This window comes from Strix uralensis, chromosome 3 (assembly GCF_047716275.1).
Source record: "Strix uralensis isolate ZFMK-TIS-50842 chromosome 3, bStrUra1, whole genome shotgun sequence".
Lineage (NCBI taxonomy): Eukaryota > Metazoa > Chordata > Aves > Strigiformes > Strigidae > Strix > Strix uralensis.
The window spans coordinates 93764687-93908865 of NC_133974.1; the positions used below are offsets into that span (position 1 = coordinate 93764687).

General features: G+C 45.2%; 1 long non-coding RNA gene across 2 annotated transcripts; it reads left to right on the forward strand.

Moving 5' to 3' along the window:
* The first annotated feature begins 33094 nt into the window (after positions 1-33094).
* On the forward strand, positions 33095-57413 carry LOC141941847 (uncharacterized). 2 transcript variants are annotated; one of them, XR_012628444.1, is made up of 3 exons: positions 33095-33373; positions 55581-55707; positions 56339-57413. It is a non-coding gene; the product is annotated as an uncharacterized LOC141941847 (long non-coding RNA). The 2 variants fall into 2 exon arrangements; XR_012628443.1 differs by having other exon boundaries at positions 55581-57413.
* Positions 57414-144179: the final 86766 nt, after the last annotated feature.

Genomic DNA, 144179 nt, shown 5'->3' on the forward strand with positions numbered 1-144179 from the left:
CATTTGAAATGATGTGCTCAGATTTTGTCACTTTTCCGAAAGACATATCAGAAGTAGAAGGTATCTAAAGATAGATGATGGAAAGTATTAGAAGACCTAGAAGGATTTCACAAAGAAAAGATAAGGACCATTAATTTAGTGAGAGGGATGTGACATGGGAATGGAAAGAACAATAGCAGGGAGAAGGCATGTAAGACCCTGCTATTTATCCTTTGTTAAACACCAGAATGAGAAAGAAAAAGCTCATGACTTAAAATACTGCACCTGAAATACTAATAAAGGAACACACTGCATTACACAGTATGTAACCTGTGGAATTCACTATTTGAAAATACGACTGGGGCCAAGAGCTTGGGAAGACATTACTCTCACATTTTCCATACAGGAGCAATAAAAATATCATCCACCCCTACACCAGCTGGGATAAAAACCTACATGGGATATAAATCTTCATCTTGCACGACAATAATTGCTGTGAGCTAGACAAGGAAGCTTATTGCATAACTGTCCACTATGAGGGTTTTACTACCTCCCATGAAGTGTGTGGTGCTGGCTGCTAGCAGAGATGGGCTGCTGGGAGGGACACTGTCTTCTCCCTTGCCATCCCTCCTCTCTCCACACACACCCTTTCATCTGGAGCAGGTCCTTCAGCTGTGTCGGGGACCTCTGCAGCAGTGAATGGGACAGACCACCCTGCTCGGTGCTCTGAGCAGTGAAGGCTGTATTTGGCATGCGTGGCGTCGTTCTGGTGAGCTGGCTGAAATGAGATGTGCCTCTGGCTTTGGGAGATGTGAAAGCTGGTAGTCATTCATCCCGCTCCTTGCAGGAGGAAACTCCAGGGGTAGGAGTCAGCAGCAGAAAAGACGCCCATCTGCTGCAGACATCAGTGTTTCCCTCAAGACAGAGATTTTTTCGGTGAATCACTGCTGCTGTGAGCGGCCGCGATCAGAAAGCATGAAGCGGTTCCCTTAGGCAGCCGTCGCCCAGACTGTGAATCGGTTTAGAGAGGAGGTCTGAGAGTCTGGATTTGGCCCAAAATTTAGTACAGAGTTGGTGCAGAGAACTAAAGGATCTGGTGTTTGAAGTCGGTATCCAACCTGGAGTTAGGGGGAATAAATTTGAGGGCAGTTGAATCTGGAAAGGCTGAATCAAAATGTTAACCCAATGGGAAAGAGGTGCTGTCTCCTTGCCAAAAGATGCTTTATTACTATTCATCTGCTTTATGGTTAGGTGCCAGCCAAGAATGGGACTCTGCTGCTCGAGGCAATGTTCATACAGAGCAGTAGATACGAATCTAACAGATGTGGCTATTTCAATGTCTAGAAGTGATGAGGAGCTGGGGGAACACCAAGGCCACGGGTTGTCTGAACATGCCAAAAAATTGGACCAGTGATATAAGCTCTTCTTAGCCCTTTCCTGCTGATTTTTAGGGTGAGACCCTCAGCTTTTCCATGGGAAGAGAAATTATGAAAGGTATTTGCAAGCCAAATCAATTATTTTTGGAATTTTCTTACAAAATCAATTCTCTTAGTTTCCAGATTGGAATTCTGGGTTTTGCATTTTGTATTTCATTCACATTCTGGAATTTCAAAGCATCAGTTAGAAATCCTAATTCATGTCCTTTTTGTGTTTTTTTTTTTTTTTTAATGATTATTGACTGTTTTAGGATAAAGTTTTAGTGCATAATACAGCAAGAAATTTGAAGCCTTCCATTCTTCCATTTTTAAACACAATTAAGCGCAGCTGTTATATAGTACTAATTAAAAAATCTTATCTTTCTCTACAGATCAAAGTGACTTCTGTTTGTTTTGTAATGAAACAGTCTGACAAAAAGTCAAACACAAAAAGTGTCAAACTGCTTCATTACAAAACAAACAGGAGACACTTTGATCTGTGAAAAAAGATAAGGTGTTTTAATTAGTACTAAATAACAGCTGTCCATCATGATTTAAGAAAGGAAATAAAACTCTAATATTTCAAGTCTTTCATATGGTGATGTGCAGGCTGAGGAGCTCTCATAAAGTTAAAAAGCATTACAATGAAAGTTGGGATAAAACTTTGTATTTTATAATTTTATGAAAATATATTTCTCAACCCAGAACAAAGATGCCCATACTGACCTATTTTGCCAGGGGAAATTTCCATTGACATAAATATCTGGTTATTAAAAACAATGCAATTAATCAAAGTGTCTTTTAGGATAAAGCTGTGTTTAGAAACATTCCAGCCTGTTCTGCCTGTAGACACTGGTAACAGCTGTGCTCCTGCTGGGGTGGGGTATGGAGGTAGATAACAACATAATGCAGAAGCAGCTTCACTAACATGTTGCTGGCATGTCTGCAGGTGGGTGCGATGCAGAGGCAGCACTCCAAGCACATATTGCCTGGTTAAGTCATTCTGGACTTACGGCTGGGCCCTTGACACCTCTCTTCACTGCACCATGAAGCCACATGCATTCATGGAGGTGTTGGGGGAAAGGCAGGTGAGCTCGAGTCTTGCGGGTAGCACTGGCTGTTGGAAGGCAGTGACTGATTCCAGCCTTCTCTGCAAGGAATGAGGCACTCTCTCAGTGCGGTTCTGCTGAGTTTTTCCATGTTCCTGGGCCAGGGTAAGTGTTTTGAAGTTGGCTGTGTCAAATATTGCCAAGAGCAATGCAAGTCTGCTCTTAGAAAAACAATTGTTATCTATTAGTAAGTATTTCTACTCATTCTCCCCAGGTCTGCATGTTGTGCAAACCTAGTGAAGGGGAACTCCTGTCCCAGGGAGCTATGCTAGCGGAGGGAGCATAAACCACAGGAGAATACCATTCCTGCTAGTGACACCAGGGTGATGGATGGCCAGGCGGTGGGCGAGCATGTCAGAGGGTCAGTTAATGTTCTGAGCTGTGGAGTTCATTTTGCTCTTCCCTTCCACCTTGCTGTAAACAGCCTGTGAAAGTCCTACAGGAACCCCATGGAAAGGGTCCTCAAAACAGAGTCCTGTGATCTCAGGGGCAAGCAAACATGAGTCTCAGTCCAATTCTTGGACGTCAACTCTGCCCCTTGTTCCCGGATCACTGAGAGCTGCTGGGCTATGCTGCTTGCTTTTCACGGCCTCCTGTTTATCTCACCTTTGGTCCTGCTCTGTGTTTACAGTTAAGCTGTTCATTCAAGTGCCATATAGTTTGTCAGGATTTGCTGAGGGAGCAAAGGTCTTCAAGCAGAAGGCGAGAGCAGAGGAAAAACAGCCTCTGGCTGCCACTCTTGTCCACGGCTTGCTTCAGAGAGGTTGCTCAAGATGAACTGGCAGCTAATATGTACAAAAAAAGATAGCAGTATGTTGGCAAAAATTGGAGGCCTCCAAGACTCCCATTTGTGGTTGTTTTTGGTTGTCTTCTCGGTGCCTTTATGATGATGATGTAGTCATTGATGTTTTTACTTCTAGTATTTTATCAGGAATGTTTTTTATGGTTGCACTAAATTCTCAAATGTAGATGGGGTGACTGCTTCTGCTGCCTCACCCCAGCCCTTCACATTTACAATCTCCCATATGCTTGTTATAGCTGAGGTAGATAAAAGAATATAAGTAAATAAAGTGTCATGGGGAGAAAGTATGCCTTTTACTTGGACGAAATCACCCAGCTAGGAAAAAAGACAAGCTTTCAGGAACCTAAAGGCAGGTTTCCCCTCACTCGCTCATATTGACAGTAATACAAGACATCAAGATTTAGCATTTCAGTGCTTCAAAGAAGAAAACCTTGGCAGGCTCGGCCTTTTTGACAGGATCCTTGATATCTATGCAAGGTAGGCACAGGCCTCCAGCACTGTAAGAATTCCTCAGTCATCGTGACTGAAATACCATGAAATTATTTGGGATGCAAGAAATTCAAGACTGTGAGTGAAAGGCAATAACGTGTTGCTTAAGAGGTAAATAGGAGTGGGAGCCACTGGAGGAGAATGCTAACTTAGGCAGGGACTAAAACAACCCATCTGCATATTAAAAGACAGCAAAAATATTGTGTGAAGGTGGAAAACAGGTGATTGTTTATACGCGTTCAAAGGAACTCTTGAAATAATATTTACGAAAGGTCAGGAAAGGAAAATCCAACTATTTATCCAGGAAACCATTCTGAATAAAGCAGGAAATAGCAACAATGCCAGGGGTCAGGACTGGGCATGGGCATCGCATTTCAACCACTTGCCTCAGGCTAGCAGTGACGTTAGGGAAGGGTGGCTGTGCAGGTGGCTCGGGCCTTGGGTTGTGACTCCTGTGGCGAGAGCAGGTCTGAAGAAGATAGCTCCTATACAGGTTAAGAGCTAGTCACCTTGATAGGCAGTGTGATGTAAATGTGGAAGATTAGAGCTAAGAGGCTGAGGTAAGGAGGTGGTTGGAGGAACTGAACGAATAAACGTGCTGGAGGCAGAATTACACATTTTTCTGTATTTTCCAGCTTGGAGTCTGGGAAATCACAGTTGGGGTTGCAGGACTAGCTGTAAGTGAAAGGTATTCATGTCCAGAAGGACCACCTCCATCCCATGTACACCCAAGGAGTACCTACCACAAGGACTGTTGTCCCTGCATCCCTCCTCGCTGGGTCTGTCATTTTGGTGACCCAAGGATTCCTTATTTCTCATAGCCCATATTTACATCCCAAAATCACAGCCCCTTTCCTCACTAACCACTCCCTCCCCAGGCTCACCAGGAAGATCAATCACCTCTCCAGGCATTATTCAGCTTTCTTGGCAGCCTTCCCCAGGGAGGGGACCCAGTATCCTTACACAGCCCACGTGCTTCGTGGGCATACGAGACATGTGTAGGCAGTGAGTGGCACCTCCTGAAGCTGTCCCTGAGCCGCCCCTTCAGTGGCAAACTGCATGACATTTCCGCAAAGACCCTTCTTTGATTTCTCCCTCGAGACAGTCCCAAAGATGAAATAATCCAACATACACAACACCATGCTGTGGTGGAGTAGATACTGCTGGGGTTGGGAGGAGGGAGTGTCATTTCTCTCACAAGGGTCACTTTGGCCAGTTTTCCTATGGGTAGAGGCCCTTCCTTTTCCAAGCACATGCTGGGAGTTGAGCCAGGCTTGGTGAGCCAGCCATCACCAATGTCTGTGAGGGGTCCATGACATCATGCCATGTAGCTTAGGTTGGCAGTATGATTACATGCATGTGCAAGCCCTGCCCTCAAATCCTGAAGAAACCTTTTGGCCCCATGATTTGGAAGCAGCAAGGCACTGGGCATGCCCTACACCTTATGCCTTTCCTCTAGGATGCTAAGCTGCCTGTCCCTGTGGAGACATGTCTCTGGAGATGTCCTCATTCTCCATGCTGCAGTCATGATCAAGGAGACCACAGTCATCTCTGCTCTGAGCTCAGCCTTGGCTCATGACTTGTGGCCTTGTAAAGTGCACACATATCACATAATCACACAAGGACTATGGCCTGGTCCTATGCTCCAACATGGAAGGCTGCATCCTGTATTGCTCTGCTTTATATGTCTGGTGGGGGATCTGCACATGTTCTGGTAGCTGGGTCTCCACATGGGTGCATCAGCCCTCAGTGGGAGAGGACCACAAGTTTTCAGGGGTCATGACCTCCTCCAGGGAACACCAGGAAATTTGGGGACAGGACATCTCACATCCTTTTCTTTCTTAACACAAGGTCACTTCTAGACGAGATTATAGGCCTTTGGCCTGAGTGGAACTTCCCACCTACTGGTTCCCCAACTTAATTGAGAATTAGTTTTCAGTCACTTCCCCTCAGCAGCCACTCTGAGAAGCTCTGGTCCATGAAAACAAAGCGCTTGCCTTGGCCTCATGCTAGAGCTGAACATGCCAAGCAGATAGCCAGTCGGCCGTTTCTTCCCATCACTCCGGTGGGGGATCGCAGGATGCTTTGATCATGTCCTCTGAGTGAGGACAGTTGGGCTGTAAATCAGGGTCCCTGCTGCTCTGAACTATTTCCTCCACCCAGCACCATAGAGAGAAGGGACATGTTTTTCCTCTCCATGCAGGGGTGAGCCAGGGTGAAACCTAGACCTGGCAAGTGGGCCAATAGACCTCTGTGCCATCCACTTGTTGCTTTTGCAGGAATTTTCCACCTTAAAAACCCATCTCTCTTCTCCTCTTCCAGGCAAATAATATAGGCAAGAGGTCAGCTTCTTTCCTGTGTAAAGAACAACCACATCACACTCTAGACGATAAGCTGAAAAAGTGCCAGATTTCTTTTTATAGCTTCTTTATTGCTCCTTGTCTGTGTATATAAAATGAGGAGAGCTGTGATATACATGGTGACTTTAAGGCTGCTCTGTGAAGGAGTCTGGGAATTGCAGAATAGACTGAGATCATTTTAAGGCAAACAGGTAATAAAAAAATAAAAAAACAATGGGTAGCTACGGAAGCATGCATGCTGCCTCTTCCATCTTAAAAGGCACGAAGGCAATGCACTTGAGGGCAAGGACAGAAAATTAGGAGGGAAATTCAAAGGAGGCTCAATACTGCTTCTGGTGGTTACCTGACCTCTAGCCAAAGCTCCACTTCTACAGTCACTTTTCCAGTGAGCTCATGACCTCTGTTAAACATGCCATGACCCTGTAGGGGTTGTGCTCAGTAACTGGGCTCTGAAACAGCCTTTTACTCCAGGCAAATACCCGTCCTCTTTTACAGTGGAATTCAATATATTTCTGAAATGTAGAGCCTGCAAGAACTGAGGACCAGGCGGGGTGAGCCAGGCAGCCCATACAATCTCACATTCCTCAGCTGGAGACAGGTAGGGGATGTGTACAGTTCTTGTACAAATCAGGCCTACAGTCTATGTTATGCTGGACTTTTCTCTTCCCCTCTTTGGCTGTCACCCTGTATCAGTCTTCTCATTTGAAGTTCCTAGGTCTTTCTTTTCAGTTCCAGAGGGGTTTTGTCCAGCAGACAAAACATTAATTAGAGGCTGTGTTGATACTATCACACTCATTTTGTGTCCTTGCAGATGCCAAGCGAGTGAAACAACCTCCCTGACTGTTCAGTCCCCAGAGGGCTGCCGATCCCCTTTCCACATTCCATCTGGTGCAGGAAAACACCAGGGCATTAGAGAGACACCCATAACCTTTGTATATTTGTGTGTCTTTTCTTCTACAAAAGCACCATGTCCACAACTTCTCTGCTGGGGTGGGCAGGTTATGCATTTGTATCCAGGCCCAGAGAAGCTCAGGATCCAGGCTAGGAACATAGGACTTCCCTGGGGGCTGTGGAGGGATTTTTCATCTCTTGTACCGTGCTTTCCAGCATCAGCATTAAATACTGATGGCAGCCCTCAAGCAAATTGGGAACTGTCATTGTTAGGTTAATGGTTGGACTAGATGATATTCCAGGTCTGTTCCAACCTAGACGATTCTGTGATTCTGTGAGATGAGGCTGGCTTTTGGACTGGAGTAATATAATTTACCACTGTATATTTGACAGCATGCTGACTGGCTCGTTGCTTTGCTCATGGTACTGCCCCTGCAGTGTGTTCACCTGCTGACCCTCGTGAGCAGAGGCTAAAGTTGGCACAAAACCTACCTACCTTTCTATAGGCCTCACTCCCAAGTTCAGTGACAGACAAGGGACGGACCAGGTCTGGTGAGCACTTGGCACTGAAGTTTGCTTGACCCTCTGTGTCTCCAAGGGCTGCACATATGTATTAGGAGGTCTTCTTCTTGGGACTTGCCTTACTGAAAGTTGGGTGAAAGGAACAATTCTTTGGGTCCTTCCTGCTGCAAAAACTGGCTTTTCTGGTTACTGCTGTCAGATGTAATCCCCACTCAGGATGCTCTGAAGGATGCTTTGGAGCAACCAAGCATGTTTGAAGCACTGAAGAGCATTTTCGCTTCCTGTTCTGGCATGAAGGTGCTGGAGATGTGAATTTCAAAGCCTTTTGGGCAATTTGAAAATCTCTGTCCTGAGATTTAGAGTGAAGATAGAATGAAAAGGTAACACGCAGGACATACAAGGAAGTCACCACTTCCTCCCAGGCAGCAGTTTCCCACAGACAAACAGGACATGTCTGCCATGCAGAAAAATGACAACAGTAAACTGCCCATGCCCGTTGGCCAGCGCTGTGTTTTGAAGAGGCAGGAAAACCGGTCACGCTGGTGCAGCTGCCCGATGAGAGCAGGTGATTACAGCACAACAGGCAGCCCTGCAAAACCACCAGGCTGATGCCAGAATCTTACAGTTGCTGTGGACCATATCTGAGTCATGTGCAGGGTCCAGAGACTTCCCTTGTGGTACATAAAATGAGCAAGGCTTTCCTCTGAGTGCTTCATTCTTCCTGGTGCAAATTGCTGTTGTGACCTCCAGGTGCAGGCACATCAATTATAAAACCACACAAATTAATGTCTGACCCTTCTAACAAAGTACCAGCAGAGGGAACACACAGGAAACATCTTGAGCCATGAAAGAAACTCAAAGTGACTCAATCAATCAAAACCCAGGCACAGTAGGTAGACCTAACAGCATACACTGGAGATGGCAACTGCACTGCACCATGCCCAAGGCGAGCATGTCCAAAACTGTGTACAGTTCCTAGGACATCTGCAGGGCTTGCACACACTCCCTTTGAAGATTGTGTATCTCTCTGCTGCTACTCAAGCAGTTGCTAATGAGCTTTGGGCATGCTCTGTTCCTGAAAAGGCCTAGTGGGACATCCCAACTACAACATGTGCTGCTTAGGCCAGAGGCAAAGGGATAAAGCTCAGAACCAGAACTTGAGATGCAAGTGCAGCACCGAATACACCAACAGACTTGCCAGTCTGCAGCATTGGTGACATCCAGCCACATAAGTATGACATAGCTCAGTGCAAAGTTGCTTTCCTCTCTGATGACATGAAACTAATGTCTATTCCAGAATTTTATGGGAGTGACTCCTGGTCTTGCCTAAAGAAAAATTAGAGTTAGTTTTGTTCTGAAAGATGTACATAGTTAGGAATAAGCTGCACTCAGGACTCATCTCTGGAGATTTTTATCCCACCCATAACAACACCACTTTGAGGACATTGGGCAACATGGCTTTGTCGAAAGGCAGCAGGACAAGGGTCTCACTGCAGATGGGACCATTCCCCTGCAGGAATGTCCCACTGCAGATGGGACATTCGTGTACCAAAGAAAAAATGCTATGATATGTAGAGGGAATCCTCAAAAACTGTGTATATCCCAAACCCAACCCAAGGGTTTGGTTTTCCCTGAGAAGTATTTGCACCAGCTTATGTCAGTCTTACAGCTTTCAGGATCTCAGGGTGAAACCATGCTGATCCACCTTCTTGCAGAGCATAGACACAGGAAGCAGAGATCCCTGTGCTTGACCAGACGCTGCCTTCAAGCGACAGGAGATCTTCACTGTGAGGATGGAGGAGACCTGAGTACATTTCTCAGGGGATCTGCATGCCACTTTGCTTGCTGCTGCCATACATGTTAGGCAGCCGGTTGCTGCTTGCTGATACAAGGCACCCACATCACCTCGGTCACTGACTCAGGCCTGCTGCAAGTGATAAACGAGGAGGATGGTGTGTCTTTCCAACCTCGTGTGATTCCTTCTGGCAGCCAATACAACAGAGGGATGGCTCACAGTGGCAGATATTTACTCCCCAGGTGTGGCTCTCTGAACGCCACCTCTGCCAAGGAAGGCAGATCACGGGACAGCGCAGGGTGTCCAGACAGAGTCCATAGGGCATGGGTGCACAGATGCGGGGCTCCTCGCACGTTCTTAATGGTGTCAAGGGCATGCTGGGGAAAGGTGGGGGGTATGCTGGTCTGCTTGGTTGCTGGTGACATGCCAGAGGGGGCCACGGTCCCTCAGTGGTGGTGGCTCTTGTGGGGTGCCGTGGACATTTTTTATCCCCTAACACTTGGGGATATTCTTGACGATGAAGTCATAGGACCACGTGTGATCTCGACAAACACAGTCATTCTGGGGCCAGGCTGTGCAAGCATTCAGTGCAGAAGGCATTTTGTCTTGGGAGATCTGTCATCGCTTGACAAGTGAGACGTATTTGAGTTTCTGGTGAACTTATGTTCACATAAAAGAATAAAAAAGACCTATTGGATCGTACACAGCACATAAGAACATAGCGATGACCTCACTGGCTTGGACCTAAATGTTCACCTAGGGCTAGGTGTGAGGAACCAGGTGGTCAGGCAGGATGAGGTAGAGGGGGATGAGGTGTGGGAAAGGGTGAGGTAGAGGCACCAGGGGAGATGTGCCCTGGATGCCGAGCATGAGCACACCTGAGCTGCTCAGCCTGAGGGTGCTGTGCGCTGGTGGAGCATAGGTGAGGAGCCTGCATGTGACCAGGGGTCTTCTTCAGTTTGTAGCCTCTGTGAACATTCGCTTGTTTCAAAGCACAGCCCAGCCACAGGCACAGGTATGAAAGAGTAATAGCTGCCAGGAGGCTGGGGGACCTGGGGTAACTCAGGAGCACACACGTTTTTGTTATTGCAGGGTTGGCTTGGCACAGGGAAGAAATTTATAACTGACAAAAGGTTTGCCAGAGCAGTTAAACAGAGAGGTGTAACAATAGGAATAAGCATTTCAAATATTTGATTTTGACTTGTAATTCCTTGCAGGCTGCTCCCAATTAACAAGGGGAATTTTGTCAAGCCTAAAGTAACTTTGATATGGTAGATAAACTCTCAGCTCTTGATGTTTAAACGTTCTCCCCCCTGCCTCCCTCAGCAAAAGACCATTTTTTTTTAAAGTGGCATGTGTGGACAGTAGAAAGCTTGATCAAGGGAGTGGTTCTTGTCTCTTCTGAAAGTTGCTAGATCATGAAAAGTTAACAAGGGTAGAAGTTCCTCATGTTTTTAAAGCTACAATTTTATAAAAGCAATTTATCAATGGTAAAATCAGTCCCAACATGATGCTTCTGATATCTTAACCAGACACTTATCAAGGACAGTGCCGATATCCTGATCTCACAAATCGATCTTGGTTGAAGCTGACTGCAGTCTTATTTGCCCTGCCACTATGCTTATTGCTGTTGGCTACATGGCCTGCAGAGTTGCCACTCCAGTAGGGTATTTTGATAGACTGCACCTGTCAGCCTGATTTACAAAGGTGCTTTTGAGCACATTCCTGTGTTGTGGTTGTTTGCCATAACAAGAGGACTGGATGCAAAAGGGTCTTTCCACTGCTCTGTTCTGTTCTCTGATATCCAGACTTCCAGATGAATTTGTCATTGCTGATTTAATGCCCACCAAGGATGTTGGTATCCCAGCTCATCTGGGTTTGTTTTACCTCGTAGTGCAAACTTCTGGGAAGGTCTTTTTCTTCATGTGGATAGATACCTTTACAGCAATGCCTGGGGCCTTTCTCTGTAGGGCTCAGAAGTCTCTAATCCCTAGCTACAAAAAGACAGCTGTTGTAGCATCTTCTACAGGCGTAGAGCCTAAATGGGAATTCAGACATGCTTTCAGTCCTGCAGAAGTTCAGTCCTCCCTGGGCCACATGGCTGAGATGGTGAAAGGCAAAAGGCTGCTTTTCTCACTGTTGCTGGAAAATTATGGTCTTATTCTGCTCTCACTGTTGTCATTTATACACCAATGTGACTCTCCTAACTTCAGTGACACCCTGGATAGGAACAGCGTTCTTGTTAGCAAGGTGAAAACCATTTAGCTTGTGAAAACACCAGTGGGAATGTGTTGTGGTTTTACCAGCAAAATAGTCTGGAATGGTTTCCCCATGTTATGGATGGTCTCCAGACACTGTGTGATTACGGTGGCCCCAGGCCTGTTTGTTGAGTGGAAGGACGTCCCCACCCCTCCTTTATTCCCATTCTCTGTGGGATTTTCCCAGCTCATCTTCCATGATTGGGACTCTGCCCTTGCTTTTATTGAGTTGCACAAAAGCACAACAGATCACCCACACCGGTGACTCAAGGAGGGATCGGAACAAAGAAGTCTTCACGGATGCTGTGATGCCAGTTGGGTCTCCTCAGACTGCAACGTAGCAAACACCAGTGCAATGTCTGAAGTGTGAGATGCCACAGTCCACCTTGGAACCAGCCTGTCATCCTGGATGGACGGATGGGAAATAGCAGGATGTGCTCAGCTCTCGGCAGTGCTGTTGACAGGCTGGAATAAGCCTCGGGGAGAAACTCTAGATCTCTACCAGTGACTGAGAATTTGGATCAGCACAGCAGAAGGGGCAAACAGAGACATGGATTGCTGGTATAAGGGCTTTAATATGTGACAGGAACAACAAGTCAACACATCAAAACCTATCTTGGACCTGTTAGTGAATATTTCTAAAGAAGTGTCTCACAGAGAGGCAGACGGTCTAGAAAAGGTTCCCCCAGGCAATGCACTGCCTGAGTGCCCATGGAAGCCTGTTTTAAGGGACACTTACAGTACTAATGCAGCACTGTACTCTATCAGCTGTCAGGTGACAGTGGGATAAGACATAGGAGGGGAGGGGGTCATAGGTGGGAGATTCAGAGTCACAGGCTTGCCACAAGCATTGGTGAACAGTGTCACTTTTCCAGGATTTCTAGGTTTAGTATTTGCTTTTGTGAGGGGTACACACAACTGAAGATGTATGGCATGACAGGCATGTGAATGTCTCCCTGCCAGTTATTCTCGATACCAGGTTGTGCTATATACTGCTACTGCTTTTGTCTCTTCATTCTGTGCTACAGGTTTCCATGGAAGGATTTCAAAACCTGAGAGAGAAGAGGCTGCCCTGGTTAGTCTTCCATCAAGGACATATTACGAAACACCTCTCAGGAGGATGACGGTCATGACCTTTTATCAACAGCAACAGCACTGGGCACCACTAATTCGAGGGTCCCAGCAAATTCCGTTTCCTTTGCCACTCCAAAAAACATCCTCACTTAACTCAAGCCCTGCTTTCCAGCTCTGCTGGGTTTTATTCTGCTGCTTCCAATAACACCTGCCTCCTGGAAGTCAAGACAGCTGAAGGAGTTAAAGCAAAGAGCTGGCCAGGAGAATTCAGACATGCAAGAGCTGCCTAAACACACATAGAGACGTGGTTGGCTGGCACATGACCCACTGAACAGATCAAACAATACTGCTAGGAGCCAAAACCAATTTCTAGTACCTGCTGAAGTGTCCATATCTTCCCTGGGTCGTGTCATCCCCCCACCCCCCTTCCTTTTATAGCCAAGTCAGAGTAATATCCTCCAACGTTACTGAAGTGACACACACCTGGTTCTGAGCACATGTGCCTCACAAGGTGACAGCTGTTCATGATTAGGCAATGTTTATGCTGCTTATGTCCACGACGGCATTTAGGTCCACAGATCACTTGGTGTGAGCTCATGTGCATCCACTGAAAGCAAAGTGCCAGAGCCACAGGGGTGAAAAACAGTGCTTCATCTTGCATTGGTTATAGCTTCCCTTCCCTTCCCTTCCCTTCCCTTCCCTTCCCTTCCCTTCCCTTCCCTTCCCTTCCCTTCCCTTCCCTTCCCTTCCCTTCCCTTCCCTTCCCTTCCCTTCCCTTCCCTTCCCTTCCCTTCCCTTCCCTTCCTCCCAATCGAAGATATGACTCACACTAAACATCGACAAAGCAGACAAACACTTAGGGCAGCTGGTTTGCAGAGGCAGCAAAATTGCCATAAGCTATTTCCTACCTTGCCAATGCCACAGCGCAAAAAACCCCACGATGTTCATTGTTGCTGAGGGTAGATTTGGGATGCTGGGATGGGCAGATATTGAGAAGTGTTGGAGAACATGTTCTTCCCCCAGCCCAGATGCAGAAAGAGCAGCAAGGTGGACTCCTCTCACCTATTTGTCCCAGCAGTTTGTTCTAGGGAAACAAAATTAATTTTTCCCTACCATGCTGAGAAGCTTTGAGTTAGTTCTGTGCAGGGATCCTTACAACTCCTCATCACCCAGTTTCTGAACATCTGAGCAGCATGAGGACATATATTGTTGTAAGGGGAAAGGTGGAATGCCTTGCTGTGCTGAAGTTTGGGGGGTGTGTGTGTTATTTTTCCTTTCAGTTTTGGTTTGTGTTTTTGAACGATGAAAAAGGTCCCTTGAAGAAATACCCTTACACTTGGAGTAGAAAGACATGTGGTGTCTTCTTGTAGAAGCTCATTCCATGCATGAGCCTGCATCTGTTCCAGCCAGCTGGAGGAAGATTCATCTTGCAGTTGAGATTTCCGAAATGCTGCAGAAGTTGAGCTGTCGGCCACGACGTTCATCTCAAGTGGTAGCTGGTCCTTCAGTTATCCTGGCCTTTGCAGTGTGACACCTTGAAGTTAATGCTCTGACCTTGGACTTAGCTGACTATAGTGTGGGAAGCCAGGCAAGAAAGGCAGAGATCTCAGCTGTTCTGGGAACAGCCTGTCCTGTGATGGCTCTGCACTGCAAGGAGTTCTTAACGCTTTGAAGATTTTATGTGCTGCCACATTGCATAGGTTTGATCACTACATAATCAAATCACAGCAAAAAAGAAGACAGACCAAACTCTTGCAGTCCACCCTGTTGTGAGAGCTGGCTCTGCTTCCTGCAATGCATTTGCCACTCTACATCAGTCCAATGTCACTGCACCTTTGTTCTCCAAAGGTAGTGGAAATCTTTTCAGTGGTTTTGGATAAAGCTCAGAGATAACTGAAACCTTATAGCTACCCTTTGTAGTAATTAGGAGTTGCTCCCTTTCCTTACACAGAGACAAGGTATGGTGACATTGAGAAGGAAATTCTGCTGGGGCTGAAGACCATTCTGAAAGGTGATGGGCTGCAGGGGCTAAATTCTGCCCTTAGCTGCCTGCTTTACTTGTCACTGCACATGGAAAATGGGAAAACCGCAAATTGGCCATTTGTGCATTGCTATGCTTGGCTTGCCCCTTTGGGTCTGGTTCTGGCAGTGTGATAGGTGAAACTTGGAGAAGCAGGATCAGGTTGCAGGAGGTATTTTGACAGGGGCTAGAGCTGGCTGCTGGGAGACACGGAGCAGCTCCATTTGTCTTGGCATTACTGGAGTCAACGGGATTTTGGCCATAGTCTTCAACAAGGCTAGGATTTCACTGAGCATGCCTAAGAAAGAACTGTATCATACAGTTGTGTTGTCTGCCATGACATTTACTGCTAGTGAAACCACTGTGCCCCCTGTTCCACTTGTCATCTTGTCTGTCTTCATAGTTCTTCACCTGTGGTTTTACCCCTAACCTACTGTCTTCTCCCTCTCTCTGTCTCAATCTTTTCTTCTGTTTCTTTCTGACTGCTGCTTGCTGCTCTCCTTCGCTGTCTTCTCAGCTCACTCTCTCACGTACTCTGCAAGGAATGTGCCCACAAGAGGTATTTTTACTTGGCAGTCTGAGTAAGCTTTCTGTTTTGGCCGCAGGTACTGAGATAAGCAGCCAATGGAGCTGAGATCTCCTGTGTCACGTTTTAGCTCTTTCCATCTGATAGAGAAGATGACCTCACTGGCTGACTGTGTCGGGGAGGTCTGGTTGCAAGGGCAAAGAAGTTAGAGTTAACCTTGAAAGAAGCAGCACACAATGCCTCACATATGTTTTTAGGCTGACTTGCTGTAATATAGGGGTGTCACAGGGGATTCAGGCATTACTTCAACACAGAAGGTGTGGAAAGACAAAGAGGAATCCAGATACTGGGACAGCAAAAGATTTTCCCCTAGGACTTTAGCAATAGGAAGAGGCTTCCAAAGGGGCTTCATCTGCTCCTGGGGAATATCCTCCTTGGAGCAAGTTGTTCTCTGACCAACCTTGAGGTGATATAAGGTGCTATATGGCTTTGCTCTCTTCTGTTAAAGAAAGTGGAACTGTCATGTGTCAGGGGTAGAGGTGACATGCTGTTTTGTGGCATTGTATCAACCCACAGTGGGCCCAGTATAAATCAGGATAACTCAGTCTGAGATTGCCATGGAGGGGCTGAGCCCTCAGCACAGTGGGCCATGAGCAAGACACATTTGTCATCCTTCTGTACAGAAATGTAGGGAAACACTCCAGGTGCAGATGTTAAAGCCTCTTCCCTGCACTGAGATTTGAAAGGGCAACACTGGCAACCTGAGAGAACATTTTCAAGACTTTTGAAGTCTTTCAAGACTTATTTATTGCTGCAAAATCAGTGAAGAACTGAGAGGAAGTTGTGGTCTGAGCTGTCATGAAACCAGGATTCAGGCAGACCTGGGGAAAGGACTGGTCTGTATTGCTTCAGTAGATGAAGTCTCTGAAAGTCTACCCTCTTATCACACAGCACCAGATAGTATCAAAACTCTGGCTGCAAGTGTGAAAAACCACCCGGTATTCTGGAGACTTTGTTTTGCATATTATCCTACCACCCTTCGCCATCTGATGCTGGGAAGGATCTGCCCTCCTCTTCTGAGTAGAACTGTGGTGGCCAATCTATTATAGTGGCACAACAGGGGAGTGATTTGTGTGTATTGGGTAATGAAAGTCCACCTCGCTTTTTGTTAACTCCTCCGTCATGCCTTGTGCACACCCATCTGGAGACATTAGCTCACTTTCCCCTCTCGGTGTGACATGAAGGAAACCATGACGCTTTTCCAATAAGATGTGTGCGTGTGCATACACAAACCAGGCTAATTCTGATCTATGCGGGTGCTAGCTCAAGTTGTGCATCCTTGCACGTAGTAGCAATGGGGCGGATGGGGGTGTGTGCTGAGACAGCCAAACTGCTACGCTCTGACAGCTCCATTGCATGTGTTAAAATAACATCACACTGGCTTGTTGTCTCTCTTCTTCCACTCTCTCCCCTCACTCAATGAAGTCTAAAGGGAACAAGCTCCAGGTATTAAAATAGCTCCCGTCTAGCTTGTTCAGTCTATTTCAGGAGGCTGGTTCCATCTTGACACAGATAGAATACAGAGACATTGTGGAAACCACAGCCACAAGAGGCCATCGGCCAAAACTGAACGACTTCCCAGTGTATGCCAAGCAGTTCATTCCCCTCACCCCCTCCCTCCATCCCCTCTTCTGGCTTAAAATAACAGCGGGAAGCTGTTTGCCTTTGTTTTATTGGATTCTTCTGCTTGCTGTGCTAGGTCTGGTGGTGTTGAGAGGGAAACCTGGAGCAGTTTTGCAGCATCAGGGACTCATTGATTTCTGGGCTTTTAGGTGAGACCTCCAGAACCACCAGGGAAATGAGAGCCCCACAGATATTTCTGGGATGAGTTTTCAAGGAGCAAACAATCAACTGGTGCTATTGCAGTGTTAATGCATGGATTTGCCATCTTAGACCATGGATTCGATCTCCTAGCTTGCCTTAGATTGACTAGAAAGGCAGTGGATATCTAGGAAGAGGTTAGGGCAAATGTGGTTTAGGGGTAGCTGAACTCTGATTAAGCGATCCATGGGGAAGGACTCATTTTTTGGTTTCTGTGACCCTTCTGTTGCTAAATCAGGGCTTGTGACATGAAGATGCACTGCTTAACACCAGCTGAAGTTTTGGCCCAAAATATCCCTCAGCTGATGATCTGGATAATAAGGCTGATACGAAAACACTGTGAACAAGACATAAATGCTAGCTTCCTGCCTCATCTACCTCCAATCTTCCACCCGTCTGCTTGGAGCATCAGTGCTTTCTGCATATTCTCACCCTCAGGTCTGTAGGTCTCCCTCCAGCTCCTGCTTCTCCCTGAGGTTATCCGTTTCTCCCTAGAGGACAAAAAATATCACCAGGCTTATTCCACACATGGCTCAAAATTAATGGGTTAATTAAACCACCATCTTTCAGTCTAAACTGCACCAGAGTTGGTGAATATTTCCAAATACCTCTTTTGGATTTGGAGGTGCTCTTAACCCTTAAGTAAAAGAGTCAGATGTAAAAATATGAACTCTTAAATCTTTACAAAAATACTAGCCCTGTTTCCCCAAGATATGTCAAATGGTGGGTGTGCAAATTACAGTGGGAAACTGCAAGCATGAACTGAGCCTCGGGACCAGATGGCTCAGCACCAGAAGGGTTTGCAGGTGGCTCGGCCTTGAGGATGAACCTTGCTGTTTGGCAAGTGAGCTCCCAGGGCTTGCCCTCAACAGTAGTAAACTCCAAAGTTTAATATCATTCTGTCATGCCACAAATCTTATGACCTAAGGTCTTCTGTGTCTCATCCCAGGTATTTCACTCATTGTAAAGAGAAAATTTGTATTAGCAGTGTTCAGTGGGGACTTCTGCCTTTGTAAGCAGAAATAGTGCACAGATGCAACGTTCAACCTCAAGCAGCAAAAGTTTCTAATAACTCGTTTAAAGGCAATCAGCACTGTGTAAGTATATAAGTTATGAGGGCTCCATGTCAGAGATATAATTTATTTTACATAATAGCAAAACTGCTCTATAACTTGAGCTAGGAAAATACTACCTTTTTTCTTTTGGTGTTTGCTGCTATGCAGCAGGAAAGCAGAATAAAAATCAAGATTTCTATCTAATGAAATTGATGCTTCAGCATCTGTTTTATGACAAACATGGAATGTACATTTGAAATACAGAGGTTTTTTGAATGTAAAATTCTAAAATGTTTACATCTGTAAATTGCTTTTATTGGCATTTCTGAGGGGAATGGACTATTTGTCTTTTCCAGGTGGCAATGTTCTGAGTCAGTTCATTCAGTTTACCAGAATGCTTCCTTTTGAGTCCGTTCAGTATTACAAAGAATATTTGTATGGAGGCATATGACCCACGTTGAGTGGTAACCCAATTTCCTCATGTGAACCAGAAGACTGTTGTACTATGGGAAAGAAATGCAAATGTTTAGGAGAAAGTGCATTACCGTATGCAAATGCAGTTGAGAGTATTTTGGGACAGGTCAACAACATAACATATAGTCAGTCACACTGAATTATCTGATTTAAAATATACAGTTTTGATTTTCGTAGTGGAAAACTTTAAGAAAAAAAAGCCCTTGTGAAACAAAACCTGCTGGTGTTTGTAGAAAGTCTGTTACCCTCAGAAAGAGATTACAGCAAAAATTTCCTGACTAGTTATATTTTAAAGTATATAGAGTTTATCTATCTATCTATCTATCTATCTATCTATCTATCTATCTGTTTTTCCACCTTTCCATCTTTCCGTCTTTCTGTATCTTGGGGTTTAATCAAGGTTTAATAATTCTGCATGTAAGAGCAGTGTGTCCTTAGACTTTGGATCAAGTCTGAAGTCACCTGCATGTGTCAAACTATAAAGTATTTGTCATGTCCCTCTCTATGCGCTAATCCACAGACGTAACACAGCAGACTATTGTCAGTAGTTGAGTAATTACCTTAATTTGAGCAAAAAGGTCAATGGGACCAAATGTTGCTGTAGCCCTGTGGTTGGGGTATTACACACCAACCCACCCACGCATGTTATTATTTGCTCAGTGCTCTTTTTTTTTTCCCTCTTTTTTTTCTGTTAGGCTTTTTTTTTTTTTTTTTTTTTTTTCCACAAACCATAAAAATAAAGATGCTGTCTCTGGCTAGAAATGTGAATGGAATAAATTGTAAGTTCCTGAAATGCTGCATGTCAAATTAGCCTGTGTAAAAATGCTTTCCACTTACATAGCTTCTAAACACTGCTAGGACAGCCTGCTCTCATCGAGCCAGACATGCAGATCCCTATTTCAGGAAACACGGCACAGGAGGCGTAACCCAGCCAGGGCAAGTCAAAGTCAATGAGGCCACCTCGATTTTCTCTAGTGGACGATCTGCTCCAACGATTTCTCCCCAGGTCCTCCCTTCCTGTCCCCACTCCACCCTATACCCAGCAGAAGCCCTCACTCCCCCATGTGTGCTCAAGGTTTTGCAAATGTGTTGCTCTTTGCTGTGCAGCAATGAGGAAAGGGGTGCCTGGATGTTGGAGGGGGAGTGCTCAGGGGTGGAGGGTGCTCAGCTGAAGGCAGGAGTCATCTTCACAATTTATAACTTGCAGTTTGGCAGCTGAGTGGGTGTTTAACCAGACCCACAGCAGAAAAATAGGTGTCTCAGGGACACCATTGCTTGGTGCTCTCAATGAGAGAGGCATTCTTTGAGGAGTCTCAGAGAAACAGGAGCTTCATAGTGAACTGCTGTGTAGGTATATGGAACAAATCTTTCTGGAGTGCTCTTTACCTAGAGTACTGGGAGGCACAACCCAGCATTTTGAGCCTAGCAGGGGAGAGAAGTCTAGGGTTGGCAGCCTGTTCACATTCACGATCAGAAGTGACAAAGAGGATGAGAGAGTCCCACCTGCGTCAGATAACACCTCTGTCTGCCAGGGTAACAACCACAACAAGATCCCTCCTAATTGCCAAGAGAGAAGATGCAGGCACCAGCCCACCCATCGCTTCCCTGCTGTACCCACCGCTTTCCTCTGGCCAGCCCCATGAGCACTGAGCACAGCACAGGCTCTGATTGCATGGACTTGAGTCTTCTCCAACACAGCCTGCTTTCTCATTAGACACTGGCTGCCACTGTGTGCTAGGATATCCCTCTCCTGAGGGTTTGATTAGCTGGTCCCCACGATGAGAGCACCTGGGCAAGCACCTGAATGCCAGTGAGACAGGAGACAAGTGGAACAGTGAACACCAGATGATCTCATTTCCAGAGGGGGAATTGGAGCACAGGCAGCTGAAATTGTTTCCTATGTGTCACAGAGGAAATGTGTGTCTCAGTGTCATACAGGGCCTCTGCAATGGGAATTACGCACCTATCTTCCCACTACCAGTCTGCTGACTTCTCCGTAAAACACTCCTCCAGCCCCTGCCTGGGACATGACACATCTCTCCTGCTTTTCTGCCTTTCTTCCCTCATCGCTTGATGTGGTGATGTTCTGTGTCTTCAGCTGTGGAAGACAAAAAAGCAGAGTCCTAGTAGTATTAGATTCCTCTTCTAAAGAAGTCTCTTTAGAAAGCCTTTTATGTGACACCAAACAGGGCTAAGGACACCTGGCAGACTGCAGCACAAGTGGGTATAGCACGCTGTCCGAGCGCGCTTGTTTTCTCAGTGGCTTGGGTGACAGCAGCAACAGCAAAGACACAGCCTTGAGGCAGCAAATGCTCGATGGAGGCCAGGTTCCTACAGTAGAAGACAGTCTCTGCTGGGGTCCTCGCCAGCATGCAAACACTGCTTTGCATACCCCAATTGGCTGGCCAAAAGCTGGCCACAGGCTGCTGCTCTCAGACCTCCTACTGTAGTGTAGGTGCAACCTAAGCCTCTGCTTTCTATACCACCCCTAGGTCTGGCTGTACTGCCCCAGCTCAGGTAGGAGATGTTTACCAAGAGTTGATCTCCACTGAAATAATTGCTCAAATACCTGGGCAGATGTCAGATCTGGATGAGACACTCCCTGAACCTATGTGGGCAATGGGTGAGAAGTTCTTCTTGCACGGCCTTGCTTGTTACCATCTTATTATTGACAGTGGAACTGTGAATCCTTTGTTATCTTTTAAAGTAAATACTCCTCTTGGATTTAAGGCTGTGTCTTTCCTAGTATGAGGAGGCATCTGACAGCGTCCCATATGTTGTGAAACTGGCTTTTTTCCTATGTCTGCTTCCATGGTTTGAAAGGGCTAAGTCTCCTCCTCCATTGCTCAGTCACGGTTGGCTGTGTCTGGCACTGGACATTTATTTACACTTGCATGAAATGAAAGGTCTTTTCCCCTATGTAGAAATGAGGGTGCAAAGCAGGATGGGAAATAGGACTCTACTTCAGAAATAAATCTGTTTACATTGACAGTTTTAACTCTTAGTGGTCACTTCTGTGTTCACCTGAGTCTGCCTGAGGTAGGGTTGTACAGAGTACAGACGGGAAAACACTGGGAAAACTGAAGAGCTCAGAAGGTGCCCACTGTGCCCGCCTTAGTCCAGGGAAGAAAACCCCACAGTATCACCCTTTGCTGTTTAGTTACACTTTATAAAGGTTTCGGCCACAGACTTTCTCCTTGTATGGCCCAGACAGCATTTTCTAAGCCAGGCTTGTTTTAGTGTGTGGCTTCAGTTCAATTCCTTCCCTGCACATGATTATACTTGCAATCACTTGGTATAAAGGTATGGCCATGGACAAAGGGAAAGCAGAGAGACATTCCCTGTGGACAATCTCAGAGACTGCTTGTGGATGAGTGTTAGGTTCTGCAAAATCACAATGTGGCAACAGCAAACAGAGCAGTCACTATTTTGCAATATACTGACGTGACAGTGATCAGTAACTGGCATTCTCTTGGGCTCTCCACACTGCATTATTGTGCGAGATGTTGTTATCTCAGTGACATTCATCTGACTACACACACCCTACATGTTCACAAGCTGGCTCCAAAGAAGGAAGGGTTGGTTTATTTTAATATGTCATAGTGAATATTTCATCTCTTGTCCTAGGGGAACCTGGATGCCCTCACATGGCTTCTGCTGCCTGACAGATCACATGGATCACACAGGAGATAGCAGGGACAATATTTGATGTTGCAGTGGTTAATGCCCACAAAGTTTATGAGACTGAGATCTCTGCTTCACACTGCAAGGCAAAGGTGCACTGTCTAGATAATGCTGGTGGAGAAGTAATCCCATGCAGGGGAATCCTTCTGTGGTGACAGTGACATAAATGCCCATTGCATCATCTGTATTCAGCAGCCTAAGCAGGAATGTGGTGGGCTTTGGCTCTGGGAGTGGAGCTGGTGTAAGAGTAACTGTTTGTTGTGAGCCTGCTGTGCTGGAGGAACATGAGATGCTGCAGCACAGGACCTTGATGCTCTAGGTTGCAGAGTGTACTTTTGGTTATAGAGAGGCTTTAGACCTCATTTCGAGGCTCACTGAGCCCCTAAAACAGTCAGGAGAACATCTTCACCTCTGCAGGGCCTATTGCTCCATCCTTCCTAGGGGATGTGAACTGAGACCCCCTCAGCCTTCAGGCAGCATTGACCCCAGATCTCATTTGCGCTCTAAGCAATGGTTGGTGGAGGCAGCACCTTCATGAGCAGCCATACTTGGGAAGAAAAGCAGCAAGGGGTTGTGAAAGAGCCCCTGTAAACATTTCTTCCCAGGAAGCTGCTGCAGTCCTTGAGTAGCCCATCCAAGTCCTGGGCTCATTTCTGGAGGGAAGTGCTGCTCAGCAGGAATTAGGTGACGAGATGTTGCTACATAATAAAATGTTTTCATGGGCACACCTCAGTTGTGAGCTAAACTAGAGGCAGGATGTGGCTGGGCTGTGGACTGGGGCCTAGGAGCGGAGTCTTGCTGTTGTGATCTGCATCTCCTGTGCAGCCTGAAAGGCTGGAGTACATGTTACAGTAAGCCTCAGCTCTCTTTAAAGGGAGACAGGCACTTCCAGAGGGTGTCTGATTCAGATTCAAGTTCCCTGTGGTGACATCTGTCTCACTGCACATCTGGGTGACTGACATGTTAAGTACTTCTGTTAAGTGCCTAGTATCAGATGGGTGTAATGCCTCACTGAGCAGTGATGTGGCTTGGGCTCCTAAGTCACTCGCACACTTCTGAAAATATTTTCCTTTATTGAAAAGGGATAACACTCAGAGATCAAGAGTGAGTATGCCAAACTGACAAGGTGTCAAGCGCAGGAGGGAGTGGTGTATCGTCATTAACTGTACACAGCGCACAGCACTTGATCAAAGTGATGCTGGTTTCCTTTTGTGCCTTAGAAGTGTGAAATCTATCTGGGGAAGGTGCCACTCACACTCCCTATTTCTATGTCTGTTCTGTTGGGAGTCTGCAGCAGAAGGAGTCTTGAAGAAAGAAAAAAATACTGTGCAGCGTGGTGAGAAAGTTGTTGGAACTTGCTGTTCGCTCTGTGTTATGTCCTGAACCCCCCTCTTGTGCCATCTTACCATAGTATGGGCTGCTGTGGGTAGAGGAGAATGACTGTGAGATTAGTAGAAGGGATGGGAACCCTGCCAACTGCTGGGCTACCTAATATAGGCCCATGCTTTCAGGTTTGTGGTTCAGTTACCACTGTTGGGCTTGTCTTCTGTGACTTCTTATGAAAAGCTCTCCTCTTCATCCCCCCCCACATGGTCTGTTCTTTCCCATGGCACGCTTCTCTGAGTCTTCCTCATGACAACGACCCTGTGGTCTGGGTTTTGCTGCAAAGGTGCAAGTGTACTTTAGATTGCTTGCCTTTAAGATGTAAAAATGGGTAGGGAAATGAATAAAAGCCAATTCCGTATAAGCAGGACACAACTGTTCTCTCTGGTAGAAACCATCTGAAATAGATAGCACTTTCTCAGTCACTAGCACTTGGGAGAGGCAGCAAATCTAATGGCAGTCACTAATGCCAAATGTCTGTTCCTCTTGGATGGGTGATCTGCACATGTCCGCTCAGGAGCCTGGTACATCTCCTGCCGATGGGCTGGTGGATGTGGTGCTATCTTTCCCTGTTTCTGCTGACTGAACAGTTGGGTTGCTAGGCATGACTCTGCAATGGTGTATCCCAGAAGTGCTGATTTGCTAATGCAAAGACTTTTACCCCCTTTCTGGGGACAAATCTATACAGGGATATAACAATCTGGGGCTACTGTTTTGACGTTTCCTTCCTCAATTCAGAGGGATGGTCTCTTTACACCCATCTAAGTTTTACTGGCGCATTCCTCCTCAAGCATCTTTTTATGGCAATTTTGCCATCTGCCTGTAAAGGAGAGGATGTTGGCAGTTTTGCAGTGAGGTCCCGCCTCTCTGGTTTGTAATACAGAGTTGTACTTTGCTGTTTAGATTTACACAAAAATCATCTTCTTGACATGAAGGATGTTCAGTCTGAGAACAGGCATACGTTGAATGTACCATGGAGCATTACAGTGCACATCGATTATGCTCACAGACCAACAGATCATCAACTGTTACTATTTTTTTTATTTTCCACACATGTGACTGACCCTTGGATAGATAGGCCTGTGACTAATCTGTGCCAGGAACATCTTGATGGACTTCCTGATCTCGTGTGCTCTGTAAACTACCTGGGCTTCCTGACTGACGAGGAAGTACAGCCCTCACAAGATACAACACTCAGTGCTATTGCACTTTCTTATTTGCACCATGATTTTACCAGGCAACACCGCAAGTCCTTGCTCAATATTTTTCTTAGCCTTTATGCAGGCAAAAATCCCACTAAGTTGGTACTAGCATGACCGTGTTGATAAATTTGACAGGAGGGGTATTGCTGTTGTGAGAATGCCATCTGTATATTAGGGGCAGTGACGGGTAAATTTTGCCAGCAATTTGTATTATTCTGCTTTTTTTTTTTTTTTTTTTTCCTTGTAGTTGCTCATAACTTTGCCAGTCAGTATTTTGCTTAAAATTTTCCATGCTAGGTCTCTTGCTTCAGCATGATTAATTAACTAATTAATTAATTTTAAAAAAAGTTTTGGCTAAAATGATTCATTGGTTTCTGGGAATAAGTTTAGGAAAATGACATTGCTTTGCCCTGTAATAATCTTTCCTTTTTTACAGTATTTTCACTGAGTACTTTGGAGGAGGGCCTTGACATTTTTCCAGGAAGGGGTCAATGTGTTACTGGTTGCTACTGTTGTTAAGAAACAATCCAGAGCTAACCAGGCTTTAAGCTCCAAAAAGCTGTGGTGTGCACCCACTTGGCAAAGGTTTGTAAGAATCTGGCTGCTAAATTCTCCCAGGGCTCTGCCTCCATCGCCTCTGCTCCAGCCCCTCTCAGGGCTTTCACCAGCCCTGGTGTGAAGGACAGCCTGTGCTGCTGTCTCAGGTATCCCTCCTCGCTGAGCAAGGCTTTCTTTGTAGTTGCACCACTGGAGCTGAGTCTGAAGCATGTGGGAACTTGTGCTAAGTCTCTTTTTCAGGTCTTCATGGTTAGATGTGACTTCAGACGATGTAGGGAGGAGCATCCTGAGTGTTAATGTAGAAAGATAGGAGGTAGGAGGAAAGAAGAATTAGGGGGCTGGTTGGTGAAGGCTGCAGGGAGGACACTAAGAAGGGCTGGGGGAAAGAAGTCAGAAACTGATGAAAAGAGATGTGGGAAGAACGGGAAGATCACAGACAGACTGGGAATGACAAGCAGGAGAGGACAGTGAAAATGAGGAGCTGGTGGAGGTGAGGGAGTCACAAGCAGAAAAGGTGACTGGAACAGAGCAATTAATAGTCCTAGAGCAAGAGGCTGTTCCCCAGCCTCAAGAACAGTGGGGGATGCCCGAGCTCTTCTGTCCCAGTTAGCTGGGAAAGCCAGTGGCAAAGCAGGTGCCTTGCTGGTGTCCTGGAAGGATCCTCCTGGTTACCCCTTGTCCCAGGACAGGGTCAGTGCTGCCTAAACCAGTTGTGACCAACATGCATTTCACAACCTCCTGCAGCATCTCCATGCACTGTAGACCACAGCTTCCTGAAGAGGAAGTCTACCCCCAACTGTCTAACACCAACTCACTACAGCCTCATGACATTTCTCTTGTCCTGTCCAAGTGGTCAGTGGGAGCAATTTATTCCCTTCATCTCTGTGACAGACTTTTGTACATGCAAGGAGCAAAACTTGTCTCACATGAGTTGTGTCTCACCTGAATTCTGTCTCCCAAAGGCTAGACAACTCATCTTTTCTGGATGTGTATCTTCTAATCTTCCTTTCCCCTCTTGTTTCCCCTCATTTTCTGACATGTAGCCCTGTCTTCCCCATTGACCAGATACCAGCTCAGGCTGTCCAGGAGCTGAGGAGAGAAGAGAGAGCACCTGGAGTCATCCTGCTTCTCCATCACACAAAATTTTCACTTTCAGGGAATAGTAGGACATTGTTGGCTTGCAATTAGACATGCATTACCACAGTTAGCAAGTGAACAAGTAGCATCTGAGTCACCTTAGCTCTGTGTGAGGTAATAGGAGCAGGTTAAAGTCTCTCACTCACTGGCAGGAAGGGATTACCCTAGCAGAGACCGTGCCTCTGCTTGTTGCTGTGCTGCTTTCCAACCCCCCACTGCGGGGACACTTCATCCTCCTGCACCAGGCTGGAGGCTGACGGTGCTACCTGAGCTGCTGAGCAATGCCTGCTCAGAAAGGGAAACCACTGAGAGGTGGCAGGAAACCACCAATGGATGGCAATGGATGGCCATCCCAAAATAGGCTCAAAAAGGAGACTCTACCTGCAGCCAAAAAAGTGATTTGAGTCACCCCCTGAGGGGTTTCTAACTCTGCCCACTAACTATAGAGGTGCTATCAGGCAATCACTTTCCCAGCGTAGGGACTCCAGGTAACACGGGGTGAATCCAGATTGAGCAGAAGCCCAAATTGGTGGATGATCCAAAAGTTTGATAATCTCATCATGTTAACCTTAATCTCATTAATGTTTGTGAAGGAGCAGGTACAGTGGGAAAAGTGCCACAGTATGAAATGAGTAATTGTATGTTCAGGACAGAGCTTGGATAGACAGTGGCAAAGAAATATGGGTAAAGCAGGAGGGAATGATGAACATGTCCAGATTGCATATTATACTCTGTTCTGTATGGATGGGAAACCTCTGTGGTAAAAGTAGACTGCCTTTTTCATGTAAAGTCTGTATCATAGTGTTTGTACCTGGGAGGAGGAAAAGTAGGGTTATACAGAGAAGTCTAACTTACGCTCTTCCTAACCTAGTGGTCCTTGACTTAGCAAATTTACCTGTCTCTGAGCAGAGCTTTTTGTGCAAAAAAAAATGGGCTGAGGGAGTGCTCTCTTGTAGTGGGCTGGGACTCCCTCACACATAAGAAGTCAAAGTAGTTAGTAGCATCCTTGAGCAGGGGACCACCTGGCAGCAGAGACATGGGGTCTGCTTAGGGAGACATTGACTGTGTTTCTTTCTTCCCTCAGACCATGGAAAGAACTGCATTGGAGAGTTTTGTGGGGTGAGACCATGTGGGGAAGCAGGAGGCACAGTAGGATGCCATCTTTAATGCTGCCTTGGGGTGTGTCTGTGCTCCCTTCCAAGTCCCAATGGTTTGGCCTCATGCAATGAAAGTCACCCTTGTGCAGTGGGCCCACAGGAGGCCTGAGTCCTGCTTATATCTAAAACTAATGCAGCCAGACTGACAGATCGGACATGTGCCTGGGACACGGGTGTGTGGGAAGGCACCAGCAGGCAGTTTCACAGCACTGATCATTAATAGAATTACTGCAGTGATACTCTTTATGGAAAATACTACTTTGAGGGGTGAGTCTTCAGGGGATATGTTAGATGAAGATGCATGTGTCAGCCCAATGAGACAACTTCAGGGTCAACAGGTTCTCAGGCTATATGTCCCCAGGTGCCCAAGTCCTTATGAGGAGCCACTATATCTGGGTTCTCTCTATAAGCAAACTGGAAGGAAGCCAAGGAAATTAGTGTAGTGAATCGCTTACCAGGAAGCTGAAGATAAATATTCATGTCTGGATTCGTTTCCCATTGACTTTTTTAATTATATAAGGAAGAGATGATGTCTGCAAAAGAATTCCCCTTTTCCTCCCACAGGATATATAGAGCTTTGATGCACGTCCTTTTCAGCAACAGGAATCCTCCTGAAGTGAGTTCCTAGAAAGTCCCTGAGGAAGAGATCTTCATATTTTCTATCGCTCAGCTGCCAGCTCTGAAGAATGGGATGGCTGAGATTCCCTCTGTGCAGTGGTGGAACTGAAGGCCTGTTCATCATCTGCGTGACACGTAGTCCTCTGCTCTGAACTGGCACAGGGGAGCAGAGGGTCCAGCTCTGCCATGAGGTGGCATTCACCTTTTTATTACTGTATGTGTAATTACCCCGGCACTTCTTGTATGGTTTGCAAAAAACTCTCTCTTTGTCCCTGTGTGTACAAGAATATTTTAAGTAGTAGTTTACATCAGTATTTCTGGAGACAAAACTGCCTTGCTGTCTCATGCATGGGTGGTTGTCTCCCTTCCCTACCTACTCTCAGGCATCCCACTCCTCATTCACTATTTTCACTATTTTGCTTGGGAGAGAATTGACTGTCATTTGGCATCGCATCCTTCAGATTGCAGCCCTGTTTTGTGACAAGCCCAGGTCTGCACAGACAGCTATGGGTTGCTTGTGCTTTGATGGAACGTCCAGTATTTTCAGGCTTCTGCAGACAGAAATGTGTCTGAGTGTAATATAACAGCAGCTCCCGGATCACTGAGGCCTGCAGGGTCTGTCAGGTAAAATGAAACAGAGGAACTCAAGATATCCAAAAAAGTCCTGTGGAGAGCTAGGCTGCAAGTTTGCCAGATGGGCAGCCACATCCTGGATGTGGTGGCCAACAGAGCATGGACCTGGCTAAGAGGAGATTCTTTGGTACATTTAGGTTTCGCTGACATATCACATGCAAATAGAACCATAGAAGTGGTCCTCAAACCCAGCTAGAGACAACCTGTCCATGTTGGGAGCAATCCTCTTCCTAGAAGGATGCTTTGCTATGTTGCACCACATCTGCTGCCTGGGTCGTGAGAAGCCTTGGCTTCTGCACCATGCTGACGCCTCCCTTACTCTCCTGCCAGCTCCATGAAAAAACTGAAATGTCAAAAACTTTTATTTCTATTAGGCATCAAATTATATAAGCACTGCCCAATAATGCCACTTCCATTCTTCTTGTTCTCCCTCTCTTTTTCTCTTCAGCCACCTGTTCCCACTTCTCCCCTCCCTGATGTTCATGCCCTGCTATAGTCTGGCAGAGTCTTAAACAGGAAAAAGGAGATACTGTTCCCTGCTTGATCAATGCCCTCATTTTCAGTTGATATTTAGCTGCTGCAAGGTAAATTGCCTGAATCAAATTGACAGAGATATTTTCAGCTTTGGCAAAACATTCCTGCTTATTTTAATTGCTTCTAATGAGAACACTGACTGCAAAAATACTTTGCAGTGCAATTTGTGCTTGTGTGTAGGCAAATACAGGAGAGTTTCTGGTAGACATATTTGTTTGTTTTTGTCATGCACACTGTGAAGCAATATAATCCTGCTGGGACCATCAAATAAACAATAACTTATTTTGCTCTTTCACTTCTTACTATTTTAAAAAGCAGTAAGAGTAACAAATTTCTCTCTGCCTTTGAAGGTCCAGTCTGCTGCGTTCCCAGACAGTTGGTAAGTGGATTCCTGTTGCCCTTCCTAACTTAACATCCTTCCCAGCCAGGTGAAAACTAGACCAGGGTCTTCTACAGGAATGGGAGAAAAATGTGGCAAATCTCTTACTGTTGCTAAACTCACACCAGTCTTGCATGAGCAGATGGAGGAAAAAGAAACTATTTTCCTGCAGCTGGCATAAAGACTGGTACTGAGGCAGTAAAGGCCAAGATTTGTCTCTGTTACCCTATTTCCTGATGTACCATGGCCCCATAGATGGGAGTGTTACTCTTGTATGAGTATCTAGCATGTGCCTGTTACAAGATACAGAAGGTAGAGAGGACTCAGCTGCATCCCAGCAGAGTCAGATAGGCAACGGGGGAGGGCTGGGAACAGCCTAAGACATCTTCAAGTAATTCATTAACAGAGCAATGGCCAGGCAGTGCAGTGAGAGATGAGGTGGAGAGAAACTCCCCTGCTAGAGGATATTTGCTGTTTCTGATGACCTCTGGGAGCACAGGTGTAGCCTTCTTCTGCTCAGCTAAGGTGTACACTGTCCCTCACCCCAGGACAAGGACATGAGCTCTAGGGAGACCCGCAGCTATGGGGGACAGGCTTCACCTTCACTCTTTTTTCCATCAAGACACCAAGTCTTGCCACAGCCTTCCCACCACTGATGACCCCAGATAAAGCCAAAGCTCATGGGGATATCCCAGAATGGCTGGAGCAAGGGCAGCAGTGGTGATGCTCACAGCCCTCCACAAAGCCAAAGTGGGACTGCTGAAGGCAGCAAGCTCAAGCATTCTGGCACCACAGGCTTTTCCAGAGTGTCCCCCATTGACACGGAGAAAGATGTATGATCACAGAATCATAGAATCTTAGAATGGATTGGGTTGGAAGGGACCTTAAAGATCATCTAGTTTCAACCCCCCTGCCACGGGCAGGGACACCTTCCACTAGACCAGGTTGCTCAAAGCCCTGTCCAACCTGGCCTTGAACACTGCCAAGGAGAGGGCAGCCACAACGTATCTGGGCAACCTGTTCCAGTGTCTCACCACCTTCACATTAAAGAATTTCTTCTTAATATCTAATCTGAATTTACCTCCTTTTGGTTTAAAACCATTACAGTATTATCACTGCACTCCCTGATAAGGAGTCCCTCCTCATCTTTCCTGTAGGCCCCCTTTAAGTACTGGAAGGCTGCTACAAGGTCTCCCCAGAGCCTTCTCTTCTCTGGGCTGAACAACCCCAACTCTCTCAGCCTGTCCTCATAAGGGAGGTGCTCCAAGCCTCCCGATCCTTTTCGTGGTTCTCCTCTGGACCTGCTCGAGCAGGTCGGGGGACCCAGAGATGAACACAGTACTCCAGGTGGGGTCTCACAAGAGCAGAGTAGAGTGGGGGAATCACCCCACACTTCTCATGATGCAGCCCAGGATACAGTTGGCTTTCTGGGCTGCGAGCACACATTGCTGGCCCATAGTAAGTTTGTCATCCACCAGTGATGATGATGATGATCAGCCACACTTCTCAGAGCTGCTCCTGTGTCAACACTGAGGCTTGAGGTGGAGAGCAAAGAAAAGGTGATTGAGCCCAATGGATGGTGACAATTCAAGTCAGGAACCTCAGTCATGTAAATATATCAATAACTGCTTGTTTATATTGGCTGAAGTATTTCCCTCTCTGAATTGTGGCATTGACCCAGGATTGTGTTTTTCTCAAAACAAACACCCCACTTTCTGGGCAGATATCCCATGGCACAATGTTTTGCCGCCATGTTCTGAGCATGCTGACAATCTCATACTGTTGCTGTACCAACAGGCAATGAAATGGAGCCCTTTCCTCGGCTCTAGGGTGCCATTCCTGTCTGCTTTCCCTACTGGAGGTGTGCTTAGCATGGAGGTAGACCCTGTCCCAGCCTGCATGGGATTGCTGCCTACACAGACACTGACGCCATGGGGCAGAGCATCCCATCATCCACTAACTAGTAAAAACATACCATAAATCCTTCCAGTGCCCATGTGGTCATGCCTCCTTTCCTAGCTAACTACCGTCTAACTGAGGTGGTCAGGGGCAGCCAGAGCCTGAGGCTGAGTGGCAGTGGCCACATTTGCTGTTCCATCCCACTGGTCTTCAGCTGTTGGAGGACTAAAGTAAATACCCCATGGGCTTCTAGAAGAGGGACATTTGTTCTGCTCAAGTTCTACTTATAGTCCTACCAGATACATGCAATGTTCTGCCCCCAGACCTACCACTCTGTGGAAGCAGTGGTCCATCTGAGAAGTCCATTCCCAGAAAGTTCACTCTCTGACTCGAGTTGATTCCCCTTCCCCATCAACACAGTGTCAGCGGGACTAGCAGTCAGAGCCATTTATGAGAACAGCACTTTTCATGGGAAGTGTGTTTTTGATTGCTGCAAGGACCATGACCAGTGTCTCTCTTTGTGAGAAGCACACGCTTTGGGAACAACTGAGACCTGACTCTTGGAAAGGTGAAAGAAACTTACTGAATCCAAAAGGCTCTCCTAGGCAGACAAGACATCAAATTCAGCTAGAGGCACTAGCTAGTCATTCAGCCCACAGTACCTGTGGTCATGGAGCAGAGAGGGCTGAACTGGGAGCGGGACAGTGCATCTGGCCCCCGTGCTGCTGAGAGGCAATGTTTACACTACAGTAGCCTTCCTGTTTGCCACTTGACCTTTCCAGCCTCATCCCTGCTCCTTTCTGGTTGACTTTTGACTGTCCTCAGTTAATCTCTTGCCATGCCCTTTCCTTTCCCCTTTCTAGCATATTTGCTATTCAGCAGGTTCACACAGCGATAAATGATTAACCAGCAGATTTGTTGGTCAGTCCCTTATTGGAATGCGGTAAAGATCTCCACTAACTTTGTACATAAGGTGTAACAGAGAGGTTGGGCTTCTGTCACAGCATCAAACAAGCCTTGGCCTGTACATTAAGTGCAAGTAATAATAATTGGAAAACATTTTAAAAAAATCTCATTGACTTAAGTAGGGAGCCAGCCAGCCCCAGGCATGCTGGTGACAGCATTATGCATATGTCACCCTCACATGGATAGCAGGGACTTCAGAGCAGCAACATTTCTCAGCAGGGAGGGCTGGGAGGAGTCACCCACACCTCCAATCCAGCCCCACATGAACCAGCTCTCTGGAAGGTCTCAGTTTGACTCGCTCAGGAGATGAGGTGGGCTTGGGCTGGCACAGCAGCTGGCTGAGCACCACTGATGTGGGAAGATGAAGCAGGTGCCACGCAGGTGAGGGACGATCTGGCAATGCAGAGAGAAGACCCTCTCCAAGTGACCTCCCCCACTTCAGAAGCAGCTGGAAAGCAGCTGGCAGGAAGTGGAAAGCACCAGGCTGCTGGTGCCATTGCACCCCAGCAGGCGAGGAAATGCTGGGAAAAGAGAAAACTTCCCCTTGCAGGGTGCTTTCCTCCCTCTAATAAGGTAAGCTGACAAATGACTCAATTATATACTGAAGAACAATGAAATAAATGTTTACAAGGTGCCTTTTTAAATGCCAAGAGTTATAAACCAGTGAGTGGAAGAAAGCAGGACTCAAGATTCCCCGGTGCCCAATTCAGGCAGTGCTTAACTACTAGACTGTGAGGTATTGGAAGGGCTCCAGTTCCTCTTCTGGCAGCTCTCCTCCCAAATCACAAGCACAACTTTTCTTTTTCATTCAAAGAAATAAATAAATACCATCCTTAATTGTGTTCAGTGTAAGTGCCTTGAATGGAAAAGAGAAGGAAAAGGAGGAATAGCAGTTTTGCATATCATGCCCATCTTTCCAGGCTCTTCCAGGTGCTGGCAGTACCTAGGCCCTTCACTGATTACAGGCATATATAATTAACACAGCACATTATGGATTGCCTTCTTATTTGCCAGAGTGTTCACCTCTGTGCAGGACAGCACAATGCCTGAGAACCACTTATGTACTATCACCAGCCTCAGCTGTCCCATGTCTCCTGGTCAGACTCCTGGAGTTTTGCCTTAAAGAGCACAGGCACTGAGAAGAAAGGTAATTGGGGCAGGGGGATCTCTTTGCCTTTCAGTTTTCAAGCCATTACCTTTCATGTTGTCAAGTTTTTCTCATCAGCATAGGTGTCTGGAAACTGGCTTTACATATAAGTAAAATTGCTGCATTATAGTAGGATTTCTGGAGCTGGAGTTGGCAGGAAACCCATCTCCCTACCACCCAGATAGGGGCAAACTAGCAAGGTTCCTCCTCAGCTTCTCCGTGACACCTTTATCCGTGTCTGCAGAGGGGAGATGGCAGCAGAAAGAGATCCCCTGGGCAGTTTACCCCCTTACCCTTCTGTGCCTGGAACAGTGTGTCAGGTCATAGTCCCACCAAGTGCTCCTGGTGGTTGTGTGGGTTCTGTGATGAAATGTGTCAGAAGATGGGTGTGTGGGGTCTGTGCTGAAATGTGTCAGAAGATCAACACATTTTTCCAAGGGGGAGTTCATGAGCCAGGTAACTTTAGCAGGGACAGGCAGTATGAGAGGTTTAAGTATCAGCACACAAGCACCTGTAACCCAAATAATGGGGAATGACAGCACAACTCAAGAGACAAAAAAGGAAAAGAAGAGGAGATGAACATATGATCAGGCTCCTTGAATGGCTTAGAAACCCCAGTGGCTCCTTTTGGGACAGGGACTCTCCTACTCAAGCTTACCTGAGCAGCACCTTGGGGATTTGCTAACAGGGGACTATCACAGATAAACAAACAGTGAAAGATGCACATGTGCTCTGTGTGGGGTAGGGCATTTGATGCCCCTCTCTCCTGCTCCCTCTAATTCCTGGCCATGTATCAGCAGGGAAGCTTGAGAAAGTTTTACTACTGATATAGGCAGGTGATGTATGAAGGCTATTCCTTCCTCAGCCACCAAAACTCTTAAGTTAGTGCAAGAGGCTGTACCTGCTATGCCAGGGTAGCGCATGAGCTTTGAAACTATTCAGGACAGCAGAGAAGCATGAGCCTTGGAGACAGAGGGGATGGCACTGGAGCTTCTGGACATGTCTGATGTTTACACTGCTACTGTACTTGCCGACTCTGAACCTAATAACTTAGACTCTGCTCACTGGCTGACTTTGCTCTAATAACTTAGGAATGATATGCAAAGAGCAGGGCACAAAGGCTGCTGCAGCTGCCCGGAGGGACCACAATGCCAGAACAGCTTTGTGGAGGAATGGGATCGGGGTAAGAACACGTAGGCGGGAGTGGGAACTTCTGCAGTTTTGAAAAGTGGGCATTAGGGTGTTCAAACACTTAATAAGTTTAAATCTTTGAGGACCCAAGACTTATTTTCAAAACCTACTGGGCCTTAGAAACCTCTTCTGCTGAAAGCCCTCCCCCTAATCCGCTTCTGAAATGCAGCTTTAGGGTCCTAAGTCACTTTGTCACCCCTGGAAATGGCTTCTCTTTCATGGTTGCTTGCCTTCTCTCCGGGAAGAAAGGACTGAAAGAAAATTCTCAGATGCCCCACATACAGACCCAAGCTTTTGGTGCTGTCTCTCTTTTTCCTGATTTTCTTCCCTAATGAAGGTATTCCATCAGTCCCCTTACAAGACAATATGTTTATCCTCATTTCTGGATCTCTCAGCATTAGACGTGTCTCCTAATGTGTAGATTGTAGTTGTAGGCAATAATTCTTACTCATTCTGCTGCTGCTGCAGCTTTGTGATTCGAAAAGCAGTCAAAAGCACCAGCCACATGGTTGCAGATAATTAAAGACTTTTGGAACAGTTTTACTGGCATGGCCATCCCCTTGTGCTTCTCCCACCACAAACTGTAGATCTTCCCTGCCTCCCTTTCCTATGCTTGGGTGAGCTGGTTTGGCTTTGCACGTGATGAAGCACCAAGCAAAAATAACTGCATACTTTTTGCATGGCAGAGGTTCCTTCTATCAGGGTGACTCAGCAGGACAGCCATGCATTCCTATGCAATGTCCTGGAACAGACCACCTCTTCTTTAGACTGTGTTGGGTTTGGGGTGGGCCTTGGGCCTCTGGAGCAAGGTTGGTGCCAGAGAACAGCTTATCCTTAAGTACATTTCCATGATAGGATTCGGCTGCGAAAGAACAAACACCAGTGAATTCAAGGTGATAGAGCTGATTTTCAGGCGAGGTAAATCAGAGAACTGGGAACCTGAAATTGAGCATAAGTTCTGCACAGATAGAGATTTCATCATCTCAGAAATAGCCCTGGCAAAGCCCCAATAGACAGTGTAGCTAAGTTATTCTGTGGCTTTTATGTTCTTTCATGTGGCTCCTGGATAGCTAAAGCCTAACCACAATTATAGTCATTTTATTTTAAGGAATCACACAATGGCATGGCCATCTACTCAGACATTTTGGGTGGCCCCTAAGAGGGACATATTGGTGGCATTTTCGGTCATTGGCATTGCGGGATGGCAAGTTTCCTGCAGAACTATTGAGTGCAAAGCCAATACTTTTTTTAAATGCTTATAGTCAAACCTCTGTCTTCTTTTTTTTAATAAACTTTCTATATTCATTATTTATATCCTTTTGCAGATGCAGGGGCAATGCTTTGAGGTCCTGGAGGCTAGACAGCATTTGGGATGCAGGAGCATTTGTTAAAAGCATATCTGGAGGGTGTTTGGGAAAATGGGGAGTTAGTTTTTCGGAATTGCTCTCCAATGGCGCCAGTCTGACTGTTTGCAACATTTAACCCAGTTTTGCAAATCTGACAGCCCTCTGGCCAGTGTTACGTGTTCTGCCACAAAGTTTTGCGAAACATCCTCTGTCTCTTATCGAAACAACAGCAGGGTAGAGTTCTGCTTGTGGTAAAAGTTCACAAAACTGAACCAGCCAAACAAAAAAAAAAAGTAGTTTGGGACAGATCATCACCTGAATTTTTAGTGAAGCTACGCTAATTTGCACCACCTGAGGATATTGTGCTTTGGTAGTAATGTCATTCTGCAGATTTCCCTAGCCCACTAACTTCAGTGCTGACTTCAGGGGATGTGCCCCCTCACCACACTCTGATGAACTGAAGAGCTGATGATCTCCCATCTGTCTTGTTGTGGCCATCAGGGCGCTGCTGTGTACCTAATGACTAGCCAACTCTTAATGGCTCAGCCTGAGCTCTCCTGCTTACAGACCTCCCTGTGGGTTTTTTTTAACCATCTCTCAACTTGCGAGACCAATTTCTTCAACATGTGTTTGCACACATTGGCAGATGTCCTCCTAACCACTGGTTAGGTCACTGACATAGATGTGAACATGATAAGCCGTAAACACCCATGTCCCAGTTTCTCTTTCCCCTTGATCTTAGAGTGATCTGAGTTTCATTTCCAGTAGGTGTCATGGTGAGATGTGAAGAAAAAAGACAACAGAGGTGAAACTTGGCTGTTATTCATAGGGACAGCTCACGTGTGAGTTATGCACCATCAGAGACAAACTGCTCTTGAGACCAATACGCCAACTCTTTTATCATCCAACCACTCTGACCTTCCTGATTTTCCCCCTCCCAGCCTCAGTCCCCATGCTGTGATTTGTGCCCTTTCTCCATTGTGTCTATCTGTTCTTTGGGACAGGTTTGTACAGATGATGCAGAGTTTATTACAATTAAGGCTTAATCTTCACCACATGTTTGCAAAGTCCTCATGAAAAATAATAAATATCATGTTAATAAACATGGGAGGATCTAGAGATAGAGATGTCTTTGCAGTGTATAAGCCTGCCCTCGAGAGGAGGGTCGTGGTTATGAAAGAAGTCATACTCTCCATTGTCAGGTCCCTCACTGACACCCCTCCTTTATCGCACTGCTTGCTTGAGGTTCCCCAGTGCTCCAGGAAGACAGCTTCCTTAGAGTTCCCACACTACATCCTTTCTCCGTGAACCAACCTCTAAAGAAGTGTCAGACCATAATCTGACAGGGAAGCTGAGGGCCCTGGATGTTTCAGGCTTACCCAACCATGGCTCATGTTTGCAGTGCACAAGCATGCCCTTGATGCCCTTGGGCAGAGGAAGGCTGGGCCCTCCATGAGCAATCCCGTTCCTGTTAACTGGTTTCTGCTTCCCCACACAACTGTAGTATTTGTGCAGGATAACAGGTGATGCTCCCTGGCTAAATCTAGAAGTCTGTCTTAGCAAAGCCCAGAGGCTTTTAATGAGCAAGAGAAGCACAGATTTTTTGGTTTTTTTTCCAGCAAAGCCAGCTGCTTTCTTGGTGGCTGGAGCTGCCAGTTTGCCTTTGCCTTTGTATGAAGTGCTTCAGAGGGTTTTGTGGATGGGGCCACATCAGAGACAGGTCTCCTGCAGAGGTGGTCTCAGAGGCCCTCTGTGGCGTGCTGGGACTTTGAGATGGACCTGTGTTCTGTATTAAGCTCATGAAAAGTAGACAGAGGATTTAAATAGCATTTATTCAATTTCTTTGTGGGTGTTTTTTCTTGAAATAAAGCCCTTTTCTCTGTTGTTTTATTGGAAACACACCCACAGCAGGGTGTCTGAAATCAGGCAGGGCTGTGCTTGGCAGGCGCCCATGGGGAAGCAGTGTGCAGTTCAGCAGGGTTGCATTCTGTGGTTCTCCATCCTCCCTTTGACTAGTCCATGTCTCACATTCACCAGGTACCAAATGACATTTGGACCCCCCTGGCTAACTCTGCCCCTCTCTGTCATGCCAGCTGCCATGAGATGGGTGTAGGTCTAATCCCACCCTCTAACCATGTGCTAACAGGTCACTCCAGATCACCATCCCCTCAAGCTTCTTTGGACACATTAAATTTCCACTGAGCAGGATTCACTGAAGTGGTCTCCCTCTCTGCAGGGCCACAGGAGGTGCCAAGTTACTGTAAAACAAAACAATGCCTGAGGTAGTGCTCATAACCAGAGGGTCCTGATCTGAGTGAGATCAGTCCTTCTCACACTGGGTTTTAGATATATAAAAGATATATATATTAAAAAGGCAATCCGTGCCATCTGTGTGAACAGCTGATGGGAAATCTTGTGACTTCGAAATGGTATACTTCTATAATAATCTAGTTATATGTAGTAGGGAAATACAGAGAACTGATGCAGTGTCCAGTCACATCCCATCCTTCCCCTGCTCCATGGAGAAACTTTGGAGGTTCCTCTCCTTTCATTCCTGTACCTTGGTCTTTGCAAGTGGTCTAGTGACTTAAAGCTGTCAGTGGGAGAGGGACTCAATTCTGTTAGGATGTCGTGCATCTGCCTACAGACAAGGAACCACTCTTCTCTTGCTGCATGAGGAGCTGAAAGCATGCGCTCATCTAGCATGATCATCCCTTGAAAATTCAGTTTGTGTCAAATAGCAAACCTCAGAATAAACCAGCATTGGCAAGACCCCTGAACGATGATAGATGGCATTCTTTTGCCATGCAAACAACAAGACAGCAGCAGCCAAAAGCCATCAAGTCTCTGCTGAATCATTGATGCATGTCATTCAGGCTTAACACGGTGTCTGAAGCAACACAAGTTGGGACTTTAGAACTAGTACAGGAACCATCTCTGTATGTCAGCACAACAGATGGCCCACTAGCTCCATACCTCTAATTCAGGTGGTGAATGCAATGCAGTTGAATAATGTTCTGCAGGACATCAACAAGGGGATGGATGCAAAAGTTGTTTTTGTTCTTTAAGGCAGTCAGCGCAGACCCGAGGTCCAGAAATGACAATGGGGAGCTTTGCAGCAGTTTAATTCTGTGGACACTGGTTGGAAATGTAGGCGCTCTTCCTTTTATGAATGGGAAGAACTGGAGCAGGATGTGGGACGCTGGAACTTCAGTGCTTTTGTGCAATGATATGGAGCTGTGCAGCTCCTGCTGTGATGAATTAGCACCAAGTAGCTAGCTGCTGTTCTGGGAAATTATTCAGATGTACTGAGGTGTAAACAATCTCTTCCTGAAGGAGGAGCCCAAAAAGAAGCTAGGTGTCTAGTCCTGTTGTTCCCTCAGAATTAGGACTGGTCCATACAGGCATCTGAAAGCAAACTGAGGGTGGCTCAATTGAGATAAGGCATTTGTAAGGCTTATTAGAAAGGCGAGCATTAGAGGGACACAGCAAGCACTGTCTGTTGTGGATACCTGTCTGGCTCCTGCATAAAGAGGTGTATTTATTTAGATATGTTAATATCCATTGCTGTAGGGAAAGCAACCAAATCTGAATGCTCAGTCATTACCTGCTGCAGGGAAAGGGTACATGCAAGAGGGATTTGAAGGGGGTTCTTGCTGCCAAGGAAAGATGAAAGGATTTTAGAAAGAGAGGTTGTGAAAACAAGTAGTACTGGAGAGCTTATCCATGCATAAATGAGATGGAGCCTGAAGTGATGGAGAGTACCCATTGCTTCCTTAAAAACAGAAGGACAAAACAAAAAGAGTGGCTGAACAGGATGTAATGCAGAAAACAAGATCTTGCAAAAACTGATAGCAGTCAGAAAAGGAAGGGAAAATGTCAATGTACGCAAATCAACTTTGATTTGATGCTCACCCCAATGTCCTGCTACAGAGGGATAAGCTTGCAATCCTCCCCCCCTCCCCATCCCCAAATGGAGCATGCTCCCAGCTCTCTGGGTCCATGCCAGACTGTGAAGTTGACTTTCAAAGGCAAAGCTGACGCGGAGACATTTGACAGGACTCATGCGTCTAAATCACGTGGATGCTTTTGTAAACATTACTTCTGGGTGTACTTAATATCTCCACTATTAATCGGGTTGCGGGGAGTTAAAAGCCCATTAATGGCATTAACAAATTCTATTTAACTGGGCTGAATTGCAAATGCAAGTTTAGGCAGAGAACAAATACAATGTGACTTTGGAGGAGCAGAAAGCCAGCCAAAAAAAACCCCATTTCATCTTGAAAAAAAACCCGCAAAACAAACATCTATTAATCAACCCAAAATACACAGCCTATGAGAAGGGAGGAAAAACCTTGGCAGATGTCATATTGAAAGACTTGCGAGTGTGTTGGTTAAAGACATATGTGGGGCTCAACAAATGGAAGGTGATAGGTGGGCCAATACATGGAGCAGATTTGATAAGATCTTGGCATGCAGTGTGACCACAAGGACGCTCAGTGGAGTTTGGTCTTGCTGGTACAAGGAGCACACAAAACAGGGCCACAAAGTTATGATCTTGCTCTGAAATCAGTGGCCTACCAAATGAGGGAGGTGGTGATAACCTGGATGGTCTTCAAAGCAAAGCAATAGCAGGCATGGAGGGTCTGGAGAAATCATCCTGTCTTGTTTGAGTTTTTGAAGAGTGTAGTGGGAGAGCGACCCAAACCTGCTTAGTTTGGCTATATATTGACTGGCTGTGTTTGTAGGGGCATGTTAATACCTGTTCACACTTACTGGTTTCTGAGCAGTCAGGAGAATGAGTCTTCAAAATGGTGCTTGCTTGTATGTAAATGTATTAAAAGGGCAGGAAATTGGGTTAAGGGAGAATGTAACCTGGATATTGTGGAAAAAAATTAAACAGTGAAATGCTCAAGAATATTAATATCTCCCCAAGCTCTTTGCCTGGAGCTTTCAAACTAGGTAGTGACATGTATCCCATGCCATATTCTATACTGTCACAGAGGACAAATAGATAACCAAGTAATTACTTTCTATATGTGTTATCTGCATAGTATTTCAGCTAGATGGACACTTATTTTTATATTGTCAGTGTCCTTATTAACTCTTAATAATGACATTAAAAAAACACTGAGGTTGGAAACATGAAACATGAAATGCTCAGAAATAAGTAATTCTAAAGTCATGATTTCTCTTCATGTCTTAATTCAAACTTCTGCCTCATGCTGCAGTCACAGGATCATCACTGGGTAGGGCAGATAATCACTGTGCTCACTGAGTAACTGCTCAGAATTTCTTTTTATCCTCATCACTTGACCTCAGACCTTATTTACTAAACATCACTTAAGCTCTGCCTAGAACTCAAACTGATTACATTTCCTCATGGGATTTCCTGTGACACTTTCACTCTATTTCTGAGCAGTTCACAAACATGAACAGATTTCCCCTTACCACAGCCCTTATGAAAAGAGGAAGGAGCTAGTAGCACTTCCATTTTACCAAAGTGGAACAAGGATAAAGACATTAGAGTTGGGACCACTGACTCTAGCTGTTCACTTTACAGCTATACAAGTTTGCCTTTTCAGGATTTTTCTGTTCGTGTGTGTGCTGTATATGTTTAGATGTTGGCATGTTACTTAAATCTGCAGGGTATTTACTCTCCAAGTAACTATTGTGAAAGACAAAGTTGCAGATATATAACAAAACCAATTGTTTTCTGTGAATGTGAGAGCTGGGACTTACTGAGAGAAAAAAACAAGAAAGAGAAAAATAGAAAGTGTTGAGAGGACCAGGGAGGAGAGCATGGAGGAAGAATGGTGTGTGGACAAGAAAGTCTAATATTGTAGAAGTTTTGTGAAAAACAAAACAAGCCTTGAGAACCTTTTTGGGCAGGACATGGAGCTGAGATGGCAGAAGAAAGGTGAGTTAAGCAGCCCCTAGAATATCCTTGTTAGCAGGTTTTGATACTAAAGCCACCCAAAGGGAATCACTGGTAAGTCTGTGATAACCTGCTATGAACAACCTCTAGGGGCAAAATGCATACTTGGCTGAAGAGTGGGAGTGCAGGGCAGGGAATTTCTAAGAGTGGCCAGGATTTCTGGAACCTTTAGCACCATGGACTCCCATAATTTCATGTTGAAAACACAGCTCCCAGCAACTTTGCTTGCAATGCAGAATGCTCAGCACTTTTGCCAGTCTGGCCCCAGGTGTCCGTAGCTTGGCAAACAGAACAGGAGGTAGTGGCCAACTTAGAAAATGCTTGTTTAAGTGACTTGCCAGTAGCACACAAGGACTCAGTGGTAGGAGCAGGGCTAGGCAGTGTTCAGCTGCATTAATGACCAGATCATCTCTTCTCCACCTCCAATCCCATTCCTCATTTCCTACACACCCCTCCGGCTTGGCAATAAAGGATGCAGGGGTCCTGTGGGAAAAACCCAACAAAACGCTACGTGATCATATAATTAAAGGCTGTACTATAACATGCAGGCACAAAGGAGATGAATTAATGCTGTATGGAAAGCCTCCGGACCAGCATTTCCTCACTCAGCTGTGCAGTCATAATGTTCCTTTAACATAGTTCTCCATGTGCTATTGCATAGGCTTATGGGGCCGGGGAAGGGAACCACAACAAAGTCTCATAGCTTTCTCTCTTACCCCTTAGAGACTGTGCAGTATGGAGATGGGCTGACCCTGGCACAGGTCACCAGGGGATAGGGTGCTGGAGATCTGCAGCTCTCTGCCACCTGAGGTGAGAGAAGGGTAGCAGCCCATCGGGCCTGCAGACTGCAGGGACAGGAGCATGCTGGGCTTGGTGTCGAAGCCTGGGCATCCAAAGGACATTGAGGTGTACAGGTGCACTCTCCAAAGGACAACTTTCTATGGCTTTAATGCTCCTGCTCTATCACATAGATCCTGAGTGATGTATCCTCATGTACCGTGGTACTCCCTGCCTCCACCTTGCTCCTTCTCTCACTCGTACGCTGTCTCCTCTCAGCTGTGGCTGGTGCCTCATGGTTTTTTTTCATTCCTACACCCCAACTCCTTCTAGTTTGTGTTTCCACTTATCTCTGCCTTCGAAAGCAAAGTGGGAACAGTCCTCTCACAGCTAGGGGTCTCAGCAGAAGTGGTGGCAGAGGCAATCCTGCTTGATCCTCATGTCCCCATGTAGGGACAAGTGTATGCACCTAAATCTCCTGGACGGTGGCACACAGGAGCTGGAAGAGCTGGGACACAAACCCAGGAGAGATATCCAGGAAACCTTCAGGGAAAACAAATGCTTGGCTTGCCTCTTCTGCAAACAAAATGCAAATGTTGGCTTTTGTGAGGCTTATAAAGTGGCCAAATGGGTACATTTTAATGGCTGCCAGGAGCACATCCTTGATACGAGGGCAGTCCTGTACTTGGGTGCTTGCTCTGAGGCATGGGAGTCACAGACCAGTAAGAATGTTTCACCATGAGGGAAACAATGCATTTTTCTTCTCCTTGTTCTCAGAAACAGCCGCATCACTTAAGCAGAAACTCAAAAACAAATGAACAAAACAAATTCAGCTTGAGGCAGACACCCAGCATGGGGAATTGCAAGCCAGATGGTTAGTGTGACAAAGTTATAAGTAACTCAAAACAGCCTTTTAATAAGAAGTATTAGGCAACTTCAGCATTAGGTGGTACCACCTCTACTGAAACTCCATCTCCCTTTTTCTCTTTTTAAAGATTACTTTTCTAAATTCAGCACACCAGCAAATTTGCTGAAGAAGCACTGTGAGGGCACAAGAAAAGTCCCATGGTGTAGCTGTTGCTGTTACATCACGAATGTGTCAAAGGACAGCAGACGCCTTTCCACCACTCATCCTGCTGCTGGGTCCTGCTCCTTTCTCCTCGTCTTGGCCCAGTCCCCTGGGCCCACTGTCTTCTCACCCATCCCGCGGATGGTCTCTCAGTGCCTGTCTCTTCCCCCTTGTGGCAGCTGCCCACTCAGCCTCCTGAGCTGCCTCCTCCTTGCCTGTGTCACTGCTGGCTCTGGCAGCATCAGCTTGGAGCCCACACTAATAAGCCCGGCAAAGCTCCTTACCTTGGCTCCCTGCCTCCCCTTCCCCTTCCCTCTGCTGTCAGTGTGCCTCACTGGTCTTTTGCAGAAACCTCTGTCTTCCTAATCTACTGTAAAACAAAAGGCAGGGGGCCAAAATCTCAGCTCCTGATGATTGCTGCTGCTCTGTTGACTTTCTCGTAAGCTGAGCCTGGGTTATCAGTCTACTGACTTTAGTGGGATGACACTGATTCACATCACCCAAGGATGAGACCTGCTTTTGTCAGTGGACTGATGCCAGTTTGCGCCAGCAGAAAATCTGTCTTCTTGGCTTAGGTTTCAGTGAGGCTGGGCTGATCGGTGTTGGAGGGTGAGCCAACCCCTGACTCCAAATGAATGCAGAAATAGCTAGACAGCTATGTATGCCCTCCTCATCTACTTCACCTGCTTTCTGCTTCCTTCATCCCAGAAGCACGTGCACATACAGGGAGTAAGCATGTACATGAATTTTCAGTTGTTGTGTGCGCTAATGCTTGCTCTATTTCATTCTTGGAGGATTCCCCTGTCTCAGGAGATGCAGCACATGATGCTTTTACTGTGTTTGCATGAGCTGTTCCTGCTTGTTCCACATCATCAGGTTATGTGCTGACAAGCGGAGCATATGCTCTCAACAGCATGTCTGCTGCGACTAAATCATATCCTGGGTCATCAATTCAAGGCTCACAGTGTGCTTTTCCAGTTTCAGACGGAAATGTTGTCTGCTTGTGTTGTTTATAACCCTTGGGAGACTTGGGCAAATCAGGACAACCACGTGCAAGACCTAGCATTGTTTTCTTAAGCTGTGCGTGCATTTGCTTTCCTACCTCCATTGCTCTCTGCACATACTACAAGCATCTATTCAGTCGTGCAACATGTTGGGTGAAGTAGAGCTCCTGCGTCACCACTTGAAGCATCTGTGTAGAACTTGGTTGCTTTTAACAGGCCCCCAAAAATGCAACCTAGATTAATATCAGTACATACTACAAATGGTTAAACTTTCTGTTTTGTCACTCTGCCTTGGCAGCATTTGGGAGGTCATTTCACACAGGTTGTGAAAATCTTGTTATGAACTTATGGACACAACATGTATGAGAGCCAGAACTTTAAATTTATCATTTTAAGGTCAGCATCTGTAATAATTAGGAGATTTTTTTTCTTTCCCTTTCTTCTTTGTTTTTTTTTTTTTTAAATTGAAATTTCATTTTGTTTAATTGAAACCTTTCCCCACTTACAACTTTAGTAAGCGCATGCTGAAATAATTCCTGATACTCAGTGACAGCTCTGTCCCAGACAATTATACCATCAGCAGACACTTCAATTTTTACAGGGTTTGTGGCATCTGTGCAGTGAAATGTTTGGGAACCCACCCAATAAATGTATTGAAGGTGTTCAACCCTGGGCTTTCCATGCCAAAGGAGGTCTGAAAAACCTTATCAGTCCATCTAATCTGCTGAAGAATTTGGCTTCCATCGAGTCAATATTTCAGTCCAAGTGGAAATTTTCTCTTTGCATGTTCCTGTTCCAGGGGCCATTTAAAGCTGAATCAACTATGCTCTCCTCCATAAAGGAGCAAACTTACTTGCATCCCCTTCTGTTTTGCAAATACTGCCACTTACTGTCATGCAATATCTCCACGGCCTTCCACTGCAAGGCTGGAGGAATGTTTTGGATTGTCTGGATCCAAGTTTCCATGACATCTCATCTTCACTTGGATTTCAGAAGTGCTTTGCCATGACTGAAGTTTCACTCTTCCAGATGCTATCCAAAAGCGTAATGAGAGACCATCTCGACTCCCATTACATTACAGATCAACAAAGAAAAATTAATTATTTTGTTTCTGTTTCTTTGAAAGGAGCAAGTGTTGGCTCACTGTCTCCTGTGTTATCCTGTAACTATAAAGTCATCTTTCCACCCTGTTTCATTGAGCTTACTTTACCAGAAAACTGTTCTTTCTTTCTTTAAGTCAATCAGCATCAGCATTTCATGGCTCAGGGTTGTCACAAAGGTCATCCACTCTTTTTTTTTTTTTTTTTCTTGCTTTCTGTAAAAACAAGATTAAAAGGCAAAGCATGACTGCAGACATCACACCCACCCTACTGGAGGACCCTCTGTTTTCTACTTGCAGCTCAATGCACAGCTTGCAATCATTACAAAACGATGGGGTATCTTCTGGGTGATTGTTAGAGGGAATTACATTCTGGCAGCCTGTGAAAGGCATGTGGATGCTCTGATATTTGATATTCTTTTCCCTTCTGTTTGCTCTGGCCATTTCCCTTCTGTTTGCAGGGCATTTCTTTCTTTACAACAGTGTTTGTGCCTGTACCCTACTGAATTCCCAGACTAAGATCATCTCTTGTAGTTGTTGGAACTCCTGGTGGAAGCTAATGGAGTTACTGCAGACTGACACTGTTGTTACTACAAACAACTTTTGAGTCAAAACCTTGTCCTGTGTAGCCTCCATATCTCAAAGTGACCTTCTTTTTCTTTTTTTCTTCTTCTTTTGTTTCACTAGTTTATGGGACAAGATTCCCAATGGATGTAAATAACTGTGACTTCACCAAAGTCAGTGGATGTAGATCGGTTTATACCATTCAAAAGTCTAATATAAGGTCTTCAGAGAAGAAATCTGTCACATATTGAAGTCAAAACACTGCTTTTTTGAAGTCTGTAAAATTCCTCTTTGTTTCTTTTTATGTGTTTTATTTTCCTCTCCTCTCCTCTCCTCTCCTCTCCTCTCCTCTCCTCTCCTCTCCTCTCCTCTCCTCTCCTCTCCTCTCCTCTCCTCTCCTCTCCTCTCCTCTCCTCTCCTCTCCTCTCCTCTCCTCTCCTCTCCTCTCCTCTCCTCTCCTCTCCTCTCCTCTCCTCTCCTCTCCTCTCCTCTCCTCTCCTCTCCTCTCCTCTCCTCTCCTCTCCTCTCCTCTCCTCTCCTCTCCTCTCCTCTCCTCTCCTCTCCTCTCCTCTCCTCTCCTCTCCTCTCCTCTCCTCTCCCTCATAGTGCAATTTGCCAGCTTAATAATTTCCCAAACCTTCCTGTGTCACTGCTAGGTTTCAGAGCCACTGTGGAGCTTCCTGTCATGGTTATGCCAGTCTGATGACAGCTATTTAAACTGTGTGGCTTCTTGCTCCATACCATCCAACAGGCTCATCATATCCTGAAAAACAATTTTTCACTCTGCAACATTGTGCACAGTATCCTTAGTTTCAATGAAAAACTGATTTGGGGATGACTCATTTGGGAGAAGAGACATAAATGATATGTTCCTTCAGCTAGGCTGACCACTCCTCCCCTTTCCTGAGCCCAGGCAAACCCAAAAGGACTCTGGGGCTGCAGAGTCTGCCTCTCCAGCAGGTCCCTCTTCACCTCTCTGGTTGTGCTTGTATCGATGTGCGTGTGGGTGTGGATGCACCGTGGAAAAGCAGAAAGACTGTCAGGACTAAAACAAAGTGGCCCACTGTGTTAATAAGTTTCTTTACTCTCTCACCCCGCATGTGACAGATCTGTCCATTCCTGTCGGAAATGGACATATGGTCAGGGCACAGAGGCTCTGCGTGGAAGGGGGTGCAGAGAGACGCCTCACAGGGAAAGGTACCTCTGGGATTTACTGAAACTTTCATGAGATGCTCATTTTTTATACTCCCAGCCCACACAGTGAGTGAAAAACATCCTTTTCAGGGGAACAGTATGAAGATAAATGAACAAAATGCTACACAGCATGGAAATGAATCGTCACCCTCATGTTGAGCCTCTCCTACTGCCTCCTGCACACAGCAAGCTGAGGAGGTAGAAAGATAAACTGGTGTTAAAGGTAGCACAGAGGAGTTCGTATTGCCTCCTACCACTACCTATTTACCATTCTCTGAATCAACATCCCCCTTCCTTGGCTCCAAAATTAAGCCACAACTTTAAACTCGGAATGTTTAAAGAAACAAGGCAGGGAAATAAGTGTCTGGGCCATTCTTCAAAAGCCTCCTGTAAACACTGGGTGACCCATTCCTTGTTCCTTTCCTAACCTGGCTGAACTCTGGAAGCAAGCAATAAACAGCAAAGGTTAATTAAATCCATTTCTAAGTTTAACACCCCTGGCTCCCCACCCTGTCCTAACCAGACTTTGGGGGCTGTGTGTTATGGGCAAATATAACCTGGCTTAAATTCCAAAACATGATTTCAAGCTTCCTTTAGAGACAAAGAAAACTGATTTCTATATGCTGAAATGAGTCATTCAAGACAGGGAACCTAATTAGGGTTGCAGCAGCAGCTAATTTCCCCACCAAAAAGAAATTTTGTGCACTAAAGAATGAAGTGCTAGTTCCGGGCAGCAGCACCAGGCACTCAGTGTAATTATAATTTATATGGCACTCATTGCTGTAGTAGTTAAGTGCTTGACAAGAACCAAGGGATTTACTCTGAGGTAGGGAAAAGTTTTCTTCTCTTTTACAACTAGGGAACCAGAGATTAAATGACCTGCCCCAGACTACTCAGTGGATTTGGCCAAGGTGAGTTCTGGTCTCCCTAAATCCCTCACTAATGCTTTCAGCAGGAGCTTCAGACCTTGCTTGTGCCCTCACCTCTTCCCTGCCTGCAGCCTTGAGAAATTTTGATCCTCCTTTTGAGTAGGGCAGTGAAGGGAAGGAACAGCCTTCCCCTCTGAAGCAGGGCCAGGTCTCCTCAGATTAAACCCCAGATTATTAGAGTAACCAAATTCCCAACAAGACCTAGGAAAATATTTCCCATATTTCAGAATGTGAAGGGCTCAGCCTCCAGCCCTCCAAGGATGCCAGGCTGATTTAGCTGTATTGCACCCCTTTTCTGCAGAACTCACACCTGACCCACACTTGTTACCATTCAGATGCATCACCAGGATGCCAGGTACCCAAGCAAGATTAGATTTGAATACACCTGACTTGTAGAACTACATCACAGGCTGCCTTCTCTCCTTTTTTGGCTCTCCAATAATTTTATAATTCAAAGTTTCTCTACAAGTCCAAGAGGAACATTAGTTCTTGCAAAAGAAGCAGCAGCATACAGCTGGGTTATATTTGGGAGTGGGTTAGAAATGCTGTTTTGCCTGAATGAAAATCTCTTCTTTAGGGAAGCAAAAGCCAGGCTGCAAACCTACAGAAGTCTTTTCTTTCTGAAACCAAGACACCTGGGGTCTATGCTGGGATGCCAGTACCGTCCAGAATTCCTTCAAGGCTGGCAGAGGCTGCAGAGTTTGCCACTGGCCCTGAACTACATTTTGAGCCAAGTGGGAAAAGGTCAGATCTGTTTAGCAGTGGGGCTAAAGTGCCTGTGAATCCAGCCTCAGGGCCTCAGTCACTCACACCAGTGAGGGAGAGGGGGGAGGCTGGTGGTAGGGCTGGGGGCTTGATTCCAGCAGCTCTGGTCTAGCTGAGGAACGTGTGACTGCTTGATGTGTTGGCGTAGCACTGGGGCTCCTGTCAGCCAAAGAGCTTAGCGCTGCCTGGGATTTTCCTCTGGGCCCCAAATCCTCCCTCTGTCTTGGGGGCTTTGTTCAGTTTTGGAGGTCAGCCTAGAGCAGCTATGTACAGTTTCACTTTTGCCATCAGAGGATATCTGTGTTGCAGGAAGCACTTACAATAACTCTGTAAACATGAATGAACATGCTTCCCTGATAATGTCAAGCGAAAAATCCCATATTTTTCTCTTCCTTAATGAGCAATTCTTGCCCTTCAGTGTCTCTGACCTGGAGCACATCTTATTACTGTCGGGTGACAGTGCTGTAATCCCATTCTTATACTTGATTTATGAAGGCAGGGCCTGGGGCTGCACAGGGTCAAGGCCCCGTTATGCTAGACACTGTACGGGCTCTTAATGAGGGAGACAGTCTGTACCTCCGAGAGGATGGAAAAAAAGTGGGAGTGGAAATGAAGGCATGGCAGCTGAACCTGAAAAGGAGATGATGTCTATTGACTCCTGGAGTAACAGCCCAGCTGCTGACTTTGTTGTCCCTATAAATATTCCTAACTTTCCAGCAGCTCTGCTGTGGTTCTAGCTCTGGCGCCAAAGGAGCCTAGCATTTTGCAGTTGTTTCACCTAATGGGTCAAGCAGCAGTTACTGGATGCACAGACACAATAGTGGATTTAAGCGACACATATGAACTTGATTATGGTTTCCCAGGGGGAGAGAACGACGTCTTCTGCTGTGCTTCAGGCATCATTCAGGGGATGCTATTTTCCGGCTCCTCAGGTTGGGAGTGCCTGTGTGAATATAACCACAGTGACGCACAGACCCAAAAGATGGATGGGTCCAGCAATTAAATAGAAAAATCTGCTTAATTAAATTTAAAAAAAAAAAGTATGCCTTATTAATGACCTCAGGACAGATGCTGATGAGCTCTGCATGGTGCCCCAAAGGTTAACACCAGCTGCCTCTTACAGCACTCACGTGGACAGGAAAGCGGGGCAGAGAGCACAGCACGACTTTCACATTTAATGGGATCTCCCTCCTCTCCAAGAGGAACAACACAAAGCAAATGGACTGTCCAGTGTTGGCTGCAGCTCCTGTGTGGTCTGTGAGTGCAATGACCTGTGGATCCCATAAGGACTCCTACTCGAGGGGTGATTTCTGCAAAGTATTTCAGTGGAGATGAGAGCGGCCATATGAGTGTTGGTGGGGAGCAGCACCTCAGCTGCCTCCTGCCACGTGGGACCTGTCAGGGCAACATTGATCTGCAAGTATTTCTTGCTAAACTGTGGGGACTGTGGTGCAGAGGAGATAGGATTAATTGCCCATCTCCAAACAAGAGCCAGAGATTGCTGTCATTCCTGTGCACGTTGCCAAGAGCCACCCTAACCCCCACTCAAACCCCTTGGAAAATCTGCCCTGTGCTCTAACAACAGTGCAGTACAGATGACCCATACCAGTCTTTTCCTTTCCTGACCAGCCTGCCTCACATCTCTGTTATCTAGGTTTTGTCTACAGCAGCTACCTGGGATGGACAAACCCTCTTCCAATAGCTTTTTTCTATATCTTCTTCACACATCCATCATCAACAACAGAATTTGGGAGAACTTTGGCTTGACCACGCAGAAGCCTGTCTGTTCCCTGCTCTGAAAGAAGACTAGATTTTGGGAAGAGGAAAGGACAGAGTGAGGAAGGAATAACAAGTCCTCTTTCACCCCATGATGTGCAGACGTGTTTTCTGCTTGCTTCCTTATTCTAAGCTCTCCCACTTCACTCCTTTCCCAGGTCCTTAATAAATCCAATAAATGTCAGGTCCAATCTCACTTAATGAAATGTACACCTATTAAATGAATGAAGTGGAAAAATGGCCCACCCTGACTCCCTGCCTTGAAACCAAGCTGCAACACATGCTTTTTACCATGCAATCAGTATTTTTACCAGGTCCTAGGAAATTTCCAGTAAAATAAACAAACTTTAAAAATCCTACGAGATTCCCAGCTTGCTTCAAGGAGGAACCCTGAGATGTTATTCAATCCTTGGAGCCATTTGTCTCACGTGTGATCCCAAACACTAACCAAAGGCAACATAATATGATAGGTATTTACAACATATCCATTATCTTATCAGAGCTTCAGGTACAGCTGTAAATAGCCTGTTCCAGCTGGGCAATCTGCTGAGTTAAATGGGTTCTACTTTTAGAAGCAGGAACTGGAGAACATGGTCCATTTAAGCTCAGATTCACTTGCACCCAAGCGACAGAAACTCAAACAGCAGACCTCAGCCGCAGAGAAGGTCCATATTCTGTGAAACATGTCTCCCTCCATCTGATGCAAAAGGCTGGGCTCACAAAGACCATGCTGCTTGTATGGGTGCTTTGTTGAGAGAGTCCTATTAGCAGCTCACCAAGTGTAGAGAACTGCTGTTTCCTGGATGGGAGGTAATTTTGCACAGTCAGCCAAAGACAAAAAGAAATGCAAGACTGAGGGTGGAAAGGAAAGAGACCACACTGGAAGCTGTGAGAAGAAAGGGGCGGGGCATAGAGCTGGTGGATGGAGGAAAGAGGAAAACATGAAAAACAAGACCAGAGAAAGTGTAATTGTTAGGGAAAAACCTTTTCCACTGCTTCCCTGGCTATGAGCAGTCTGAATGGGACATGGTGTTTACTCTTTGCGTGCTGCCACACACAGTGTACCAGGTGAGAATGGCTGGTCTTCCATTCCAGGACCCCTGGCAGCAGCATCTCTCTTGTACAGTGTCAGAAGTAAACAAATCTATTAAACCTAGATTCAGTCTGTAGGCTTAAAAAGAGCGTGGTGAAGAGTCAGAAGAATTGGGCTTCACTGAATCTGAGCATTCCTAGGAGAAAATGGTATTTCAGAGAAACAGAAGTAAGAAGGCGCTATCTGTGAGGCATGAGAAATTAGCAGCCCGTTCCAGCATGATGGAGATTACTCTCCAGTCCTTCAGAAACATCCCAGAAGCAACTGTACAAGAGACCTCCTGTCAGGAGATGCTGTTGACCACTTTTGTTGGCTTGCTGTCTAAAACTAAACCTTGTTCATTAATGGCTGTTTGGCAGCTGATCTGAGAGTGGGTGATTCATGGTGACTGACCACAAGAGGAGGTTACTGCTAGAAGTGGGCTTGAGTTGACAAGTAGCACCAAAGATTTGGGAATCTAGTGAAACCAGCACTTGGAAGTGTTAACAAGCAGTGAGCCAGTGGTAGTGAATCTACTTAAAGATGCATACCAGGGCACAAAAAACAGTGCCAGGGTAAGCAGAAAGCAGAGGACAGATTAGTTTGCAATAAACATGGAAGCAATTGCAACAGAAAACAATGAGTCCAACAAAGGAGATTTAGTTACAAACTTTCAATAAAAGCAGCCCATTTAACAAAAGCATGCTGCTTTTGGCAAAGGGCAAAGACATACAAAACCAAAGTGCGTTTATGCACATATGGTAGAGAGGACAAAGACTTGGAACTGATAGGTTTGATGATGAGACAAAAACTGTGGTTCTTCAGGTTTCCATTCACATGTACACAGCCAGGCTGGAGAGGAGGCTGCTTTGTGACATTGGGATAAGGTGGATGCCCTCAGATTCTGAAACACTGTCAGTACCAGAGGAGACTTTCTACTTTTATAATTAAGACAAAATGGTAATGCACTCATATCCAGTCACACAGGACACAAAGAGTCCATGTTGCCAAGCTACATGGGACATTTAACAGAAGGGCAGATGCTAATCAGGACATGGAGAGTGGAGGAAGCCTAAGTCACACAAGTATCTGGGTTGAATCAAAGTTTAGAAATGCAGATCTATAACTTGTTCATTGAACAGATGCAGCATCTCTTTTTAAAGAGCTGGTGGGTGGCCTTTAATGCTTTGAAATGGATTAGAACCAACATAAATATACTCACTGATGGGAAGACCCAAGTGGCTGACAAACTGTGCAAGAATTGTCCCACAAGGACAGAGAGAGATGGTAAAGTTTACCTTAATTTCAGGTATTCCTGACTGAATAGATAACAGCTGGGCAAAGTGAAACCTGCAAAAAACAAATCAAACATCTCCTCCCCAGTCTGAGATGATCAGGGTACTGTCTGAATTTGATGATGGGTTGAAAACAGCCCATAGCTGGATGCGGTGATCTAATGTCTAGCAAGTAGCTGAGGAAAGGGAATGGCAGAGAACCTCAATGAGAAATGCAGGCAGAGGTGCTCCTCAGGGAGGAGTTAGCATCTCACAAAGTAAGATTATTGTGCAAAGGGAGGAAGCAAAGATCTTTCTGGAAGGGAAAATGGGTCACCTTTGAAATGCAGGCATGTAGGAGGAAGGCATTTTAGGAGGACAGGTGCCATAGGAGGTAACCTTTTGCTGTTCATTTTGCTTCTTATGTAAGATAAAATGGCACCACTGCAGGGACAAATGGCTGTTGTACTGTGTGGCGATGTCACTTAAGTAGTCAGTGCCTGCTGCCCACAGCAGACACTTGGGATTTAAGTTCACAGTTGCTGGTGAATGGGCTGCATTGAGGACACCAGTTTTCCATGACGCTCCTTAATAAGGGGTACAAAGCTGGATCCCTCCCATGATGCATATTCTGAGTGAAGGCTTTTCCCTCGGCAATGGTTTCCGTTGGCAGCTCGTGCCTCTAAGGTCAGCCACAGAGCAGGGTGAGAGGTCAGATGAGGAAAACAGGAGAGCAAGCTGTCATATTTCACCTCCCTTGTCCCCTTCCTGGGGCTGACAAGGTCATTGCCTGTCCTCATCCCTGCAGCCTGGGGCCAACCTTAAGCTTGTCCCTAGAGAGAGGGTTTGAGGGGCTCCTTGGAGGCTGCAAGGATTAAACAGGGCAGTGCAGGGCATGGGGCGGGACTGACAAGAATATACGGCTGTCGGAACAGTGTCTGAGTGAGCGTATTTTGGGGGTGATGGTATGGCCTTGATCTAGAGTTGTGTCTGGAGTGGGAGGACCTCTTGCTTCTCTCTGACAGATGGAAGATGGTCTGTGCATGCAGGGAGAGGCACAAAGGTAATTTGCAAAGGGTGGCCAAAGCATGAAAAGGGAACTGTGTGGTGGAGCCAGGATGACGTGTGCCTAAATAGCAGACGTCAGCATGTAACACAGTCAGGTCCTTCACGGGGTAACACAGGGAGCTCTTTTAAACACACATACATGCACGCACAGAAAGAACAATTTACGGTTGTGTCAGACGCACGTCTGGGCTTCTCATTAAAATTAATGAGGTAACGTCTCCGAGGCATTCTGAAACGGATGCTGCCCAGAGAGTGCGGGAAAGACCTCTATCACTTTGAAATAGCTGCTTAGCAAAATCAATTGCAATTTTTACTTTCCACAACCGTGCATTAAACTTATACCAAGAGTATCAGCTACTATCTAAATTTACATGCAAGTGACCTTTCTTCAGACACTTTTGTTACCATGACCAAGGTTCAACGGCCAGACTCACATTGAAATATATATATAATGTGATCTGTCTAGGAGAGGTACTGGTCTGCTCCTTTTTCTTATCATTTATGGATTTATATGGAGATGGGGACTTGATCGCCAGTAATACTTTTTATCTTTTCTTTTGTTTACAGAAGCAAAGAAGTGAGGGAAAACATGTAACAGCAGAATGGTGTGCAACTTCTCATCCCAATGACTACTTGCACCCTAGAACTGAACCCATGAGACCTGTCTTCCTAGTCGTCTGTTGTCTGCAAATAGGTGTGAAACTTCCAGCCAAATGGCTGTTCTACTTCCTCCCCTCCTTTTTCTTCAACCAGTGGCTGGTCTATGAAGAAAAGAGCAACTTATTTAATGCAGAAAATCTGTAGTGCAGGCCTTTATTAATTGGCTAAAACTAATAACTCTTCCATGGCAACTAAAATGGGTGATCAATACAAATCCATGTGACAAAATATTTTTTCCATTTTTTATTTAAAATATTCATTTTTTTGTTGCAGTGCCTTATGTCAAAGTTGCAGAGTTGATCACCCAGTTAGGAGATGCCAAGTGTGAGGAATGTCTCTGCCTTGTGCTCAAGAGACATTCTGCTGCTCTCTGATTACATGAGCACATACTATATTTTGGTATGACCTCTGCCTCCTTCAGCACAGAGGGCTAGCTGATCTGAGAAGGATTTGGGCTATGGAGAAGGAAGCTTCTCTGGGTCAGCTGCCCTGAGTGCCACCGACATCACTGGTGTGTCTGTCATGGCAGGAGCAGTGAGGAGTGTCTGAGGCAGAGAGATGCTGTGCTGGAGAAACAGATGCTGTGCTCCCTGTCCAGGAAGAAGTAGAGTCCGCTCAAAATTTCTTTGTTTGTCACTCACTGTGTGCTGTGTTTTTTCCTGTAGACAGTATTTGTGGCAGTGCTGAGCATGCACACCTGGAGGGGAAATCAGTGGGAGCTGCACACTGAATGTCTAAAATGCTGTAAGCTTGGCAAAAGCTTTGGGAAATTAAGCCCTGAGGGCCTTCATTTTGGCACCCACAATTATCGAGAAACTTTTGGCAATTTTGATCTCTCTTTTATTATGGGGCAGCACCATCCCCTCTCCCATGCATGCTATGAAGAAATATGCATTAATTTTTTGAAGATCTCTGACTTGAGGGTAAGACCACGAGGAAATTCAGTAATGATGTTTACAGGGCTGCTTGTGGAAAACAGGCCTGCAGGCCACGCACCGGGTAAGGAGGTCAAATAGCTGAGCTGAATAACCACGCGTACAGTTAAAGCAGTGGAAGCCCTATGGAAAAAAGAGTATGTGTTCATGAAATTAAGTGACGTATGGTACCATATGCTCAAGGTTGTGAATGTAGGTGGTAGAGGCAACATGAAGTCTTTAGACCCCAACTTTTGACTGGCAGGCTTCACTGGATGCATGCTTGTTTACTGTAGTTGTTTGTATGCAAACTCTAAGCGGACGCAGTGCAGATGTCCAGTGCTGGAAAGACAATTGCCTTTCCCACCAGCTGAACATCTTCCCCATGTCTCCTCCCTATCTCATGTGCTACATGACTTATTGTTACTTAAATCACAGAAAAAATAAATGTCTTCATAATGAAAGCCCTTAATCAAGATGCCCTGTTCTGTATTTAATAATTGGTCCTAATCTTCCTTGTGCCTGCTGATTGACTTGTTGGCTACTTGCTGTTTTATTCCTTGCATCTCAACCTCTCTGTTTTACTGCACAAAAGAAACACATTCTGAAATTTACACTGACTTTTCCAATTCTTGTATTTCAGGAAATGGAAGATGCTAGTCTCTCTCTTTCTGCGTATTTTCAAAGACATCACAGAGCCTCTTCAACATGATATATCAGTAATCTCATTTAAGATGGAGAATTATCTTGCAATATGTATCGTCAGTATATTTGAGTTTCATTTTCTATCAGTTTGATAAAATTAAACTGGACCTGCTTTCTGCAAGTGTCCTGGATATTTTCCATTCCTGTTGTAATTGTAACATCTATTTACTGTACATTAAAAAAAAGTCAAGGGAGAAGTCTCTGCTACCCCCTGTAGTCTGAATGTCACTGGACCTTGTCTTATTTCTCCAAGCTTATGAAGAGTTTAATAGTATCAGACACATGGGAGCCTACAGTCATTTTATTAATACTCATAAAAATACAATAATGCTTGAAAAAAAGAAGCATTTCCTGATTTCCTAACCCAAGTCAGTACAAATAAAATTGCTAGATAATAGGAAAGATGAAAAGCTAAAAGTGGTCCATCTTCCCAACTTAAGTCAGCCAGTTCTTGTCCTGGCTCTGGTCCTTGAAGCACCAGAGGGTTTGTGGCTCCTTCTGTTGCCATTGCTTTTGTTCTTGTGTGAGCAGCTGGTCAAATTCTCTGTACCTACCTGCCCTCTGTCAAACCTATTCTTCCTTCTTCACTGGCCGGTGTTTTCCTCAGTTTCTTCTTCAGGTGTCCTTCACACTCCTCATCCAAAGATCTGTCTATCAAACAGTCTTGATGCATACATCTGTAAATCTCGTGTTGTCTATAGAGCACCTTCCTTCCTTTCCCATCAGACCCATGTGTTGGTTATATGAATTTCTAGCTGGCAGCTCTCCACTTCCATGAGCTGTGAAAGGTGGTATTTCATGGCAGCAGCCATGGTGTTGTGTCAGGTTTGATGATAACATTATCCCCATGGCAGCTCATGATGTCATCCTAATTGTCACTGAACGTCTTCGGGTCTTCTCACTGCTGCTGTCTTCATCTCCTCTTCTCTATCCTTCAGGTAAATAGAACACCCTTCTCCCATTCTTCCTCAATCCATCCTCTGGGCTCAATGGTTCCCTGTCTGTCAGCTGTGACCAAAATCAGGAGGTGTCCATCCACAGTCTCTGACCATCTTACAGCACTGATGCCCACCTGCTACAACAAGACCACATGACGTGCAAGTGACAGGGTGTCCTCAGACTCCGTGTGCAGCTGCTGGTGAGCACGTGGGATTGCTAGCCTACCTTGAACATGGACTTGCTCTTCAGAAGCAATCTTCAAACGAGGAGTTACCAGCATTGCTGCATGGCTTCTGCTGAAGCCTGGTGAGATGCTGAGTACAGCTACCCTGGCCACGGTCATCCCTCAACCCTGCTGCCTGCTTTGGGTCTGGGCTTGCTTGTTCTGCTCCCTCTCTTCCATCCTCAGAGATATCCCCTAGCACAGAGTGCTGGGTTGCCCTGGCCTATTTGGTCTGATGGAAAAATCAGTCCTCTTGTTTTCAGAGCCAGAGGGAGGAAGGAGGAAAGATGAGTGGACCAGTGTTTCATTCCTGTGCAGATGAGTTTAAGAGAAACCCTCAGGCCCTTTCTGCAGAGTGGCAGACCTGTGCCTCGGCAGCAGCCCAGGACCCATGCCTGATTATTTCCTGTTTGAATAAGTGCTCTGGCATAAGGGTGTGGATGCTGGCAAGACATCTGGGGAATGCTCTTGGATACATCAGCAGCCCAGATTCCCAGGGAGAAAAAGCGTGTGGACTGTTGTGTGGCAGAGCCGCAGGCTACAAAGACTGCTTGTGGCTTTGAGTCCAAGGCAAACAGACCCTAAAAAGCATTCTGGCTGATGTGTCCACATTGCCAGGCCAGCCCCACTGGTAGGGGAGCCAAAGAAGAGAAATCATGTCCGGTTGTATTGTCACTGCCCTCACCATGGTACCCAGGCACCTCGTGCCTTCGGAGGTAGAGGACTGCAGGGAGCATGGGGAACAAACACTGCTTGCCCCGAGGAAAAGACGATTTGCCTGTCAGCCAGCTCCTGCTAGTGTGCTCCTGTGGCTCTAGTTCCATAAGCAATCCACTGTCCACACTCTGCTCATACTAGGGCTCAAACGCTGTTAGACTGCCCACCACCCCTCTCCTCGCTCCCAGGAGAAGGTGTTAGTGGGAGTGATGATGACATGCTGTGTCTGGAAATACTTGTCCAGCCGCACCACAGCTCTGTTTCCTAGTGGTGGGTGCTAGGAAGCAGTGCATGCCACAGGGACCTATCAATCTGCTCAGCTGTTTCTGGGATGACCTGCACAAGTGCACACACAGTGGTCAGTAGAGATCATGAGACACCCTCTGGACTGAGACACCCTGTCAGAACAATGAAACACACTAAGGTTAGTGACTTTCTCAAGCGAGCAGCTGGGAGATATCCAAGGAATGCAATGGGAATATGACTCTGCTGGGATGCTGCCAGCAACTTAGGATCACATGCCTACATGATGCTTAATATGCCATGCAGTGCCTCTGGGCATCTGATGCCAAGCAAGGCCTTCAACCCGGGGGCTGGCTGCTGTACAGTGAAGCATTTGGAGTGGGGAGACAGAGTCTAGCAAACAGACGCTAAGGGACTGGGGCTAGCTGCCCTGGCCTCATTCTCTCCTCCATCTCCTCTTTCCAAGGATTTCCTGCTGTGCCTTGCCTGTGGGTTCCTCTGTGCACCATGGCAAGGTCCTCTGTGCACCCTGGCAAGGTCCTCCATGAAGCTGTGGGGTCAGCTCTGGCCTTTAAACATCTCACAGGACTGCTGGTGATTGTGCCCACTGACTACTGTCTTCTTTGTCTCAGAGCATTTTAATTGAGTTATGGATCTCTCAGGGAGGTAATGTGATCATGGAGCTAGAGCTAAGTCACTGTGGGTATGTATTGGAAGAAATCCTTCTGCCTTGCTAGCTGCTTTGGGGCTGAACTGACTTGTTCTGCTTCCTTTCCCCCAACTCTCATGAGGGATTTTCTCTACAGAGCATCTGGGCTATTATCAGCTTTGTTAAAGTCATCTTACCTGAGGCTGACAGCACCCTCTTCCGTCCCTCCAGCAGCTCCTTTTATATTGTCAAAAGGCAATGGGTGTATTATCAGGCAACAGTTTTGCTAAATCATGAAATTACCTCAACTTAAATGCATGTCTCTAGTGCTTGAAGCTTCAGAACAAAGTTTAATACTTTGAGCTTGATGTGCCTGAAAGTTTGATATCAGCATCAGAACGAAAAAAAGTCTTCCCTTCCAAACATGTTTTTGAAATCTCATAATTTCTGTCCAGACTTATGTTTTTGAGGGCCTGAGCTGTGTTTTTTGGATGTTTGTGGGTGGCAGGTGCATAGATTCTCAGGAAAGATGTCTCAATAGACAGAGGATAACCTTCTCCATTATGTGATTGTCCTGGAAAATGCGTGTAAACATAGAATGTCACTTAGTACAGGGTAGGAGGAGCAGTTGCTTCTTTTTGTTAGGCTGTGAATGACAGGTTGTTCTTCCGACATCTCCAAGACATTCAGGAGTATGAAACTCTGCTCTCTAATAAATGCAGAGACAGGATGTACCTAGAGAAATGCCTCTAGTGGAGGCTTTTGGTCTGGTCACTGTAATTTTATTTTTTTTAAGTAATGTCAAGGCATTAAAACATAACATGAGCCAAAAAAGATTTGCTAGCTGTCTTGGATCAGGGGCTACTGTTCCAGACTCTTTTTATGCAGGTCTCAGCACCTGCTGAGGGGTCCAAACTCCTAAAATTCCTTTCACAGCAATAATACAAATAAGAAACCCTGCCTAACAAGCTGAGAATATAATATCCAGAAAAGCTAGTGGTCACAGGAAAGACATTGGTGGCAAAAACATTGCTATAGTGAAGAAGGATTAGAGCAGCAAGTTTTATAAGATCGTAGGCATGTTGTAGATGTCTTTCTAGATCTGTGGTAAGGAAAGCCTGCAAAGTAGAGATTAATTACTGCAGAAAGAGTTAAATAAGCCCCGCCAGAGGCAACAGAGAAGGAGAAAACCGTGACAAAGTATTGTTGTTAGCTTCGACAGTCAACATGTCATAAAAAGGGTGAAGTATTTGTAAAATTCTGAATGACAGAAGTCCATAAGGTGTGTCATTTTAAAATAGACACAGGAGAGCAAACAGAGCCCTGTACAATGTTAACAGAGTTCACGGAAAGTAAATGGAGTAAAATCCCATTGCACAATAGAAGTGTATCCAGAGTGCGCAGTTCTGTCAGCCGGCCAGCAGTGTGAGATTTGGGTATGTTACAGACAAAGAAGCTGTGCCCTATAGACATTTGTACTGTAGATGCTGCTGCTGTGTGGATAGCCAGCTATAAAATCAGGTAAGGACTGGGCACAATTAAAGGAACAAAAGAAAATGGGCTTGACAAAACCCTTATTGTAACAGACCACAGGCAAGTTTTCTCAGGTCCAGGGGGATTATTGCATTCAGCTGCAAAAGAACATCCATGCATTAATACCTAGAAAAGCTCCCCTGATGGTCCCGGCTGGACTGTGGAGTGAAACAGAGCTTAGGCAAGAGGGAGAAATCAGAAAAACTCCAGAGACTTGGGAAATTATGGAAAGGCATTTTTCCCAAAGGACTTCAAGAGAATTGAGCCTTTGCTTAAATCTGAGATAGTTAAATACAATAACATCATGGCACTGTATCCCCATGGTGCAGCTCCTGTGAAGCCAGCCCAGCAGGCAGATCCTCAGCTGGGTACAGTTGTGTTTGCTTGAGTGATGCGAGTGCTTCTCTGCATGGGGTCACAATGAAGCTCTGGGAGGGACATGCCAGCTCACAGATCCCATCTGTCCAAAACTGGGTACCTCCTATTGCTAAAATTATAATCTGGCTGCTAGTGAAGAAGCCCTGTGAATAAGCAAGTATTTGGTTATCTCCTTCAGGCTGTTCACTCCTTGCATTTGGCAGGACCTTGTGCGTTGTTTTGGATGCACACTTTCTCCCTTTTGGCAAGTTTTGCTGTGAACTCAAGAGGAAAGCAGGAAAGCCGTTCTCAGATTCTGTTTAGAAGCATTTTTAAAGGCCAGGATAAACTGCTAGAGGGGAAAATCTGTCAGAATGTTGATTTTAAGAAAATCAGTTGATGTCAAAATTCAATGCAAGAGGACAGATACTTTGATGTTGGTAAACCAATTCTTGGTCCTTAGATGGACAGAACTACAGGAATACAAAGAATTATTATTAAACCAAACACTGAGTTATTCAGAGGCATAAAACAATGAATTATAAAGGGGGAGGCCTCAAACCTTCCTTGCAATAGTACCCCAGTGCATCACTTTTTATGCAGGGGGAAGGCTGATGCCGTTCACATGAGTGTTCCTGAGCTCTCAGGCTATTTATCCCAAATGCTGAATTTACAAGTCACTTTCCAATGAAAAGAATAGGACCTGTGTGAGGCTCCTTAGATGACAAAACAAACCAAAGAGGAAAGAAAAAGAAGAAAGAGATCAGTCCTCTGACTTCTTTATCCCATTCTGCTTTAGGATGTGTGCCATGGTCTTTAAAAGGACGTGGCAAACTTCTATGCACCTCTGGGGTGTCTTAGCACTCCTGTGCATCTGCTGGGATTCTCACAAAGGTGAAATAATGCCAGTAGCCCCCTTCACCACCTTCTGCCCCTTCCTTCTACCCCGTACTTCTGCTAGATAGCTCCCCTTTGAACGCAGGAGTAACAGGGAGTCTACACCCAGATCCTCAGTTGAAATCCAGGAAAATCCACGCACCAGTGTCACCCTCAGGTTTGTGAATTGGTGGGGTCCCATTGTGTCACTGACACCTCACAGCTCCCTGGGAGCTTTTCCAGGAGGTTCCTGACAGAGCCCAGAAGACCTGCCACCAAAAAACACTTCCCAGCCTACACCAGAGGTAAATGTAGTTTTTTTCCTGCTTGCACTGTGGTGTTCACAGTGCAATTTACAAGCCCCTCTGAGCTATTAGTAGTGCAGTTGATAAGCCAAGAAACATTACAGAAGCTGCCCCCTGCATATGTGATTTATGTTCCTTGCTAAATATAAAGCTCCCAAGGCTCGGCACATCAATATTTTGGAAGGGAGCACATGGAAATATTTGATGTACTGGAGAGAACAGATCTCTGTGGCCAGTCACTCACACTTGCCCTTTTGTGAGCAATCTGTCTTTCCCTGCAGCAGACACTGGAATTTGGGCACAACAGCTGGAGTTTCAGTATCTCTGCATGCTTTATTCGTGAAGGAGCCTGGGTCTGAGCCACAGATGCAACTGTAACATCAGCATTGCAAGAGTCTCTTTGAGCTCTGAGGGGCTGTGTGGAACACATACCTCCCGCCCCGGACCTCACGCTCCACACTGCAGCCTCAATGGCATTTCGGTAGAGTGCATTGGGCAACAAGTTGTGCTACAGGGACTCCACATCTTCTCCTGGTTGTGCACTGGGATGGTGCCTGCTTAGCTGAGAGGCTAGTGTTCCTAGTGTGGGCTCCTTGGGCTGCATCTCTGTAAAAGTAGTAATCATCACCACTCGAGCCCAATAATTGCCAGTCTTCTTATAATGACGTAAGACTGGGACATGGAACAGTGAAATGTACCAGTTCAGAGAAAGGAAGAATGACCAGTGAATAACTGCTGGTGAGAAAAGACTACTTGGATTGTGCAGGGCAAGCAGAGCATCCAATGTGTACACACGTTTTGTGTGCTGTAGGCTTATATCACCAGCTGCTGTAAAACATTTTAGTTCTGATGCAGTCAGTGGATTTTTTCCAGCTGAGAATCTGGTCTTGGATGGAGCCATGCCAGATCTACATCACCCTGGATGTGGATCTAACAAGCAAGTTTCAGATCTACCACAGAGGTATCCAGTATTTTGGATAAATCTCTCAATGCAGTGCTCGTTTTATCAGCCTACGATATCTTGTTTTTGTCAGAGGAGGAATGTAGAAGAGGAAAGGCATGTGGCATTTTTAGTGTATATGAGGTCTATCTGTGTGACAAATGTCCTCTGACCTGTCAGATGGTCAGGCTGAGGCACATTTTAGGAACCTGAGGCACATTTTAGGAACCTCAGTGGAACAAAGTAGAGTGCACTGTGGAAAACACACAAAAACTCTCAGAATTAGAAAAAAAAATCCAAACAGCAACCCTTTTTACAAACTCTTTCACAGTTCCCTTTTGTGCATTCTTTAGCATCTAACATTTATTTTGGAGTGGGGCAGAGAGGTGGATTGGCTGCTTGCCTGCCTTCTGGGGTGGAGAGCTTTGCATAAAAGAAAGAGAAAGAGAACATCAAAACCAGATTGAGGGGAGAACAAAGTCACCTCTTTGCAGAATAAGCTTACGTTTTTGTGCAAGTTCAGGATATAATGGTTATTTTCCAGCTATTACTATTCTGAATTTGTCCTGCTGAATAGCCTAGTGGAGTGGCCACAACAGAGTAAGAATGCATATGCTTGTTGTGATAGAAGGAAGATTGAATTTTAACATGAAATGGGAAATAAAAGGTGTGTGTAGTTAGTCCAGTTGTATGTAAACTCCTGGGTACTGGTTTCCTTACATAATACTGTGTATGAATCACTGCTTCCCAAAACACAGGTCTGAGCTAGCAATTCAAACCTATTGTTCTAGCTGATCAAATTTCTCTGATATATTTGATTCTGAAGCATACCTGTGTGTCTTTGAGATAAGGGCTGGTTCTGCAACCATCCTGGCAGGAGAAAGTCAGATTGCAGCCTGGAATGCCAGCCCTGGGAAGGGGGAACCTCACCAGAGTGTAATAGTGTAATAGGAGTGTAATAGCATCTTTCTGGTCATCAAGCCTACCATTCAAAGCCAGACAAATGTTGCCTTCTCCAGTAGGAACACATGTAGTCTGTGCACCACCAGACATAAAACAGTATGATTATGGGACACCTCCTAACATCCTGAAAATAGTCCTTTTGAAAAGGACCTGTAACTAATGTAAAAAAGGACCAAAAACCACAAGCACAAAGTACAAGAAAGTAAGACTGGTGTAAGCTGTGGCTCATTCTGTATTTTCTTGCACTAGCAAGGGACTTGTTAAGTAAAACTCCAGTAATACTCAACCTTTCTCCTGGAGAGTTGTACAAAATCCCTGCAGTGAGCCTTCACTGGAAGAGCTCTTAGGGACACCTGTTTGTTGAGTAGGAAGCACAAGGCTAGACAATCAATTAGCAGAGCTCTAAACTTCCAAATAAAATGCCCAGCTTCCTCATATCATGCCTATAGCCTGCATTTTGGCCTGGGTATTTGTTGCTCTACAATTTGATGAAGCTCACAATTCCCCTTTCCCAGACAGCAATCTGCCAGCCAAAGCAGGTACAACTGTCTCAAAAATGTCAAACAGAAAATTGTACTATGGGCAATGTCAAACTGTTTTGTTTATACGGCCATTTCTCCTTCTAGTCACTATCACCAAACAAAAATATGCCCTCTTCAAAGCCATCATGAGTTGACATTGCTTTCCAGATCATGAGAAACAGCCAGGCAGCTACATTCTTCTCCCTTCAACAAAAAAATGCAGCAGAAGGAGACCCCTTCCAAAGCTAAGTGGCATAGAGAGACTCATAGGTTTTTCCAGGTCAGAAGGGGATCATTTAGTTTTAACTCACACATACCACAAGCTACTGAGCAACCTTGAATTTTCAATTGGTTGGATACAGAGGAGCTTTTAGAAAACAGACAGCCTTGCCTGAAAGATTTTCCATGACAGAGAATTCATCATAACACTCAGTGCTTTGCTCCAGTAGCTAGTTGACTGCTTCATTGTTTTTAGTGTGCCTCTTTCTTTGCCAGATACAAGATCTTGCTTTGTCTTCACAGGCTTTTCAGTCTAGTGGATAATTGTCAAATTTCTCTTCCCCTAAAGATATTGATCAAAACATCCCTTTCTTTTTTGTGGAGCTCACAATAAGTGTCAACTCAATGTCTAAGTGTGGGATTCATCTAGCCTAACTAGCTACCTAAAACTACACCTCTGGTCTGAGCCAGTTTTCTGGCCTCTCTCTAAGCTTTGGAGAAGTATAGGCTTTTTTAGAGGACAATTTATCATGCTTAGCACATATGTCACACCTCTCTAAGGATGGATAAGTCTTTATAATTAATGGAATTATATTTTCTTTCAAGCCATCAATGAAAATGTTCAATAGCAGAACTGATCAGTCTAGAGCTGATGTCTGGGGGAATTCTTCAGGAAATAGGTGAGAAACAGCTCCCCATTTAGAATGACACTTGAAACCCTACCTATTAGTTGACTGTTAATCATTTCAAGGGTGCCTTGTATTACATATTTCCTTAATAAAAATATTGTGTGATTCCAAGCCAAATGCATCACAAAAGCTTAGGTAAATCACATCAACACTTCCTTCCACTGACTGAGTCTGTAAATCTCCTAAATCTGAGATTACAGTCTAACCTGACACAGATTCCCTTCATGGCCCTGTGGGTGAGCAACAAGTGAAGGTGCTCCTTTCAGGATATTGTCTTCCGAGGCCTGAATATGCCACCTTTACCTTTTGAATAAAGACTAATGGTGTTCAAAACCTCTGTGCAAAGCATACCTCTGTGTACTTACATCTATTATATATCTCTGAAAAGATGAACTGTGGCCTCAAGTCAGTCACACGCTTCTGATTACAGAAGATAGCATTTTTAAGGAACTGGAATGTCTTGGTCATCTGGTCCTTAGGCCAAAGGTTTCTCAGCTGCAGGATCTTCTTCTGAGAGGGCAATAAAGCCTCCTGAGACACAGTCCCCAGAAGTCCAGTGAGTGTCCAACCAGGGGAAGCTCAACTGGGGAGATTCACTGTTAGAAACTTCTTTCTCCTATCCAGTATATAGTATATTTGGTTTCTTCTTTGCTTATCTTATTTCTCCCATGAGTCAGTATGGGATTTTTTTTTGTGAATTTATGGTGATTTGGACCTTGGATGCACTATTCCAAAACCAGTTAATAGTTTGGAGGCAGCTGGGTCTGGCAGTCCACATATCACCAACTCACAATTTCACATCTTGTTAGCCTTGCCTTGAGCCCAGGCAGGACTGTGCTGTTAGGTTGAAGAATAATGTCCAGACAAGCATCTGGCCTTGATCTGAAGACATCAAGAGACGAGACAGAGAATCCAGCACCTGCACTGGCTGTTTAGTAGCTAAGCACTTGCACTGTAATCCAATTTATCTGACTCCAGCTTTCAGTTGTAGATCCTTGATCTTCCTTTCCTTCTGGCTTATAGAGGCCTCATGTCTTTAAATCTTCTCTCATTCTGGCTTTAGATAGGCAAAACAAATAGAGCTGGCAAGAGTCCAGCAGAGGACCACTAAAATAGCTGGCAGCCGGGACATATATGGTGTGTAAGGAGAGGTTGAGGGAACTGGGATTGCTCAGGCTGGAGAAGTGGAGGCTAAGGGCCTGCTGCTTGCTGTTTTCCACTGCCTAATGGGTAGTGGAGACAGACTTCTCATGGAAGGTCACTATGGAAGAATAAGAAGCAATGGTCGCAGGTTGCAGCAAGGGCATTTTCTGACTGGACGTAAAGTCTTCATGGCCAGAGATTTTAAAAACTCAGGCAGACAAGACCTTGAGCAGCCTGTTAGCTTTTAATTTGGTCCTGTTTTGAGTGGCCTGAAGCAGTCCCTTGCAGCCTAGGGTTTTTTTCTTTTCTAAGTCACACTCTATGAGAAAATTTTCTACATCCATAGAGACTTCTATGTGGCTCTTTTATGAGTACCCTCCGTCAAAGTTCAAACATCTTCTAAAAACTGCAAGTAGAACTGACTGCAGCATTCTGGCATTTTTTCAGCAATGCCATGGAAAGGTCACCTTCTTCTAGGAGCCTTTTTATATCTCAAGGGATTATATTAGCCCTAAGAGAGCCCTAGACTTGGTACGTTCAGTTGCCCTCTTCTCCCTCTTAATTGTTTTCAGAATTGTCCCTTCCCAGAATGTCATACCCAGGCTGTATGAATGGCTTGCATTCCCTGTTCCTAGATGCATATATCAGCATTTGCTTCATTAAACATGTATTGTTTGAAGGGCCTAATTTATCAAGTGATACAGTCAGGCAGTGTGATTGCCATGCCTCAACATTGTTTACCCATCTGCCAATCTTTGTGTCATCAACAAATGATTACCAGTGGTAATTTCAAGCTTCCAGCTCATTGATGAAGATGTTGACTAGCACAGAGCCTACTACCACTCTCACCAGCAACACATCCTCCTTCAGCAAGAACTCTCTGTTGACAGCTGCTTTAAATCTGTCAGTCACTTTGTTCTTCATGCCATTTCACCTGCACTTTCCTGATGTTTGGTTATGCTAATTTGTAATCAGACTGTTATGCAGTGCTAAGGGAGACACTTCAAGGACTATCACGTAGCAGTTGAGTAGTGACTTTACTGGCCATTCCTGTAAACTCATCAAAAGAGAGCTTTTATTCAATGAGACATACTTTCCACAATGCCATGTTATGGGAATTAATTGCTTTTTTTTGGTCCTTTTATTCTTTATCAGTTGAGTCCCCTGTCAGTTTTTCCATTTTGCTTGGACTGGGGTTTGGGTAAGTGATCTGCAGTTACCTTGCTCATCCAGCTTGCCCTGTTTGAACTGGCATCGTGCTAATGTTCCTTCCGTTTTCTGGAATCTCCCATTTCACAAGACGCTTTCAAAATGAATCCCAACAGGCCTCAGCTAACAATTTTATGATTCCTGAATGCAGATTGTTTGGGTCTGCTGGTTTAGAAATGCTTTGTCTTTAATAGACGCTTAACTTCCAGAGATGTTTAACACCAAAGCAGGAATATTTACTCAATGGCTTCTGCCTCTTCATGTTATCATTCCTGTTTTTACTATCTTTATCCAGTAATGAGCCTGAGTTATTACTGCAGTTTCCTTTGTTATGAATATCCTTTAGAAAATGTCCTTCTAGTTGCTTTGGGTCCTATTGGCCACGTATTTTCCTCTAAATACTCCTACCATTAAAAACCTTCAGTTTTAAAACTCTGAAGTTTCAAAAATCTATTCTTTTCTCATCTGTTTACTGAAAAGTCTTTTCTAAAATTTCTTATTACTACTCTCAACTTTACCACAAGGCTTTTGTCTAATGTTGTGCTACTTCTTTTTTGTAGGTTTGCAGCTATTCACCATCTAGTACAATTTTCCTGGACATTCCTACTTTCATTCACATTTTTTCCTGTCTCAATTTTTCCTCACAAGCAGGTTAATTCCCGATTTTCTTTGGGTTTGAGAAATTAGCTCTTTTGAAGTCCCAGGGCACATATAACTGTTAGGGACAGCACTCTCTTTGCCTATATTGAATATAATCAGGTCATCCTCACTGTTCCCTTGACAACCATCAACTCTCAGCCCAGTAATTAATTCATCTTTGTCAGAATGAAGTCCAGAAGAGTTACCACATGATGGCTCCTTGTGTTAGAAAACAGCCTATAGTTTTCTCCAAATCAGGATGCTTTCTCAGCGGCTGGCTGGAGCTTCCAGTGCATGGAAGTCCCCTGTAACACCGTCTTTCTTTCCATGCATTTTTCATGAAGGCTGTGGAGTAATTCTTATTCTATGGTCTGATTTTATGGCATGATTCACACGGTCCATGTTCACCGACTCTATCTTTCCTAAGCAGGTTATAACCAGTTATTTTAACATTCCGATCATGCAAATTGAAACCAGCAGATTTGAGTAATGCTGATTATATCACATTTCTTCTCACTAATGAGAATTTCCAATTCCTCTTGCCTGCTACCCAGATGCCTAATGGCTACATAAAAGAAAATGGAAAACGTCTTCTCTTCACATTCTTTGTCGCACAATTAAATCATTTTGCAACATGCCAAGCTTGTTTGTAGTTCCTAAACCCACAGTTCTTGTGTTGTGTAATGCTTGATTGCTGCTAGACTCAGACTAGGAAGATTAGTTCTCCCTCCTTACCAGCAATATGCCTGTCATTCTGTTTATACAGGGGATGTGACCTAGTGCCCTGCAAAACCCAGACCTTCAACATTACCTCTGTCAGCTAACCAGTAGTTAGGTCATCCTTGTGTTCTGTCACTGACAGGGCTAAAGAGATTGTCGGTTGGTTATCTGAACCTTGCTCTTCTTCAGCTCCTTTCCAAGGGTCCCTCAAATCTTCTCCTCTATCTTTGTGGCTCCACATGATGTTGAATCAGGAATTTCCCCATTTATAGACTCCAATAAGACTTTCTAGAAGAATGCACAATCCAGTACTTATTGTGCAGTTATCCCTGTTATTTTCTCCATGGATATGACTTTCTACCCCATTTTCTTCATGCCAATGTCCTCATCCATTTCCCAATTAGATTTCCTTGGTGAGTTCAAGAATCCCTCTTAGTTCATTTCACAGAGTTACCATCAGCATGTCTCTGAACAAGTTTCTGACTATTATTTTTTTCTGCTTGACATTCTTTCTTCTAACCAGCCTCGGGTTCATGGAACTTGTCCTGAATATCCACATGCAGTACTTCATGCCATCCACATGTAGTACTGAGTTTGGATTTAATTTGCGTAAACATAGCAAGTACAGTCAAATCCTGATTATTTGGATGTAAGCAACTACTAATCTGGTCGCTGATCAGTTCCTCTTCTCTGTCAAGACCAAGTCATGTATGAAATTACTGCATAAAGGGTGCAACTCTTTCTGACTTTAGAGACTGTCATTTGTAGTTCTGAACAGTGCGTGGATATCTGTGTATTAAGACTAGCACCCTATGTCACTCTGATTGAGTAGCCCAAAGCATTTACTGGGATCATTGGTTACTGTTACAAGAACCTCACATCTCAAAAGAAACTTTGGGTAAGTTCATTTTCAGGTAAGTGGCTCCAATTGCCTTTAAGGAGGTGTAATTGCCAGAGTGCAGTAGAGCCAGGCTGTGCTCAAAGCAGTTCTGTCTGGTCTGGCTGGAGTGTTTGTTTAAAATCTGAGTTGTTTCCTGAACCATTTGTTAAAAGCTGTATCATCACACTCTTCACAGGGCTGCTGCTTCTCCTGGGAGCTGTAGTGTCCATGCCCAGTTTGACTTAATGGTGATCTCTCCTTTCTACCTACCCGGCACCAGACATGGGACTCAATCCACAGGGAAAGGGGCTGAGTACCTGCTGGATCCCTTTGCTCTCAGCCAGAGGGGTTGGTTTCTTTTCTCCATCTCCCTTCATTCTCTGACCCAGATTCAGATGTCCCCAGACCAAGTAGAGGGAAAATCCCTGCCCTCAGCCCCACTCCATCCTTGAAGTAAACCATTAGGTGGCTTGGAGTGGCCACTGCCTGTCTCGAGGAGGCATAGGAGGATAGTTCAGAGCTTTCTTTGAGGTCTCAGCACAAGAGACTTGTCTTCTGTGGGGCAGCTTTGCTATCCATAGTGGAGCAAAGCCAGTGAGGTTCATGGTGCACACACATTACTTTTTTGCACCTTCTCCTTGCAGAATGTAATCCATCCATGTCATGGGAATGTAGTAAATCATGCTAAGAATGGATCACTAAAACAGATGAGGAAGATCTTGACACAGAATCTCAGCTCATGCATTTAAATTATTGTGACACGAAGGACCCATTCATACACCTTCGGATGGTGGCAGCAAGATCACAGCACGAGGTAATTTTCTTTGTTCCCATTCTGGCTCTCCTGTCCAGAATGTAACATGACAGTAACTCCCTTATGTCAGAAAATCCTTTCTGGAGATTTTCTTTCACTGTCCTGCTGAATTAGTGTCATCTGAAGATGTGATCTGAAGGTCTGATTTGAAAAAAAGAAGAGATTTGAAGTCGAGTTTGTTTCAATGGGGCATTTGCTGGTGAATCTAGAGGTCATGTAAGACTGGGCTAACAAACGTGGAGTGAGACTATGGAAATGTAATTGAACTTTCAAGACTCAAATAGGTCTTCCAGGACATTGTCTTCAAGCTGCAACATATGTGCACAGTGACCGTAGAAGGACCTGGATCCTGGCTGTTGATAAATGGCATTATTTTATTTATTTATTTATTTTCTGCCTGTTGCAACATTGGCCAGGGAAACCTGCCCCACCAGTTATGCCATTCCAATTCTCCCATTCATTTCTGGCTTCCAGCTGCACTATAAAGTCAATAGTAGTCAATGAAACAATAATGGGAGAGGAGGACCAGGATTAGAGACAGAGCCCATCTCTCAGCAGTAGACATGTGACTCCAAAGCTAAGTGTTGGCTTATAATTATTATTAACAAAAGGAACCTGGGAAGGAAATGTGATCTTCCCTTTGTGTGGTGTGCATGGTATACTCTTGAATATGCTTCCTGGGAAAAAGAAATAACCCTCTGCACAGTGGGGAAAGGCAGGGTCTTCCTGCTGAACCTGTGGTTTCATCTGTCTGGTTTCTGGATGACTGCATTACATTATGGAAAGTTTCTTGCAGTTTCTAAGTCCTTTTGTGAAGATCAGAAATGTAAGCTGGGTGAAGAAAAATAAATAAAAATTGTTACCATTATCCTTTCCCCAACCTCACAGTTTGCTCTAGCAAGGATGTGATTTATGAGAAATTCCCTGGCTTTATTGTGGAAAGTATCAAATGGAAGTCTATAGCCATTTTCCTCAGCATGGCTTAAGATGGTATAGCTGGAAGTTGACTGAACTGAAATCCCAGGGTATATTCTGCCAGAACTGAAGTGGCCTAAAAATACACACAGTGTTTTCCTGATGTCCTCCACACCCACCAGTACAGCATTAATGTGCTGGTCATGGCACAAGATGCTGCATACAGCAGTCTGTGAGGAAAAAAAGTCAAATATTAGGGTTATTTTTTAAATGTGAGATCTGCTTCGATGCAGTTTGAGTACTCTAAATGATCTGTGGTGGGAGGGGTTTTGCCACAGACCTGTGAAACCACCTTTTTCTCAGGTACCACTACATTTGACCAGATGAGTCATTCCTGTACACTTGAATGTCTGGGGTGAGGCTTTTTTGCAAAGAATCTTTTCTACTCTCATCGAAACCCTTCAGGGCAAGGATTAACTTTTGTTCTGCTGTGTTTGTACAGCACCACGCACAATCTTGCATGGTCCTATCTATATAGCACAACCCTTCGAAGTCCTCTGAAGGGCTGATGCTCCTGGTCACAGCTGAGTGTGGAGCTTGTGTTTCCTTAGATGTTTCTGACAGAACTGCTAATTTATGGATCTGAGGTCAGATATGGATGTCCTAAAAGCTATGCACTGCGTTAAAACACCACCTCATTCTGGGCAGTAGCTTTTGTACCTAAGGTTTACACAAATCTGCATGGCCACATGGTTCTTTGGTGGGGCCTAAGTGTTTTTTGGCAGCTGATGCCTGCACCCAGGAGGTTTAGTCTTCCACCTTCCTCGCAGATGAGGAAGCGTTGATGGAAAGCACATGGGGGATATCTCCCATTTGCCACAAAGACCACTTTCTCCACCATACTCTTCATGGGATGCTTACCATGGGCCAAAGTTTTCAGGAGCAGGACATTAAGCAGAGAAAAAAGTGATCTAGGAGTACATTAAAAACTTGAGAGGTGTCCTTGTTAAATGATGTCTGGGGCTATGCTGTTTGATGGGATGGTAGTTACTGGGCATGCAAAAGTCCCTTTCAAAGGTAAATCTTCCTGAGAGAAACACAGAGTAATTGCAAAAGTTATCAGCAGAGATATAAGCATGGAAATATGCATAAAGATGGGACTGAAAGTGGTATATAGGTAGAAGACAGAAAATATCAGATGAAGGGGTTAGCAGGTTTTTGGTTAAATGCTCAGTTTAGTGGAAATAAGAAGGAAAAGTCTTCTGCTTTTCCTCTTAGTATGCTATCCCCATGGACTATATTTGTCATCTAGGACTTGAACAGCAGAGAAAAAATTTGCATTGCAGTAAAAATAAACTGGCTTTTTTGTTATTGACTATTTTTATCAAATGTTTAAAATGAAGCATTGCAAAAAAATGAAAATCATACCCATTCTTTTGCCAATTTCAATACAGATAGAGATGGGCTGAACTATTTTTAACAAAAATAAATACCCCTCTTTGAGGTCTTCCTCTGAATTTCATACCAGGACCCTTTGTGTTCCCTGGCGTGAGTGTTTGATCCAAAAATACACAAAGATCTGCCAAACCACTAACTACAACCGAGACAAAGTTGAGTAAAAATGGAGCCAAAAAAAGTTGTGTGTGTGGCTTTTCTTGAGAGGTTAGATCATTTTTATGTTTTTGAAATATGTAAATATATAGATATATATATTTATAAATGGCTTAATGTTGCTTTTCAGGGGAAACTGCACAGGTAAAAAGAAAGGTATGGAGGAGACCAATAAAAAGGCATGGAAGAGAGATTAGGGGATGGACAATGGGGTAAGGAAGTTAAACTCAGCTGTTCCATCTTCAAACTGAGAAAAAGTGACGGTTTTGTGATTCTTGGTGGAATTATCCTGTAAAACCCCATCACACAATATGCGAGCAAACCACAAATTTTTGAGAATTATTAAAAGGAGCTGACAGTTCTGGTGCTGATGTGAACTGCAAGACTTGATACAGGAAGGACTGAAAAATTATGTATTGGGAGGGGTATAAACCCTATGGCATCTTACCTAGCTGTTCCTAAACCATCTTGATCATAAGGCGGTTTGCAAGAGTGCATCCACCTGGCAAAAATTCAATTGTGGAAGTAAGGCTTTCAAGCAGAAATGGGGCTGCAGGCTGTGAAGAGAAGCTGAAACTTGGGAATGGGTACTCCTAATGCTGGAAGTAGGAAGGCATTGCTCAGCAGCTGAGGCTGCTGCATTTGGTTCTGTCCCCAGCTGGAAAAAAAAGGAGGATGGCCAAGGAGTACTACAGCTCTGAGGAATTATGACTGCTATATACTACCAACACATTTTACTTCTGGGAGTGCTCCCAAAAGGAGAATCACAGAACTTTCATGGAGAGTGGGCTATGGGCAGAAATGGGGTGTTACCTTGAGTGACAGCAAAGCCCACCTGTGAACTATGTAGCCATGTGGATGTAAGCCCAGTATCCAGGATGAAATACATTTTAAATTGCATACATGTCTTTTGGCATGCACATACTTGACTGTTAGTTATCTGACTTTTAGTTATCTGGCATGGAATAAGTGACAGCAATCTTTCTTCTTTGTGGCACACCAGAAGGTCCTGAAAGGCACCAGAAGAGGTGACTGCCTGCCAGATGACATTTCCAGAGTGTCATTCTTTTACCTAAATATCACTTTTTACTTAAAATTAGAGTTTTGTCTTATTTTCCCTCTCAATGACCCAAATACTGTTTTGTGACACAGTTTGGACCTGACACTCCGTGGACTATATTCTCCCACACAGTTTCAATGGTACCTAGTTCTTATTCAGCCAGAAAACGGCTAGAGTAAGACTCTTTCACATGAAAGTAACACAAAAATGTTTTACTGGTCATAACAAGGAGAGATTTTAAGTACAAAAACTTTGTGTTATGTACATAATTTGAACAGTCTTTCACTCGGATTTGGGGTCCTGTCTTCTGTTTGCATTTGAAAGTGTATCCTGACTCAAACATATTCAGCTAGAGCATTTCAAATAGGAAAAAAAAAATCAAGATGGGGAGGGAGGCTTATTTTCTGGTACAGCATGAACTCCAGCTTTATCTGAATGAAACAAGCCAGCGATTAAATTTAGTCCCTCAAAAGGATGGTGAATATCAAACATTTCTGCAAGGTTTGGATAAGCCTCATTTGTTTGGACTCTTATCTGTTCTGCATGCAAAAATAATTTTCTCTCCACAAACAGAAATGTTCCCAAACTCGGTCCCTCTTTACCAAACCTAAGTGTTAGACCTAGAGACAGCGGGCCTTCCCCAGCCTCTCCTTTTCCTCCGCAAGGCTTCCCTATCAGACCTGAAATCTGAGCTCTCCCAGGCTTCCTGTTTTCCACAGTTGCATTCCCACTTTCATGGTATTTTCTGAAGCATACCCCACCACAGCTGGTGTAGTTGCTACTTGGGAAAATATTATTTTCCTATTCTGCTGCTGGATCCCCAGAAAAGCTCTGCAAAGACACCTTAACCTGCACAGAGAACTCTTCTGTGAAGTCTGCCATGGTCAGTCAGTCCTCCAAATACAGTTATCAAGGCAAGAGACTCAGTCTTCAAAGCCTGGGAAGTGTTTGATATTCCAGAAGAAAGCGATTTCAAATTGTTCCACAACTCCCATGTCCAATGGGGAAAAAAATGTAACACAGGGGAAAGGAAAAAATGTTCCTTGTCTGTCCCGTGCCCCTGCTTATGAGTAGCTTAATCCTGAAACAGATTTCACTCTGTGTTGTCATCGTAGTGGGCAACATCTATTTTTGTAATCAAATTTTTCCCCACACCTTAAAAAAACCCCAAAAATCTTTAATGAAAATTGGCGTTTTAATCTGAATTTAAAAACGCTTGCAGAAACTGTCTGCTTTGGTACGTAATGTTTTGGGTTTCTTCTGCTTTTCAAAGGCTGTCTTCTCAGGACAAGAGACCTAATGGGACACTGGTGGATGGCAGGCCCATGGATGCACTGACAAACAGTGGCCTTTAGCAAACCCTGACACCTTTGCCTACAAATAAATACTTTATTATTGGGCCCTTGCTAGCAGATGATGGCAGGAACGGTAGAACCCTGGGATTATTTTACAAGGGCCAGATCCCTCTGGCCTAGGTTTTGCACCTTTCCTCTAAACTGGGCTTCCAAATCCACAATGGGAAAAAAGACACTTTCTGGTGTTGACTCCTCCTACTCCAATCTCTGGTCAATGGATGATGCAGACTTGAGGGAGCTCCCGAAAAAACCTAGGACAGTGAAGGACATAGGAGTGCTACAAGATAAAGCGTGTGCGGTGAAGATGTGGGGTGCTCCTGGATAAACACCGATCAAAGAATATGACTCTGGGTTGTGGTTTCCACCTCTGGCTGCTGAGGCTGCTGTGTCTGGGCTTAGGTGTTTGCATCTCTCTCCTCTCTCTGGTCCCTGTCTTCACGTCTGGCTCTTCCTCCCTTTGTTTACTCACCTGTGAGATATATTGTCTCAAGGCCAGACTGCCCGCTTCCTAGAGCAGGCAGCACTGCATGGATTATGTGTTAGTACAATGATGTGCTAATCCTTGTTTGGGGTAGCTGCACACGAATGCAGGGCTAATTATAATCCTCTCCTTCTACTGCCGAACACAATGACTGGCACCCTGACAACAGGTTGATTGGTGTGTTGAGTTTTGTAATAAAAACAAAACAAAAAAACCCAGGGGTGAACAAGGACATGGCAGGTGGTGCCCTGGGCAAGCAGCAAGCACCTTGGGGCAGTCCTGTCCCCTTGTTCCCTCCCCTCTGCCACCCTACCCCAGCCCACAACCACCACCACCTCGCCCTTTGGTTAGACTGCTGGAGCAGGAGAACAGGAAGGTGAAGGATAAGTGGCACCTCACCACCTGAGAAGACCACAAGTGGGCAGCCAGGAAGGATGCAGTGAGGACTTCTGTTTTCCCTCCTGCTTCCACCCCACCCCCTGTCCCTTCCAATCACTGAGGGATTGCCTGAGTGCTGTCTGGGGTCTCATTTCTGATGTGGGTGTGGAAAGAGGACAGTTCAGTTCAAACAGTGCAGACATGATGTTCACCTGCCCTTCTGCTTCCTTACATCCCCAGGGGAGTAACTGACTGGGTGATAGGATCATCTGTACTGCAGCTAGGCATTGCAGGTCTGTTGTGGATGGAGACACATGTGAGATTAAGTACGGAGAAGTCAATGACCACTGCTTCATTCTGGCTGAGAGAGGGAGAGGAGACTGAGGTCCAGGGAACCAGGGATGGAGAAAATATTGTTCCATTTAGGGCACAAAATGGAGCTTTCAGACATCAGCTCTGAGTTTTTACATATTGCATTCGCATGGTTTGGCCCATCACTGTGGCAAGGGCTTCCCTGATTCAGTCTGTGCCCCATGACACAGCCAATCTGTCCTCTGGTGAATGTTGTGTGGAAAGGTCCCATCATGTAGGTGACAATTTCAGAGGGAGTCTGTGGGGAACAGACAATGACATTGTTCTGTCTTGGCCCGCCTGGGAGCCGCTCTGCTGCACAGGTACTGTATATAACATATGGGATGTTAATTCAATTTTCATGTACATTTTGGAGGAGCTGAATGTGGCCTTTGTCTAATGCTTTGGCTCACAAGGGCTTTTTCATAAGAAATTCTATTTAAATGAAATAGAAAACTTTCTGATAGTTACCAAACACCATGAGACAATGGCAGGCTATATCTGTTCATCAGCAGCAGCCATTCATTTATCCTAGGAAGGAATTTCTTGGTGATAATCCTGAGTGAAGGCTTGCTTGTTCGCATGTCTGGATGAGATCCAGCATCGATAGCACCTTGCTGAACCCTTTGGAGTGTCAAGCTGAAATTACAACAGAGACATAACGAAGCTGGGGAAGCACTAACAAATAATCCGATCGCAGTTGCACCATAAGCATCTTCCCATATGAGGATATCAAGAAAAAGAACAGATGGGCAAAACACAGATATGACTCCAGTGAGAGGTACAGCAAAGACCAAAACATGTAACTTTGGAAGGGAGGAACGGGAATTTGTTAGAAGGTATAATGGGAAACAACGAGCTGGTGGAAAGTGCTTGTGGTAAGAGTGGGGTGCAGGAGGGCTGCTCCACAGCAAACCAAGGGCAGAAGGAACCTGAGAGCCTACCTAGTGCTGCCAGGCCCTGCGGTTTGGGCTCACCTCCCCTGAACAGGTGTGTGCATCACCTCCTCTTGAACATGCCATATGGCCTTCCCAGGCACCTTGGGAAGCATTCCCCAGTCTCTAACCTGTGTCTTCTTTGCTCTACTTAAGCTCATTAATTATTATCCTGCTCCTGGAGATGTGACAATTAGCTTATTAGGGGATGTTTTGCCTGCATACAAACCAATGGTCACAGCCATCCTCAGGAGAGAGGAGGGTGGCTCCATGCAGCCATCTCGGTGCCAGATGGAATCCAGGTTTCAGGTGAAATTCTGCCTAAAAGAATGGACTGAGAAAGGAAGGGGTTTTTTTCTTAATGCTGCTGGACATGTTCCAGGACTGTGTAGAAAAACCCTGAGTTAGATCCTGAAGGAATTAATGTATCAGTCAGCTCCAACAAAACCTTCTAGGGAGGTGATAAGAAGGCATAGTAAATATTTCACCAAGGGCTAGGCAGAAATATCTGAACCACTCTAGGCTGAGCTCCTATCAAGAGCACCTAGCAGACCACCACTCTGAGGATGGCACACAACCTTGTTTAACCCCAAGGAGGTGTCAGTGCTTCTGTGGCAAGTGTCCATCCTGCCACAGGCAAGCAGTTGGGGATGGTCCAAGACTGCTTGTCCTTCACTGGTGCCACAAGGAATAGCATTCCCCTCTCCCATGCTTGCCCAGGCTTCCAGAAAAGCTCATGCTCTCCTCTTGGATATTAGGTGGTTTTGAAAACGTGAGCACTTTATCACCTCTTGATGGGAACTGAGACCTCTGAGTCCCTATGTGGGAGCTGGCTGGAGAACAAGGGGGCTGAAAATATGAAAATGCCTATAACTGCTGCTTTCAGGCAACACTGGGGGACCAGCAGGCTAGGAACAGTGGGAACTAGACGAGCATGTCGTACATAAAGGGCATGGGATCAACTGACAATTAATTAAAACCAGAACTATTAATTGTCTAAGTGATTGCAACAGGGAGGGTTCCAAAGAAGCCAGTCTTCACAAGGGGAAGCTGGACCTTGTCTGTCTGCCAGAATGCCTCTAAATGAGGCAGCAAACTGGTAACTAAACTGATTGAAATGATTTATTAAGGGATCGTCAAAGCTTACTGATAGCTGTCAGAGGAAAAAAAAAGAAGTGTAAAGGAGTTAGGTGATTGACTACTTTTAGATCAGACCTGGGGCTATGGGCATGCCTACAAGGTATTTTGCAGCCAGATACAGATATACTGTGTGAACTCTGAACTGATCAGATGCCATAGGATAGCACTGACCCTACAGTAACCTGAGCTTGGGTTTTTCAAGGTGATAACTCCTTTAAAGCAGCTTCCATTCAACTCTGCACACAGGCAGGTCTTGATCATGCTTGCTCAGTGCCTGGGCAGAGTGCAAAGTCATGGATGGATGTAGGCTGAGAGAGAAGCTTAATCAGTAGATACAAACAAGGTCTAGAAGGCTTTGTGCTGAATCAGAACATAGGGGAAAGGGCATACTCAAAAACCAAAAAAATATGTAATGTAGAGAAGAGGAATGTCAGTACACAGTTACTTGTGGCAGTGAGTCCCAGGGGTCACTCCTTGCTTAGCAGAGTGAATTAGTGGATGTCATTGTAATAAATGTGAATGGCTGAACATAGAGTAGCAATGGTTAAATTCAAAAAAGTCAGAAAGCTGTTGAAAGGTACATAAAAATTTGCGTCAGGGCCTGAAACTGTCTGCATTAGAGATTAAAAGGCAGATATCTCACTGCTGCCTACAGTCAGGGTTGCTAGACCATCCTTTGGGGCAAGAAGGACACCAGTACCTGGGGGACTTGGTCTATATTTGGAGCCAAATGGAGTTCAATACTGGATATTGCTCCCTGCGCTCAATTTGTGTCCAGGCAGGGTCAGGTTCCCCGCCTCACTGTACCCTGGTAGGCAGCTGCCCACAGTGACACGAACTCTGCCACTGGCTCTGTCTGGCATTGATGCTGGCAGACAGGCTCCAGAGCAAACAGCCATTTGGACAAGCTCTGTCTGGACTGATGTGGACAAGGCAGAACCCGGGGCCACTGCCATGGTGGGCAAGGGGGAAAAAAAGCCGCTGCCTCTACTCTACCTGTCTGAGGGCTTAAAATTAACTCTTGGGTCAACCAGAGCTGCCAGCATGGCACCTTCTGCCAGCATAAAATGGCCTTTAAAGTGGGAAAGGAAATGAGTATATAACACAAACAAACAAAAATTGGTTGACCAAGAATTCAGGGAGCGCACTATAACTGCACACAAAACTGAGTTTTGCCTCAACCACCAATTTACCTTGTCTTGAGGGCACTGGAATATGTTAAGAGGCATCCAGTGGCCACAGACTTCAGCTGCTCGCAGCCAGGGCCTGGTGAGCGGCGCCAGCACTTGTTCCTCCTCAAACCTTTCCCAGCTGGCAGAGGTGGTGCCCTTCAGTTTTGCATCCCAGTCATAAATGTGGCCCCGACACCCCCTGGGTTGGCCCTCCCCACCCTCTTCCCTTGCTGAACACCCTGCCAGGTATGCCTGGTGATGGGTCCTGGGGCTCTCAGTGGTGGCCCTGCTGGAGGGCTTGTGGATGTGAGGAACTGGGGATGCATGTCTAGAAAGAAGCAGCAGCCACAAAGCATGGCCCTTGTAAAGCATGGCAGGAAAGCAGGAGATGAGGATTGTCAGGGAGAGTAATATATTTAATTCCCCCACCCAGAGCCAATGTTTTGTGATGGCTACACTGCAGGCTAAGCAGTCATGAGGTCGTAAGGGAAGAAGTGCTCTCTTTTTGCAGCGGCAGGTACCAGACAGAGGACTAGGGCAGCTCTGCCGTGCTTAGCCATCTGGAAACGAGTTGCTCCCTTTAGCGATGTTAAGCACAGATGCATTTAGAGGGCAAAATGTCAGACCTGAGCTTTGGCCTTTGGTTGTGGGGTTTGTGATGTTATTTTTTTTGCTTCCTTTATTTGTACACCATTGCATCATTTTCCCTCTTGCTGTCCTCCACCAGCGCTGCCCCAAGGAGCAGACTGACCCGTGTGGAGCTCCCTGTGTCCTGCCACACACCCAGCATGATGCAGCATTGCTAAACAGAAGATGAGGGGGCCTGAGGGAGCCGTGAACCCCACAGGGGGGCTGGTGATGTTCTCCAAAGCCAGCTTCTGCAGAAAGCTTGGCTCCCATGATGTCCCCTCCTCTGCGATCCTGGGAGCTAATTTTAGAGGCTTTGTCAGTGGCTGCTGAGCTGACTGTGAACAAGGACTCAGAGGTGTTCAAGGAGTTTGGCAGAGGTCTGGCATTTTCAACCCTATTTCCAACTGGTTCAGGCTGGAGCCTTTTAAAGACACAACTGTCCTCAAAATCAGTGGAGAAAATGTTGCTAACCCTCCGTGGCCAAACTGCAGAAGCTACAGGTCATTACAGACCCCAGCTACAGATGGTTAGCTTTTTAACCCAAGCTACGTTATCTCACACTTTAGGGTTCGGAGAGACCAGGTTCAACTCTTGGCGCCTCAGCCAGGAAGCTGGCTGCCTTGGATGCTCTCCAGTGCTTATTTACAACACACATATGCAGCGTGGCCATTGATTTATACTCCAGGCGGCCTCCGCCCCAAAGAGGCAGATTTAGAAGCAGCGTCTCTTCAAAGTGAGACCGTGCTCTGCTTTGTTCTGCCCTCACATCTGGATCCTGAAACCCAGGTAGTGGTGCTGGGATTTTCGGCAGAGCCCCCAGCAGGATTAGATGTCCAGCTCAGAATAGAAGTTCCCAGTTTCTTAAATCAGTGGCTTGGTGCTTCTCAAGCACTGAAACTCTCCAGGCTTTGGCTGGGAGTCTAACGGTGCTCCTGGACAGATTTAGGTTCCTAACTTTAAATCCCCACTTTGAAAATGTTGGCCTTTATGTTCTAAGCCCAAAGTATTTCTGCATGGTGACACACTGTCATCCTTTCTATTCTGGCATCCTACCACCTATTCAAACACACCAGCCATGTTAAAACAGCTACATCAAAGAATTTGTCTTTTCTTTCCCCTCTTTCCATCTTTTTAGGTATGGATTATTTCTGTCCCAAGTCACTCAGTCTCCTGTCAATGAGGCTTGCAACCTCAAGCGAAAAATGTCCTGTTTATTGCACGAAGGGGAAAGCCAGTGCCAAGGCTGAGCAAGTTTTGGTGAGCTGATCTCTGACCCCATGGCGAGACCTGAGCATCCTGCTCTCATGGGGTCTTCTCTCAGCATCCCCACCCTCGTGGCTCTGCTCCACCAGCACAAAGCCTAGCTAGAAGCAGACTCACACCTGCTTTTCTTCAGCAGAAGATCTCCCTTTTTTTGGGCACATGAATCACTCTGTGACATTTTCAAGGATTTGCCTGGCACTGGGGATCAAAGGCTCAACACCTTCCTTGCGTGTGAACTCGTGCCAGTGTTTTCATAAAAAAAATAATTGTGTGCCCTGTTCAACAGACCTGGCTAATGGCAGGTTCTGAGAAGCACCTAAGTACCTGGTAGCAGAGATGTAATAAAGCCAGCTATACTTAGGCCCTTGCAGGCGCTTCCAATTATAAAAATCTATTTTCAGACCTTTAGAACTGTCCTTTTTTAAAGTTGTTCTAAGCAAAGAGCCTCAGCCTTGGGTTACTTTTTTTTTCTTACATTAAAAAAAACACGCATTGTTTTGCTTATTTTGAGCTGGGCGTTTGAAAAAAAACAAACAGGTTTACTGGTGGGAGAGCTATTTTTTGTGTTTGTGCAAGTAAAGAAAGGTGTGATTTATAAAAATGAAAGTCCACAGAGGATGCAAAATTTCCCTTTCCAAAAGATGGTTCTAAACATGTTTTCTGAGGTGGTTTTGACAGGAGGCTGCAGGGCTTGAGGTCTTGCTTACAGACAGAAAGTGCTCTCTCAGGTAGAAAAAACTCTCAGGAGAATCACTGAAGATTTCCTACGCCCTGTCTGGCCCCACACTCACTTCAAAGCAACGCAAAGGACAATTGTCAGTGGGGAACATTTTCCTCCTCACTTGATGGTTTGGGAGTATGATCTATAAAAGACCAGACAGAACAACGCCTTCTGACTTGAGGAAGAGAATGGATACATAAAGTCTGGAGCATTTTAGCTGCCTTCTAAATAAAAACTCAGAGGAATTTAAGTATCTTTTTTTGTTAATTATTTTTAATAACCTAACCAGCAAAGACTGGGAAATACATGGTCAAAGACCATGTATTAGGTATATTGCCAAAGACCTCTCTGCACTGAGAGTCACTGAGCCAATTCTGTGGCAAAAGCGCAATTCAAGCATAAATGTCAAATGTAAATTTAAATTTCTTTTACATTGGTCACATCCTCCCTGGTTGCGTTATAATTTAGTGGGAAGGATGCTGCATTTGGGGTGGACATGAAAGAGCAAGATGTGCAGCCTGATGCACAGGCTGGGATGCAGCTCATGGGGGCCCAACGCCTCTTCCCCTGCTGCCCCCCTTCTCCACAGGGGCCGCAGGAAACCTGAATAGCAGTGGTGCCAGTGTGTCTCAGCCATCCAGGGGGCCCCAAGTCCAGGTGGTGCACAGAGCTATATGCAGCAAAGTTGTTTTTTGCGTGGGCTTGATCTGCAGTGAGGTAGAGGAGTCACGGGCATGCAGGCAGCTCCCTGCCTCGACAGGCAGCGATGGCTGGGCACTCTCAGGCGAGCGGTGGCAGAGGGGTGGCTGAGTCATCGGGGGTGGCTAGGATGTCTCCAGGCGGTGAGAAGTGAAGGGTGGTGTGTTTCTGCCTGCTTGGTGCAACACAGCACTGTGAGAAACCTGCGAGCTCGGGGCCAGACGCAGAGCAGTCCATTGGCTTTCCCACCATGTCCATGCTCACGTGCCCTGCCCCATGGGCTTCTGGAGTCTGTAGGGACAGAGTCAGCTCTAAACTGTCTTTGTTTGCCAGTGTGGGCATGTTTGAGCCACTTCTGTGTCTTGGTGTAGAAACAAGCAGCTGACAAAAGAGGAAAGAGTCATGGCTTGGTGATCTAGGACTGGGAAGACACTATTGCCCGTGCAGATGGAAGGCTAGGCTGGAATATGGTGCTTATGGGCCAGGAAAATAGAGGACAGTGTACCTTGGGGTGCAAAGGGATTTTAGGGACAGCACCAAAAGTGGAGGTCAGTTTAACCAAGATGGTGATTGATTCAGCACAGATGAGTGGGGAGGCCTCTGGCAGAACTTTGTCCCATCACCCTTCATTCCTTGGCTGCTGACCTTTCAACAGCATGCCCAGGAATCAGGGGTAGACTAGTCCGGGTGGCTCTATCCAGTCTTTAAATGTTAGGGGTTGTTTGTGGCTTCCCCACAGACTGCCAAACCAGAGAGACACCAAGTAAAAGCAAGAACTATTACCAAAGGCAGAGGTAATCATGTGTGCTTTTAGATGCTCTGCAGCAGCCCCAGGCAGGGAAGAGCAGCATCTGTGCACAGCCTTTGAGGTGCCTTGGTTCCCTGTATACATGAGGTGGATGTGGGCTCCTAGCTTAATCACTCTTCCTCCAAGTGCTCTTTGTCCTGGGAAACCTATCCCCTGGCCAGCTTCTAGGCTGTGTGCAAGGAATCCTGTTGAAACCCATGTCAGATCCTGCAATCCTGCAAAAGGGTAAGCGACTCGCTCCAGCATTGCAGACTTTGGGTACCTCTCAGGAACTGGGAGCTGTCATGGGGTTGTGGTGGGTTTTGGACATAACTGAGGGAAGAGATGTAGGGAGAACAACAGCTTTTACTGGATCAGATGTTACGGGTGGAGAAAAACAACTGAACTTTTGTCCATATATGTCCTCCTTAGGGGTGTCTGAAAGCTCGCCTGTTTTTTCTGCCTATATCTGTTGGTCCAATAAAATCTATTACTAGCCCCTCCAAACCTTGCTGTGAGAGCTGAAAGGCAGCTTGAAAAACCAAACCAAAGCAACAATGCCTAATAGCTGTAATCAGAGACAATATTGTCTTACCTCAGTTTTTCACGGTGAAGTGGGATAAACGCTGGCATGTTTCCCACAGCTGAATTCAACTTTTGGCACCAAAATGTGGTAAAGCAAAGAGCACCTTATAGTGTCTATGACTGGTATTGCTAAAGCTGATTGTGTGCTGGTCTTCTCCTCGGCTCTGCTTGACCAAGTACACAGCAGCATGTAAAGCATTGCTTCCAAGAGAAAGCAGCGGAGAGTGCCTCCAGACTGCAGCCCGGGGTTTATATTTGACTGACAGCAATGTCACCTTCTGCTGTTCCTAGGCAGACTAGGGGGCATCTCAGCCAGAGGAAGAGAGGAGGAAGAAGGCCAGAAACAAGAGACGCAGGAGGAATCCAGACAGATACAGTCCAGCTCAGTTGGGCTAAGATCTTCTTGGCTTGGCGGATGCCTGACCCTCCAGGGGATGGTCAGCATGCCCAGAATGAGGAGGACGGCTGCAAGCACTCACTGTCTGGCCCAGCAGCAGGGAGGTGACCTTGACAGACTGCTCCAAGTGCCAGGGCAGCCGGAGGTGGGAGGGCAATTGGACCTGAGTCAAAGAGCATGGATCACTCCAGAGGGAGAAGAAGGCATGAGCCGTAGCAACTGAACTTGTTTATAACTTGGGTTTCTTGGTATGTGAATGGCAGGAAGGCAGGAGGTGTCTGAGGCAAGGAGCTCCTGCCTGCACATAGAGTATCTGGTTTAGCAAATTAGCCTCCTTGTTGCCTAAAATACCCTAATGTATATGCACTTTACTATCCTCTCTGGTCATTATAAATACATTCATATATATATATAAGTTGGTCAGTTCCAATATGATATGGGCGGCATCCAGTCACGTTTCTGCTCCAATAACCCAGACAAGTGGGGGACAGTTTGCTGCTTACTCTTTGGTGTTCCCATGCTCTGCAGCCAGCCCTCATTGCACAGATGCCTGCAATGCCAGTCCTTATTGCACTTTCCCAGGAAATAACATGTTGAAAGCATAGGAGCTGCAGTCCCTTAATTTCCGTCCAAAAGACTGTGATGAAAACCGGGAGGGGAGTAAATCTCTTTCCAGGCTGCACAACAGCAGTACAATTTAAGCTATATGTTGCAAAGGTGATTTAAAGCATGTCTCAATTCCTGAGAAAAAGGTGGCCAAAGATAAAGCATTCCTTAAAACTTGAACTAAGGACTTCTAGAAGCAAAAATACTCTCCAAGTTTTATTTTAGTATAACTGGATCTGCAGCTTGTTCCAACCACCAGGATGCTTTTAAGTGCATTCATGAGTAAAACCCACTTCCTTCATCCCTGGGACAATAGGGCATTAAATGGGAACATGTCTCCAGGGCCCTGCACAGCCTGGAGCAGCGTTACTCAACCTGCAAACCAGACAGAAGCCAGGCCAAACAATATGCAGAAAAGCAAAAATGGAGGGAAATAAAAAAGATAAAATAAAATGCATAGGTTTTGGCCTGAATTTCTGTCAGTGGGAATGTGAACATTATGGCTACACTGCAGGTAACAGTTGGTGTTGTTCAAAGAAGGTAGGTGACCAGGGGAGAAGGATACCCTTAGCACCAGCAGTTAATCTGCAGTTCACACAACTAAAAGCAGCTGCATGGGACTTATACCAGGGAAGATCAGCTTGAAGAGCAACCTGAGACCATTGCTCCCATCTCTGTTCAGGGTTTAACAATACCATTATGAAGTGCCTAATTCAAAGTCCTCTGAAGCCACGAGAAATATCTCCCACCTATCTGCTTGGACAAATGTTGGTTGTGGATCCATCTTGAAGGACTGAATCTGAGCCATTTTCCTTGGCTCACCTGTGGCAGGCCTGTACAAGCTTTTAGTAATAGAATGCTTTTTAAGAGCAATTCAGTCTGATGGAGAAGTGCTATGGTAAAACTGCCTCCTGCTCCTAAAATATTCTCCATTATATTACTCATACTCTTTAAAGTATTTTACCTAATTATTTTTTTTTTGAGCGCTTGACAGTGCTGCCACGGGCTGTTCTCTCCATAGCGGAAATTAAGAGACATACCAGCCCTATGCCTTGAGAGCAGCAATTGAGCTGTGCCTGAAGTAGGCTGGAGTGGGAGGCCTCAGTCATGCCTCCCAGGAGGACAGGAGGCTGCTGTGGGACAACATCTGGTACCACTGCAAGGAGCTAAGGCATGGAAAAGCCAGGGTTTTGTGTGCATTGTCTCAATCTCTTTTTTTAAAAAAAAAAATTTATTGTGAAGAGCACATGAGGCATCAGAAACAAAGCACAGCAAACAAACCAACCAACCCCAAAGTGCTGGAAAATAGTACTCCTAATGGAAATCACATCTCAAATATTGAGGTTGGGTGAGGATGGATGGTTGGTCTCTCAGAGATGGAGAGAGGAAACAAACAGGTGAGGAGCCTGTGTCCTCCACCCCAGCTCTCCTGCAAGCAATGCAAGGGGATTTAAGGCAGCAAGGAAGGGTGCTCTCCCCACAGGGAGGTGGCACTGTGACGGGTCCCACAGGTTTCTGTAGGACAGAACTGCGCAGCCTTCAGCACTCTCTTAGGATGCTGCAAGAGTCCTCTCAGCCTGAGATGGATCTTGCTGTGGGGAATCACAGAGGGCAGAAGGTTCAGAGGCAGTCAGGAGGCACTTGGGGGTAGACACCACAGGGCACTTGCTACATTTCCCAACTCAGGAAACCACTTTGGTGCTGTTTGTTGAAAGCTGGAAGAATATTTGAATGGAAAGATGAGTCTTTTCTGGTCTATGTCTAATACGCTTTCCCTAAGCATTTCCTACCAGGCAGAAAATGATTACAGGAGTAAATGAACCTCCAGCCTGATCTGATGTACCTAATAACGTTTGAGAACCATAGAAAATAGCAAGGGATGACAAGAAGGCATCCAGTCCCTTGTTGACCTGCAAGGCAGATCAGGTCATTTCCGTACATCTGTCCCAGGGACCTTTGATCCCTTCCTACCATGAAGGAGGACTGCCCTTCGGCACCACCAGCCCTAGTGTCCTACTCCAGAAAATGACATCTGGCAATGGGATGTTGCTGCCAGAGGAATTCAGCCAACCTATGCCCTCGTCCTGAGTTGCTCCCAGTAAATAAGGTGACCAGGAGTAGGCTGCAGCCCAGGGGATTAGATTTGGCAGTCTGTAAAATAGTCTTCAGAGTATATACAGGGAAGCCCTGATTTCTCTCTTTCAGGACACCCTTCCAATAAGGATGGGGCACAAGCTCTACAGGCAAACTGATACAGCAAAAAAGTAGAAGTCGCCAACAGATCCAGGCAAAATGGCAATCACTTAGAAGTGATTTTTCTTTTCCCATGTGGACCTTGCTGGTCTTGGAAGTCCTTGGATTTCAGTCAATGTCTTGGCAGATGGCAAGGCTTTTCCAGCAATCTTTCCTGTCTCTTCCAGTCTTTTGGTTCTCCTTATTTAAGATATTCCTTCTTAACAGCAGATTTTGCTTGTTGCTTCTCTTGAGCTGGATTCTCATGTTCTCCATTTCCATGTGGAAGAGCTATCAAGAGTCAGTGACTGTGCTGGAAACAATCCTGCATTCTCACCAGCGTAGAGCTCTTCTAAATCTGTCCCCACTTTGTGGTGTGTGCCTGTTTTCCAGATATTGTCTCAGAAAGGGGAGTCCTAATTCATGCCAAGAAATATAATCATAAATGTTGTTATTAAGTTGGTAAGGCAGAACTGCCCAAAGACTCAAAATCATGTAACACCTCCCCTACATCCAGGCATTGTCTCTGTTCATGCTCAGAGCATCTCTGATAATTGCAGCTTTTCCTACCTCAGTTGCAAGGTGAAATGGAATATGTCTGGAGGACAGTTATCCTGTCCTTCCTTAAAAATCATCCTTTATTATGTTTTCTAGAGGGAATAAGCCATTGTTTCTGGTATTTCAGTCATACTGTCTGCTGAGAACCCTGTTCAACACATACTGTTATTCTCGCAGTTGAACATCTCTCCTGATGCTTTCTGCATTTCATTCACCTGTTAGTCTTGCCCACTTACTGTAGAACCCCTCTGCCATGTAACAAGTCCACAGGCAACAGAGACTTCAACTTTTTGTGCTGTTGAAGGCTGCACGATGGTCAAACTCATGACGCTACAAATTGTTTTAAAGCATATGCTTTTTACAACGTGTCTGCACAGGTCTTTGCGCAAAAGTGGGGCATCAAGCTGTTCCTGTCATCCAGGCAATAGCATACATTGGGGTACCAGTAGGAGCAAACTCCACAGCTGTGTGGGAGAGGAACAAGTATTCGCACAGGCCTGAACCAGCGGGTTCTGCTGTTCTCTATTTCAGTTTTGCTTGCAGCCTTCTAGTGATGCTAGGGGCTATCCTTTCTCAGCCAAGAAGAGCTGACAGACCTTTGGGAGAAGTTTCTGTCAGTGGCTCTGGCATCTGACAGATTTTCCCTAAAGAAAATAAAAGTATCTTGGATTGTCACAGCAGAGCAGGTGAGCAAGGTCCTGCCCAAGCTTTATTGTCCTGCTTAAAGCTCTTCTGAGATTCATCTGTATCTTGGGTGTGAAAAGCAAGGGCTGTGCATATGATGTGTCTCTGGGGAATGCATGTTCTGGGAGGAGGCAGAGACCAGCCAAGAATTGTGGCTCCACCGCTCCCATTCCCTGTGGAGCTGCTGGAGACATGTGCCAGTCAGACCTGGTTATTGTTGGCCATTGAGTGCCCCTCCATGGGAAAGCGGTACTTCGATACCCTGGGTATGGTCTGCGGGAAGGTGTTGGTTCTCACAGTGTTTTCAAAGAATGTACAAGTCTTTCCAGCTTATTGAAACATTTGTTTTGACTTTTATAACACAGTATAAAAGTCTTAAAGTTTTGTCTATTAAATTGCCATGCCATAATATTATGACGGGTCATGGCATAATAGTCTTACTGTTTTGACTCTAAAGCATGCTATGACATGGGTCAAGCTGATGAAATCAAAATTATATTAATGTTTTATTTTGACAAGATTGTGTTTCTGTTTCATTTGTTTAACAAAGTCAAAACAAAAATGTCAGCAGGTTTTTTCCTAAGTGCAGTCTCAAAATTACATTTTCTCATTCAGGTGTGGATTTTGAATGAGCTGTTAACCTTAATAACCTTGTTTTGTGCTCAGATCATAGTGGGAACATTGTACATGGATAGCACCTTGGAGTAACAGTTCAGTCCCTGATTTGCTGAGGGCTCTACTTGTCTCTATGAGCTTCAGCAAAGGGCTTTTTGCAAAAGTACAGTCTTGGCCTGTCAGTCCAGTGTCATACTTTGAACTATGCCACCTTCTGCTGTTGTAGTTCCCAGTCACTCATCCCTTCTGTTTAGCCAGCAGGAACCTGCTCCAGAAATAGACTGAGAAGGAAGAGCTCCTGAAAAACTGGGGGTTTTGACCTGCTGGGTCAGGGAGCTTCCAAAATATGAGATAAAACTGTCCTAGAACAGCAGGGTATCCATAAGAGGCCAGTGGTGCAGATGGGCTCTGTGTGGCTGCAAGCCTGGTCCATCCCTTATTCATGTGGCACCCAGAACTCACAATCTCTTAATCCTATTCCTAGCCCTTGCTGCTCACACATGATGTTAAGCAAGTGTCTGTGCCCGCTTTCTCCTCCCCATCTTTGTCTAGTTAGACTGAAGTGTCTCTGAGACTGAGACTTAATTACTTTGTGTACAAAGCACCTAGAGCATTGGGTCTTGATCTCTGCTTCTGGTGACTGGTAATATATCCTTTCTGTTGTGCAGCTTTCTACTCTGAATATTGGCTTTCATGGTAATATATTTATTTCCCCTGTTTATTCCATCTTTTTTTTTCCCCTCTCCAGGGTTTCCCTTTGTTTGCTTGGTTGTGCTCTGATGCACAGGTATTTATCTAAGTGGGGTCTGCTGTATTTGTACCAGCCCAGGTGGCATGTAAGATGCAAACATCAGACACCTCTTTACACATCCCCAGGTTTTCTGGATGATTGATTAATAGCTTTCTCCCTTATCAGCTTTTCTTTCTCATAACTGGGGGTCAGCTTGCATGGGCTAACACCTTCAGGGAGGCCCTATTTCCTATATACATCAGCTTTACTGACTTCTTATTATCTCAGCCCTATCTGAACCTTTGTTCAATTCAAGAGGTAATTAAACTCAAAGCCAAAGCAAATGTCAGGGTGATAATGAGACAGATAAGATTAAAAAAACTTCTTTTTTTTTTAAAAACCTGACACATACCTGAAGTGCCTGTTGGCCCACAGCCAGTGGAAAGTTTCCTTTCTCTCCTGGATACAGTCTGAAAAGTGACCATGTAAAAAACGGCACCACCTCCCTCCAGGTGTGTGCTGCTGAGAACAGCACCTACCTGGCAAACCACTCGAGCATATAAGTATTTGTCCTGAAATTGTTTGCTCATGTGCTTAAATTTAAGCACGTGCTTAAGTGTTTTGTTCAACCAGGGCCTCAATCCAGTGTAGCTCAAATGGGTGTAATTCAGTGGGTGCAATTCCATTCATTTCAGTAATGCCAGTGGGAGCCCCGGCCCAGAGTGACTCCAGGCTGTATCCATCGCCTTCACTCTGCTACTCCTGCCCAAAGTCCAAGGTGAATGCCGGGGCCTTGCCATGCTGCCCAGTTTGCAGGAGAGTTCAGAAATTACATGGTACCTCCTTCAGGCTGCACAATGCCGTGCATCAGCTGCTAGCCTTCCCCTTTCTCTGCGTCCTTTTGGCCTGGAAGGATTGGCATGCCCTCTGCTGATCCCTGCTCTGGGCTAAATTTTTCTCAGCAAGAGCCCCTAGTGCACATGAACCTGCTGAGGTTTGGGGGAGATTGTGCAGGGAACATTGTAGGCTCTCCCTGAATCATGGGCTGTCCATGCTCCTTTTGCCTTTCTGCATTGAACAACTTTATAATATGAAGCAGACCTATGGTGTAATTATCAGGGCTTGGGGTGGAGAAGCCACTAATCAAAAAGAGCTGCAGTTTTCCTAGGGAGCTTCAAAGCTCTCCACAAGCAGGAGAGCCTGTGAAGGATACACATGTTGCTGGCTAGGCAGCCTCTGATGGTTAAAGTTTTACTTAAGCCCATGTGTTTTTCCACTGGGTATTTTTATCCTCTGAAGTCTACTGTACTTGGCTACGTTCAGTAAACACATCCCTGTTGTTCTCTCACATGTGCGTACTTTGCAGCTGGGGGAGCACAGCTCACCATGCTAGCTGTTGGTTGCTGGCTAAGTGAAAATGAAGCCCCAAAGCACCTCAGAAGCCCCAGTGTCTCCTGCCTCTCCTTGCTGGCCCATCTCTTCCTATGGCCTCCCTGTCTTTGAACACTGCTTGCTGCCTCCCCGCCAGGGCAGGGCGCAGATGCACCTGAGACCCATGCTCTCCTCAGCATCCCTTTTAGAGTCTGGCTCCCATTCTGCTCTGTAGCCTCACCAGCAGCATTTAGCTCTTCCCTCCTGCTCCCAAACCTGCCAAGAAAAAGTAGTTGTTCTAATAAGCCTCTCATGGGGTGGGTGAGAAGCAGATTTATTATCTTGCATCTGAGTGCTGAGAAGCAGAGGCAGGAAGAGAAATGTCTCTGTGCTGAGGTGATGCAAAGAGCCCATCATGAAGTCTGGAGCTGAAGACAGGTGTCCTCTGCATTGGTGCAGGACCTGCGTGTGGTCTTTCAGCAGCTCTTCCACCTTCACTGTTTTCAGGTGGATGCTAGCTGCCAACAGGGTGATTCCACAGGGCTCTGCAACTTGAAGAAAGACATTGAAAGTGATAACACCAAGGTCAAGTAATTACGTAACCAGTAGAATTTATTAGTCTCTCTCCTATGGCTCTGTCCATTCTGGACTCTGATATTTAACAATACGTCCAAGCTCCTCCCAGAAGCTTTACTCTGAGAAATATGAGCAATTTTATTCTCTCTCCTTTAAGTAGATGCCAATTTTCACAAAACAGGTAGAAATTCAAGATCTCTTGAAGTTCCTGTTCTTTTGCTGATGGGTTCAGAAGCTGGGATAGTGTGGGGTTGCTGGGCGTAATCATCACATGAACCTTGCTCCATCAGGATACCAAGCTAAAAATTATTTTCATGAAACTCTGAAAATAAGCAAACAAATAGCAAGCAAGTGAAGGAACTGGTTGGGAGAGGTCAAGTTCAGCACAAAGTGCTGCCATTACAGCCACACTTTCCCCTGTGAGCAGGCTTTGTGCTTTGGGTGAAGCTTTGGTCCACCTAAATAACTCTCTGTCTCCTCCCCAACACTATGGGGAGTTTTTGACCGGAAACCGGTATGTTACAGCTGAGAATGCTTCTCTCCTGCTGTAATATGAATTATAATAATTTTTAAAATGCTCTAAAAATAATACTTTATGCCTTCAGCCATTCATTATTTATTGACTGACTCACTCTGCAAAAGCAGATAGAAGAAAAAAGTAGAGTTTAATATTAAGACATGAAGAAAGATCAATGTCATTTTGAATACACATTGTGAATACATATTTGATTGTATTAGATTATACATATTAGGTTGAATAGATAAAGTTTATATAAAGCACCTATAAGAAAGGGCACAGATCCCAGACTGAAGTATTTTGAAACTGTTGCCACATATTTATTACTCATAAAGATAAGCTCATTTTTAAATGATTTTTTAAAAGAACTGTGTTCAAATAAAAAAGAATCACTCTTTTAAATAAACAACTAAGCCCACACATTTAGCAGATGTGGTTCTCGTCATGTCTGGGACAACATTAGAGAAGCAAAACAAAACTTGCCCTGACGTTTGCTGCCTGAAACCTTCTCCCTGCACATGGGATGAAAGGCAAGCAGGCTTCACCCATAGAGGTGGGAAAGCCCTTTAAGTTCCTGCTGCCTGTCTTTGGATGGGTTGACCAAGAGATTGCTTGGCTTTCATGGGTGTGCTGATAGGCAGCGTGTCCTACCTGAAGGAAGCCCCCTGTGTAGAGAAGAAGGTAGGAGGGTCTTTCCCCGCTCCCCACATCTTGTTCCCACCCAGAGCAGATCCTGGAGCTCCTGAGGTCAGGGCACAAACCACAGCCTCCCTGGGGTGGTGACTCACTGCAAGACATTACATGCTGAGAGGCAAAGCCAACAAATGCCATCCTGGGAAAGGCGTGGATGTGTGGTGGGTGGCAGGCAGCAAACAGGCCACCTCCCTCTGGAGGCAAGAGCCAGGGAGTGGGGCAGCTGCGGTGCTTCGAACATCACAAGGACATTCGGATGGTGCTGAGGGCAAAGGTGCTCACCCACTGCCATAACCAGGGACTCTGCAGAGATGGGTATAACAACTCACTGTGGTCAGGACTTGCCTTTCACCAAATGCCAAAGCCCAGACAGGAAAACTTCATTATTCTTCTGTGAACATGTTTCACGGCTGCTGCCACAGCTGGGGAGGTTCCTAAGAAGTGGGAATATCACTGCAAAGCTCCCCTTCTTTTAGCCTGAGGGTTTATCCTGCTCCCAGCCTCTGTGCAATGGGTCAAAACCAATAAACCAGGCTGAAGTCGTGTCTGTCTGGTGTGTTCCCTTGCTCCTAGACCCTGCCAAGCATGGTGCTGGGACAGTGTCCCCCAGGATGGCTGGACCGAGTTCATTCTTGACATCAGGGAGCTATACATGAGGTCTGTCTGTCTGGCCCAAGTAAATGACAGCCCCCAACGGAGGCTGTGGAAACAGGGGAACTGAAGGCTGTGGAGAAGAGCTGAGTAACATGAAGGCCAAGAAGTAAAACTTACTGTAGCTCCTCCTCCCTTTTACTGCTTTTCTCAGTCATAAAACTCAGCAGGGGATGTTTAAAATGCCAGTCATGTAATTACTCATTCAGTTTGAGATGCCTGATATAAGATTTCAGCAGAGTAATAGAATCCAGCTCATACTGTTGCAGTGTGTGTACACAGCTCAGGGGAAAGGGAATTGCACCTCTGCTCATAAAAGATCCCATCAGGGCACTCAGACCAAGACGAGCGTGCAGGGTCCCACAAACATTGGTGACTCTTCCACTGCAGTGCTTGCACAGAGGCCACAGAAGTACAAGAAATTTTTTATTTGCTGAGGAATCAGGAACTGAAGAGAGAGCTAACTAGCTGCTTACACCTGGTATTGCAAAATTGGAGGTAGTGGGCTGCTGATGGATTTTGTGGAGAATCTCATGGCCATACACAGAGTCTTTTCAGCATGAGACCCCCATTTTTAGGTGAGGGTGAGATGCTGAGGACCAGGTTGTAGAAGCTGTCCTTGCCTTTTCCTAGGAGTATAGAAATTTTTGTTTATGTATCAGGGAGGTTAGCTGCGAGCACCAGGAGATCTGGTCACATAGCTGCTGATAATACAGGCAGGCAAAAATGAAGATGTAAATTTCTGCAGTGAAAATCGTGGGATCAACACGCAGCTGAAAGACTGAGACAGGCAGCATGCCCGTGACATCCACAGCTTGGAAGTTATAAGCAGAATGAGAGTCTGCATGGAATCTGCCATTCACCTGATGTGCTGCCAAAAGTGGTATTAAAAAATAGCATAGGCTTGAACATGCTATGGGGCTTGGGATCAGATTTTCTAGGTTCTTGTGGAAAATCAAACCAGCATTAGTTTGATTTTCCAGCCCATCTAGGGTTTGGTTAAGGAAGCATTTTCCATGGCTATGTTCTCTGGCCAGGAGCAGAATGACAGATGTGCGAAGCTGTGGAGCGGCTTCCAAGGTATCTTCCGAACACAGCATCCTGCTGTCAGCCCTTAGCAGAGACATTGCTTCATTTCCCTTCCATTGTTGGATTCTGGAAGGAGTCTCATTTCCCTTCAGACCTCTTTCTAGGACTGCAGAAAAGAGCTTGAGTAAATAAGTTGGCAGTGCATAAACCCCTGCAATTTGCTTTCTGTTGGTACATCTGGCCAAATCTCAGATGTTCAGAAATAAAAGGTGGTCCCTTATGGTGGAAAGGACAGAGTGAGGGGACGAGGAGCGTAGAGAAAGGGCTGATCTAAGGGAATGTAAGAAATTTTTAGGCCCTCTTCCCTCATCTTGGTTAGATGCCCTTATTTTTCTTGTAATGGGACACCTTCCTTGCCTAGTTTCAAGTGCTCCAAAGTCTGGCACATCATCTTCATGCTACTCTCACTTAAGCAGGGGGCACTTTGTAGTTTCAGTTTCACTATAGTTCTCTTGGAGTGAGTCAGCCCCTTTCACCAAGATCTTTTATCTATGATGACCCTGTTAAGGAGACAGAAAATAGAAATCTGTTTCAATCACTGCAGAGAACTTTCCGAGAGCTCTGAGACTGCAAACTTAGGGGACGCTGCACTGACAAAAGTCGTTTTCTCCAGGATTGAGCTCTGGAGTCAGCTGCTGCTGCTTATGGCTTTGGGGAGAGGAAACACCACCTCACCTTTCTGTTCCCATAGCTCAATATCCTTGCAACTGCTTTGGTTTTCATTTTTTAACAGTAGAAAATGCTATTCATCTTATAGGCTTGAACTGGTAAGATTGGTTCATTTGTGCATTCAGTGTCTCAGCAGAGACGTTAGGCTTGGTCCTTGGGAAAATGAAGAACAGAAGTCTTTTCCTCTTTGTGGAAGCAAGAAAGAGCTCAGAGATGTGGAAGGGCCCATGGCAGCTCATCGGTGATATCCCACATGCTGGGGTGTTGTATGCATGGTCCAGGAAGACCCAGGACTGCCAGAGAGAAGTATGAGAAGGCAGGTTCCTCGGTCTCCTTTAACCTAGAGTGTGAGGGGACACTGGAAACTTGAAAATATTTTCTTCCTTTAAAGTCATACCAGAACCTACTGTAGTGGCTTTGTACACTGTCCATGTGCTGATCCTTGTTGCTATCCAAGACAGTTTCCTGTAAGGGAAACAAATCTTGCTTTTAAACCCTTGGGGGTGAACTGGGCAGCCAGACTCTTCCTGAACTGTGGACTTGGACCTGCTGTTAATACAGCCTCAGAACCCACCTGTCAGTGCCAGAGGATGTTACTTCTGGCCCAAGCCTATGGGGATGTTGTTGAAGCCAGTGTTATCCTTCCAGATTTTTTCTTTTCTTTGTTATTTTCTCCAATAAGAAGAAACTTTTAAGGAAAGGTTTCTTTCTTTTCTACTCCTTGGGAGTTTGGCAACTAGTCACAATGCCAAGTCAGCAATCATATTTGCACAACCTAACCAGAACCACTGAGAGGCTAAATATATTCAAAGAGAGAACTGAGAGGATTTATTTCTGTTCATTCTTAGGATCCTCTCTGCAAGAAATGTAAGACTGAACCCTCCTAGCCAGACCTATGGTTCTGCCAGCTCATCATCCTGATAGAGACCAATACAGATATTTTACAGGAAGGAATTATTTTCTTCAGCAAATCCATTAAGACTTTGGCTTGAGCTCTAAAGGTTTTATATCCTTTCTGTGCCTCTTAGATGCCTATGTTCTTTGCCTAACAGATATAGTGGTGAAACCTGGGGAGAGGTAAACAGAAGAGATAAGGACTCTGAAGCCCAGAGCTTGTTTGTCTGGTGTCTGTTTAAATGCCATACAACAAAGCTTTATTAGCACAAAGCAGCAAGGTCTGCATGTGGCCAGAAGCCTCTCCTGCCTGTTGTCTCTGCGTAGCCCATGTACTCACTCCTTATCCCTGGTTTATACAGCTGGTCTGAGGACCACCCCAGGTAACAAAGAAAACATCAGCTCTTGAAAGATCTGCTGGGAATAGGAAGATGTCGTATTATTTACCCGGTTGGATTTATGCATGTGTGTGTGTGTTTAACAAGGAGTCCAGTGCCTGCTGGACTCCAGAGGCTGGAATTTATACAGGCCAGCATTTGGCTGCTGCAGTTTATCTTGAATGCAAGAATAATAAACTCAGCTGGCAGGATGATGTATGCAAAGCATCTTCTCCTCCCATGGCGTGTGGTAGAGGTGTCTGGTTTGCAGGGAGTCCTATTATTAAGTGATTAGCCTTGCAACATTATCAATATCAGATTGCTTAAGGGCTTTGGGGGATCAGCGATACAGTAGGACTTGATGTCCATCCATCACAGTGACAGTCAGATACAGATGGTGGTGTGAGAGCATTACCTGTGTAGGTGACATAGATGTGTGGGTTTGTCACATGAAGGTTCTCACAGATGTTTGCAAAAGAAAACAAAGTTGCACCTTCATTATTGTTAGTTCCGTTATAACTTCTGCTACATTGTTTTAATGGCTTTGTCTTGTCCTTTCATGTCCTATTACTGGCTTTCATTCAGCAAGAACAAAATCAAAACCATCCCAAGCACCACTGAATATGGTATTTTCTTGACTTTTCAGTCAAGGCTCATTTATTCACACCTAATTAAGTTTCAGCATCCAGGCAGCTTCAATCTCCTCTTTGTGCCAGTTCAGACAGTAACTCTGGGATCTTAGGAAGCCTAGGCCTAAAAGGATGCTGAAAAGACCATAAAAAACAACAGCTTGTTGTACAGGATATATTTCACCCTGAATAATCATTAAGTACCACATCTTCAAGAGTAGATCAAGTACTTCGGAGGCTCTGATTGTAACTATTTAAATTGCATCCTGCTCACATCATAAATAATGCTTACCCATTTCATAAAGCAAAAAGTTCTTTCACAAACACACCTCACCATACATGTTTCCTCTTGTCGATACTTTTTATCTTACCCTAGCTGTGACACCAAAATCCCCTAGGTAAGGGCCTGCTATTGCAGTTTGTTATATAAATTTAGAGTGTTGTATACATGAGTGGTTACAGTGGATTGTATATCTGTGGGAATTATTCCTCTCTAAAGTGCAATTGCTCCCCCGACACAGGATGACTCTCAGAAGAGGAAACATTAGGCTAAGTACAATCAGGCCAGGCTGGCACTTGTAAGAAAATTTGGGTCTCATCTATCATGTCCACATGGAGCAGGCTGGAGTCTAGTTTCTAAAGCCTTTCTAATTTCCTCACCTCTCAGTAAGTCTTTGGTGTCCTGTGGGACTGACCAAGATTTGATCATATGTTCCTGGGAGGCAGAGCTTTTAATCCTGTGATTTGGACATGTAAGGAGACACTTCCCTGATCCCATCTGTCTCAAAAGTGATGTGAGAAATGGACGCAAAGAATCCAGCCACCTCCTGACTAAAACGTTTGTGTGCTGCCTGTCTGCGCAGCCATGCTCTGCAGGAAAGCTGAAGGCCAAGCCTCTCCAAGCATTGCTTTGGAGCTTGGAGCAATGTTTCAGAAATTCATAAAGCAGTTGTGGAGGGAGGCAGGTAGGATAAACATAGGGGAGACCACAGTCTTGCTGAAACTGCTCTGGTAGTGAAAGGCTTGAAAACCTAAACACTGACCCCCACTTCATAAGTGCAATTTCACCCAGACAGTGATACTGGCTTTCTTCTTATTGGCATCTGACACCCCTCTAAGTGGACATGTTGATTTGCTCCTTTATGTGGATCCATTGTGTCCCTGTAAAGTCAGGGCTCTGCTTTGTCTTTTCCAGGACTTCAATTATCCATAGATACTGTTTGGGTATGGAAACTGCTTCACCTATAAGAAGACACTGCTATCTAACATAGAATATTACATTGCCTGGTAAACAAGAAGGTCAGTTCAGGTATCTGAAATCCCTTGCTCTCTGCGTTGCTTCCCATTTCTCAAACGTGTGGGAGCTCCTACAGCGTCAGCTTGCCTCTACCTAGGAAGACGTATTTTTGGGGAAACAGGACCTGGTCCACTGAGGTCAGTGGAAAGTCACTCATCAGTTCTGAAGTGGGTCCTGGAGGGGCATCGTACAACTCAGTGATGTTACCCAGATCCTTCATTTACATTTTGTCTTGTCCTCTGTTTCCTGTTATCTGTTTTCCCTCCCGAGTGTGGAGACAGATTTATCCTAGCAATTTACAAAACATCTTCTGCTTCTCTTTTGTGAAATCACTTGGTTTATTTCTTCATCTGCTGACTTCCTTTGCACAGAAACCACCTTTGCTTTCCTTTCAGCATGTTTCCCCCTAAGCCACCCAAGTTTCAAACCATTGTTTTCAAACAACCAGCTCCATAAGCAAGTCACAGTGTTGTTTTTTCCACGATAAACTCCAAAGAGCAGAATCTGGTTGGCATGGCAGGATCAGCACCACTTCCCTGTTGGTCTGGGTTTTGTGCCATCATGTATGATATTTGACCAGTCCTGCGTGTGGGATCACACCCCCCAGACCGCACACTCCACAGAGCCAGAGAACGGAGCTGAACTCCCAGCAGCAAAGTTTTATCTGAGCTTTCAAATCTTCTTTTGCACTGTGGGTGGCTTGGAGCAGATTGGATCCTAATGGACTGTTAGGCCAATTTGGGCTCACTAACTGCTTTTGTAAGGATAAGAAATGAGCTGGGACAGAGAAGAGCAAAATGCTTCAGAATATATATTTAATTATCTGCTAGCGCTTCTGTGGAAGAACCAAAATGGATATCGTTGTCATTCAAATTTCCTTCCTGTTGTTTACTTTATCGTCCCTGTCCCAAAAGGCCATGCTCACAGCAAGCGTGCAAGTGTGCCACTCTGCTGACTTCGGTGGAGATACGCTAACAGTCACCAAGCGGGTCTGGGGGCCTCCGCTTTCCACTGGGCATGCGTCCCGCATGGTGGCTGGGGATTTGGGCTGATGTTGGCTTCATTCAGTGAAGAGGAGACAGTTCACAGAGCCAGCGGGAGATATTGGAAAGCTGTAAGACCTTCCTTGGCCATGGAGGACACGTGGCAGTGCCCCATGAGCAGGTGGTACAGCAGAGATCATGTCTATGGCATGGTCTGCACCATGCCTGGTCTCCGCAGGCAGCAGAAATGAAGCTTTGCTCCTTGTGTCTATATGAAATAATCTATGTGAATAGAGCACAAGGGAGGGTGCTGGGATATAAATGCAGATGTTTTGCTCTATAACCTTGTGACCATACCCACCAAGTGAAAATTTCATTGTAGGGTTAGTCAGCCGAAGGGACCTCATGCTGTGAGGAGGCCAAATCCCACAGCACATGGTCACCCAAGGGAGCAGGCAGTGGCCACAGCCAAAACATGGATAAAAGTGTAGTATGTGTGTGGAGGGGAAAGAGAGGATGAGAATCCTTTAGGAGGAGATCTGTGAAGCAGGGTTGATAGCAATATTACCCAGGGTCTAGGTGGATCAGCTGCTGGGAGAAGGAGGAGAAGGGGAATACAATGTTATGTCCTGAAAAATACCTCTCATTGCTGCTAGTCTGTTCTGTTTTGACTCTCCGGCATTCCAGTCAGGGAATGTGATTTTCCTTTGCAAAGGGCCACAAAGTGTCTTGTGATGAGGCAGTGATTTTGCACTCTCTTGAATTTTTCTGCCCTTTTTCCACTGTGATTTTTTCAGTATCTTGATCACCATGTTATAGTCAGGGTAAGTGGGACCATGCACATCCAGAAGCATATTACCTCCTGACATCAAGCTGAAGGACTCCTTCGCTTGGAGAAATGGGGCAGGTGTGTGCAGAATAGTGCTCATGGTTCCAGGTCTCAGCCTGGCCGGCCATAAGGTACATGGCTGCAGCACGAGCACAGGACTAGCATCTTCATTTGCCAGCATTGCCCATTCCAGTTGTTGTGAGGATTAAGAAGAAAAAAATTCCAGTAGCTTCCTCTTTCCCCTATCCTAATGGTTTGATCCTGCACATTTGGAAATACTTTCCTCTCTTGGAGCTGATTTAGCGTGCTAGACTGCTCCTACAAGTGCCAACGCAGTGTGGGGAGAAGCACAAAGGAATGGAAAGATGTTGTCTCCTCTCCTAGCTGGATTCTGATGCTCCCTTGGCCTAGACATCCTTGGTTGCATCGAGATTTTGGAGATCTCTGAAAACCCAGTAGAAGAGATGCAGGATTGGTTTATCCAGACTGATCCACATTCAAATAACTTACTGTTAAAAACATATTGGAAAATGCTATTCTGAGCCCTCTTGATGCATTCAATAGCTCCAGAACATATTTGTAGTGTTCTGGGATCATGGAAACAACATTCTTTCCTTAAGCTTTTGGGTGTGCTGTATATTGTGGGTCCATGCTGTGCAGACAGCAAGCACAGATGGTGCTAGATATGCCATTGATCTCCATTGGAGTGCCAGTCACCACCACCTGCACAGTCAGGGAGGTGGAGAAGCAGCAGCTGATGGACTCCAATCATTTCTGCTAGTCTGTTGCTGTCTTACAGGTGTCTAACAGAAACTCAGGGCAGGATCCACCTCTTGGTTCCTATCTTGTTCTTCCAAGAAGGCTCTTTTAAACAGGTGTTTTCCCATCTCCATCATTAGAGAGACACTCGAAGAATTGCACTTACCTTGCTGGAAGAGTTGAAAAATAAGTAACTTGTACTCCTACTGCTCTTGCCATCTTTCAGACAGGGAGTTGTCTATGGACAGCCTAGTGCTGAAATCCTGAATTGTCTGAGATTCTCTTCTGTTCTCCTCTTGCCACCTCTGCCTTCTTCACAATAATAATTTAATGCAAGACACATTCCCAGCGATGGAGCAAAAGCTGGCGTCCAGGGCTTCCCTCCCTCCAGGTCCAGTCTCCTGTCTACTGGGCAGATTAGCCTAAGGACTGGCAGCTGGGCTCCCCTCCAGGCATTGGAGGACAGGGGGTTGAGCCTTCCAGTGGTAAGCAGACAACCAAATGCAGGTGTCTCCCTTGCACACACCAGGTTATAATACCGGCAACCTCCCCTCCTGGTTGTTCTTATGAATAAACTGTTTGAGGTGTTTATGCTTTGTGCAGGAGTGAATGGCAAGTGCTGGGTCCATCTCCTAGGCTGGGACATTTGGAGTCCTTCCTCAGCAGGCGAACAAATGCATAACCAAGGCAAAAGCTTGCTGACCCACTGTCCTGTCCTTCTGTCTGATACCAGGTACACAGGGCAGTGTCACTTCTGCACCTCACTGCCTCTTGCTCTGGGTGAATCAGTGGCTGGATGCCTCCACAGTGACCTTTTGAAGATGGTCATTTTCCCACTGTCTGTGCAAACACCAGAAGTCCTCCTCAAAGAGGGGAAGATGAGTCAGCTGAGGATCCCAAGAAGCTACCCATCTCCTGTCTAATCCCAACTGCTCTCTCTACGCTCTGCATCTTTTCTGCATAGCTTTACATTCTTGCTGACTATAAGAGGTTTCCTTGCAGGGTGGCTGGGGTGAGCTCATTGCCCACTTCCCTTCCTTAGTCAAGGGTGGCCTGTTGCCTCTAGCTGCTTGCAGTATGGTGGCTGATAGGACACCTCCAGCACATTTTCTCCTTGCAAGCCTGCAGCTCCCTTGCTTGGAGGCAAGCAAGGGAAGTCACACAGTCATAGTGTGAACATTTGAAAAACATTTATAGAAAAGGGAGGGAAAAGCAAGTCAGTATTGATAAATTACAGAAAGATAGAACATCTGCAATAAATTATTGCAAACTCAAGTGAGAGTGGAAAGCTAAATAAATAAAGGGGAAATCATGTTAAGGAAGAAGATGAGTAATAGAAAAATTCTCCTTCAAAGTGCCACCAGTTAGCCTTTTTGTACAGCGCTACATACAAACAAACCTAATGGAGATATAACAGGGGTCAGAAAGCTTGATGCAGCTGTTTAACAGCTGTCTTCCCTATTTATTCTGCTCCCTTCTGACTCTACATTATCTTATGGCCTGACTAGTGCAGTGCAAACAGAGGGACCCTGATGTTTGGGGTTGCCTTGCCCCATCAAGGTGGACAGGGGATGGACTAGCTGAAGGTAGAGGTCCTGTGCAAGCAAGGATGATGAGGTGGGCACCTGCACACAGCAGGGGATTAGGAATGGTCTTGGAGAAACCATGTGGCAGGCAGGACGTTTGAATGGCCAAGGAGATCAGCTCCTGGCCTGTGGAAAAAACACTTGGTTTTTTTGTTCTTGTAGTTCTGTTGCCATGTCTGTTCCCAGTTGGATGTGATAGGGCACAGAGGTGCAGCGGGTGACTTTCAAGGATCCTTCCCAGGCATGTTACCCTGATGTCTCATATATTCCATTTACTCAGGGATGTGCCTGCACAAGAAGTTCAAGTTGACAGAGGTACAAATGGGAGAGGGTTCAAAATGCTATAGAGCGTTTCTCTATCCTAAAGCAAGATCAACTGTGCCATTCCTGATAAAGGTATCTGTTTATTAGTCCTAAAGACCTTCTGAGATGGCTATTCCATATCTTCCTCAAGCAACCTATTAATATACTTGCTACTGGAAAACTTTTTTGAATGCCTAAATTGCTTTTCTTGTAGCAATGGAAAAATCACAGATTTGCTATGTCTGTACAACTAAAACAGTAGACCCCCTTTTACTTTGCAACAGCCATCTAAACGTTGAAAGTATGTTATTGCTCCTTCAGTCTTTTCTCCCTTAAACAATCCTGATTCTTTTAGTCTTTTTTCATAGACTGCATTTTCTACATTTCTGACAGTACTTGCTCTTCATTTTGTGGAAGTGCATGCCTTAAACTTAAGGAATAATATTTCAGTGAAGGCCTTCCCACTACTAAGTAGAGCGCAATATGACTTTTCATGGTGTGCAGGCTTGAATTCCTGTTTGTACCCTTCCATGTGATAATTTGCCTTTTCCACACCAGCCTGTCATTGCTGTTTCAGGTTCAGCTAACCCACAAATCCTTTTCTCAGAGACTCTTTTCTAACCAAAATGTCTCTGCAATGTTAGCATAATAAAATTTACTACGTGTGCAATCTCCAGAGTCTTCCTGAAGTTAATCCCTTGATCTTGCTCTGTCATCCCATCCACCTTTTTCAGACTATTTCTTCAACTTGTTGAAGATGAAGTTCACCAGATGTTTTGCTGAGATGCATGGTAACACAACAGCTTTTCCTCTGTGTGTAAAGTCTTATTTTCCTAAATACTCCCAAGGCTATTCTTTCCCTACTCTAGCCTTAAATCTTACTTCTTTTTCATTGCCATTAACTGTGTTAATTACATCCTCACATTTGACCATTTTAGATGCAAAAAAAAGACATTAAACACTTTGATCTGCTCATTGTAATCTCCATATTGTCTTTTCACAGAGTAGTGAGCTAACATTTTCCTCCATCTTCCTTTTAGTGAATGATTGAATTCTGTTACCTTTGGTGTCTCTTGCTAATTTAGTTTTAATTTTCCTGAACTTTTTTTACATGGCTATGTTCATACTCATCCTTAGACACCTGGTTTTGTTTCTACCTGTTGTGGTTCCTTTTTGTCTTTGAGGTCAATGAAGAGAAGTCAGTGTCTTTTCCATTTCTGGTCTTTCTTCTGCATTTGCCTTTAGCATTGTTTCTTTGGGGAACTACTAACTCTAAGCCCTCTTTTTCTTGGCAGTTTCCCACAAGATATTGTGTGTCAATTTCCCAAGATTATTGAAGTCTGCCTGTCTGAAACCCATTGGGTTGTTTTTTCTTCTCTTCTCCTGGCTTGCCTCTCCAAGAACCATGAAATCTAGCTTTTCATGGTAACTCCCATCCACATTGCCTTCAACCTTCACTTTCTTACACTGATCCTCCCTCATGGTGATACTTAAACCCAGAGGACCTTTCCCTTTACTTCCTTTCTGGGTCTTCTGAATCCAGACAAAAGTTGTGATAAGCCTGTGCCATAAAGGCACTGGAGAGTTTGTATGCTGCTGAATTATTTTTTTCAACTAGTGTCTCTAAGTGTAGCTAAAATCTTCCACTTCCCACAAGACCTGTGCTGCAGATGTTTCTGTTACTTACTCCCAAAGAGCCTTGTACATCTTATCTTCATGGATGGATGGCCTTTAATAGACTCCAATAAACTCTGACAATGGTATCCTCTTTACACCTTTGCAGACTTTCAGCAAGACTAACTCCATCCATCTTCTGGATTTCAGAACAAGCTTATACATATGAGGCTCAGAAAGTGACACTCCTTTTCTCTCTCTGCTGTCCATTCTTCTTGAACAAGCAGCACCCTGTTATGTTAGCATTCCAGTCATATGAGTGGTTCAGCCATGTCTCTATTATTTCAGTGAAGTTGTAATCTTGATCCTATATTAAATTTCCAGTTAGAATATAGAGAATGTTTACTAAATGCTGATTTCACCATGCTTCTTTCGTTACTATGCCAACATCTGAGACTGATGCACTATCCTCTTGTTTATTCTGTGGTGTTGCAACAAATAGCCTTATCCTTCCTAGTTTTAAATTCTTCCTCTAGTTTGCTGTGGTGTATGTGTGAGCACCTACTGACCTTGTGGTTTTTACTCCCTGCACATTGTCCTCATCCTGAAATATCATCTCATAGGTAAGAAAGTGCTTTTTTGTGAGGTTCAAACATTTTAATTTTTGTTTTTGTGGGACACTACTCTGAAGTCTTTCAAACCCCCATTTGCACACAAGAACCAGGAATAGTGACTCTTTCTCTAAACTAAAACCAGTTGTCTTAAAAATAGATTTGTCTCAGTTCAAGAATGAGGTTTTAATAATAGGGTGAGTTGAGGACATAAATACACCACTAGGAGTAAGTGAAGATGAGGGGGAAAAGTGCCTATCTTACTAAGCAGAATTTAATCTCTTTCCTTCAGACTAGAAAGACATACAGCTCTTCCAAGTCCTTAAGTGGGAAGGGGATGTAGCATGCCATGCCAGCAGGAATGCTCACTTCATCTACATGCAAGAGTTTTTCCTAACCTTGGTGACCATACAGCCCAGACCCAAAGTTCTCAGCAATAACACAAATGGAGGAAATTGTCAGTCATGGGAATGCTTCAACACATTCTGTGTTGCCCAGAAATGTAAGAGACCATCTGGAATTAGTGTTGGATATTTTTGCTAATGACCTCATGATAGAATATTGAAAATGTTTATTAAATTTACAGATGACACCAGGCAGGGATTACTTGTGAGTCTGATAGAGGACAGGATTAGAATTCAAAATGATCTTGCCAAACTGGATGAATCCTCTGGAAAAAAACAGAATGTAATTCAATGGGGACACATGCAATACATGCACTTATGCAGGAATAATCAGCAGCATAAGCCCATAATGTGGAGCAATTTTCAGAAAGTTTGCAGAAAAGGACAGGAAGAACTCTGGTGGATCACAGAAGGAGTTGTCAAATGAGCCAACTGTGTCATACTTCTGTGAAAATGTCAACTATTATCCTGGGTTATACAAGTGGGAATAGATCTTGAATGATACCTTCTACTCAGCGCTGGGAGGGCCTCGGGGAGAATACATGGTCCAGTTTTGGGCACTGCACTTCTGAAAAGATATGGAGTGTTTGAAGGAAGGCAGGACAGGAGCAACATAATAATGCAGAGGACTGAAAAAATGGGAATTGCAGAAGAATTTTGAATGGAGGTTGTTTAACAGTGGAAGAGGTATGAAATAAATTTCAGGTAAAAAAAGCTTCTACAGAGAAGAAGGAAACAACCCATTCTCCCATCCTGAGAACTAAAAGACATAAATGCAGCAGGAAATATGCAGATCAGCATTACTAGGAAAACTTTCCTGATGGTCAGAAGAGTGGCACACTGGAAAGAGTTTTCTGAGAAAGTCTCCACCCTGGAAAACCTTTAGGCATGCATCTTTGTTTAAGGTGAATTGCAGGTACAGACAGTTTTGGGCAGCCTCTCCGAAAAGTCTGGCTAGCTGAATGCACAACTCTGGCCAATGAGCCACAGAAGCTGATATTCAAAAATCAGTTATCCACTTGCAGCCTGTCTTGAATCTAAGCAATCTTTGGGCATGCCCCTTCTTTAAAAAACCCAGACATTGTTCCTGCGTGCTCAAAATGGGTATTCCCACTGCACCAGGAGCCTGTTGTTCCCTGTCACTTTGGGATGTTTGAAGATGTCTTGCTTGACAGCTCATGAATGCCTCAGGTATGCCTGGGTGGAAGACACCCACTGGGCTGTGGATGACTGGGGCAGACCGCAGCTTTCCCCTCTCTCCCTGAAATGCTGATGTGAGCAGGGAGCAGGACAGGTGTGAGACACAGGGCAGCATATCAACACTTGCCTCCACCTGTGTGTACACACACAGGCCTCTCATTTCTCCTTCCTGCTGCCTTCCTGTCTCCAGGTGGACTAAGCAAGCAGGGGGTCAGCACAGGATGCAGAGGAGCATGTCCCTCAGTGCTGAGGGACCATCTTTTCCTATGCCTTACCCAGCATGAAAGGCAACAAGGATGGGTAACGCTACCCTGCCAGCCAGGCACACCGCAGGGAAGGTCGTGGACTTTTGTGTTCTTGGGAGTCAAGGGAGCAAGCAGTTGCCTGATCACCCTTAGTTGGGTAAGACCTGCATTTAGGGCACTGGTGATGCAGAGATTCGCCTTTCCAAAGGAAGTTTAGGTTTGCTTTTCTTCCATTTATTAAAAGTTATCACCTCTGCATTTTTTCTGTTTGGCTTTCAATGATGTTCCAAGTAAGTAATTTTAAACTCCTATGATTCACATGATCCCTGACTAATGGTGCCCACAATGGAAAATTCTAGGAGTTTCGTGATGAAAACCATATTTAGTGTTAGTAGTATCCATATATAGCAGGGTCTGACGGGAATAAAGCAACTAAAAGCAATACACTGGTAAAGATAGGGAATCAAGCCTCCAGAGTGAGACTTTTTCATATGACATTTAAAGGACACGCTAGAAATATTTTGGTGGGGGATCAAATACCACTGTTCTCCACATTTAGGTTTGATGCTTGATCTTTCTTCTTGGTCAGGTTCTAGAGACAAAAACCACACACACACACACAAAACATCTTCTGTTATTCTCCTGGTTTTGTACTTGGGGCTCCTCCTCCTCCCCCAGCATCAGCCCCTCCCAGGTTCCACATCACCACGGGGTTATTAATCAGTTGTGATATCCACATGACCTCCAGTTTCAGCTCTCTTTGGTTCCTCTACTCCACTAGCTGAACTATTTCTAATTGGCTAATCAGCTTATCCGGTTTGGCCCTTGATGCAAACCAGGTCTAGACATGATCTATTCCTGGGAGGCCCCTGGGTTCAAGGGGCCAATCTCACACCCTGTCCATCACTATTGTCAGCACGGTACCCTATCTCAAAGACATGCCAATGAACATTAGTGAGAGATTAAAATGACAGCCTTGGTTTTCTTACATGCCTTTTAATCATCATAACATGCAGTCTAATGTTTCACTTTGTCTTCCTTTCCCTGCAAGAGCATGTTCTCAAGGAAGAAACCAGAAGGGACGAGAGAGGGTCAAAGACCACAGCAGGGTGAAAGCGGTAGAAAGAATTTTAAATGGAGGGTGGGGGAGGAGAAGGAGGAGGCAAGAGACAAAAACCAAGTCAGAATCTGGCAGCCAGACACAGAGTAACAAGGCTAGAATTTCAATTCCTTCATGTGGCTCCCGCGGGCTGACATCTTATAGGTACTGCTCACTGCCACACCAGCGTGCCACCAACATGTGCCAGCACTGGTGCCTACAGCAGGCTGCCTGACATACATAGCCACACACCTGAATGGTGATTTTCACAAATGCTGCACATCTCAACTTGTCCTGGGAAGAGCTGGGAGACTTGGCTACTCTGAAAACCAAGCTGTCTATTGAAGTGCCTGCATATGGATTTAGTAGCTGACTTTCAGACCTTTGGGTTTCTGAAAAAGTCTTAACCTGGTCACTTAGCTGCGACTTTATGCAATTATTGGCCATTTAGACAAATGACAATCAGGGGGTCCACGCAATAGAATTGTGTCTGAATTCCTTCTTGGTCTCTCCGGCAGTGAATAGTTGGTGGCTTTTCTTAAACAAAGCCCCATTCTTCGCAAAGATGTGTCAGTGTAAAAGGCGGATGCTCCTGTATGAATATTTGCTACAGAGGCAGGCATAAAGAAGGTCTCCCCATGCCCCAGTTGGAGAGCTGTGTGGCTGTGTTAACAGCATGCACAACCAAAGTTAATGACCTCACTTGTCCAAGACTTCCTTGTGCTCGGCCAGCTCTGAATGCAGACAGAGCAAGTTCACACCTGCCTGCAAAATACCATATGGACATCATCTGTAACAAACTTGCTCAGATGGTTCATTTCTAAGGGGCATTAAAACTTTTCCTAGATGTATGTGTATTTTTTCCTCTCACAGTCATGCTTTTACTGAAAATTTTAGCTAATGTGATATCGACTCCTTAGCTTTTCAACTCCTTGGTCCAAAACTATTTGGCTGGTGGGATGTGTGAATTCCTTTAGCCAACCAGTGGAGCATGTAATTAGCTCTATATGCACGAATGAATTACGCATATGTTTTGCTATGTGGCTTCAGCTGGTAACTAAGCATGAGAATTTTCCAGCTAGAAAAGGAAACCAGTGAGAAAGTTAGGAAAGTCTGTGAAGTGGGCAGTGCACAGGTTGTCTCTGGTTTTCATTGCTCCCTTTCTGCTACATACCTGATTCTGCCTACATCCTCATTTTTGTGCTGTGCTTTCTATGGGATACACGTTCCTCAGTGGATGCTGGGAGCATCCTGGAGGACATGCTCTGTTTCCAGTGCCTCACGTTCTGCTTTCACACAGCACAGAGTTTGGGTGACATTTCCTGATCCAGTAAGGATTAAGTTTGCCCAGTTGCAGAGGTTATCACGAGTCCTGCTCATCCATCCCAGCCTGCCTAAACAGGAGATGGAAACGGAGACTTGCAATCACACCTGGACTGTTTATGAAGTTACTATCCCTTGGCTGAGATGAGGTATCTGGCTCTGTGTGTGTGTCGCTGAGGCCATTACAATACACAGTCAAATGGGTTTGCTTGAACCACTTCGTAGTCCAGCTACATCATGTACTTGCATACAGAGTTATGCATACAGAGTTGCGAAGGCAACTGTCTTGCTGAACAGTTGCACTGCTTTGCTCCTTTTTGTCGTCAGTTTAGCATTTCTTTAAGGATGCGAGCCTTAAAGCAGGTCAGAGTTGAGGGGAATTTCATATTTGGCAGTCTTTTCTCAGTCTTTTTAAGAGTGCAGAAATCTGCTCATGTTGAGTTGGCATTCTCTGAACAAGGGGAATGTAACCCTGCTGGTAGCGCCATAATATTATTTATATAGCAAGTTAAAGTACAGAGTTCAGACTTTTTTTTTTTTTTTTACATTTCTGGGTGGAAAAAAATTATTAGAATGTTTTGCATAAGCAGAATTTACCCTGTCCATTTCAATACTTGATTTTTGTAACACACCCTAGCATGTCAGAGCTATTATTTCTTAATATAAATAATACCCTAGTACACAGGCCTTCCCCCTGTTAAAATCCATCCTACTCTTTAAAACAATACCATACCCAGATGGAGTCAGATGGATAGGAAGTAATATCTTCAAAGAGAGGATCTTTTAGCAGACTACCAGATCTCACACAATTTCACGGTGAGAATAAACCAGAGGTGGATTCAATGTAAACACTTTTGTCTTTCACCAGTGTTTTATACCAAACTGCTTCATCCAAGGCCCAGACCAATGCTGCCTGTAGCCAGCAAAAGTCTTTGCGCCATGTCTCCGGTTCTCAGGCGTCCAAATGAAAGCTATCCAGCCAGGCAGCACAGTCATTGTCTCTCCCTCTGACCTCCCTCTGATATTGCAGACAAGGCCACACATTTTGCAGATGGGGAAAGGCTGAAAAGCAAGCATTACAGCCTCTTACAGATGTGGTTAAATTATCTTAATGTATTTAAACAAAGTGCAATGCCAAAGTAGCATAAATACCATATTTCAGCAAAATGGCTGCTTCTCCAGTGTTCTGCTTGCTGATGCCAAATGAAATACTTCTCACTGTTTATTCACAAAATTCTTTCTTGCCCACTGAATTTTCATATTGCTGGGCTAGGCCAATAATCAGTTCCCTTTTAAAATAGAAAAACCATTAGTGCATTCCAATAGGCTTTTTATGTTACATTAGAAACCCTTGGCAGTGCAATGTGATTAGCCTATTTTGTTTTTAATTATTGATGATTGGAGCCTACCTGTTGGGAAACTCTGAAAGGCACAGAAACAGCCAACCATTCACACCGAGCCATTTACAGAGCAGCTGAAGGAGGAAGCTTGACATGTATGGTAGCATTTGGTATATCAGTGGCATTTCTAACCTTTTTAAACAGGATGCCCTTTGTGTTAAGAAACACACCTGCACCACTTCAGAGATCAATGGGTAATTTCTTGGCAGTACTTGTGAACATTTCAGTTGTCCATTAAGATGATATGAGACTAGAGGAGAAATTTTTTTGATCAGTTTTAACTGAATAGGAGTCTCTTCTCCTTAAAGTAACCTAGATTTCTTGGGAAACTTATAAGCCTCGTCAAATGTCAGGACAAGGAGTAAAGAAATGACAGAGGCCCCCAAAAGTATAAATCCTCCTCCATTAGTCAAGTGTCTTCTGTGAATGAGTTAACTTTAAAAAAATCATATTACTAAGTATTTTATCAAAGCAAACATTTAGTCAAAGTGAAAGGAAGAGATACTAGTTCCCTTCTGGAATGGGATGGAGACTGCCAAGATGTGTTTTAATTTCTTAAGAAAACAAACGATGTCAAACACTGGGTTTTAAGCAAGCAGATGCTCATTTATCATTCGTTTTGTCTGTGCATACGCTTGGGATCCTGCTGAACACAAGTTTTCTGAAATGGAAATGACCATATGGCCAATACCTTAAAAATTAACTCAACATGCCCTGCCTCTTGTGTGCAATGCATTCTTTTAATGGTGCTTTTCTTCTTCTTTTTTTACAGCATTGAACAATGGAAACAGAACAACTACATTTGTGGGAGTCCAGTTCATTGCAGAGGCAAACTATGACCAATGCTGTATGCTAACAGCAGAGTTTGGATACTTTGCAAAGGCTTTGATACTGTTTTAACTCTGGTCTTACTGTAGACTTCCCAATTGGGACTGTAGACCATGCGACAGGGCCCACAAGAAGTGGCCTGCAGCTGCCCCAGAGCTGTGTTGGAGTGCTCTGGGCTGACAGCTGGGTGTTTGGCGTGCCAAAGATGTCCAGGGACGACAGTGGTTCATTCACTAGTCCCAAAATCCCTGGGGGTGGGAGACTGGGAGGGTCCTGAGGAGCCATCAGCAGGACTGGGTCCGGCTGTGCTGACCAGTGAGAGAAAAGTCTCTGCCTTGTAAGTCTGCCGCCTAAAAGAGAATATGCTTTATTTGCTGTGATAAATCAAGGCATTTTTCTGTCTGAAGTGAAAATAAGGGGGATGGCTCTCATATCCCTTTCTCCTCTCAGCATTATTTCCATTGAGCATGGAGAATTCCTTGCCAGGTGTTGTGGGTACTCCTCATATATCACAAAACAGCTAAAGTTTGCTGAATAAGGAAAATATGAACAAGCAAAAGAGAGTAACTTTATAAGACCAAATTCTCCTAATTTGCACGTGCAATTGCCACAGTCACTGGAGATTTATATGGTAAAGCCTGCTTTGATTTCAGAGTGGTGGTTTGAGAGCAAAATTAATGCAAGTGCAATTATGACCCTGGGTCCTGATGCAGAAAAAGGACACATCCAGTTCAACCCAACTGATGGCCACACATGTCACTGGAGATTGTAGCTTTCACCTACCTCATAAAGACTCAAGTGACAGTCAAGAACCTGAAACATAGCTCAGTGACATCATTTATAGGTACTCACCTTGTCTTAGCCAGGACTGCTCTGCTTTACAGGGGTGTCTCTCTGGTCAGCAGAGTATAAACTTGTCTGCCTGTTGGTATCATCTCTGTCCTGCCCCCTCTGCTGCCTTGTTCCTCTGCCTCCTCTCTGCTAGTGATCACAACTGATGCACTCATTGGCAAAGAGCTGCCCTAAAGCTCTACAAGCAAGAAGTGACACTGGCAGGCATTAGGGCTGAATGCTACCAGCGTGGTGTATCATCACAGTGACTGACATCTTTGACACCTTGTAAAGCCATACCTGAAGCTGTAGCATGCCAGAAGGATTCTTTGCTGACCTATGCTGATGCAAACAGCAACAGCAGAGGTGCATTAAGTCTGCATACACAGCTAGCAGCTGTGATGCTCTATATTATTAGATGCCACAACAGTAGTTAACTATAAATACCATGCACCCTGCATGTGACACAGTTGCTCACCTGGGCTTGAGCCCTGGGTTAAGGGCAGCAGAGATAACAGCAAGGAGGAAGGAACAGTGGCTGTGTTTCAGCTCTCCTCTTGCCTGCTTCCAGAGGAGGTGAGCCTCAGTTTCTGCAGATGCAAGTGTCTGAAGAAATCCTTGGTATCTGGAACATTCCCAGTCTACCAGGAAACTAACCAGACACTTGTCTTCTAAACAGCATTGAAAACCCCCACTGTGGCTGCCCATGAGGAAATTGGTCATAATACTAGGGAATACTATTTCAGTTGGAAGGGACCTACAATCATCATCTAGTTCAACTGCCTGACCAATTTAGGGCTGACCAAAGTAAAGCATGTTATGAAGGGCATTGTCCAAATGCTTCTTAAATAACATCAATCACCTCTCTAGGAGGCCTGTTCCAGTGTTTGACCACCCTCTCAGTGAAGAAATGCTTCCTAATGTCCAGTCTAAACCTCCCCTGGTGCAGCTTTAAACCATTCCCACATGACCTATCACTGGATACCAGGGAGAAGAGCTCAGCACCTCCCTCTCCACCTCCCCTCCTCAGGAAGCTGTAGAGAGCGATGAGGTCACCCCTCAGCCTCCTTTTCTCCAAACTAGACAAGTCCCAAGTCCTTAGCTGCCCCTCACAGAACATTCCTTCCAGCCCTTTCACCAGCTTTGTTGTCTTCTTCTGGATGCATTCAAGGACCTTAACACCCTTCTTAAATTATGGGGCCCAGAACTGCACACAGTACTCAAGGTGAGGCCGCACCAACACTGAGTACAGCAGGATAATCACCTCTTTTGGCCAGCTGGTTATGCTGTGTTTGATGCACCCCAGGCTGTGGTTTGCCCTCTTGGCTGCCAGGGCACACTGCTGACTCGTATTGAGCCTGCTGCTGACCAGCACCCCCAGATCCCTTTCTGCAGGGCTGCTCTCCAGCCGCTCCTCTCCCAGTCTATGCTTTGCTGACTGTCTATACAGTCTGTCCTAGGTGCAGAATCTGTTCAATTTGTTAAATTTCATCCCATTAATCATAGCCCAATGCTCCAATCTATCTAGATCCCTCTGCAAGGCATCTTGTTCCTCAAAAGAGTCAACAGCACCTCCCAGTTTGGTATCATCATCAAACTTGCTAATGGTGCATTCATCTCCTGCATATTGGTCCTGTTAGTGTCCTCTGCAAATAAATGCATACTGATACTTTTGATGTTACTCTCTTTTTCTTCTTCTTTTTTAGTGTGAATTTTACATTTGATTAACCGCTGTAACTTTAAAGTAATTCATTTAGGTGTGGCCACATGTCACATCTCAACAAATGCCTTTTGAACTGCAACCTTCTCTAAGGAAATTGGTTTTGTGTTTTGAATTATCTGCAAATCACATTCATATGTCTGATCTTTTTTTTTCTGGTGATATCATCTCAGTGTCAGCACTCAGGAAGGTTAGCTGACTGATAAGGATGGAAAGTACAGCCCATCATTAAAAACATAGGCTGTATTTGGTGCTGATCGCTAGGAAACCTTTCCTAATGCCTTCAGCTCTGTCTTCCCTTGTTTTCTATGTTAGTTACTCTGTTGGGTAACTGCCTACTCTAATCCTCCTGTGGTATTTTCAGCCAAGGGGGGATAGACCTGGGAAACAGAGGCTGGAGATGTCAAAACTGGCAGCCAAACCTCACCAACACTCACAGGAGGAAATCTAGATATACCCAAGGAAGAGATCATTCGCAGAAGAACTAAGATGGATTTGTGGAGACATGTTTTAATAAAATTGTCAACTGGTGTTTGTTTCAAAAATCAGTAGCAAGTGCCTGGATAGATGCTAAATATTTTAAATAAAAAATTATATTTTAATTTATATTATAAATATATGTATTAGTAAATAACTGCTCTTAGGGCTCTACCTGGAAAAAATATAGAGCCACCAAGCTTTGCACTAGCATGATGCTACTGGTACAAGGACGCTGTAAAGGTCAGAGGCGTCCCTCTGCCAGTGGAGCAGCACACCTGTGTTGGGAACTTCAGTGCCCTTGCATAGGACAGAACATCCCTCAGGCGCAGTTGAGCACTTGACATCTGATGATCTCAAAACGCTTTGCAAAAGCAAGTGAGTTAATCTTTCACATTGCCTAAATATGCCTAAATGGAGTTGGTCCATGGAGAAGTGTCCTATTCAACATGTCCATGAGTCAGCGACCGAGCTGAGAATAGGATCCAGGTCTCCTACTGGCTTCCTATCATCTTCTGTTCATGCCAGATGACAAGTTTCCCCCCCACAGCTTGCCATTTCTTTCCCAAGAAAGAGGTGACTCCTATCTGCACTGCTTTACATAAACAAGTTACCAGAATTCACTGCTAAGGGGACATCTGTAGAATCGTGTTATCTCCAGCCTCAAGATCACAGTCCAGCTCCAATCCTTCGATTGCTTGTATTCTCACAGTCTGGCTCACACCGAGGTTAAGCCCACTGTTCTGCAGACCAGGGACATACAGGCACAAGGAGAGTACTGGCCAGAACTTGGATCTTGCTCCCATGGGCAATGTGGGTCCTAGCAGACTGAGCTATGTCATGTCGTCAATGCTCTAGCCCAGCAGTGAGTCACTGTAACCCAGCAGTAAGACACAGGCTGAGATTCAGCATGAGGATTCAGAGAAAACCCAGGAGTGGAACCTGGATCACCCATTAATTTGTGAAAATTTGGCCATCTTCTACTGTCATGCCTGGGAGTATTTCCTCAGGAAATTTTATTTTTTCCTTATCTCATGATTTGGTGTTTGTTTGTTTAAGGTTCCTGAAACACAGTCCAAGCAGGTTGAACCTTGTGACTTCTGGCTGACTGAATACTGCTTTGCAAACAAATGTGCCATGACCACAAACAGAAAACAGTGGGCTTTGGTCCCAGGGAGATCTCCTTTTGCTCTCACTGCAAGCCTAGTGGCTTGACTAGTGGAGTCCATGTCTGCACACATCCAAAGGCCTCTTCTGGAGAGACAAGCTGACCTTCAATCTGACAGCACAGCTGCCTGCTAACTGCCAGCCTTTCACAGCCGCAATATCATTGCCGCAACATGAACAGTTCCCTGCCCTACAGCTCAGTGAAAAGGCAAACATCAACTATGGGGAAGGATTTACTATGCTGTTTTGGTTGCCCTTTCCTGCAGCTGGTGGATTCCCACCATGTCCCCTTGAAAGTCCTGATCGTTCTTGTCAGACTCCCTCTGTGTTGATAATTCACCACAACAGCAGCACTTGTTATCCTGGTGTCCTCCTCCAGCACTGTCTGCCTTGGGTTGTACAGTGGGCACCTCCTGCCTTTGCCTCCTGTTCTGCCACGCAGGGAGGGCACGGTCAGATGTCTCTGCTGGTGGAGGAGCACATTCAGCATACCAGCTCGTGCTCTATTCCCTGCACCTTTTCTGTGGCTGCATTTTATTTATTTGATCTCTGGGTACAGCCCATGACCTCTGCAAAGCCTGGAGACCCCTCTGCTGAAGGACTGTCTCCAGCTGTGATAAGCCAGGCAGATTGTCTAAGCCAGCTGGCCACAAAGACCAGGGCTGGTCTCCTTCAGAGACCTCCATTCTGAGACCTTCTCTGCAGTGCTTCTCTTGTGCTGTCCTCTGCCATCAGTGCCCCTGCTCAGGAAGGCCTACGGACCTTCCTGGCTACACCACAGTGACATGAAGTCTCCCTTGGTATTGTCCTCACTACTGCAGCCTTTTACTTCCTGGAGAGACAGGAGAGGGAGAGCACAAGACAGGAAGATCAGGAGCCAGCAGTTTTAAACTGTGCCCTCTCCTGTACGTATCCAGCTTTTTAGAGGAAATTTCTGTCTTGGAAGTAGTACTTACCTAATTTTCCCCTCCTAAATAACTTGGCAACAATTCCCAGGCTCTCAACAAGTGATAGCGGTAAATGTAAACGTGTGTGTGCCTCCCAGTGTGCATGACCTGTTGATGCTGTGCACAGGGCCCTGTGTGCACCCCCTGACTTGCAGTTATCTTGGAGCAGCAGCAACTGTGAGTGACTGAGCTTGAGTTGATTACTTCAAAGGTACGTTTTACCCCCTGAGAATGTTAGCACCTTGACAAATCAACAGTGGTAAAGATGGTTCCTGTGCATTTTGGCTTCACAAGAGTACAGTCATGTCATTGTTCTTGGAACGGATGATGAGACCCATTTTATATATATATATACACATTTATTTATTTTTACTAAATTATGTAAATGCATATATGCTCAATATAAATGAATTATTATTATTATTCCTTTCCTAACACCTCAGCCTATTTTTCAGAAGTCCTCTGGCATTTGTAATGTTGGCTTCTCAACCCTATCTGTCTGATATATGTTCCCTAAAGTGGGGGAATGCAAATCATCAGCCCTATGGGGGCTGTAAACTAAATGCTTTAGGCAGCCCAGAAGTCCTTTGCTCTAACATCCACCCTGACACTAAGTGTCTATGGTCCTGTGAAAGGGTTATGCAAGGTTACCTTGCACCCAGCTGATTCATTTTCTCACCTGGAGAAGGGAGGTCTGGGGGCAAATATCTGGGGGATTTGTAGTTTCTGGGCTGAAAGGGAACTTGATGGTGTCTTGCATCACGTAGTTTGATGGTTTGGGAAGTTTGTGTTTGCACAGACTACAGACCCTGATTAATGTGGTGTTGTTGCTATGGTCAATGCCCTATCATGCAATGTTTTCTGCTTCTGCCTTTGCTGACAAGGCCTTTAGTACCAGTCTAAGGGCAACGAGTAATAACAGAGACGAACAGAGTCATAATGACCGTCCTCTGAGCAAACAATTGATATGCTAATGACGTCGGTGGGAATGCAGCTCATATCTACAGAGAGGGACTGGAGAATGGAAATAGGACAGGGCAAAGAACAGAGGGGATTAAAAAAATTATTTGAAGAAGACTCTTGTAGGGTATTTCCAAGGACCCAGAATAAGCTTTGTGGAGGAAAGGGAAGAATCCAGTGTGATTTTCATACTGGGAGCAAGTCTGGTTTATCAGCTGAACTAGTCGAGGAACTGACCCAAACTCAGTATTACCCCAGCATAGAGAGAAGATTGAAGGAAAGAAATCTATGCATAGATTTTTCATTTGTATTTTATCTTCTGTGCATTTCTGGTGGTGAGTAAAGAGCTAAGTTGTTCCTGTATCCCATCTCAACCCCAAGGCACATTACCTTTTCAAACTACCAACCATGTACTCTAAATGCTTACAGAGGAGCACCAGATCTCCTAGGTACCTGTGGTCCTGAAGAATGAGGTGCTTTGAAAACTGTGGCTGGAACACACAGCAGTTGTGTTTGAGGTTCCATCTCTACACAGAAAAGCAACCAAAGCCAGTGCCCTAAACATGTTTTGAGACAGGTCATGGAGAAAAGGGAGCTGCAGTCTATCAATGTAGACAACGCAATGGGTTGGGGCCCTGGGAATAGTTATGTGAATGCCTAAAGAGGAGATCTGCTGTAGCCAAGTCACGGGCAGTAGCATTTCACACAATAATTCTTTTTTTATTTGCCCCCACAACTAATCTGTGATTGAACCAGCCATATTATAGAAAAAATCCAGTGTTGACAAAAGACTTTAAATAACGGAAAATCTGGAAGTCTCATAAGAATCTACTCCAGTGCTAACACCTTCACTACTAAAGGCTTATTTCTCCTCTTAATTTTTCACACTTCAACTTCCACACTTCAGAGTAAAGAACCTCTCTTTCTAGATACTCTCTTGGGCAGATACTTTTTAACCCCAATCAAGTTGTCTCTTAGCTGTCTCTTTGATCTGCTAAATAGATAGAGTTCTTTAAATCTCTCTGCAGGGTGCAATTTTCTCACCAAGAACCATTTTCATGCAATCTAGGATCTGAGCTGAACAAAGCTGAGGGAAGAACTTTGGCCAGACCGTGTTTTGAGAAAAGACTTAGGAGATGGACTTTGTTATCTGATTACATTTGGTGTTAATAAAAACTTGATTATACAGCGATAAATTCTGCAGTTTTTATTGTTTTGCAATGACAAAAACTTGAGTCATCCATTGCACTTCTCTGTGAATTTCTTCCCTTTGAAATGATTATAACAAGCATGATTATATTACATCAATATAAATCACCAGTGATGTCCTGTCCTGGTTACAATATATTGACGCTTTATTCACAACAACATGAGTTTCTTTTTAGGCATTTTCAAAAGTATAAATCTCCCTTTCAGGGTTCTCAGTAGCAAAATTAGCATTTGCTTTTTGTCCCTGTGCTCACAATTTTTTCATGGTTGTCAGTCCAACTATTTGGCCTTCAGAACTGTCTGACGGGAAGCATAAATCAGGTATATAAAATTCAGTATATAAAAGTGCAGATTTACTTATGTGCAAGAAAAAATTTCCTTTTTTCAGGTGTAAAAGTGGAAGTAAACCTCTGTTTAAAAGTGTGGTCCCTTCTTTTTCACTTCAGAAAACTTTGCAGCATTATGTTACTACAGTGAGAAAATTATTATTCGTTAGCTAAAGGCCAGTATATCGTAACATGCTACTGCGTCTCCCATAGAAGAAATCATGATCTCATGATGGAAAAGTTCACTGGGGTATATTATTACTGGAACATGTCCTCTAAGAACAAGGGCAGAAGCTTGTAATGGATATGGTGCCAGCACAATGGCACATGAACATACTCTGCTATCCACATGTCTCTGCACTGCTTCTCCTCCCACAGAAAGGTCAATAACAGAGCGGCAAGATTTATGTACCTACCACCCTACTAAGAAATGTTTTTAGATAGGTTTGGCCTGGGCTGTAAACGGCCCCACTTATTTCAGCTAAACATTATTAAGGTCATAAAATGTCTTGAGATTCATGCAAACTTCATGCCAACTTGGCTGCAGCCCAGGTGCATCTGCTGTGAGAGCCTCCTGAGAACAGTTGGGGAGCTGCAGGGGAACGTGATAGCAGGTGGCACTCTGAGATGGAGCCTGAACATGGTCTCTTTGGGAGGTTTGGGTCCAGTTTTGTTGGTTCACCTTTTTGGGGGATGGAAGTACTGCAAAAAGAAAGTACTGCAAGGAAGGTCTTATGGCCTCTTGAGTCCCTCTGTGCCTGTGAGTGGCATCTCGAAGTCAATGGCTGGGTCATCCTGGTATTTGGGATCATCTGAAAGTGCAAGTGTGTTGCTTTGGAAAACAATGGAGACTGTGGCTTTGCATCAGAGGTCAGGATGGGGGATGTTTTGCAGTACCACTGGCTTCCATGTTCCCATGTCCAAGGTTTGCCTGGTAATCAGCAGGAATGATTTATTGTGCAGGCTTTGTTTTGAGGGCAGTGGCCTCTCATGCTCAGGAAGGTAACAGCTTGTTTCTCTCCCTTTGCAAAAGCACAGACTGCCACATTTAACTAGTAGCGGGGTTCAGTGCTCATCCTCCTTTCCTCCTTCCAGCACAGGGTGTGGGTATGGAGGGGAGGCTCAACAGTGCAGCCCAGAGGCTGGGGCAGCAGCCTGGGGGCAGGTCAGAGATGGGCGACTGGCTGGTGTGGGGAGCCAGGGTTGCTTCAAGGCATGCAGGCAATGGCAGCCGGGATGGAGCCCGAGGGATGAGGGATGCCAGAGACAGGAGTGCCAAGAAGCCCCTGCACACCCCCAGGGACATCAGCTCTGACCAGAGCATCCCGTAGCACAGCAGGGAGATGGGAGACCCTCCCAGGCCCATGAAAGGGCTGTGCTCCAGTGACAGGAGAATAATCAGGCTGCGGCAGCCTGGTGCTGTCAGTGACATGATGACATGCTTCCAGTACCAGGGGACATCTTCCCAAATGAGATTTTGTATGCTAATCCCTCCTGCCCCCATCAGTCAGGCCTGTCACTGCCAAGCTGCCAAGTCCCCAGAGGGAGTAACCTCTGGTGTGCTGATAAAATGGGACAAAAGCCACCTTCCCCAGCCTCCCCTGGCTGTGGTGGGCTCTGCCTGGAGCCCCCCACAGCCAGCCCTGCAGCAGATGCTGCTCCCCTCTCCAGGAGGGTGATGCTGTCACCCAGTGAGGATAGTGGCCAGGTACAGGCTTGCTTGGATCCCAGCCCAGGTGTGGGGTCACCCCAGCCCCTGGGGAGCAGGAAGAGGGTCCCCAGCTCATCACCCCCGTCCTGTTGACTCTGGCAGGATCTGCCTGTTGCTGCCAGCCTGTGAAGCGAAACTGAGCATGCCGGTGACAGACAAGGCTCTTCTCCAAGGGATTACTGCCACCTGAAATACAGGCAACTCTCTGCTCCAAAGCTCAGTAAGCAGAAGGGGGTCTTCTCTCCCCCATGGTAGTCTCTGAAGTTACCTTTGCACTGCCCATGACCCTTGGGGTGGCACAAATATATTGCCCTGGACAGAGCAGCCTCAGGGTTTGCTCAGTCATGCCACAAAAGCCTCCTCTGGCAGCCGGGAATAGCTGGACTAGACCATGGGGTCTAGTCATGGATGTTTGTCCAACCTCTCTGCAAAGAGGATTATAAGAGCAGTAATACACAGCTCTTCTGATGATATTCCTGCCCCATGGGGAATTCATCAGTGACCAAAGACTGAGGCTTATGAGCTTCTCTGCTTTACTACAAAAGATCTGAAATACAGTCAAGTTTCAGGCCCCAAGTGTTTTGATTGGTTTGGCTGTCATATCTGAAGAGATAACTCTTTTAAATTGCATGGCAACAACCAAGCAGCATCCCATTAAACAAAAAGAAACTTGTTGCAGCAAAATGTTCTTTGACTAACTCCACTAATAGGTTTGTCTCTCCTTCAGAAAGACATTTTAAGAAAATGAGTTTGGTTTTGCAGACAAATCATGTCTGCTTAGTAGATCTGTACTTTAATCAGGTGAGGTAAATGCCCGGAGACTAGTTATGGGGGCCGTATAAATACCTCCATAGATAGAGGCATCAAAAGATAAAATGCAAAGATATTTATTATTTTATGAGGCTCATTCCTTTCTTTAGGATCTAAGGAGACATGCTTCATTGAATGTCAGTAAAGTGTCTTTGATGTAGTGAAAAAACTATTAGTTTTGACAGGTTTGATCTTTCCCAAAATAACTGTATATTGAAGTTTTGTCTATGGTGTTGGTGACCTTTAATGACAAATTACCGAGTCTCAAGTGGCCATACATGGCTGTGATACAGCAAGGGCTCTATGTGGCTTACCGAGTCCTGTAACACCAGAGCTCTCCAAAAGTATTAAATGTCCAGCACAAAGTCAAGGTACTGTGTAAATTCTACATGTGTTTCATATCCAAGTGCTTTCTGCCATTTAGATTTCTGGTGACTGATTGATACCATTGCAGGTATCGGGCATATTTTCTGAGCTTATTGATTGTGGAGGATACCGCTGTCTATCTCAACTGTTGTATATAACTTAGTATTCAAGCAGCAGCCCTCTGGGCTGCTGAGACAGACAATGTTAATACATGGAGCAGATGAGAATTGCATTTGCCAGGGCTGGCCCTGGGAGTGGGCAGTCACCCAAGGTTTCACCGCCTCGGTGATGTCCTCAGAGCTGTAAGTGAGGGGGTAGCCCCAGTTGCTTATTTTAGGTGGCACACAAACAGTTGCTTTCAGAGAAAGGCAGATAGACAGCTGTTGATCAGCAATCTGTCCTGCTTGCACAGCGGTTTATGAATGGGAGAACAAAGGACCATGCTGAAAGCACCTGTGAGGGGACATGGCTGTCAGGGGAGCTGACGGGGGGACATCTGCAGTTCAGATGGGCAGAAACATTCCCTCTGACAGCCCTTTCTGCAAGAAGTGAGAAGGAGGTGGCAAAACATCCACGCCCCTCACAACACTGCTTGCTGGTGAAAAGGTGCAGAGAAAGTTTGTTCCTTCTTCTTGGACTTTTAATCAACATTTATGAAAAGGTTTCAGAGAGAATAGTACAATTTTTTAGTGTGGGAGTGTTATACTCTAATTATAATGTTTTGCTCTGGACCCTTTTGCCAGCTCAGGGTTATTAGCTACCATTTAGTACTAGGAATAGAAATGGCTGATGTGTTTTGAGGTTCTCACCTCTTGGTGGAAGGCATATCAGAAGGCCAGCAAGCAGGGACGAGACATGGTGTATTACAGGTTTATTTCAGTCATGATCTTCACCCTCCTGCCTATCCTTGGATTAAAAAAAATGTTGATTTTTTTTTTCATTGTGTTTGTTTCTGTTGCTGATTGCTGTTAATGACTGCAAAGCCCTACCCTTTCTATTAGCGGGTCAGTGCCCAAAACATGCCCACTGTTAGTCAGATCTGCATAGTTTAAACAGGTGCTCTTTCTAACACATGAGAAATATGAGCTGACTTTTTAAAGTCAAGCTGTCCTGCTCACAGCTTAGGAGCAAGTCTCGCTTTTGTGCGTACTCTCAATGGCTGTGAATTTAAGTTATGCAAATCCTGAACAACTAGTATTTGGGAGGTGGTCCCTGGCTGACTGAAACAGCTGCTTCTGATGAATGGTCCAGTAAATTCTCAGCTGATAAAGCTACCTGAATTTAAAGCATTTAGCAGGCAGAGAAATGGCTGTCTGCCATTGCACAATGCAATATGTGAATGGATTTTTTTCATTTCGAGCCTTTAGCCTAAGGCTGTATTTATAGCAGGAGAGGGGACTGTAGCACTGCCTGGTGTGGTATGTGCCTTCTGATACTGTGGTAGGTGAGTGGCCGTCCCACATGTATTCCTACTGAAGGCTGTGGCTGAAATGCGTTCGGTAAGATCCAGCAATATTATGAGCTTCACATCTGCTCACCACCAAGATAAGGACGGAGGTGCAGCAGTCAAGGGACTGGAGGAGGACTCAGAAAATTCACCTAACTTGGAGGAAACCTGCTGGCCTTGCTTGGAAACAGCCAAGGTCCCTGCTCCCCAGGGACACTGCTTAGGTCAGTAGGAAGAGTCCTGGGGGGATGACTTTGGGAGCTAGGGGCACAGAGCACAGGAATGAGATACACGTCATCAGGTGACACACACCTGGCTAGTGCCAGAATGCATCACTGCTCTCCAAGATAAAACACATTTGCATTTGCTTTTTTCACTCACACTGGTGGAGGAGAGGCCACAGCCACTGGTCCCACAACATCACACTGAGACCCTCTCTGTGGTGGTATTGTTACCTAGATTCTGCCAAGGTCGCAGAACCATGTCCCCTGGCACATCCAGAGGTCCTTTAGATTGCTTATGCCTTCCTGACAAAAGTAGCACAAAACTCCTGCAAAGAAGAAAGACCAGCACTCTGTCCCTTTATGGCTGCCCCCAAATCAAGATGGAAAGCTGTCTGCCCCAGGACTTGAACAGCTCAGAGAGAGGCATCAAGCATTTCATAGATTAGGTGTTGATCCGCACATATCCAAGCTGAGTTACGGGGTGCTCTTCAGCTCAGGATAGCACAAGATCCCCCCAGGATGGGAAGGGACAGAGGCCTGTGCTCTGTGCAGCATCTTTTCTCCTTCATAGCCTGCAAGCACCAAAATATAGGGCTGTAGGCAAGGCAGGGTGAGGAGAGGCTGGAGAAGAGACCAGTGGGACATGGGTGTGGACCATCGTGCATGGAAGACTGCTCGCCTGTACTCCCAGGCATGCCTGCTGAAAAATGACGTGACCAGACCAGTCCTGCTGAGGAGCAAAATGGCACCAGGTACACGCAGGTGCACAGCACTGTGCAATGTGTCCGATGACTCCAATGCAGCTGGTTTCTACACAGGTTTATGCCGGCTGGCCTGGCCATGCCAGCACCGGGAACTTGAGCAAGAGGTATCAGGCAAGCAGGAGTTAAAGCTGGAAATCTGTAACTCAGCTGGGAGACCCTTTACTAATATTTGCCATCTCACATTTGCCTGTAGGGCAGATGGGCAAGGGAAGCCAGGGCGACTTCTGAGCAGAAGGCGGGTAGCAGCATGACAAAGTGTCACACAGCAGTGGGCATGCAAGGTCTGTGCTTGGGGATTAACGAGGGAGTGGGGCATTTTCCAGATTCATATTCAGTGTTCTTAGCTTAATCCACTGTTTTGCTCCATTCCCTCTCAAGCACCACATCCCACCAGATATGATGACTTCTCAAAGCTCTTTTTGGGGTGAGTTGTTTGTACGTCTTGTGGGTTTTTTTTCCAAAATACTGCTGAGGCAATGTAACACAGCCCAGCCCTGCATACGTGCTGCCCCATTCTAGAAGATGGAAAACAAAAGCTAAAAGAGGATGGCTAACCTTTTCTAATTGTCGCAGCACAGGACTAGTTGCCAGGAGGAACTTGAGTGCTAATCCTACTTTACTCACCATGTGACCTTTGGGTAAGTAAGTTACCTAATTAACTTGTCCTTCAGACAACAGAGCCTGTAAAGAGCAGGTGTTTCAATGAAACCCAGGACTGCTGAGCCAACATGTGGCCTTAGGAAATAACCAGAGAATAAAATGCACTGCACTTTTTTAAAAGGTGGCATTAATACACAGAATTAAAATGTCCTGAGGTAAGTTTAAGCCTGCCCTCTAATCTTTTGGTGGGGCACAGGACTGAGCCCAGACTACTTAGTTGAACGGAAGATCATTCTGAACGGCTTTTGGTATTTGTGGAGGAGTGATACAGAGTGATCCGGTCAAATTATAACTGAGTCAATTTTGTTCTGCTGGAATTAATTTCCTCCCACTAGACATGCACGGATTCTGATTTTCCCTGACCACCTTGTGCTCTTGCTGCCAGGAATGCCCTCCGAATCCCTATGTGCCTGCCTTCTAGGAGAAGGTGGGATTACCCCTCTTTATCCTTATGTTTGAAAGGAGCTTTCAGGCTGAATTAAAAACACACTGTGCAAAGAGGTTACCCCTTGTTTCTCAAGTTACCCCTTGATCCCAAGCTTTTTCCCATTCAGTTTCTCCCTCTTCCTGCATACGTCTTTCCTACTGACTCTCTTTAGCTGTAGTTGAATCTCTTCCTGAAATTATGCAGTATTAGGTACATAAACACTTCTTCTTTTTGCCGGATTCTTCATGCTGATGTGAAATGAAAAGATAGGAACAACCATCCCCAGAGATCATCCTCTCTCTGGTGAAAGATCTTTCACCCTGCGTTGCAAAAAGCACTTTACAGAACTATTCACTCCTTCTTTAGCATTGGATGTCAAAGAAAATGCCATTGTATCTCTGCTGTGGATTACAAACACATCGTTTATTATTATCTGGCACTCAGGAGGCAAGCCTGCCTCCTGGGGTAGGTACCGCTTGTTTTCCTGGTTTGATCTCTCTTTCATTTAAAGACGGAGCTTTTCAGTGAGATGATTTGCAAAGAGCCAGTCTACACTCTTCTCCTCTTTCAAGTAAGTTTGGTCCTTGCAGTCTTTTGCTACAATGGTCTGGTATAGTGTGTATTTAAATCTTCCCTTTTTGCAATATGCTGTGGACTGAGCAGCTGAAATGCAGCTTTGGTTTAGATGAATGCATTCTGCAACCAGATTTCAAGAATCGGGTTTTGATCCCTTCTTATTCAAAAGTGCCCATAACCATGAACGGTCTAATTGAAACCGGAGGCGCTCACTGCAGACTAAGGAACAATTCAATGGGATTAAGGCAATGCTGAATCTGGGCTGTTGTGATTAAATTTTGCAAATATTAACTGAAAAATCTTGGCACAAATCCTAGCCAATATGTATTTAAGCAGTTACCCAGAAGAGAGTGGAGCTGAGCCTTGCCTGAGGTGTAGCAAGGTGGCTGTTTTAACATGTCCTTCCACTGTCTTCACTTGACAGAAGCTAAGGATTTTGGCTTACGAAGGACAAGCTCTTTGATGGATGTTAAGGTTAGAGTTTGGAAAGAGCAATTTCCAGGGAAAAAAGTTTGTAACGTGACAATGAAAACAGACAGAAACACTGCTGCCTTGAAAAATTACTGTAGGAGTGAGAACCTTTCCCACAAACCCAGTGAGCTCCTTGGGGCATGTCTGTACCATGTGATGAAGCATGTTGCAAAGATCCCAGTGCTGGCCATAGAGCTAACGGCGGGACCAGGAGTAGAAGAGCTGTGTCAAGTGTGGTCCAGTGACCAGGACTGTCTTCCCTACTCAGAGGGCAATATCCCATGATTTCAAAAGGGAGGTCACCTCCCTTCAGACTTTGTACTGTGCTGAATGTACAGACTAGTCTGGGGTTCACTCTGGGGTTTTTGCAAATGCAGTATAGACATACTAGCATATTCCCTCACCTGAAGAGTAAGCCTTGGGACATGAAAGGGAAGAAGTTATTTTTCTGTGACAACAGGACAATGCCACTTGTCCCTGAATACATTGCTAACAGACTGTTAGAGGATGCTTTGTTCTTCACATGCTCTTCGGAGCACCTCATCTTAAATCTAGCCAGAAACTGAAGCAGAAGCAAATTTAACAGCACATTTATCAGGAAGTGTGTCATGCAGTGAGTCCACTATTCCAGTTCCAGTGGTATTTTGGGGGGGGCGGGGTTTGGCTACAGCTGCCTATTATGTTCCAGGATGAATCTGAGGTGCTGATATTCATCTGTGAATCTGATGTTTCCCCAGGAGGCTGCCAGTCTGAGTAAGAGGTGCCACAGCTGGACTGTCTAGGTCATTCATGGTGAGGATCTCCCAACTTTGAGACTACTCCCCTCTGTCCTTTGGCCTGGAGTAACCTGTTGAATCAATATGCATCCACTTGTGAGCATCAGGCTTCAAGAAGGATGTTGACCAACTGGAGAGAGTCTATCAGGCAGGAACAAGAGTGATCAGAGGGTTAGAAAACATGAGCTATAAGGAAAGACTGAAACAGTTGGGTTTGTTTAGTCTAGGGAATTGAAGACGGGTAGACGTGATAACACCCTTCAAGTATAGAAAGGCTACTGCAAGGAGGAAGGATAAGCTGTTCTTCAGGTCTGCTGGGGACAGGAAAGGAAGTAACAGGCTTAAAGCACACTAAAGGGAATTGAGGTGAGACGTTAAGAGACATTCTCCAGTTGTGAGACTTGTGCACCACTGGGATGGTTTGCTGTGTGAAAGTGCTGTTGTGGGATGGCCTTAGAGGCAGCTGAGATAATTATCTCAGCCCCAGCACCTTCAGCATGGCTGATCTTATCTGGAGGCTGGTGGAAGGGCAAGATGACCTTTAAAAGTTTCTTTCAGCTCTGTTTTCTATGATTTCTGTTATCAACACAGAAAGTAACAAAGCTGATTCTTCTCTGGTGGATGTTTTGTGACCAGGCCACTATCTTGCTTTATGGACTGGTGTCTGATGGGAGAAGGGATTTAGGGTAGTTTTCTGTCCTGAAGTTATCCAGAAGAAAATCTCAAAGACACCACAGAGACTCCCATTTAAGCGAGTTACAGATGCAAACAAACAAGCATGAAGGGAAGGTATCTCAGCTGTGGTAAAAAATAAGGCTCCCTGCTGGACCAGCTGCCCTTGGCAATGTCCTAAACCATCCTTCCGGTGGTGACCAGGGTGGTGGCTGTTGCACTGAGGTACCCCTTGATGCCCCAGCAGACAGAATCAGACAGACACCTGAGCACTTTGGACCAGCCAGCAGTTGCCGAGTTTCTTTATGTAACTCAGTAAAAGGGATAGAAACAAAACAAAAGCAAAACCTGACACACACAACAATCCCTCCTTCTCCGGTTTCACTGGGAAGCAAGTTCCAACACTGTCAAGTCAAAGATTAAATAAAAAGAAAAAGCCAAGGGCACAATGCCATGCATATATTAGACCTGTGTAAAACAGTGGCACGCACACCCTCACAGATATAAACACTGTGAGGTGAGCAGGGGTTTAAGACCCAACAAAGAAGCTGCCTTTTCATCAGGTTGATTGGGTCTGTATTTTCAACTCTTCCTTTTCTGTAATCCTGTCCATTTTTAATGAAGGAGCATTATGCCTGGAGGAGTGCCCTGCTGTGGGTCAGTGCAGGAGGAGGAGGTGGCTGGATGGCAGCAGTGGCCTGGGGCTCCCCAGGCTGCGGTCAGCTGTGGTGCTGCTCCCTGGGGAGGCTGGAGCCCAGCTTCACTGCAATGAGCCGGGGACGACGGATGGAAATGTCCCGTGCAGCTAAGCTGGTGCAAGCACCACAGGCTACTTTAGAATTAAAGGGCATTTCAGACATCCCCACAGAGAGATGTTCTTCCCTGTTTGCGAGTTCAGCTCCTTTCTGTTGCTCTTCTGTGTCCTTTTGTCCTCTTTTGTGACTCTTCTGGTATTTAGCTTTGAGACGCGTGCACCAGCCAAGAGGCAGCGAGCTCCTTCGACCTTCCACTTCATCTGTGACAGACACAATTTTAAGTAGGAATAATGATAAATGCTGATGAGGTGCAATATCTGACATTCATCTGGGAATGCAGAGGCATGCAATTTCTAATTTCACCAAAATTTAGAAATGGATGGATATTTTTCTCTTTCATCTGCAAAGTCTTGAAGGTCAGCAGTGCATCTGAATTTCTCTAGCTTTCAAAAGTGCCTATTTTTTCATGAATTTACTAGTTGCACAGATTTTTAAATCCATCTTTCTCTTCTTGCAAAAATAAGAATGTGAAATTCTTAAGCCCAAATTAAACATTTTCTTCCAAGCAAAATTTTCTTTTTTATTACTACATTTGAAAAACTCATCATGTGACTATGCTGATCAAGGGAAATGGCAATTAAAAAATGTAGAATAAATGCCAGAAATGAAGTCTATGAAAAAAAGATGGAAATACTTTCAAAAATACTTCCAGAGAAGCAACTATGCCTAGCTCTAATTATTTGACAAATGTTAGCCAGCTTAACATAAAAGATGCACAACCTTGGTTCTGTCATTGCACCTAAAAGTAACTTTCCTCCAAGGAGAAAGTTTCCATTGCAGAGGGAGGGTTTTCTGGGTTTATATACCAGGCCTCTTGAAAATTAAGAAATCAAACATGCATAATTTTCAAATGATGCACATCAATCCTTGTATTCTTCCTTTTGCATATCTGCAAACATACAGGTCTGGTAGAATAATGCTCCCAAGATGGCAACTCTGTGGGAATTCTTTCTCTCTCCACTCCCCTCCCCAGGCAGCTGGAAGGCTTTCTGTGCTCGGAGGACCTGTGCTTCGTGGTCTCAGTAAGTAGCCCAATACTTGGGATATGCATGTGGCTTCTAAACATATCCGCTGACAGGCACCAAGGGAGGAGGTTTTCCTGCTGACTAGTCTAGTGCTGGCATCAAGTCAGGGCTGGGATAACAGTGCCATCAGATGCTTTATAAATATTTAGCGAGACAGAGAGGTGTGCACCCTGAGCAGCAGGATTGCAACCTTCATGTGTTGTCCAATGAAATAAGTCAAATAGTTTTGTGTGTTTAGTTTTCTTTTGTGATTGTGTTTCTGGGGGATCTTTGAGGGGGTGCCAAAGCATTCAGTTATTTTGATATTTGAGGGTATTCCTCCCAGCAAGACCCAGACACCTAACTCCTTTGTGTTCTCTCACAAATGCAACCGATGTGACTATAGGTCACATTGTGTGTGCCCACCTTGTCTCTGGGAGCACAGATCACCTGGATCCCAGATGGCTGGAAATGATGCACACTGTGGCACAGGGTACATCTGGTGCCCCTGGGGCTCAGACACTGCATAAATGCCTGGTTGCTCTTACCACCACTGCCTGGGGCAAAGGTTACCAAATTCAGCTTCACCCTCTGCTCCATGTACACTACTGATGCTTTGAAATGCTGCTGAATGAAAGGTGTTTTATGAATATAGGGTACTAAGCCTTTGTACAGTACTTCAGCTCGTGTGTTTACTTTGTGTCCCGAACACCCAGCCCGAGTTACTGGAGCAAGTAATCTCTCAGTGCCTGTTGCTGCATGCACCGCACCACGCAGCTGCCTCACGAATCTGGCTCGGGGTTTTAGCCTCATTGCACCACTTGAGATGCCGGTCAGAGGGACCTCTTCTTCTCTTATACAACTGTGTTTGGCTAAGGTTCTTTGTCTGGAGAAAATCCCGCAGGGGAATCCCAAGCCTGATCTTTCCCTGACTGCCATTCCTGCCAGCTGCACACCTAGTACTGCAGATCTTGATGAGGCAAAAACATCTTTTAAGGTTGTTGAGGAATTCTGCCTGAATGAATGTAGCTAAATCTGCAAACCTCCGCGGGAAGCACTGTTCATCCAGGACAGTGGGGGGATTGTAGCACTTAACGCACTATGTAGCAAGCTGTGGGGCTGGTACAGGAGTGAAGCATTCTGCCTGCTCTCATATCTCACTGGGACCAGTCAAACTGGAATACCCCAGTACAGAGCCCTTGACTTTAGATAAATGACAGGGCTGCAGGCCTTCAGGAGACTCAGTGGTCATGTGCCTCTGGCAGAGGTCAAGAGAAAGGGAGGCCAGCCCAGAAAGTAATATCTAAGGCACCCAAAATGAAAGGAAACATGATTAAACTGATTAAATGAGTGACATCTACAAGATGCTGTGCTGCAGAGGTAGGCAGAAAAGCCCACCCCTACCACTCTGAGCTGCAGATAGCAGCATCTGGCAAATGGCTTCTTATTATACGTACCGAGATGCTGGTAGCTGTGATATTTCCTGGAGAAAGGGTGGCATTTTTGCTTCACTGAAGCATGACAAAGCAAGAACGGTCAGTATTTGGCCTGCGCCCAAGTGTCAGGCTGTCTTATAACTGCGATGCATGCAACGACTGCATTTTATGAAACTCCTGAAATGGAGGAAGTACGAGGAAGCCAGCAGGCTTAGGCCAGTAGACATACACTTCATTTGTGCATATTTCCACAGGCAAGACTCAAGTCACTAAAGTAGCTGCAGCTCCTTTTGGAGCAGCCACAGAAGAATGGGATAACTGCACTTCTGAAAAAGATAAACTGCCTTAAAGTGGGTCTGGAAGTGCTGCTGAAGGACCTATGGACCAGCTTATGAGGCTGCAAGAGCTTGATGTCTCATGGCATCCTCAGACTATTCAGGTGGAAGTGGAGACTGATCTCAGCTAAAGACAAGTATTTCAAAGGCCACCAGAGTAGACTCGGTGGCCTCACAAATAGGAGACCCACTGGGAGTGTTTGGGTTCTGGTTTTGTGGTCTGGGTGTGTTACATGGGACAAGTCTCATTGCTCTCCTGTGCTCTCTTTTCCCCATTTATCGTTTCTCTTCCTCACTTACACTTGCTGTAAATCTTCAGGCCAGGCAGAGGCCATTACTAAGTATTTGTACGAGGGCTCGTGTGCCCTTTGGTGCCTCCAAGTATGCAGTTACCAGTTTAGTTTCCAAATACTTTAAAATCCTTAAAATACACAGAGCTGTTTCTTTCCACTTTATCTTATTAAGCAGTAAAAGTACTAGAAATTCTTTCTGTTCTCCTGCCCTGAAGACAAATGGGCAACCATTTCCAACACAGTCACCTTTTCAGCTGACAGAGGGACAGGGACATCTCCCCAGGGCTGATCCAGGGATTTCATCTCCCTAAAACTGTGGGGATGAACATGAAGGCTGTGTTCATCACCACCTCTTATGTCACTTTGCTAAACGTGATATAATCAGAGAAGGCTGCCTCTTTGGGAGCAAGAGGGATTTAAGGCAGGAGACCACTAGCTGAGCTAACAGACCATTTACTACTATTTGCAGGCTTACATCTGCCTACAAGTCAGATGGGCAAGGGAAGCCAGGCTGACATCTCGAATGGCTTCCCTCAGGCCATGCCTTTGCTTCAGCCAGAGAGGAGACTGCAGCCCTGAGAGATTCCTGTCTCTCTGGCTAGCTAGTGCATGTGTGTGCCATGAGCAAAACAAGCCTAGGTAAAGCCTCCTGAGTATAAATAGACAGCCCAGGACATCTATGAGGACTTCAGCTGGCTAGATGACAGCTATTTCAGGTATGTCTACCCATGCTGCTCTTGCATTTCTCAGCTGCAGCCTGCATAGCCAGAGAGCTAACGCAGGCGGAGGATCCAGCTCCCTCACTCCCAAGTGTCCAAGGAATGACCCAGCCATCTGCAGGAATCATTACCGTCCTCCGTGAGAGGGGACAAGGTCAAACCAATTGAATGTTGTCTAAAGAGGATCTTGGGGAGGGAATGTTTTCATTACAACAGTTCATCTTTCTTTTCACAGTTCATCAAAACCAGGCCTTCTGCATACACACACAAGACAAATAGGACTGAGGGGTGATGACGGATACTGTAGGCCCGCAGTGATTGGGATGACCCTCCACTCACACAGTTGATCAAAGGCAAGGAAAACAATCAGCCAGCCATCAGCAACGATGTAATATTAAACTCCCCAAACACCTCATTTAATTAAGTCGTTATGATCAAAATCTCCATAGCAGATCTTTTAAGTTATACACTCTTAGACCTTGCCCTAAGATAGCAGAAAAGGACTTCCGGAGGGAAAACGGCTGTAAAAAATTATTAATAAAATAAAGTCTCTTCCCTCTACCCTCCCAAATCAATTGCTTTCCGGAAGGTTATACTTCTATTTGATTTGCCCAAGCAGAGTTCAGAAAGCTGGGGTGTCTCATGCCCAGCACTTGTCCCTGCTTAGTCTGCTGTAGACAAAAAGCAAGGAACAACAAAGCTTGTGTTGATGATGTCATCTTCTTGTTGGGGCAATCACTATGATGTCACAAATCCTACCTCTGTGAACCTACTGCTGCCCTTACAAGTCTGATCCAAAGCTCACTGAAGAAATGTTAGGCCCATGCAGCTGTAATGCCAGCGCAGGGAGAGGAGGAGAGATGAAGGGGAACAGGGATTCACCAGGGTGCTTGCACTGTTCAGCCTGGTCCCCAGAAAGTAAAGACTTCTGAGCCAGACTCCAGTCAAGGACAAGATGGGATGTGAAATGTTCTGGAGGTGGAGCTGGAATTTACTCTATAGTCAAGAGCATCTGACCTGGAATGGGTCCAGAGAAGGGTCATGGAAATTATCGAGGGGCTGGAACACCTCTCCTATGAAGAAAGGCTGAGAGAGTTGGGGGTGTTCAGCCTGGAGAAGAGAAGGCTCCAGGGAGACCTCATTGTAGCCTTTCAGTACTTAAAGGGGGCTTATAAGAAAGATGGAGAAAAACTTTTTACCAGGACCTGTAGTGACAGGACGAAAGGTAGCAGTCTTAAACTGAAAGGGGGTAGATTTAGACTGGATATATGGAAGAAATGCTTTATGATGAGGGTTGTGAAGCAGTGGAACAGGTTTCCTAGAGAGGTGGTAGATGCCCCGTCCCTGGAAACATTCAAGGTCAGGCTAGATAGGGCTCTGAGCAACCTGATCTAGCTGAAGATGCCCCTGCTTATTGCAGGGGGGTTGGACTAGATTATCTTTAAAGGTCCCTTCCAAACCAAACCATTCTATGATTCTCTGATCTTCAGAAGATGTATCAGTCCCATGTTTGTATGAGGTTCATCCTCGTCTGGAAGCTTCTCTCTCCATTGATTACAGAGATTTGAGAAACTAGCTTAAAATAGCTGGATAAATGAGCAGAGATGAGCCCCATCCTTTAGCTTTGTAGTAACTATTGTAAAGACATCAGACACTGTAATGATGACAAATGGATGGACTTTTAATTCCTAGATGAAAAAGATATTTTTGTTTTCTTTCTGCTTTCATCATTGGCTTAAGGCAATCTAATTCTGTACTACATCTGAAAGGGGTGACTCAGCCCTGTTTTCTACTGGGTGGAGCATTTAACTGGATCAGCCTGATGTGCTCAGTTTTGCAGATACATGAACCCTACCACTGGCACAAGGGAAGGGATGGGAACTCATGGACAGGGACAGAACAATGCTCACATTTTGGCAAAAGCTAGACTTAGATTGGCTCAGGGTGGTTATGAAACCACACCTAACTCACATATGATCTGGTAACCCAGTGGTGAGAGATTCTCCATCTCATTACCAGTTTCCTGAGTCATGTGAGCAATGGTAATTTCCCTGCTATTCTTTTTCACTTCATTATAGAAAGGCTTGACAATTAAGCAGAGTAAAGCTTGCCATGCCTGAGTTGATCAAGCAGATGAAATGAAACCTGTTGAGGTGCTGTGTGGCATTAAGCAGCCAACTTCAGCCAACTTCAGCACAGTCACATTTGCCCGCACTAAGCGGAGAAGAAAGCTGCAGGGGAAGGAGTGATGATCTTTACCCTGGAAGTTTTGAGACAAAGGAGAACCAGACTTCCTGGAGGAGACTACAGCTACTGTAAAAAAGACCTTTTGGACAGGCTAAGGATGTGAGCCTGTCCCTTCTGATTGTGTACCTTGGCAAATGGGATTGCATCCAGAACTGTAGAAGTCGCTCACCGTGTAAATAGAATATCTTACGGTCTGAAAGCAGTATTTGAATACTTATCCAAATGTCATACCCCAAATGCTGGCACCCTTAGAGAATTGAGATGCATTTTCCAGGTGTCAGAACTAAAGAAAAAAAGAGAGGGGAAGGGAAGGGAAGGGAAGGGAAGGGAAGGGAAGGGAAGGGAAGGGAAGGGAAGGGAAGGGAAGGGAAGGGAAGGGAAGGGAAGGGAAGGGAAGGGAAGGGAAGGGAAGGGAAGGGAAGGGAAGGGAAGGGAAGGGAAGGGAAGGGAAGGGAAGGGAAGGGAAGGGAAGGGAAGGGAAGGGAAGGGAAGGGAAGGGAAGGGAAGGGAAGGGAAGGGAAGGGAAGGGAAGGGAAGGGAAGGGAAGGGAAGGGAAGGGAAGGGAAGGGAAGGGAAGGGAAGGGAAGGGAAGGGAAGGGAAGGGAAGGGAAGGGTGTAGCAATTCAGGAGGAGCTCCAAAGAGGAACCTCAAAACCTGTGGTTATGTTTTACTGTGTTAAAGCATATTAGTTAAATTTTCCAGGGCTGAGCTCCAAATCCCTCACAGCATGTTTGGTAAAAGTAACAGTAGTCTAAAGCCTGGTCACTAAAAATAAACCACCTTTACCTACTCTTCACCCCTATCCACTTATTTACACCTCTATCCACTTTAATAAACCACTAGGTGACTTAACTGCTTTGACAGGTTTATACAGTTAGGTCACTCTGAAAACTAGTTTCTTTAGACACTGTGCAGTACTATGTTTTTTGTTTTCCATCTTCCCTGAATTGCTATGCTGAACACAGATCTGCTGCCTTGGGTGGTACACACACTAGACACAGACCCTTGCTACCAGAACAGCTGTATGTGGAGGCTTTTTAATGTGCGTATTACCATGGCAGCCAAGTCATGCATAGCCACCAAAGGCAGAATTGTTTATAGCTAGAATGGGACTCACTCATGAAACAGAGCAAAGCTTGAGGTTGCAACTACATCTGACGATCCATGAACTGAACTCCCGGTGGTGTCAGTGAAAGAGTTTTCTTTCATGAGCTTTTGGCGGGGATCTGTTGCCATGTAGTTGAAGCTGTATTTGATGACTGCCCTGGCTGTGTTCCCTGTCTTTACACTGACCAACCTAATGTTGGTCCAGAGCAAAGCAACGTGGGGAGGAGGAGCTGAAGTTCAAAAGAAAAGAGCCTTCTAAACCTTATCATTATGTTTTTCTCAGGGACTTGGTTTTCAAGCAGACTCTCTGAGGGTTGCGTAAGTAAGACCAAAGAAACCCTGGACCACGCATGCAAAAATAACACAATGAAGACCTAAAGGCAGACAGCAGGATGGAGGACACAAATCATTCTCTACCAGGTTCTGGAGTGGTGAAAACTCTCCTGTGAATAACTCATTGCTGAGGAAACGGACTGTCCTAGAGGATCAGGTAACAGTGAACTAGGGTCTCCCCCTTGTCAAGTAACCACAGAGCTAAAGGGTATCCAAGATGACATTTCTGCTTTACCTTTTGTTGGAGCAGTTCAGATTTTTCTAATATAGCAAGGGGGGGGGTGCCTACTTTTCTGGCTTGGTGTCTAGAACATACCAGGATGGTGGGTGGAATCACCTGAGGTATAAGCTCTGTTCCAGGGAGGAGATCATTATTTTTGCAAATTTGAGACACATCAGCAGAAGTCTTAGAGAGCCACTCACCTCTGGGGTGAGTGCATGAGAGTGTGAGCCCAGATCTGGGAGGTAGCCAGGATGTTGCCTTAAGGCGGCACTCACTCATCACCCATGCTGTACTTTCAGTTGACTTAAAGCCTTCCGGTGACTGGAGTAAATTTTTAAAAATGTTTTAACCACAAAACAAAGAAGCCAAAGAAGAGACTTGTTTCTAACCAAACAAAAAAATAAGTGATGATTTTTTCCTTCTTTTCATTTGGCTGCTGAACCAGTAACTTCTACAGTACTAAAGGCAGTGAACTACTTCTCCTGTGGTAATAATTCATCCCCGAATCCCTTTTGGTTGCATGGGTTCAGGAAGGACAGCAAATATTCTAACCCCATAGTTCTGCAGAAACCAAAGCTGATGTTCTCCAGAATGACTACTGAGTGCACTGCCTTGGACTTGGCTTGGTTTTATCCAAGGTGTTTGGGCTGTCTCCCACTTCCTGAAAAATACCACTCATAGAATCTAGGTATCTGCAGCCACTTTTGGCACAAAAAACAATGACTGATGTGTCAAGGTTCTGGTAAAGGCAATGATGTCTTCTCTCCATGGACAGGTATAAATGTGGACACTGGCAGCAAGGGATGTGTCCAGCTACCTCCTGCCTTCTCCGGATTGCTGAGGCACAGTCTCCAACAGGATCATGCATTTTTAATTGTTCACTCTTCTGTCATACATCTTGTCATATTTTCAGGACAGATGAGCACGAAAAGACCTAAACTCAGTGCTCAGTCCTCAACAAAAACATTATTAACATCATTCACCTTCCAGAGCTCTGCTCCAGCTGCTCCACACTATATCCTTTATTAGATACTTGTATGAATAATAATATCTGCAGCTAGACTAACTAGGATTGCAACAGAAAAAGGGGTTAACTCTCCTGCTTTAGGAGAGGACAGGTTTGCCAGCCCTGGCGAAAGGAGTTCATACACCCTTCTCCACAGCATTCAGCACTACCCGCATCTCTTTCCACTGTTCCTTCTTCCTGGCCTCTTTTCTTGATCTCTTGTACTGTCTTTTGGGATTTTTGCTTGCTGCCAGTTTTTGCCCCTGCCTGGTGAGGCAGGCTGTTCACCCCGTTGCATGCCCTTTCCCCACCTGCGGCTGGTTCCAGCTTTTCCCTGTTCATCCTGGTTTTGTCAGTCATTCCTTGCTACCATTTGCAGTGAAAATTGTTGGCTCTCCTGCCTCAGCATTGCTTTTCCTATCTCCCCATCCTCAGACATCCCCACCTTCCTTGCTACCTTTTCCTTCTGCCTTCTTCCGTCTCCCCGAGTGCAGGGTTTAGAGGCCAGGTGAGGTGTAATCATGGAAGCCAGGTGGTTTCCAGCACTGGTGAGCATGCAGACTTAGGGCTGGACCTCCTGGAGCTGAACCCACCCACACCTGCGGAGGCACCTCTACCTGACAGCACTCTCTGCCTGCAGGAAGCAGGTGGGGGTCTCCTAACCGCTTCGGGCTCATCTTCCTGCACCCTGAGAGGGATGAGTGTGACACTAACGGTTTCCCCGGCCCCCTGGTCCCACCAACAAGACCCTGCAGGGCCCTTCTGCCTGCCCACAGTGCCATGCTGAGGTGTGGCCCACGGCGCTGTTATCAGTTCTGTCATTATCAGGCTGCCTCCTTCCCACCTACTGAGGCTGGTTCATGAAAGGTGTCCCCATTTGCCTCAAAACACTGAGTTACAGAGGTCTGAAGTCTTTTGGAGCATGCCCATCTCTGCTTTTTTATTGATGCATAGTAAGATGAGCAGGGAAAATATTCCTTATTACCTCCTTCAGATCAATCATACAAACTCCCTTTGCCCATAGGATGCTGGATAAAGATGAAAGCTACTGTCCCATGTGCTGGCCAAAATGATCTCATTTTTTACACATTCTCCCCAAACCGCTGCCTTTTATTTATATTTGGATTGTAATTTGCTTGGAGCTGGGATGATCCTTCCATTCTGCTTATATAGCACCAAGCACAAGGATCTTACTGGGTTAGTAGTGTTCTTAGGCATTCCCCGGGTACCGTTGATGATGCTGACTTCACTGGCTGGTTATATCAGAGTATATCAGTAAGACAGGGATGAAAAAGGAGTGACAGAACAGCCCATCATCCAGTTCTCCAAGCTGGGATGTTTCTCCTGTCCCTCCTCCCTGCTGCTACAGAACTCATAATGTTATCTGCTGCAAGAGTTTTGCTGAAGGAAGTTTACACAGCCTAGTTCTTCTGGTACATGTGCCGTGCAGAAGGACTGAGAGTAGACGCCCTCTCAGGACCTGCTGTTCCCATTTCGAGGTAGGAAACACGATAACAAATACTAAGAAAAGAAAATAGACTCACCCAGTACATCTCAATGCAGACAACAGACTTCAAGCCACAGAGCTTGGTGCCTCCCACCAGATATCTCCTAACTTGCTCTCTTGCCCTCTTTCATTTTAATTTCTCTCTAGTCTTTCCCTTATCATAGGCAGGAAAATGTACCAAAGCAGAAGATGGTCTCCTTCCAACTCTTGTCCCTGTTTGCTTTCATTCTGTATTTTTCTTCTCCTCTCTCCCACTGAGATCATTTACCCATAGCCAGAAAATGCAGTAGGTCCAAATGGAAGCCTATTACAGACCCTGGTTCACCATACACATTGTAATAGGCCTGGAAGAGCATGGTCACATGCACTAGAGGTGAGGAGTTTATAATGGCCTGATCCAAAGCCCTGTAAGGTAAATGGCATCCTTTCCATTGGCTTCAAGGGGCTCTGGATTGTGCTGTAAATAGTCCAGCAAGATACTGTACATGGATATGACAACTATTTATAGGAGTTATGATAGATAAGATGTGTACTCACCATCTAAATCTAGCCACTGTGTCATCTGGGGAGAGACAAATCAGGACTGATGCTTAGTGGAATGAGAGATATCAGTGATGATGAAGGACCATTGACTGACATGTCACCTGCTTCCCTAAACCACCTGAGATCCTTCACCATCTACTGCAAGTGCCCTTTGTAACTGATAGCTTTATTCTAAAGGGAAGTTGTCGAATACAGCAAAGTGATAACCTCAGATTTATGATGTTTTTCTGCAACAACCCCCCCTAGAGCCTCTCACAGTGACCCCATCCCTCTTAGATGCCTGTAGTCTTCTATCTTCCTTTGCCTGGATCTCTCTGTGCCCAATGACACCACAATCATTGAAACCCCATGCTTGGTTGTGCCACTGCAAGCTAACATGGATGACCTTGGTACCCAGGATTATGTGTGTAATACAGGCCTGATTGCTATCATCAGTACCCAAGGTTACCAAATCTGACAACATCAGCGTAGAGTTACCTGCGAGGCACAGCCTATTCATATTCAAATCCTCACCAGCATCCATAAACACGTTTCTCCCTCTCAGTAGAACACAGTGTGCAGATGTTACCATGCAAATGAATTTTTTCAGATGAAGATGTTCTAACTTTTTATGTTGGAGGAAGATGTTGTTTCATGTTATAGAGGGATTGCCAGCACCAATCTAATACTTTACAAATCTTCATGTTGAAGAGCAGGTGGGAGCAGGTTGTTGTTAGATTTGTTATGGTGGTACCCAATGACAAATCAAGAATAGCCCCATTGTCTTTGGCACTGTATAAACACACAGAGAGAAATAGACAATCTCTTAGAGAGTTTACCGTTCAAACAAAAAAGCCTTGTATTGGTTGAAATGTTAAAGGTTTCAGCACAAAAACCTCAGAAGTGATACAAACAGTGAATGGGTGGAGAGACCTACAGTAAAATTGTTGATGGATCATAAATCTACAGTCGTGTTTATCATGAGGGAGGAGAGCATAGGGGAAGGAAAGGGGGGTAAAGGGTAAAAGAGAGGAGGGTGTCTACAACTGTGAATAGTTGGTGTTGGCTTTACTCCCTCAAAAATGACACTGGCAGACATTCACTTTGGTTATGTTCGCAGATTTTAAAGGCTATTTCCATATGCAAAACTCTAGAGCCCTACTTAGTGAGATCCCATGCAGTAACAAGAGAAGTAAATACAGCTAGTTCAAGACTTAGCATTGATCCCAAGGTGTAGGAATGACACAGACATTATACTAGGCTTTGAGGAAAGGCACATGCAATTCCTCAGCCTCTGGCACAGAAACAAGCAACACCCGTGGGGTGTGGAAGAGCATCTCCTTTCATTGAAATCCCAACTGGAATTTGTGAGACTCAGCCAGTGCTTAAATGGATCTTCCACCCTACCTATCTGCCCAGCAGGCAGGCAGTGCTGCCTGTTGTTGCTCAAGTCCTGGGTAGCAAGTTCCAGGTATCAATACCCAGGGGTCCATGTCAGTGTGGATTCTCTTGACTAATGACTGCAGTCTCATTTCTGCAAAGCATCTTCTTAATTTCAGGGATCTGCTCACATCCATTGGTGTTGAGGAAAATACTGGAGGGCATACTTATTGTTAATTTTCAGTGAGACTCATATGCAAGTGTTCTGTTGAACAGAAATTTCTGGTCCCTGGACAACACAGAGAGCCATGATGGGGACTGTAGAAAAGGAGGGTGTCTCACACTGATGGTGGGACTGGCATATATGCATTTGGGGTTCTTATCCTGAAGAATGCAGTAAGTCACTACTGTCTGTGTACACACAGTGATGGAGTGGTAGGGTAGATTTGTTTGTTCATTTTATCCTTGATCCTTTGAGTCTTTCTAGTCATTCTGTGCTTGTATTTTTCTGTTGACTTAGTTGTATAAACTTCCTCTAATAGCAAAGTATGTCTTTTGTGTTGTAACCCTGAGGTCCTCTGCAAGGGATTCTGCATTGACTGCAAACGATCTCAGACATCATGACTCTGTAGTGACCACCCAACTATAGTTGTCTGAAGAGCTCTCGGACCTTGAGAACAGCCACATGAATTGCAACCTCAACTGGTCATTGTTTCTGTAAGTTTAATCTGGCAAAGTTTGTACTGAAGCTTTTACTTAAAGGTTTTTCAATTTTTTTGTTGGGGAGCCTGAAGAAAAACTACTTTGATTGCAAGTTTTCCAGGGTTGGGTTGCAATTTTCAGTGCCCAACTCCTAAAAAATGTAATTGCATTTGGGTTTCAACAACTGGAAACCAAAAAAATATTTTTGTTTGGCATAATGCCCCAAAGTCTAACGTGGATTTACTCTGGAAATGTTAGTTCTGCCCACAAAAATGTGCCAGTTTT